Source organism: Nomascus leucogenys, chromosome 20 (genome assembly GCF_006542625.1).
Source record: "Nomascus leucogenys isolate Asia chromosome 20, Asia_NLE_v1, whole genome shotgun sequence".
Classification (NCBI taxonomy): Eukaryota; Metazoa; Chordata; class Mammalia; order Primates; family Hylobatidae; genus Nomascus; species Nomascus leucogenys.
This window is the reverse complement of record NC_044400.1, coordinates 23,698,915-23,843,093: the sequence shown is the minus strand read 5'-3', so window position 1 is coordinate 23,843,093 and position 144,179 is coordinate 23,698,915. Positions and strand designations below refer to the sequence as shown.

Sequence of the window (144,179 nt, the reverse complement as noted above, 5' to 3'; positions counted from 1 at the left end):
CAAGAAGAGATAGGTTGTTTTTTAAATGTATACGTGCTAACTTCAGAGCTTTTGGCCAAATAAAGCTTTGCCTCATGACAAGCTATTGCATTTGTATCAAATGCAATGAATTAAGAAACTTGTGCTAGTTCGAGTTGTCTATTCTAAGTGCTTCATGTTTATAATCGACTAGCAGAATTCCTATAACTCGATCTACTGTACAAATGGTAATTATGCAGACATCCCAAAGGCTTCAGAGTACTGCATAAACCTAAACCCTGTACTAATTATCCAAGTAATCACTGTGTCTGATCAATCATATTTGATTGATAGATTAGGTGGGGCTGTTTATGCAGAAGAATGTGATGTTCTTTATTTTCCTAAAGATTAGCTACATATTTGAGATTTTAAAAAGGAAGAAAAGACTTGCTAACTTGGCTTATTTAAAATGGTTTCCTTTATAGACTTACCTTTGTGATAATTATTTTCCCTTGATGTCTGACCTGGTGTAGGCAGAAATCTTTAAATGAAAAGGGGTAGGAAGTCACAAAGTTACAATACAAAATCCTTGAAAACAGGATGACCAAGGAACAACTCCAGAATGTGGAAACAGAACTAGAAATGGCATCATGGAAGAGGCCCTTTCTGAAATTGCACATTTGAAATATAAGCTCTGGCTTCCAAAGGAATGGGCCTTTGCATTTAGGAGACCCCAAATAAGTCTGCAGCTGAAATGCTAATTGCACAGTAACTCAGATTAATGTATTGTAATATTAGTCCACAATTATCACTTGGAGATAGGGTCAAGAAGTGTATAGTTGGTTATTCACAAGAAATGACTGATTTAAAAACAAAGAGCTCTAATGGAATTCAGCAGTGCTTTTCAGTCATTCTGCTTGGCATCTCTATTACCTGAGATGATTCACAGTCCATTATGGGAGCTTCCATGCTAATAGAATGTCTATCTTCTGTAATACAGACACATCAGAGCACTAACTGGGAATCTGTCACAATGAATTTCATCTAGATTTCACTTCATCTCTTCATGGACTGTAAAATTTGCTCTTGTACAATGCCTAAATTTGCTGTGGGTAATTGAGAGAGATCTATAGATGCAGCAGCACTCGGTTAAAAGCAGTTTTCCAAAGATCTATTGTAAATTGTGCAGCTTTGCCTCAGCTGGGGAAAGATTATGGTGAGCTGAATCTTGCCTTTACTAATGAGATGTTGTGGTGAGTTCAAAAAAGAGAGGGGGGAGATGCCTTAGTGAATTCTGCCACGTGGAAAAAGGAAAACAAGGAAGGGGCCTATCTTTCATTCCGAGGAAAACTTTGCAAAAGGGACAAAAATAAGTTTGGACCCAGGCTTCATTACTTTCCATGGGAAGTATAAATCGGGGCTACGAGAGGCATAATATTTTCGAAATCTGCCTGCATTTACTTGGCAGAAAAAGAATGTCTCATGCATGACCCAGCCTTCCAGTAGCTTACATTTGCCTCCTCGTGCGGATGCAGGTAGAACGAATTCCATCTCTCATTTGCTACACATTCTGTTTCACAGATTGTTAATCCTAACTAAAATATTTGGTATTAAGCTATCTGCATGAATTGTTGATAAAGAATTAAGATAACATTTGAGCTATTAAATATAATGTGTGCTCATATTTTTTCAATGGATACTTGGGTTACTGCTCATAAAGTATACACGCTAACCTTTTTTTTTTTTTTCCTTCAAACCGTTCCCCTTTCTTTATTTTACTTATTCCCATCAAAAGCTAAACAGAATCACTGGGTGCCCTTAACAATTGTAGGGCTTAATATTTGTTAGCCAATTAGAATTGTGATATATTCTACAGCTTTTTTCCTAAGCCAGAAACTGAATAATAGCATCATGCTTCACTGGCGGTGAAGTGAGCTGAGCCTTTACATTAGGAGAAAATCAGAATGGTATGACTGCAGTTCATTACTGAAATAGGTAACTGATGAACTGAAAAGACAAAGGGCATTGTTAAATGAAATGTCATTATTAGAGGTGCTCATGTTTAACAAATGTACTGTAAGTTAATTCAGTAGTGTTTTCTATAAAGTTCTCCACTGAATGTTCGCTGCTCATTTTTACTGTCTCTGCATACCTAACATCTCCTTAAGAATATCTTCAAGGAAACAATGTCAACTCCCAATCATGGGGAATATTTAAACCAAGGTCAGAACCATCTTCTAGGCTCAGGTGTTTGTGTCACTTTCATTGAAGACCCTAGCCAGATGCAATTGTGTTTATGTTCCTAGAGTTACATACAATAAACTAGGATGTTAATAATGCTGCGGGGGGTGGTGCAGGGAGGATAAACACAATCACTTTGCAGAAGACTTGGGAAAATGTTTTCAGCTTAACGAGGAGAAAAGGCAATGAAACCCGTTTGGCATCTGTGCAAAACTGTTTGCTTGACTCTGGAGGTGATAAAAATAATTTATGGAGCTCTATGTTTTTAGCAAGAGGAAATGACCTCAGCTTTTGGCAATCTGATGCAGTTAGTGAAGCCTCTCTCTCCTACTTTTATGGATTTCCTTGAGCTACATACTCTGTGACCTGTATTTCAGATTTATTGGCAGATACATAAGCCACATTAAGTAATATAAAATGCAGTGAATGCATCAAACAACTCAGCAGGGACCCACTGACAGCCGGCGAGAGGCTGCCTCTTCGAAGAAGTCACTCTAAATCGGATACCTGTTTATGCGTTTGTCGAACCAGGCTCTGAATTTTTGTTTTAAATAAAGACATTAGTTCAAAACAAAAGCCTCTCCAGCCAAACCCATAACATATTGGGTGGCAGGAAGAGGGTGTACAGCCAACTTGAAAATCTAATCAAACACTCAGGGTTTTGAGTGTGAACATGCTTTGCTTCCAGTTTCGGGGGAAGCACGACTTCTCAGGAGGAGAGAAGGGGCCTCCAGCATATTGTGTTTGATTCTCAACAAGACAATAGAGTAGCATTTTGATGAGGGAGATGAGACTGACCAAAAATGTCTTTGGGGAAATTCTTACTGCCTGGATAAAGACAAGGTAAGTACTAATGAGGAAATGAGTATTGCACAGTGCTACGTGCTAACCACTTGAAACAGAACTGGGAGAATTTGTGTAAGACTTATACCCCCATCGTTGATGCCATCAAAGGCAGGGTCCCAATGTGTCAAAGCAAAAAGAGAATGACTATGGCAGTCAAGAGACCCAATTCCTAGCTGGGGCAGCTGTGTCACCTTGGGCAACTGCCACCCTCTCCCTTGAGGTCATGACGGGACTCCTGGCATCCCTTCCAGCACAGAAATCCCTTGATTCCTTAAAGAATGATGTCCAAATGATTGATGTAAGAGAAATGAGATCACAGGATGCTGGGGACACCTGAACCAGCCATGAATTACTTGAGAAGATTCAGGCCCTGGCATTAAGCCAAGCAGAAAAATGATGGACATGTGGTTTCATGGGGAACTTCTAATTCACCCTCTTGTGACTGTTATATTTTACTGTTAACCATTCCCTTTTAAAGAACACCTTGTGGGACTCAGATGAAAGTACGCTCCCTCCAAAAAATGTTCTGGGTAAATTCCACCCTTCTACGGTCTGTCCAGTCTCTGAAAATTGACAGCCCTTTGTTTGCATCACTTCATACTGTCCATGTGAACAATTAAACAGCATGGTTAAGGGCTCAGGTTCCAGAGTCAGATGGCCCAAGTTTAAGTCCTGATTCTGCCACTATTAGCTGTGTGACCTTGGGCAAGACTCCTAACCTCTCTGAGGTTTTTCTATTCTGTAAAATTGGGATGACAACAATACTTTTGTTGACTGGATGATTGTGATGATGATATGAGATCCAATTTGTAAAGTATTAACACAAATATGTCACAGAGTAAAATTCTCCATCTATATTAGATATTATTATTATTATTGTGTTTCATGCATATCCATTTTGTCTTTTCTTCATAAGAGCGTAATTGATTAAAGACAGAGTCACAGCACCACATGTTATTTGTGTTCCCTACAGGGTTGGGCTCACAATATGTTTTTAGAAAATAAGTAACTGAGGGGTAAAGTCCTGCTATGGTGGAGAAAGGAGAATGAGGCATAATAGCAAAAGAATAGAAGTATCTTCTCTCCTGTTGCATAAAGAGCAGTTTTAACAATGGTTACCATTATTAAGCATTCACCTTTTGCCAAGCACTTTACACAAGTTATTTCTAATCACTATTCTGCCAGATATGTATTATTATCCCTGTTTTACAGAAATAAAAGTTGAAGTTCAGGGAAGGTAAGAAATATTGCACATGACTGAAGTGAAAGAATGGGATTCAAACCCAGGTCCGTCAACTGCCAGCGTCCACTTCTACCAACATTTGGCCTTTCCACCCACAGCATGCTGTCAATCAGACAGATGCTCCTTCTCTGAACAGGCAACATAGCTATCTCCTGCTGGCAAATGATAAGAAATTAGAGATGGGATTGCCAGATGAGCCTTTCATGCTGAGTCACATAGAGCAAGACATATCACAGGAAGTGGCAAAAGCTGAAAGTTGAGAGTCAGTCTTCAAAAATGCACAGTATGAAAAGAAATGGAGATCATAGTCATTTTCAGCTCACACTTTAGCAACTACCATCACCCAGGTTCTATTTGAAGCCAAACAATTGTGGCTTAAAGGTGCTGAATAATTAAGACATTGAATATAGGTATTAAGTAGCAGCATGATGCTTTAGGACCCAGAAATGACAGCCATGCCTTATACTTGCAAAGCTCCTCTATCTCCCTAGAATGTTCACTCGCATTAAGTGAGGGATAATAAGATGGAGGAATTCACACTGGCAAAGTTGGGACATGGTCTGAGAAGAAAGATGGGATTAAGAGAGGTAGCCAGAATCAACTGTAAACTCCCAACTGGAAGTTTCAGTACAGGTTGTGGCTTGGACTGGGGCCAGCCGAGAAACATGTGGTCCATACAAAACGTGTTGGGGTCCATATTGTCCAGAAGGACATGGTATTATGAATGTCTTTGTCTGATTGGAAATATCTAGGCTCTCCAAACAACCATTTCCAGATCTCAATATTGTCTGCCTTCCAGAAATGTTTCATCCTAGACTTCAGTTATTCACATTGTTTCCTCAAATGCCAAGTAGAAATGCTTGGGATAATAAAATAGAAAGCACAGAATACATTTGCCTTGGGTGCACATTCTTAAAGCACTTCACCTCAAAGCAGTCCAGAGCTCTGCTAGCTAATAAAAGGGTTGAGGCAAGAACAACCTCTAATAATTCAAAACTAAAATTAGACATTCACTTGAAAAATTCAGGTAACCGAAACAAAAACGAGGGAAGCTTTGTTTATTTAAATTATGAGATAATTGCCACAATTCTCCAATTCCCCTCACTAGGGTAGACTTGGCTTGAGTGTATCAGTATCCATGGTGACTCATCTAATAAGTAAACTACATTAGCTCTGCTACCAGCAGAAAGGAAAGGGAAAGGTCTTGAAATATATCTGTTGTGGCTTCCTTCCAGAGCAAGGGATTTCATTATATCCTGAAGACATGAGACAGTTCAAAGAGATTTGAAATATGGAATGAGAAGGCGGAGGAGGAGAAGTTTGGGATTATACACTTGCTTTTTACTTTTGATTTTATATATGAGAATCAGACGTACAGACAGAGACTCTAGGGGGAGACTTTATTCTTCTGGTCCAGGGTTTTGTTTTGGTTCGTTCTGTGGTTAATATTTTTCCAAAAAGTTCCCCCCACATGGGGAACTTCAGTTTACTCCCATGTACGTAATTTCAAATAAGTATGACAGAAAATCCTTTAAAAACCACACATACATGATTTTCTATTCCATGGCTGAAATGAAACTTGATGGAAAAAAAAGCATGATGGTGCCTGTTTATTAAATCCAGACAATGCAGAATGATAATAGGAATCATCCCGAAAGAGGCACCGCAATATTTTTGTAACAACAAAATAACAACTTGCTTTGCATCTGTCTACTTTTAAAACCATTTTACGATTACAAGCATGTAAGCTATTCTAATTATTACTCTAAATAATTAATCATTTCCTTTACAATCACTTATTAATTGGCTGTCATAACATTGTTGTGAGTTAGGTGGAAGACAAGGATTCAATATTCAGTTATTAACACCTAATTAAAATGTTCATTGTTTTCCATATGTTGTTTATAGCTTTGCTTCCTTGCACTTGAAGACAGAATTTCTCTGAGAACAATGTCCTCTATTTGCTTAGCTACATCGCCATCTGTTGCTGAGAAGTAGAAAATGTCCTTTTCTGCTTTTTCACATGAACAATAGCTTAATCCTTACCTCAGTTTTTATTTGGAATTAAAAAAGATTGATCCACAATATTCTCCCCCTAAAATATTTTTCTTGACTTTATTTGTTCTGCTGCTGACTACATAAAGTATTCTGCTAATGCCAATGGCATCATTGGCATCATTTAAGTAGTAAATTAAGTGAGCCTATTAATGAAACTACAGTGAAAAATTCAAACTACTCCAACAAAATTTTCCAACATAGGAAAAGTATAGAAGAGGGGAATTTGCTATCAAGTTTGGTTTACAGAAAGTCACCATCGAGGGAAATTTAAGATTTAATAATCCACCAGCCTAGGCAACATGGCGAAAGCCTGTCTCTACTAAAAATACAAAAAAAAAAAAAAAAAAAAAAAAAAAGCCAGGCATGGTGGTGCATGCCCGTAGCCCCAGCTACTCAGAAGGCTGAGTTGGGAGAATCACCTGAGCCCCGAGGTTGAGGCTTCAGTGAGCCATGATCATGCCATTGCACTCCAGCCTGAGCAACAGGAGTGAGACCCACCCTGCCCCATCTCAAAAACAAACAAACAAAAAATAGATTGACTATTTCAAATCATAAAGATATGCTTTATACTAACTCATTTTTATAATAAAAGCTTATGTTTATTGAGCAACTACTGAATGCTAAGCACTGTTCATTCTTGCAACAGTCCAATAATGGAGACACTGCTGTGGTTGTGCCCACTTTACAAATAGAGAAACAGAATCACCAAGAGGTAAAGTCATTGCTGATTCAGGGGGAGGCTAAATAATTTGTGGGGCTTAGTGCAAAATTAAAATGTGGGGCCTTTTGTTCCAAAAGCAGGGAAAGAAGTGCCATTAAAGGTACGAAAATATAAAGCTTTTTCCTTTCTTTCTAAGTCTGTCTCTCAACTTGTTATGATGTTTTAATTTGCTATTTAATGTTGTTTTAACAAAAAATTTAATTTTGTCATTGTATGAATTTTACCATTCATTTTTATATTGTGCAGTGTGTTTTCAATGCAAATAGAAGAGCATGTAACTCATATACAGAGTAATCAAAATTTCACAATTCATTATTTCATTGCTCATGTGTGCATATTTCACTCTCTCCAGAATGGTAGAAATGCTGCACAAAACCAACTCAACTATTTTCATCTCACTTGATATATGCACAATCTACCAACACTGCTCACCTTGGGCTTATTGGTGAGTAAGGAATTACAATTATCTTTCCTTCTATGTCATCATTTTCAGTACAAGTAGTTGGCCAACACAGAGAAGTAACATAAGAGAGCATATGGTAGGCTTTCCTGTCATTCATGTTTCTTGGAGTGCCTCGGCCTTCTTTCTGCATTCAAAGCAAGTTCTGGCCCAAGCGAAAAGTCAGTGGTAGATATGCAGATATGCCAATATGTCATGCTCACCTTTTACTCTTTAAGTATCACTGAACTCCCACGTATTGTGGGTCCACCAGAATACTGTGTTCACAAGGCGTTGTGTACTCTGTAAGGAAATAAGGTAGCAAGGAACAGCAGATACCCCATTATTCTTATTGAGCTTAACATATTGTGCTTATCTTCCCTACTCACATGCATGCTCCAATGTCTGTCAGAATTCACTTGCAAAACGTAAGTTCAAACATAAAATTGTAGAGAATTTCAAGACAGTGACAGCAGAGCATTAAAATAAGTGTGAGGCTCTCTGAGCCTGGGGCTCTGTGAGACTATGCCCACTGAGCCGACCCTGAGATGATGGACACACACAGAATGACACATCTGTTTCCAGAGTTCACGCTTCTAACCACTGTGCTCTGCTGCCCCTCAGACTATGCCCAGAGGCACCCTCAAAAGCTTCTGCTTTTTGTGTCCATTATTCATAGAATTAAAGAAAGATGATAGTGGACAGAGGGCCTTAGAATTCCAACCTTCCTATTTTACAGACAAAAGACAAGAAACCCAAAGAAGATGCCAGCCCTGATGTCCTGAATCTAGACCTCCTCAAGTTGTCAAAATGAATGTAATATCTCCTTCCCCTTTCCATCCCTTCCACAACCCACCCTTCCTTTGGTGCCCCACTTCTTTGCTGCTCTATAGTAATCCTGTTCAGTCCCCATGGTTCTGGGTATGTGGACTCTCACCCTGTGCACTCAGGCCCAGAAGAGGACACAGAAGGCAGGCAGGCTTAGCAAAGCCATGTCCTCCATAGGAACCTGGTTACATCTGTGGGGAAAGAGACACCCTTTTCCTCTGGGATGATGAGATATGAGGACCATGACATCATAGAGCACTGGACTTGTCACCAGGTAGAGAGGGACTGCCTGAGAATGAGGCCAATGTGGAGAAAAGCAGAGCTGAGAGACACAGACAAAAACAAACCCTTCAAGGAGTACAGATTTTGAGCATCTCAGTTGAGTCCTGAGTTACATAAATGAGTTAATAACCTCTCCCTTTGTTTCTTAGCCAAATTTGAATGAGATTTCTGTTACTTGACTGTTTTCATCTTACTCGATATGTGCACATTCTACCAACATTGCTCACTTTATTGATGAGTAAGGAATTACAATTCTCTTTACTTCTATGTCATCATTTTCAGTATAAGTAGTTGGCCAATACAGAGAAGTAACATAAGAGAGCATATAGTAGGCTTTCCTCTCATTCACGTTCCTTGGGATGCTTCAGCCTTCTTTCTGCGTGCAAAGCAAACTTATGTTTCTGTTTCTGAAATCAGGTTTCTGTTACTTGAGACAAAGGGTCCTGATTGATATAGGTTTGTGAATCATTCCATAAACATGACCATTAAAATTATGATGAGAATGCAAATAGATCCAAAGATTAAGCTATAGGGAATTTCATTTAAGGAGAGTGAAAAGGAAGAGAAGCCAGCAAACGAAACTGAGGGAGTGATCGGGGGTTCCAGGAGACCCGGCACAGGAGACAGCATCCACTAGGTAGGAGCAGAAAACAGGGGTGTGGGTGTGGGCAAGGCCAGATATACAGAAAGTTCAAGCAAAGTGAGGGTTGGAAAGAGTCTACTGACCTGGAAATTAGGAAGTGGAGAATTACACCAGGAGTTTGTTGGGAACAAAGCCAAGGGGCTGTGGGTTAAAGAACAAGTGGAAAAAAAAGTCTTGTGTTTAACACTGCTGAAAGAAATCATAAATGACACAAACAAATGTAACACATCTATGCTTATGGATAGGTAGAATCAATATTGTGAAAATAACCGTACTGCCAAAAGCAATCTACAAATTCAAGGCAATCTCCATCAAAATACCATCATCATTCTTTACAGGTTTAGAAAAATCAATTCTAAAATTCATATGGAAGCAAAAAAAAAAACCTGCACAGCCAAAGCAAGACTAAGCAAAAAGAACAAATCTGGGGGCATCACACTACCTGATTTCAAACTATACTATAAGTCTATAGTCAATAAAACAGCATAGTACTGGTATAAAAATAGGCATATAAACCAATGGAACAGAATAGAGAACCCAGAAAAGAACCCAAATACTTACAGCCAATTGATCTTCAACAAAGCAAACAAAAACATAAAGTGGGGAAAGGACACGTTTTTCAACAAATGGTGCTGGGATAATTGGCTAGCTATATGTCGGAGAATGAATCTGGATTCTCTTCTCTCGCCGTATACAAAAATCAACTCAAGGTGGATTAAGGACTTAAATCTAAGATCTGAAACTATAAAAATTCTAGAAGATTATATTGGAAAACCTTCTAGACGTTGGCTTGGGCAAAGATTTCATGACCAAGAACCCAAAGGCAAATGCGATAAAAACAAAAATAGCTGTCTAATTAAACTAAAGAGCTTTTGCACGGCAAAAGGAACAGTCAGCAGAGTAAACAGATAACCACGGGAGAAAATCTTCACAATCTATATATCTGATAAAAGACTAATATCCAAAATCTACAACGAACTCGAACAAATCAGTAAGAAAAGAAAAAAAAAACAATCTCATCAAAAAGTGGGGTAAGGACATGAATAGACAATTCTCAAAAGAAGATATACAAATGGCCAACAAACATATGAAACAATGCTCAACATCATTAATGATCAGGGAAGTACAAATCAAAACCACAATGCGATACCACTTTATTCCTTCAAGAATGGCCATAATCAAAAAATCAAAAAACAGTAGATGTTGGCATGGATGCAGTGATCAGGGAACACTTCTACACTGCTGGTGGGAATGTAAACTAGTAAGGCCACTATGGAAAATAGTGTGGAGATTCCTTAAAGAACTAAAAGAAGAACTGCCATTTGATCCTGCAATCCCACTACTGGGTATCTACCCAGAGGAAAAGAAGTCATTATACAAAAAAGATACTTGCACACACATGTTTAAAGCAGCACAATTTGCAATTGCAAAATTGTGGAACCAATCCAAATGCCCATCAATCACCAAGTGGATAAGTAAACTGTGGTATATATATATATACAATGCAATACTACTCAGCCATAAAAAGGAATGAATTAATGGCATTTGCAGCGACCTGGATGAGATTGGAGATTATTATTTTAAGTGAAGTAACTCAGGAAAGGAAAACCACACATTATATGTCCTCATTGATATGTGGGAGCTAAGCTATGAGGATGCAAAGGCATAACAATGATACGATGGACTTTGGGGACTTGGAGGGGAGGTTGGGAGAGGGGAAAGGGATAAAAGACTACAAATAGGGTGAGTGTATACTGCTCAGGTGCTGCATGCACTAAAATCTCACAAATCACCACTAAAGAACTTACTCATGTAGCAAAACACCACCTATACCCCAATAACATATAGAAAAAAAAATATTTTTAAGTCTTGTGTTTAAAATGGTAGGTTGGGTGTACGCATTGACTTCCTTCTGATACACAACTGAAGTGTGAGGAAAATAATTAAAAATATATATCTTTAACCTGCAAGGACAATGAGAACAAGCAAAAAGACCACAGTGGATAAAAATTAGCAACAGCAAGTGAAAAATGTCAACAAATTTTTAGAAGTGGAAAAAAAGTTGGAGAACTGGTATCTGGCATTGTAGAGCAGAGAATGTAGGCACACTTTGGAGGCCAGTGGGGTTAATGGCAGAGAGTGATTCACCGCTTAGAACTCTGACAACTTCAGGGCTGAGGCACAGGTAGCTTGTAGAGCAGGAGTAAGGCTCAGGCACAGCTGAAAACAGGGAGGTAGTCTGAAAGCCTCTGTTAGAGCCACTGGACCCATCCCTGCTCAATCCCGTCCTTTAGAGTTGCATCGCCAACCCCCTGATTCTCACAAGTAACCAGAGAATTGTTCTCTGGAGACCCTGAGAGGGCCAGAATCCCAACTCTGGAACATGTGTCAGAGTTGAGGCCGTGGATGAGGTTCTGTGCCCCAAACTGAAGGATTAGTAGAGGTCCACGTACTCATGGCCAGAGCCCCATCCTGTCTCCCATCTTTGAACAGGGCACCAGGAGCCTGGTGTACGCTCCCCACGCAAGACATTGAAAGAGCTTCTCCGCAGAAACGATGCCCTTGTGGTGGTTGGTACAGTGGCGACTTAGCTAAATGGGAACTACGTTTAGCAGAATCCCCTTCCCTGGGTGGTTCTGCTTGGGCTGACAAGAGGATCTGTGTGAAGTTTGGCAAGCAGAAAAGGGAAGCAGCGTCCGCCATGTTCTGAATGTGGGTGTAGCGTGCTAGGTGCCACCACAGCCCCCAAACATCGTCACTGGTGGCTAGCTCACTCTGGTGTTATAGTGGGGCTGCCAGACCCACAGCTCCGTGGCCCCCACAAACTTCCTTCCAGGTGCAGCATGGCGCAGCTCTGCTGGGAAATGCTCTGGCTTCCTTGGCAGGTCACCTGCATCATTGAGGTGGAGGTGGTGGTGGCAAGAACACCTCTAACTACTAACTAGGTGTTTGAGTACCGCAAACTAAGTGGCTTAAACAGCAGGAACAGAGCATTCTGGGATGCTGGAAATGTTCCATGGCTTGATCGGGGTGGTCGCTCCTCAGATTTGTCCACATGTAAAAGTTTTTCAACATTAGGCACTTTGTAGAGTATATGTTATACTTCAATATAATGTTAACCAATGTTCCACATAGCATTAATCATTTGCAGTAAGTGCTATCAAGAAAAGTTACAGTGTTCCGTAAGAGGGCCTAGTCTGAGATGTGGGATCTGAGAGAACACCAGAGAGGTTGGTCACAGGAGGTGACCAGGGGGCTGTGGTGTGAAACAGGCATGGGCCAGAAAGGGCACTCACTTGTAGCCCATGATAAAGACATTGCACTCATCTCTGAGACCTATGGAGGGGCTTCCAAGCAGGAGACGTGTCATAGATTACTTTGAAAAGAGTGAATGTTCAAATACTTTTTTAACTAGCTGAGTTAGCAATTGAGTGTGTCTCTGTAGCGATACTTTATTTTCCAATTTGCATTTAGGGTATGCACTCATTTCATATAGACCACAATATGGTTTGGGTTTGTGTCCCCACCCAAACCGCATGTCAAATTGTAATCCCCAGTGTTGGAGGTGGGGCCCGGCGGGAGGTGATTACATCATGGGGGTGGATTTCCCCCTTTGGTTCTGTTCCCCTGATATGGTCCTCATGAAATCTGGTTGTTTAAAAGTGTGTGGCACCTTCCCACTCTCTCTCTTCCTCGTGTTCTGGCCATGTGAAGATGTGCCTGCCTCCCCTTTGTCTTCTGCCATGATTATAAGTTTCCTGAAGCCTCCCCAGCCATGTTTCCTCTACAGCCTGCAGAACTGTGAGCCAATGAAACCTCTTTTATTTATAAATTACCCAGTTTCAGGTATTTCTTTATCTCAGTGCAAGAATAAACTTAAACAAACCATGACTTCTCTCTTCACTTTTCCTGTCTCTTCTGTTCAAGGCAACAGTACCACTGAGTCAGTGTCTGACATACACACAGGATAGTGCCCATATACCTCTCCCAGACATAACTCTAAGAATGGACAACATCTAGACCAAGACCCTTTTGCAGAATCAGCCAGCTCGATCTTCCAGTGGACCATTGCTCAGACAGTGCTCCATGAGGCATTGATTAGTAACTGCAGTAAAATATGCTTGGGAAATATTTGGTCAAAGTTAAGCAGTTTTCCTATTGCAGGACTTCTCATAGAGTTTCCTATGTTAATGTGCATTATGATTCTCTAAGAGGGGGAAATTATATGCAACATTCCCAAATTTATTTGAACCACGGGACCCTTTTGTGAGGTGAGCGGTATTAGCAAGTCAAGATACTATGTTAATCTGAAGAGTTACAACACAGTGCATAGGTAATCCCTACTAGTTAGTGATTTGTGGCATTATGTCACACAGTAACCTCCTTTATCTTAATTCATTTTTAGAATAAATATAAAGAAATGACAGAAAGCTGAGGTTGTTCTTTTATTTTTATCTTTCATGAAGACTTATTTCTTCCACCACCATTGCCTGCTCACTTTCTTCATCTGTCTTTGGAGCCTCATTCATCTTCATTGGCTATTGATTACTTTCTTCTCTGGTGATTTTAAGTAGCTAAAAAACCTCCCACTGACTCCTCATATTATGTGAAAGAAATTGTATTTTTTTAACTCCTTTCAGAAATTACCATAAAACTAATAGGAGTCAGATCCCCATTCTAACTATCACCGTTGACATGTAAAATAGTGTTTTTCATATCTTAAGTCCAAAACCATGTTATCTGTTGCAGATAATTTTAGTGGAATAGACTGCAAAGAATCCTAGAAATGTTAATTCCACTACATCTGACATAGGGAGAATTTTTGGTATTCAACTCAAGCTTTGCATCTTCTTTGCAATTTTCGACATGCACAGCCTCACACTCTCTTTCAAAGGCTCTGGTGTTATCCAGAAGCAATTACGAAGAAAAACGAAATTACCTTTCGTCATTCTATCTATTCAGCGCCTTGGAAATGCAGACTGACAATGAACTGACAATTATTTGCAATCCACTTTCAGTTAATTTCACCATAAATTGAGCCTGAGGACTACTGACAAATAAAATATATTATTCATCTGAAAACATTCTCTTTGGGTCTCCAGATCTCCAATCTATTTCATTAGTGATCATGATCAAACTAAGTTGGGAATTGATTTATGCAATAGTTATCCCTCCACAATAATTAATTAGGAAAATAACGCTTTGGTGGAGCTTTGAAAAGGGGCGATTTCTAAGGCTCTTTGATAAAATAGAAAACTTTAAAAATAATTATGAGGCAGTGTTCCTAAGGGAGTAGATATGCATTGCCTTTCCTATTTCCAGAATACACTAGACTTAACTCACAGTCAGGGATAGCTCCTTGAATCTCAATGCAGTTCATCTAACAGTTTTTTGATGGTGTACTACATGCCCGGCACTGTGTGCTAGGTCTGTGAAGGTAATAGAAAGGGAGCTTCTTCAGTGAGTGTACATGGGCAGGTAGCCATATATGGTATTAACTGTTCTAATAAATGCTATAATAGACATACTTGCAAAGTATTTTTCCAGTCATAGCAGCTCCAGGGATTAATTCTGCTTAAATCATTGGGGAATGCTTCATGGGAGAAAGTGACATGAGAGTTGGTCTTTCAATTGGGCAAGATGAAGGGCTGTGGGCTTGAGAGAATGCAAGTGCAATTCTAGGTGGAGAAAATATACAAACAATTGCAAAGAGCTAAGGAAGTTCCAAGTGGGTCTGACGAGATGTAAGAAGCCTGGGTTGGCTGTGAGAGGTTAGGAAAGGAGGGTATGTTGGGATCAGATTGTGAAGGAGAAATGTAAAGTGCACAGACAATTTTTAATAAATAGGGTTTTAAGCCAGAAAGCTGTGTTGTTCAGGTGATAAATCTGGTTGCAGTGCCATAGGGTGAGGGAATTACTGGAAGTTATTGCAATTGCCCTCACGAGAGGCAACAAAAAATTACAGGAGAGGAAAATAGGGATGCAGCAAGGAGAAACAGAACTTGGCAATCATTTAGTTTATCCCCTTAAGAGAAGCCACGGCACATTGAGGTCAAGGAGTTATAAGGATCTTGTGGGCGTTGAAGTCATGGAAGTTGTGAGCAAATGATGGTGAGAAAAAGACACAATGAATCAAGTGCTAAAGCCTTGAAAGAAGTTGGAGGTGTCTAGGAAGCCGATAGATGAGGATAATGTTTGTTCACTCTTTGGTTCATGTACTCATTCAAAGGCCTGTAATTCAGAACCTACTCCGCTGGGCACTGGGGATGCAAACACCAATAAGACACATTAAGTCAACAGCATTGACCAAAGAGGGAATGTATTATCTTCAGGCAGGGAAAGGTTTCAAGGTTAGTTAACAGACTTGAAAAGTGGAAAGTCATGAAATTCAGGATAATACATACAGGTCAACAAGAACTTGTAAAGAAATGGGAAAAGATGCTGCTCCAACTCAAGCTTCATGTCACTTTTCCAGGCAGGAAGACAAGAATGGAAAATGACAAACATTTGAAGGATTTTTCCTAGAAGTCATCCACTTACATTTTATTTTTCAGAATGGGTCACATGTCTATTCCTAGTCTGCATGAAAGCATGGGAAATGTAGACTTTAACTGAGCATATTTTTTGTGCCCAACAAGTTCTTCTAGAAAAGAGTCGAGAAAGAATGAACATGGCCTAGACAACTAGCAACTACACTTTAATGGTAAAGAGTTCAATTCACCAAGAAGAGCTAATTTTCCTAAATATATATGTACCCAATACAGGAGCACCCAGATTCATAAAGCAAGTTCTTAGAGACCCACAAAGAGACTTAGACTCCCACTCAATAATAGTGGGGGATTTTAACATCCTACTGGTAACATTAGACAGGTGATCGAGACAGAAAATTAACAAAGATATTCAGGACCTGAACTCACCTCTGGATCAAGTGTACCTGATATATACCTACAGAACTCTCCACCTCAAAACAACAGAATATACATTCTTCTTATCACCACATGACACTTATTCTAAAATTGATCACATGATTATGTAAAAAGCTCTTCTGCAAATTCAAAAGCATATTCAAAAGAATAGAAATCATAACAATCTCCCAGATCACAGAGCAATCAAATTAGAACTCAAGATAAAGAAACTCATTCAAAACCACACAACTACATGGAAATTGAACAACCTGTTCCTGAATGACTCCTGGGCAAATAATAAAATTAAGACAGAAATCAAGAAGTTCTAATGAGAATACATGGAGTCAGGAGGGGAACAACACATACTGGGGCCCGTTGGAGGGGCGAGGGGAGGGAGAACATCAGGATAAATAGCTAATGCATGAAGGGCTTAATACCTAGGTGATGGGTTAATAGGTGCAGTAAACCACTATGGCACATGTTTACCTATGTAACAAACCTGCACATCCTACACATGTATCCTAGAACTTTAAATTAGATTAAATTAAATTAAGAAATCAAGAAGATATTTGAAACTAATGAAAATAAAGAGACAAGAAACCAGGAGCTCTGGGATGCAGCTAAAGCAGTGTTAAGAGGAAAATTTATAGCACTGAAATGTCTACATCAAAAAGCTAGAAAGACTCAAGTCAACAACCTAACATCACAAGAACTAGAGAACCAAGAGCAAACAAATCTCAAAGCTAGCAGAAGACAAGAAATAACCAAGATCAGAGGGGAACCGAAGGAGATAGAGATGTGAAAAAACCTTCAGAAAATCAACAAATCCAGGAGCTTGTTTTTTTGGCAAAAATTAATAAAAGAGCTAGACTGCTCCTAGACTAATAAAGAAGAAAAGAGAGAAGAACCAAATAGACACAATCAGAAATGATAAGGGGGATATCACCAGTGACCCCACAGAAATGCATATTTAAATATATTTTTGGCCAGGCATGGTGGCTTATGCCTATAATCCCAGCATCCTGGGAGGCCAAAACAGAAGGATCACTTCAGATCAGTAGTTCAAGACTGGCCCAGGCAACAGAGTGAGACCATGGCTCTACAAAAAATAAAAATAAAAATTTGCGAATTGTGGTTGTGCACACCTGTAGTCCTAGATATTCAGGAGGCAGAGGCAGGAGGATCACTTGAACCCAGAAGTTTGAGGTTACAATGACCTATGATTGCATCGCTGCACTCCAGCCTGGGAAACAAGAGTGAGAACCTGTCTCAAAAATAAATAAAATAAATAAATATATTTTTACTATATCTTTCTCGTTGATTAAAGGCTTCCTAGAGTATAAGTTCTAGTTTAAAACTAATTTTTCTAGAACTTTGAAGCATTGCTCAATTTTGTTCCAACTTCCAGTGTTACTCTTAAGAAATCATGCCACTCTGATTCTCACTTCTTTGTTAGGTGATGTGATCATTCTCTCTGTAAAAATCTCAGTTTCCTGTCTTTATCTCTAATGTTCTGAAATGTCTGTGCCTTTGTGTAGATCATTTTTCCATTTCTTACGCATGGCATTGGGAGGATCTTTTCAATCATGACACTGCTTTATTATTTCTGTGAAAATCCTCTCCCCTACTGTTTTATACTAGGATATCTGACTTCCTGGACCTTTTCTTCATTCTATTTCCAACTCTTCTATTGAATTTTTAAATTTCAGCTATCATTTTTTAATTTCCAAGAGCCCCTTCTTTTTTCTCTAATTGTTACTGATGTGGTTTGGCTGTGTCCCCACCCAAATCTCATCTTGAATTGTAGTTCCTATAATCTCCACATGTTGAGGGAGGGACCCAGTGGGAGGTAATTGAATCATGGGGGTGGTTACCTCTGTGCTGTTCTCATGATAGTGAGTGAGTTCTTGCAAGTTCTTGCAAGATAGTTTTATAAGGGGCTTTTCCCCCACTTCACTCCGCAATTCTCCTTGCTGCTGCCATATGAAGAAGAATGTTTTTGTCTCCCCTTCTGCCATGATTGTAAGATTCCTGAGGCCCCCCCAGCCCTCTGGAACTGTGAGTCAATTAAACCTCTTTCCTTTATAAATTACCCAGTCTTGGGTATTTCTTCATAGCAGCATGAGGATGAACTAATACAATTACTAACTATAATTAATAATTATCTTTAATTATAGTATAAAAAGCTTTTAAGTGAGGTTTTTCATAAATTTGGAGTTGTGTCTGAGGCTCAAAGCCTACGATGCCACGTATGCCCTTATTCCAAAAGAAGATGCTGGACATTCACGAAGGACTAACATACCATGCATTTACGTTAAAATAAGTCTTGTGCCCATAGCCCACCTCCCAACTTTAGTCCATGTGTGAAGAAAGAAAAATCCATAAAAAGGCTAGAGACTCTTTAGAGTGAGTTAGGATTTTTTTTTCAAAGAGCGTCATATGTGGGCATATGAACATTTAAAGCAGAAGTTTCTCTCCACCTCTTGGGTCAAGCAAGGGGAGGCTTCATGGTGCACACTCAAGACACTGAGTTACTTACCAGGAGTGGAGACCAACATCTCAGTCCCCAGTCAGCTGCTGCTGAGCTGCAGAAATGTGTAGACTTGTTCTGTGTTTCTACTTGAGCAGAGAGTGGGGAAAGAGTATTCTTGGGAGACCTAGACCCATGTCCTCTGGATTTAGGGGGTCAGATGGGTGGTGGGGCAGAAGGAGTACTGCCTTCCAATCACCTGAGGCTGCCTGGAGATGCTTGTGTAGAACCAAGAAGGGACTGCAGTGGGAATGGTCTGAACTTTCATCATTGAATTGGAAAGAGATTCATGAGTTTTTCCAAGAACTAAATGAGAAACCAGGAAAGTAATAATGAGCTTGAGTTTCCATCCAAGAGTTCTGGTTCAGCAGAATGAGCTTGCATCAAGAGTACTTGGGAAGAGAATTAGGGGAAATCATGAAAGGTCAGCTGCATGGGGTTTCACCAAGTGAAGTGTGGGGAGAACAGTGTGAAGTCAAAAGTCCCACGAGAGACTGAGCAAAAAAAAACTATGCAAAAGCACCCCCAGCAGAAAGGGTCAGCATTGGGGCACCTGCCACACAAAGGTACCAATGTCAGGTACAACTGCCCAATAATATAGGACTGTCTTTTTTCTTCTAACCCCTGCTCCCCTTGGGCATAATACTAAGGGGGGCATAGAAGCATCAGTTGGTGAAGAGAGAAAGAAGGGTTATGATGGAGACAAAAAGAATAGACCATGAACCCTCACTTCCATCTGGCAGAATTCAGGATCAGACCTAAGCTAGAAAGTGGGAGAAGATGTAAATTAGATAAAAGATGGAAGATTATATTAGAGTGTACCTTTCAATACCCCAAAATGAGACTATTCTAACCTCCAAAAGTGCCCACAAAAGCCTTAGACTCTGCACAAGATATTATCCTAGCATAGAAGAAAGGAAATCTGACAGAGAAAATTTAAAGATGACCAGGTTGTTTCCTGCCTGTTATTTATTAAGTACAATCCATTTAAGAAAGTGGTTATAATAGCATTTTTGTTTCCTTTTCCATTCTCTGTGTCCTTGTAGAATCATACATTTGCCATCATTTCAGTGGGATTTCAGGCAAGAGAAAAGATGGACACATGTGCTCAGTCCCTTTTTAAACAACGAGTCAATGTAACTGCCTTTCTTTCTTTCTCTTTCTTTCTTCCTTCCTTCCTTTCTTTCTTCTTACTTTCTTTCTTTCCTTCCTTCCTCCCTCCCTCTTTCTTTCTCTTTCTTTCTTTCTTTCTTTCTTTTTTTTCTTTCTTTCTTTCTCTTTCTTTCTTCTTTTCTTTCTTTCTTTCTTTCTTTGTTTTTGGCCCAAAAGCTCCTTCTCCAGGAAAGACTAAGTTGACCTACTGATATTTGAGTGAAAAATCAATAGCTAACAGGATAGTCCAAATTTCCACTTCAAATATTGGGCATATTCCGCTTACATAAGTTCACTTCAGAGAAAAGTTTTAGCCAAGCATGGTGGTGCATACGTATGGTTCCAGCTACTCAGGAGCCTAGGAGTTCGAGGCTGCAGTGAGCCATGATTGAGCCACTGCACTCCCACGTGACTGACAGAGTGAGATCCGATCTCAATATAAAAAAAGAAAGTAAAGAAAAAAGAAAATAAGAAAGAAAACCTATAACTGTGGTCCATTATCTTGTAGCTAATCATCTGAACTGATTTCTCAGAAAGAATAATCATTGACTGTCACATCTGCCACCTAGTGGCCACTCTGATGCACACATTATGCTAATACTTAGCCTACACCTTTTCATCCTTCACCCCTGCATCCTTCATTCATTCACCCATCCATCTACCCATCCATCCATGCACCCATCCACCCATTGTCCCTTCATCCATCCATCCATCCATCACTCATATTCATTCACCCATCCATCCATGATCACTTCGTCCATCTGTCTACACATACATGCATGGTGCACTTATTTGGGTTAGGCTCTAGGCATGCAGATAAACAAAATACACGAGCCCTTGTCCTTCCTCGAGGAAGTGACAATATAGTGGGGGAGACAAACATGTATTTTTCTTTCTTTCAGGGAGGACTCTAAAAGCTAAGGCTCCAATGTCCAAGTTTGTGTTTCAAGATTTTTAAAAAAATCTCAACTGGCTTCTTCCCTGGAATTTAATGAGATACTTAAGTCTTTGCCATATTAAAAGGCAAAAAAGCCAAAAAACAAACCAACTTTTCATAAATCATGCTACCCCTAACCATTTTCTTATTTCTTTCCTTTTATTCACAGCCAAGTTTCTTCAAAGTGGACTCTCTGCCCTCTGAAACCCTTTCCTTGCCTCTAACTCATTTTTGTGGTTCTGTTTCTTCATTTTATTTTTAATATATTTTATTGCAAAATAATTAAGAATATCCAGAAAATAAGCATAATATAACTACCTATGTATTCATCACCCACTTTTTATCACTGACATTGTCTTTTTTTTTTTTTTTAGATCTTCTCGCCCTAAGAAATAAAGTATCACAGATAGTGATTTTCTCAGTTCCTCCTTTCTGCTCCCTTCCTGCTCCTTCCTCTTCTGCTTCTGCAGAGAAAACCAAGGTCATAACCATAACTCCCATGCATGTGCTCACATTTTTGCTACCCATTTATGTAACCATAGCAGTAGATATTATTTTGAATGTTTGTAAATTTGGCAAATCATTATGAATGTTGCTTTTTTTAAAACTCAACTTCCTATTTATATTTTTTCATGTTTATCCATATTCAATACAAACTCTAGTTCATTTTCACAACTGTATGTTATTCCACCATGTGAAGTTATTACAAATGATGTATCTATTCTTCTTTTGATGAATATTTAGGTCATATTCAGTATTTTTCTATTTCAAACAATGCTTGCCATGAACACTCTCATGGGCATCTTGTCCACATGTGCAATTCTTAAGTAGTCTTACCTCCAGGACTTCTCTACATCAAGGATATTCAATAGCAGGCAGGTGCCATGGCTCACGCCTGTAGTCCCAGCACTTTGGGAGGCCGAGGCAGGTGGATCACCTGAGATCAAGAGTTCGAGACCAGCCTGGCCAACATGACGAAACCCTATCTCTACTACAAATACAAAAATTAGCCAGGTGTGTTGGCGGGCGCCTGTAATCCCAGCTACTCTGGAGGCTGAAGCTGAGAGAATTGCTTGAACCCAGGAGACGGAGGTTGCAGTGAGCCAAGATCGCAGCACGGCACTCCAGCCTGGGTGGCAGAGCGAGACTCAGTCCTGAAAAAGAAAAAAGAAAAGGATATTCAATGGCCCATGACACCTTCCACTAGCAACAAGAAATATGCTAGTTCTTGCACTAAATTTTGTCCTTTGCCCACACAACCTGGTAACAGAGGTGAGTCACCTAATCACCTAAGTTGATTCCACCGTGTAATAACAACATTTCTGAAGATTCAGAACCACAGCAAGACTATTTTTTTCCTCTCTACTGCTAAACAAAAACTATAGGAGGCCATCGTTTGGACTAAACTCCTACACTAGGCTCCAGTAGACCAGACTAAAAATTAGAATGCAATCACCGATGCTCACCAAGTGGAAACTGAGTTGTTATCTGGCCTTCCAAGAAATCAGGAGAGAAAGAGATAACAACCTAATGTCCCAAATAGGCCAGTTTCAATCTTCAATCAGCATGCTAATAAAGTTCCCTCTGTTTTAACCCTACAACAAAGAGTAACATGTAGTGACCCAATGTTAAATAATTAGTTATCTTTCTATTGTTGTTTCCCTGTCCCCACCTTACAAAGAAAGTAACTTTGAAATGACCAATCCACTTTTTGCTTTTTGTTTCTGCTTTATTTGGCCCCCTTTTTAGCTATAAAGCCAACCACCTCTGTTTAGCTCACTGGAACTCTTATTTAATTTTATGGAATGAAGTATTGTCCAATTCTAGAATCACAATAAAGCCAATTGACTTCTTTCAACTCAATGTGCTTACATTTGTCTTTTGACAGATCTGGTGAGCATGAAGGTTCCCAAAGGAGATTGTTGATGACCTGAGACCTCATGAGGAACACAGAAAAGGTACTACTCACCTCTTTGAGCAGGGGGCGGTGGGAGGGGTGTCCTCTGTCTTCCTCGAGGAGCCCAAGGAGCCCTAAGACTCATAAGTCCGTCTCAGATCTGAGCTCTGCTTGCTTTTGCATTTGGTGCCCTGATCTCTTTACCTTTTGGGGGGTACCAAAGGTTAGTTTCCACTGTGAGAGGGCATTTGACCGTGGGATAGCAAGGGTTAGTTTGTGCTATTACAGGACACATGGTCTTTTGGTCTACAGTGACTGACAAGCCATTGGCAATAAAATGCCAGTTTTTAAGGTAACTGATGGCAGTAAGTAGTTTTTACTGAAAGGACTCTTTATTTCTTCTCTTCACGCAGGCCAAGATGTCAGGGTCAAAGCTATCTCAGCTCCAAGAGACCCAAGATGCAATGTAAAAATGGGATCCTAATTTCTAAAATTCCAAGTACTCTGCCTTCCAGCTATACCTTCCTTTTTATGTATGGAAATTATGAGTCTGGAAGCTGCAAATTTTATAACAGTGGCAAAATAACACTAAAAAAATCAAAATTATAGTGGCCATTGCATAGAATGTTCCTGATGAACCACACCACGCTTAAAAAAAATTTCTTTCTTTATTTCATTTTTTTTTTTTTTTTTGATACTAAGTCTTGCTGTGTTGCCCAGGTTAAGCTCAAACTCCTGGGCTGAAGCCATCCTCCCACCTTGGCCTCCCGAGTAGCTGGGACTACAGGCAAGAGCCACTGCACCTGGCTCAACATTGAGTTAGCAGCAGTGAATCTGTACAAGTCTGCAGCAACTCGATTCTTCCCTCCTTAAAAGAAAGAATTCATCTGAGCATAACGCACAGTGTGAAAGTATATTTTAAAAGTTTTAGAGCAGAAATGAAAGGAAGTAAAGTATATTTGGAAAAGGGCCAAGCATGCAACTTGGGAGATTCAAGTGCCTCCCCTTGACTTGGGGTTTATATGTCAGTATGATTCCAGGGTTTGCCTTTCTTCTCCCCTGATTCTTCCCTTGGGGTGGGCTGTCTGCATGCGCAGTGGCCTGCCAGGACCTGGGAGGTGCCACATGTACAGTGTGTTTACTGAAATTGTGCACATGCTCATTTGAGGCATTTTTCCCTTACCAGTCATGTATTCCTAGAAGAAGGTCATATACCAATAAAACTGCCATCTGGTCTCTTAGCGTGCATGCTTGGGCCCACTCACCCAGCTCCTTGAGATCTTATTGGGAAGTGGCTGCTCATCAGCTTTAGGTGTTTTCTATCTACTGAGAGTTGGCATTTTCCCTGGCAACAGCTGTGACCAATTATAACTTTAGCGAGACAGTTTAACAACTGCCTGACCATCACTTGATAGTCGCCTGACATTCCTGGTGGAGGGGGACCTCTTCTGCCCTGCTCATATCTGCCCAACTACCTACTCTAACAATTATACTTTAAGATTGATCCTTTCCCTTCCATGGGCAGCAATCACTTTCCTGATCATCTCATTTCTTGTCCTGAGAACTTGGCTTGACTTTCCATCTGTCAGGGGTACATGGGTTGTTGGGCCTGTGTATATACGTGGCCAGTCAAAAGGCTAGGAGCCTCAAGAGTATGGCCAGACAGAAATGGAGCTGCATCCCATTTGCAGCTAGCAAAATAGGCCAGACAGAAATGTGGGTTGAACCTTATTTGCGGCTAGACTAATTGTGATACAGGAGAGATAAAGAAATTATTTAGGCAGATAGTGATGGCAAAGAGTCCTCTGTAGAACTTCCCTTCTAACAAAAAGCAGCCCTATAAATCATGTCTTTTCTAACAAAGAGCAGCCTGAGAAATAGGGATGCAAAACATAAAAAAGGAAGCCGGAAGCTTGCACGGGGGGATGCCAGCAACTGCACCAACAGAAAAGGGCTACCTGGGAGACAGGCATGTCCGCCATGGAAGCTCCATCTTCCCTTTTTTGTTAGCACATGTACTGTAAGAAAGAAATAGGCAACATGGAGAAGCTCAGGCAGAGAATCCACCTGCATAATAAAAGATTGGGGTGGTGGCTGCCAGAGATTCACACCCTATGCAGATGGCACACCTGGTCCTAACTGATTTTTTGTGTCCTATGTAGATCAGACATCGCCTCCCTCTTAAGTCATCTATAAAAACCACTGCATTTCACCACAAATTGGCAACCCATTTTTTCTGGACACCTCTCTGTAGCAGAGAGCTATTCTCTTTCTTTTGCCTGTTAAATTTCCACTCTTAACCTTAATCTTTGTGTGTCTGCATCCTTGCTCTCCATGGCCAAGAGACAATGGACTTCATGTGTCACCCCAGACAATGAGGCCACTTCAATTGTTGCAGCTCTCAAAGCATTATTTAAGTCACTGGGGTTTTTGGCTGTTTTTTGGGAGTGGCTCATGAAGACCTGATCTACAGGGCTCCCAAACTAGGCCCACCCAGGGATGCCTTCAATAGGCATAAGCTTCTAATAGTGCCTTCAATAGTGCAGAAACTTCTAAAAGTATTTCAAAAAAAATTATTGCATCTTTTGAATGGCTTTTTACAAAATACCAAATAAAAAGCTTAAGTGATCGACAAGAAAATTAAATCTACTGACCTTTCTGTTTAGCCCTGTTCATTGAAGAACTCCATCCTAAAGTCAGTAATCTAATTAAGAAACAAGCTAAATTGAAAAGACTGCCCGTTGAACTAACTTGGTCTCCAAAATATAACTTTCTGCATTTAGCTAACTATTTTGAAATTCTTGTATAAATAAATTTATATCTATAAACGAAATCTCCATTTCTAAAGGTATCTTCCTTTCTGTACCTAAACCACAATAGGAAAGACATTGGCTTAAAGCTTACATAACAAATTTTACTCTTGTTTAAGGTAATTTTCCTTGCCATCTTGTCTTAACTGGGTCTTTTACCTATGCCCTTCTTTATCTCAGCAAATAATGGCATTTAGACCTAAGTTCTATAAATTTTCCACCTTGTTTCACACAAATGTCATGCCTTTGGAAATGCAAATTTAAGGTCACCTACCTAACAATTGTTTAAAGCAAGGAATAAGCAATCATAAGATTGATGGTCTAAAGTGGAGAGAGAGAGATTTTGAAAACTAGAAAATGCAGAATATTTATTTATTTTTGAAAGAGGGTCTCACTCTGTTACCCAGGCTGGAGTACGGTGGCACAATCATAGCTCACTGTAACCTTGAACTTCCAGGCTCAAGCAATTCTCTCACTTCAGCCTCTGGAGTAGCTGGGACTACAGGAGCACACCACCATGCCCAGCTAATTTTATTTTTTGTAGAGACAGGGCCTCACTTTGTTGCCCAGGCTGGCTTTGAACTCCTGGCCTCAAGTGATCCTCCCACCTGAGCCTCCAAAAGGGCTGAGATTATAGGTATGAAAAAATAAATAAATCTCAGGACCCCAAAATCACTAAGCCAAAGAGAAAAGTCAGGCTGGGAACTGCGAAGGGCAAACCTGCCTCCCATTCTATTCCTAAATAAGATGGCTACAAAGATAAAAAAGCTACATACCTCCCTCACAATTTGTCCACAAAATAATTCCTTGTGGACAAAGGACAGACAGAACTCAAAGTCATCCCTCTGCTCCCGGGAGACAAATGCACAGCTGATTGCTTCCTTTGATTTAGTGGAAGGCTAATCAGAAACCCAAAATAATGCAACCATTTGTTCTTTATCTACCGGTGACCTGGAAGCCCCCTCCCCACTTTGAGTTGTCCCACCCTTCCAGACCGAACCAATGTACATCTTATATATATTGATTGATGTCTCATGTCACCCTAAAATGTATAAAACCAAGCTGTGCCCCGACCACCTTGGACACCTGTTGTTAGGAACTTCTGAGGCTGTATCATGGGTGCATCCTTAACTTTGGCAAAATAAACTTCCTAAATTGATTGAGACTTGTCTTAGATACTCTTTGGTTTACACAGGCTGAGCCACCATGACTGGCTAGAAGAATCTTTAAAAAGCTCTAAGATCTGCTTCTCTCTGTGTGTCTGCATGTCTATATGTATTACGTGTATGTGATATTTCTCTACTAAAATATATGAAAAAAAGCTCTAATTTGCTTGAAGAAAACCTAAGCAGTTAGATCAAATATTTTAATACCTTATAGTTCATGTGATTTGAGTAAATCTTTGGTAAATAGGACTAGTTTATTACTATTGTTGTTTAAACAAAAACAACTGTGTCTTGTGATCAGGAAAATACCCATGCATTTAACTTCAGAGTTCGTGCTTAGCATTTGCATGCTATAAAAATGGTTAACACGGGCCAGGCGTGGTGGCTCACGCCTGTAATCTCAGCACTTTGGGAGGCCGAGGTGGGTGGATCACGAGGTCAGGAGATCGAGACCATCCTGGCTAACATGGTGAAACCCTGTCTGTATGAAAAGTACAAAAAATTAGCCGGGCGTGGTGGCAGGCGCCTGTAGTCCCAGCTACTTGGGAGGCTGAGGCAGGAGAATGGCGTAAACCTGGGAGGCAGAGCTTGCAGTGAGCCGAGACAGAACCACTGCACTCCAGCCTGGGTGGCAGAGCGAGACTCCATCTCAAAAAACAAACAAACAAAAAAAAAGGTTAACACAGAAATAACTTAAATGATGGCTAGCCTTGTTTAATGGGCAATTCAAGAATTATTGTTAAGAATGAGTAGACTAGGTGAATATAGACAGGATAAAAGTTTATAAATAAAATTTTCATGGTTTCAAAAATCTTTGTAAGTAACTTAAAGTTGTGTTATAATTAATAGATTCTCATGAAATGTCTGAATCATTTTTAAGTATGATAAAAGGCTGCAACATTAATTGCTGCATATAAGTTTAAGTTTGTTTTTGGCTTCTTGAATTGTACAAAAAGACAAAGTGCATTTAGGTCTGTTAGTAAATGTGTTCTATTCCACATTGAAAAACTGTACTTCAGCCAGATAAAACAGATGGCACATGCATGAGTTCCAGCTACTCAGGAGGTTGAGGCAGGAGGATCACTTGAGCCCAGCTTGTGTAACAGAGACCCCATCTCTAAAAGAAAAAGAAAAAAAGAAAATTTGTACCTTCAGGAAGCACATATTTCTAGGAATTATGAAATGGTGCTAGTTGACAGAATTGGTTTGCAACTGCTAAGAATTAAAAACTATAATTAGTATATATAATTAAAACTACTAGAAATAAGGGGAACAATTGAATATGCTAAGCAGGAAAGTGAGAGTGTTTTTGTTGAGAAAAATTATAAGGAAGGCATAAAGGTGTGCTTTTTTCTCTTTGGGAAAAAAGTAATTTTGTCTAATTTTGATATTATTTAAAGGTTCTTTCAAAATATGGATTTAGGAACTAAAAAGAAGCAAGGAAAGAGGGAACCTGTAAGCAGGATTTTGTGTTTTATCAAGATAATTTCCTATGCTTCATACTGTCTTTATTAGGTCTCTGATTACTTAAGAAAATTGAGTTAAAGGGTTTTTTCCTACAAATATGCAATTTTTTTTTTTTTTCCCAGACAGGGTCTCGTTCTGTTGACCAGGCTGGAGTGTGGTGGCATGATCTCAGCTCACTGCAACTTCTGCCTCCCGGGCTCAAGCCATCCTCCTACCTCAGCCTTCCAAGTAGCTGGGTCTACAGGAGCATGCCACCGTGCCTGGCTAATTTTTTGTTGTTGTTGTATTTTTCATAGAGACAGGGCATATTAGTTCATTTCCACGCTGCTGATAAAGACATACCCGAGACTGGGCAATCTACAAAAGAAAGAGGTTTATTGGACAATTCCACATGGCTGGGAAGCCCTCACAATCATGGCTGAAGGTGAAAGGCACATCTCACATGGCAGGAGACAAGAGAAGAGAGCTTGTGCAGGGAAAGCCCCCTTTTTAAAACCATCAGATCTCATGAGACTTATTCACTATCATGAGAACAGCACAGGAAAGACCTGCCCCATGATTCAATTACCTCCCACCGTGTCCCTCTCATAAACACATGGGAATTCAAGATGAGATTTGGGTGAGGACACAGCCAAACCATATCACGGGGTTTTGCCATGTTGCCCAGACTGATCTCAAACTCCTAGACTTGAGCGATCATCCTGCCTAGGCCTCCCAAATTGCTGGGATTACAGGTGTGAGCCACTTCCCCCAGCCTTGCAACTTCTTTTAATTAAAACTCTGGTTAAAGGAATAATTATTGTTTCATAGTGGCCTGTGATCCTACTTTTGATCAAGTGTTTTGAAAGTTTATTTTCGACAAACTTCCTAAAACCAAATTACAAAATTAAGTCTTTTTGACCTTGAACCAGCTGTTGGACAGCCCAGAGGGCCCCTGGAAATGCAAAAGAGAGATATTAAACAGATTAGACAGCTTATCTGATTCGTTAAATTACATGAGAAACTTTGTCAAACAAGAAATGGAATTTAACCTTCTTCGAGTTACATTTGTTTGTCTTCAAGGAAGTTCATAATAAGGATAGAAAGAGCACTGGCAAGTACAGGTTTCTGGTGGAACTTTAAGGTTTTTTTTTTTTTTTTTTCTTTTTTTTTGATACCATTGGACTGGGTAAGAATTTCTAGAACTCTAATGAAGAAACTGATGGGTTTGTGAAACTGCTAACCAAGATCAAACAGAACAAAAATTTATTACATGAGACTGAATGAACGGACAAGAAAGAATAATGGGGCTTAATGGCGTTTTAAAAAGGAAGTATTTCTGATTCTTCTAATGTTCATTATCCCGATTTAAGGGAACCTTTTTTCTTTCTTTCTTTCTTTTTTTTTGAGACGGAGTCTCGCTCTGTTGCCCAGGCTGGAGGGCAGTGGTGCTGTCTCAGCTCACTGCAAGCTCCGCCTCCCGGGTTCACGCCATTCTCCTGCCTCAGCCTCCCGAGTAGCTGGGACTACAGGCGCCCACAACCACACCTGGCTAATTTTTTGTACTTTTAGTAGAGATGAGGTTTCACCATGTTAGCCAGGATGGTCTCGATCTCCTGACCTCGTGATCCACCCGCCTCGGCCTCCCAAAGTGCTGGGATTACAGGCGTGAGCCACTGCGCCCAGCAAGGGAACTTTTTTCTTTTAAGCTAACTATAACTTATAGCAATTTGCTAATGCATACTTTTGTAAACAAAAATTGAAACATTTGCTTTTGTTCCCTACCTGATCCCTCCAAAACTCAGGAAATAATTCATGGGTATCCTTATTTTTGTTTATGATGATATGGTCATTTGCATAAATTCAACAAGAATCTGTTCTCTTTAACATGATACAACTGAAAACATTGACTATATTATCAAAGCTTTGACTGGAATGTCATATTTGAAAACATGCATAGAGAGTCTGGCTTTAAGGGCAAAGTCTGATGTCTGCATTGGTTTGACTTCCTAGCATCGAGAGGTTTTATTTATTTATTTATTTTTTTGAGACGAAGTCTCGCTCTTTCACCCAGGCTGGAGGGCAATGGCGCGATCTCGGCTCACTGCAAGCTCCGCCTCCCGGGTTCACGCCATTCTCCTGCCTCAGCCTCCCGAGTAGCTGGGACTACAGGCACCCGCCACCTCGCCCGGCTAATTTTTTGTATTTTTAGTAGAAACGGGCTTTCACTGTGTTAGCCAGGATGGTCTCGATCTCCTGACCTCGTGATCCACCCGCCTCGGCCTCCCAAAGTGCTGGGATTACAGGCGTGAGACACCGCGCCCAGCCTCGAGAGGTTTTAAAAAGTCCAGTCTAGGCCGGGAGCAGTGGCTCACGCCTGTAATTCCAGCACTTTGGGAGGCCGAGGCAGGCGGATCACGAGGTCAGGAGATCGAGACCATCCTGGCTAACACGGTGAAATCCCGTCTCTACTAAAAATGCAAAAAAAAAATTAGCCGGGCGTGGTGGCGGCCTCCTGTAGTCCCAGCTACTCTGGAAGCTGAGGCAAGAGAATGGCGTGAACCCGGGAGGCGGTGCTTGCAGTGAGCTGAGATCGCGCCACTGCCCTCCAGCCTGGGGTACAGAGCCAGGCTTCATCTCAAAAAAAAAGAAAAAAAAAGTCCAGTCTAAGATTTGTTTGTCAAAATTATCAGCAAAGCAAATTTAAAAGGAGCCTATATGGTTATTCTTGCTGTACTTACACAAATAATTAGGCCAAGTTTGAGACTAAACTTATTTTAGAAACAAATTGGTGTTATTGTGATTATTTTTAGTAGAAGTGGGGATGACAATAGACAGAAAAATTAGATTTCAGAAGAAAACCATAGTACACTTGTTGTTAGATCATAGCCCTGTTCATTGTTTTCAAGTTTTTATTATTTATTTAGGATTGGATCTTAAATTCCTCAAGTTTACTTCAATATCTGGCTACAACTCTCCAACCAAGAACAAAAACTGCTAAGCTGGACAATTTGACATAAGTTTCAGGGATAAAGTCTCATGCCTGATGTGTAGATCACATGGAGAGCTCACCAGAATGCCCAATGCCACAACCCAAGGAGGGAATCATGGGAACCCTGGTTTATAATCAGTGGGCCAGAAGCTGAGGTCAAAATCTGAGTTTGTAATTGGCATGTGGAATGGGGTCAGGCTCCTAGGACTGAGCCCTCACCTATGCTGAGCTCTCAACCCAACTTTACCTGGCTGTCTCCAAGTAAGTAGGATCAGAATAGCAGGACACCCAGCTGGTGTTTGCTGCAGAGTTGCTTGGTTGGCATGTGGAGAAAACCCCCCACACATCTGGTGTCAGAAGAACTCTGTGATTGTGAGTAGAGAGTAGGGAAACATACTTAGGTTTTTCCCATATATATATCCACACAAATATATGTGTGAATCTTAGTATAATTCTTTTCATCTTATTTGATTTCAAGACAATGAAAGTTGTATTCTTATTGCTATTTATTAACAGGAAGTCTCTGATTAATCCAGAAAACAGTACTTTTTGGTCTCTCTTCTAAAGTAATTTTCATTTTCTCTCATTTAGTTTTCACATGAAAGCTTGATAGAACTACAATTCCAAGGATAATGTTATGTAAACGCAGTCTATTTAGAAGTGAAATTCCTGAGTCAATTGTTTCCTTTCATTTCTAGACAGTGTAAGGATAGCACTTGAGTGGGTGCTATTAACCCCCTCCCCAAAACGTGAATGGTAATAGGGATTCTTTGTGGGCAGTCCTGCCACTGGAGACATTTGAAACTCAAATTCCATTTCTATAGATCAAAGGCTAAATCACACTAGTGGTAAAACTAATATGTTTACAAAACAAATTTCGATTTAAACAAACCAACAAAATTCCCTTTGATGGCTCTCATTGCACTTAGGTAAAATCCAATCCCCTCCTGGTGGTCCCCAAGGTCCTGATGGGGCCAGGCCATCCAGTTGGCACCTAGTGCTCCTGCTCCAACCCCTCAGATGCAAGCTCCTCCCTATTCATGGCCCCCTCTCTGTTGGAAACCTTTATCCCACTCCGGGTCTAACCCTCTTTCATCTCAAGTCTTACATGTTGTATCCCTGGAGAAACTTTCATAAACTTCCCACTCAAAACTGTTCCTCCTGTTCCTCTTTTTCGTCCCACTTTTCAACTCATTATTAAAGGCACTTATTTCAACATGCGTTGTGTCATCTGCGCTGTGATGATTAGTTGACTGTGCATGCTCATCCCAGAGCTCTGTTTTCTTTCTTTTCTGTATCCAGCATTTTTCAGACGGAGGGCTGGGCGTGCTTATGGCATCTGGGGGAACAATTCTTTGTACAGTTTATAAGGTTATGCATGATAATGATGCTTAACAAATAACCCCCAAACCTCATTGGTCACAACAAACACTGATATCTCACTTGTGGGCTTGGTGCTCGGCTGGGCTTGGGGCTCAGGTCTGCTCTGCTCTCTCACTGGTGTTTCTTGCTTGAGGGCCCAGGTGGAGGGAGGTATGGTTGCCTGAGTATGCGTTCTCCTGGTGAATGGCATGAGCATAGGAGAGTGAGGGAACACAGAATGGTTCTTAACACCTCACCCAGAACTGGCACAATCTCCTATCTGTTTACATTTCTCTGGTCAAAGAAATTTTTATGACCTAAAATCAATGCAGGAAGTTTGATGTCTTTAACAACTGGGTGCTAAATGTTGGTAATGCCTCTGCTGGGGTGGGAATGTTTGGGTTACCCCAAAATCTATATGTTGAAATCCTGACTCCCACAAGGTGATAGTATTAGAAGATGGGAGGTGATTAGGGCTCTACCATAGTGAACAGGATTGTGCCCTTATAAAAGAGGCCTTACAGAGGCTTCTCACCCTTCTACCATGTAAGGTGACAATGAGAAGCTGTACATGCATAAGAAATGGGACCTCACCAGACGTTATATTTGGCAGTGCCTTGACCTTGGACTTCCCAGCCTCCAGAAGTGAGGAAAATAAATTTTTTGTAGTTTGTAAGGCGCTCTATAGTATTTTGTTATAGCAGCCTGAAGAGACTAAGACAATCTCGCATGCTCTGTGAAAACTCCAAACTGCTCCTTGGTCCTGAATCTCTACCCTCACCCACATTGAGAGCCCTTCTCTGTACCTGGCACAGAAGAGGCACAGAATGAATATTTGGTGAAAAATTAACTTTGCCAAACTGCCCTCCAAGAACTGTTGTAAAACCTTACTGACTAGGGAATGCTACTGGCATTTGTTTAATGTCTTTTAAGCATTATTTTTCCCATGCAAAAAGATACCACATTTTAACCTTTTAGAATAAGGCTGAGTTTTTTTTTCAGACATTTAGTGACAATTTCTTTCAGAAATTCTCTATTCAAGTCTTATGCTCATTTTTCTATTAAATTTTTCTTCCTCATTTGGAAGAATTCTTGTCACAGGTAACAAATATTTTTCCAGTTTGCCTTTTAAATGTTGTAATAATTTTTTGACAGGCAGACATTGTTAACATTTATACAGCCTCATCTCTCACTGTTTTTGTTCATGGCCTGCTGAAGCACACATTTTCACTGCATCAAATGGACAGACTATAATGTACATAATCAGTCTCTTATTATGGGCTATTTACATGGTTTATAGTTTTTTTTTTTCTCATCAGTAACATTGTGATGAAGATCTGATATAAGCCCTGAAAGTGGAAATATCATATCAAAGAAAATTTTTAAGTTCTTAATGTATTTTGTCAAATTACTATTGAAATCTTACTTCCTAGGCCCTATAACTCAGTTCCCCTAAACCCCAGGACTCACATCCCAGACACCCCTTCATCCCAAGACCCACATCCCAGATCCTCATACCCCAGGCCCTGCTGCTGAAGTCCTTACTGGTCAGCCTTGTGCTGAAACAAGCAAGGAGAGAACTGAGAGCAGGACTGGAAGGGTAACAGGAAACTGTCCAGAACACCTCAGATGCTCCTTCTGCCAGCAATGCTTTCCCCTGAGGCCCTGCTATGGTGCCCTTTTGGGATTTAGGTCTCTCTCAAATGGCACTGCAAAGCCTAATCCTGGCCCCTTCATCTAAAAGTGACTCTGACTCTAGCTATTCTTTATTGCATTACACTGGTTTTTTTTTATTATTATTATTGTTGTTGTAGTTTTCATTGCTTGTTTTTTTTTTTTTAATTGTAGAGACAGGTTTTTTGCCATGTTTCCCAGGCTCGTCTTGAACTCCTGGGCTCAAGCAATCTGCCTGCCTCAGCCTCCCAAAGTGCTGGGATTACAGGTGTGAGCCACCACAGCCAAACTACACTGTTTTTCCCCCCTTTAATAGCACTTATTTCTACCTGATATTATCTTATTAATTACATGTTTAATTTCTGTCAGTAATTATCTTGTTTGGTGTGTTGACTGCAGTATCTGCAGCATCGAGAACAGTTTCTGGCATAGAGAAACTCTTCTCAAATTGACTGCTCATTGGAATTACCTGTGAAGGTTTGAAAATCCCATTACCTACCCCCGACCAAAAGAAAGAATTGCTTAGTTATTAAATCACTTTACCAAAAAATGTAAATATTATTTTCTCCAGGAGATAGAGAATGTAGCAGATATTCTAAAGCATGTTTATTTACTACTATGTAGTTGGGCCCTTGTTGAATCCTTTTTAATGTAGCTAATAGAGTGTGGTTGTACAAACTATGAAAGTTATTGAAATTCTTTGATAAAAGTATCATCTTGTGGGGAAAAACATATTGGAAGAACTCATCCAAGTGTGTGTGTGTACACGCTGTGTTTTTCTAACCTTCAGTCCAGAAGTAGAAGGGGTTTAAATCTGCTTGCACTGCCTGTGCCTCCATTATGTTACTGTAGAAATGTGACATGCTAAATATAGGATGGTGCATTATAAAATTGTACCACTTGAGAATAGACCAGCATGCCATTAAGAATTTTTAGGAAGAACTCATTTAACCTAAGAGCTCTTTGTTTATGGATTTTGAATTTTGTATGCCACTGTGATCTATAAAGAAACAAACCCATAATGAAGTCATTATTCGCTACTGTGTTGTATATAAAACAATATGTTCCAAGGCAAAAAATTCAATATTCATGCCTCTCCCTAGCCCAATTAAATCAGAATTGCTAAGGGTGGAATCCAGGTGATTCCAATGCGCAGCCAAGTTTGAGAGCTACTGACATAGAAGTAACTCAGCAATATTTGTTGGATGGATGGATGGATGGATGGTTGGTTGGCTGGTTGGATGGGTGAGCAAAAGAACATGGGGAATGAGAAATTTTGGGCTCTGGTTCTAGCACTCCCTCTAATGTGCTGTGTGACCTTGCCGTGTCACTCTACTTTACTGAACACCCATTGTTGCACTGCATGTAGAAGGAATGAGAGAAGCCTGGAGACAGAATAATTGAAGCTTTATAGAAAACTTCCGGCCGGGCGCGGTGGCTCACGCCTGTAATCCCAACACTTTGGGAGGCTGAGGCAGGAGGATCACGAGGTCAGGAGATTGAGACTATCCTGGCTAACACGGTGAAACCCCGCCTCTAGTAAAAATACAAAAAATTAGCTGGGCATTGTGGCGGGCGCCTGTAGTCCCAGCTACTCGGGAGGCTGAGGCAGGAGAATGGCGTGAACCCGGGAGGCGGAGCTTGCAGTGAGCCGAGATCGCGCCACTGCACTCCAGCCTGGGTGACAGAGCGAGACTCTGTCTCAAAAAAATAAAAAAAAAAAAAAGACAGAAAACTTCCTCCAGAACAAAGCTAAGCCTAACAGGAAGCTCTTTACTATGTGTATTAGGCCATTCTCACATTGCTGTGAAGAAATACCTGAGACTGGGTAATTTATAAAGAAGAGGCTTAATTAACTCACAGTTCTACAGCCTTTACAGAAAGCATGGCGCCAGCATCTGCTTGGCTTCTGGGGAGGCTTTAGCAAGCTTACAATCATGGTGGAAGGTGAAAGGAGAGCAGGCATGTCACATGGTGAAAGCAGGAGCTAGATAGGATAAGTGCCACACTTTAAAACAGCCAGATCTCATGATGAGTGACTCAGTATCACGAAGACAGCACCAAGGGGATGGTGCTAAACCATTCATGAGAAATCCACCCCAATGATCCAATCACCCCCCACCAGGCCCCACCTCCAACACTGGCGATTACATTTTGACATGAGATCTGGGTGGGACAAATATCCAAACTATATCACTGTGGTACCTCTTTACCCACGAACAGGAAAGTATTTGTGAGGCTCCAAAGAATCTTGCAATTAGAAGAACATCACACAACTCTGTACTCAGTGTACAGAAGAGAGACAGAATGACTGACTTCTAGTCCTCAGATATCACACTTGGGAGACACAATTTGTGAGGGTACCTGGAGGGAAGGGAAAGGGAAAGAGATGGATCGATCTGAGAGATTCCCCACAAGCCTCGTTCTCTGCATTGGCTGTTAAAGGTCTTTTTCAAGACTGTGAAGGGTTTCTGCTCTTAAATATGGGCTACTCAAACTTTCTTTTTCTTTTTTAAGAGACAGCGTCTTGCTATATATTGCCCAGGATGAAGCGCAGTGGCTATTCATGGTCGTGATCCCACTACTGATCAGCACAGAAGTTTTAACCTGCTCTGTTTCTGACCTGGGCCAGTTCACCACTCCTTAGGCAATCTTGCTCCCTGGAGGTCACTGTATTGATGCCAAACTTAGTGCAGATCTCTGATTGGCATAGCTTACTAAAGCCTAGAACTCCTGGGCTCAAGAGATTTTCCTGCCTCAGCCTCCTGAGTTGCTGGGACTATAAGCGGGTGCCCACCTAGCCCTGTTCAAACTTTCTTGACAGATATCATGCTGTTTTGCTGAGATCTTTTTTTTTTTTTTTTTAAGCATGCCCCATGCCCCTCAACTCTGTTACTGTCACCCTACACCTGTTGTATCATAGGACCGTTTCTTTACTTTTCTTTTTCTTTTTTTTTTTTTAGACGGAGTTTCACTCTTGTTGCCCAGGCTGGAGTGCAGTGGCACAATCTCAGCTCACCACAACCTCCGCCTCCCCAGTTCAAGTGATTCTCCTGCCTCAGCCTACCGAGTAGCTGGGATTATAGGCATGCGCCGCCACGCCTGGCTAATTTTGTATTTTTAGTAAAGATGGCATTTATCCATGTTGGTCAGGCTGGTCTCGAACTCCCAGTCTCAGGTAATCCGCCCGCCTTGGCCTCTCAAAGTGCTGGGATTACAGGCAAGAGCCACCGCGCTCAGGAAGGACAGTTTCTTGCTGAGGAAGTTAGCTACTCATGCTTATTTAAAACATTGCAAAACCATTATAACAGGGAACTCAGGGTGTGGCCTGAGTCCTGTTATTCTCCAGGCCCTAGTCTCCAGGCTGCTATTATATACAGCTGTTTAGGCTTGCCTGCTATGTGAGATCTTACTACCTGTTCCTAGGCATCAGTACCTGTCGGGTCACTCAACAGTGGCCACAAGTTATTATCACTCTCCATTCCCCATCAAGCTATACCATTTCAGTGAATGACAGTTTTAAAACTACAAAAACAACACATTTGGGAAGTTATGAGAGTAGAAATTGAAGTTTATTGGCTTCACAAAGGAAAAGAGCAAGATATACCACACAGAAGGGTTCCCATCTCAATACCTTAACTTGCATATTCAGATTATTCAAATTATTGGGGACCAGGGGTTGGGGATGGTGCACAGCTTTGAGTAATATTTGCTAGTTATATTTAAGAACAAAATGGCGTCGTTAGGGCACTTCCAACTACTTGTGAGCTCTGGCTCCAGACAAACCTCTGTCTGTCAGGATGAACTCCAGGAGGAGTACCAAAGGTGCAAAAATAAAATAGAAAACATCACTGCATATACATACATACATATATACACACACACACACACACATATATATATATATATATATAATTTTTAGACAGAGTCTTGCTCTGTCACCCAAGCTGGAGTGCAGTGGTGTTATCATAGCTCACTGCCACCTCAACCTTCCTGGCTCAAGCAATTCTCCTACCTCAGCCTGCCGGCTAGTTGGGACCACTGGCACCGGGCTAATTTTCTTATTTTTTGTAGAGATGGAGGTCTCACTATGTTGCCCAGGTTGGTCTCCAACTCCTGGGTTCAAGTGATCCTCCCGCCTCGACCCCCAAAGTGCTGGGATTACAGACATGTGCCACGGCGCCTGCCTACTCTTTTAAAGATGCTAGGGATGCAAAGAAGAGAGGAAAGCAAACACAAAACCTTTTTGATCTCAAGGAGCTAAAGGTCTGAGTCTGACACTTCCCATCCCGCACACATATACAGAGGGAAGAATCTCTTCTCCAGCAAAAGTTTTCACGGAAGTCATCTCTTTCCTCATCGCTTAAAAGAAACAAAAAGCCAAGAAGCCGTTATGCAGCGGGTGTGGGGGCCTGTGACCTTTTGTCTAGTTGCCATCCCCCGGGACCGACAAGGGGTACACCAAATAAGGGACGCGGCGGCTAAAATGTCGTGAACATAGGAGTCCGCATTCTCTGAGATGTCATTCCTCCAGGAAGACCCAGAAACCGTGAATAGGGCGGGGTGGTGGGCAATATCTAAAGCGAGGTTTCCTGGGAAGGCGATGCCACTGGCCAGGACGCTGGAGAGGGCAGCGGGCGTGAAGAACCCCTTCTCAAGGAGTCCGTTCCTGGGCCATATATGGAGAAGTCTATCCAAGCGTGTGTCTGTAAGGTCTAGAGCCGGGCGTGCATTCAGAATCCTCAAGCTCATCTGCATTTGGACTCTGACCCTGAAGCCAGAGGGTTTCCGAAGTATGATTCACCGAGGGGACAGGACTTATTTGGGGCATCCGATGGCAGTGAGAAGAGGAGGGAGCCGGAATGCAAAATATTCTCAAGATGCAGGAGGAACCCCTCTCAAGGAGCGCCACGGAGAAAACTTCAGAGCACCAGCGCGATGATCCAGCACAACGCCAGGACCCGCAGCCCAGCCCACCTCTCCCCGGGCTGCTGTGGCGCAGGCGCAGTGGCGCCGCACTCCGGCCCCAGCGCGCATGCTCTGCCTGGCTGCGGCGCTTAGCTGGCGGCAGCGGCAGCGGCGGCGGCAGAGGAAGTTTCCGCTTTGCACTCCACCCCGGTAGCAGCTCCGCGGCAGAGACAGCTTCCTCCGGACGCTTGGCGGGCTTCGCTCTCGCCTTACGACAGCCCGGTCGGATCATGGGGTTGCCCAAGGGGCCGGAGGGCCAGGGTCTCCCGGAGGTAAGAACGTCTCCTCCTTCCCTGACACGTCCGGGTTCCTGAAGAGAGGGCCGAGCCGCGGGGCGGCGGGCTGAGCCGGCCGTGGGTGCGTTAGGGGCGCCCCGCCCCCTTCCTCAGGTGTATCCACCTCAGGGAAGAGCCGACCCTCTTCTCGGAGGCGGGGAGCAGGTGCCCCTGCATGGGTAAGGGGCAGCGGGCGGGTGAGGACAAACTTAAGCCGCTCCCGGGTCTCTTGGGGCGGAGGTGGCCTTCCTAGCCCGACACCTGCCCTGACGCAGCCTCACGCGCCGCGGGGTCCTGGGCTCCCACCTTTCTCCTTGTCCGGGACGGGCTGCCCCACCCCGCGCCGCAGGGCTAGCCCCGAGGGCCGAGGGTGCTGGGCGCTGGAGTCACGAGACCGCTCTCCGAGGCGGTTCGGGCTCGGGTGGTGCGAAGGGCGGTGACCTTGGGACGCCTACCGCCACCCCGCAAGGTCCCGGCGGCTCGCCCCACCCGCCTTGCTGTCGGGAGGGAATGCCACCCTCCTTGCGTTTACCCGGGCCGGGGCGGCGGGAGGAAGTTTGGGAGACTTGCGCGCACCAGGGAGGTGTCCCGCTGGGTCAGCGCGCCGGGGCGTTCGGGATGGGACGCACTCCAGGGGTGCTGTGTGGCGGGGGACCCAGCTCTGGGCGGAAAGGTTGCAGCTTCTCCAGAAGAGGGCGGGGTTCTTTTCCAAAGGTGTTTGTTAAGTACTCACTTAGTGCTAGGGAGAGGGTCATGAGTGCTTTCCGGATTTCCACGTTTGCTGGGAATACAGGGAAAGTGTATTCGTTTTCTTTTGGCTGCAAATACCACGTAGCATCTCATAGGTAGTTTGCATCTGTCGTCCCTTTCAGTTGATGTTACTCAAAGGATAGTCTAGTTTACTGGATTCTGGAGAGAAATGGAATCCACGCCGCACCTCTGCCTTTTTCCTAAGGTTCTGGAGCAGGCATTGGGCAGGGTGACTGCTTGCTTGATGTGGTGAGTCGTCCCTTCACACTTACCTGCCAGTGAGCAATGTTACTCTTCTGCACTCCTCCCAAATCCTCAGTTCTTTCATATCACAAGTATCCACTAATTGAGGTATCACTGTGTTCTGTGTCCAGAAGCTGGGAATATATATAGTCATGAAAGGACAGATTTGTCTGTCAGTGTGTGCTCCCAGAATGCAAGTCCATTTTGTTGTCTTAAGAAAACCTAACAAGCATAATGTTGTCAGAACACCTGTATTAGGTAAAACTTTACATGCACGTTGCTTGGGATGGGACCCAGGGTAGTGAACAATAGGATTTGTACTGTGACATTTGAAGTTTTCTTTTTTGCCTCTTCTGTATTCTAGGCTCTCATCAAGTTTTTGCCTGGCCTTTTGCCGTAGACCTCTGTCTGGTCTCCCACGTTCTACTTTAAATCCCTCCAGCCCAATATTCCACAGTACTATCAGTGGAGGTCTTTCTGGGGGGAAAATAAATTAATTAATGAAAAGTAACCTGCTGCTGTGTGTCCTTCGTTTAAACTTTCACTGACTGCTAAGAGGCCACACTCAGCAGGTCAAGCAATAACTAAATTATCATTTAGTTCAGAAGCTAGTAAATATAAATATGGATAGTCTGTGTTATTAGGCTGTCACTAGACCAGTTAATTCATTAAATTCATTATTATTTTTTTTTTTTTTTTTGAGATAGAGTCTCACTCTGTCACCGAGGCTGGAGTGCAATGGCGTGAGCTCGGTTCATTGCAACCTCTGCCTCCCAGGTTCAAGCAATTCTTGTGCCTCAGCCTCCCCAGTAGCTGGGATTGCAGATGTGAGCCACTGCCCTGCCCGAATTCATTCTTTTTAACCCTTTACAAAGGTAGCTAGACTTGGCCTGCCTTCCAGCTTACAACAACTATAGTGGACGGAAATTGAAAGTGTATTGGGCTTTATGTAAGAGCTCATTGTTGTTTGTCTTTGTCAGAAATTTAGTTTTAACAACTGGATGTATTAACCAGCCTGGTGGATTTTTATCGCTTCAAGAGAGGGTCTTTCATTCCTGGCAGATCAGGCAGTGGCTCTTTTCCATTTGATTTCAGTGTTAATCCGCTAAGTGAATTTGGAGTCATACATTCCCATTTAGTGTCTTGTGCCAAAATTACTTCACAAATTATATTGCAAAAGTAAACTTCTCCATTCTAGGGGTGAGTGGATGGAAGCCTGGGCCCTGCATCTGTAGTGGGGTGGCCAGTGGGTGCCCATTAGATAGGTGTTGAGGCAGTGATGATCCTATTTTTTGTTTTTTGTTTTTTTTTCTTCTTCTTGTGTTTTCACAATAAATGATTGAACAAATGAAGTGTTCCTGTTTTACAGCCCAGAAGTTTTAAGAAAGTACTTATATTATCTCATTTTCTTTTTCTGCTGACTTGAACCACAACTACTCTTTAGCTTCTCTTTTCTTAGAGTGTTTTCACTTGTAGATGTTTCTCAACCATCCCAGATTTTTTGCAGAAGGGAGAGAAGGTGTGAATAATTTATATTACTTAAGAAAATTTTTATGTCCACTAGGAACTAGTGAATGCTAATCTTCAGGATCCTTAATGGACTGGACCGGGGTCATTTCAGAGACGGATGTAGCTCAGTGCTGTCACCTCCCCCAAGCCACTCCTACTCTATTGCAGGGGATTATCAGTCACTTTAATAATTCTGTATTAACTATATTTTAATATGTATATTCCCTTTCCTGGCAGTTTATACATCAAAATAAACTTCTTTTCATTGTCAGGGATGTGACCACTGAAACATTTTATTAATACATGACTGGTTTAGGTTCATTTACTTTAGGTAAGCATTAGTAGATCATTCTTTATTTAATAAGTGTGTCCTTGGAGCTTAATGCTGTTTGGATTCAGAGGAGTAAACAGCACTATATATAATATATAGTCCTCTCCTTAATCAACCAGTAGTCTAGTTGGAAAGACAAGCATGTACATAACACATCTCACTTAGAAGAGGTTGATAGTTATATGTACAGGATAGACTATAAATAAAATAGAAATGCAGGGGAGAGTGGCTATTTCAGGATAGACTTGTGAGGGATGGTGTTGAATGGGAGATGGAATTTGAAAATGATTTCTCAATGGTTAGAGAATATAGCCATGGCCATCCATGTCTTGATTGTTTTTGGGGTAGTTAAAGGATGAACCTGAAAAGATAGTTTGGTGGCCAAAGATCTGAATGTGAAACCAGACATCTGGAGTTTATCTTACAGGCAGTGTGTGTGGTGCATTGTTGATAAGGGCTGGGAGGGTGAGCTAAAGAGGGATAACATGAAAGCTGTGATTTAGGAAGGGATGAGCAAAACAAATTAAAGGAAGAAAGATGAAGAAGCATTTGCAAGAGTCCTGGAATGAAGTATGAATAAAAGGGAAGGGAAGATAAACGTGAGATGCATAGTAAAGGAAGACTTAACAGGCATTGTTGGGTAAGAGAGGACTCAGAGATGAGTATGAGCATGTGAACCAGGGTATCTTATTGGTGTTTTATATAAAGAGATGGTTTTTTATTTTCTGTAGCAAAGGAAGAGAGGAAAGGTAGTTCATTATAGTAAATAGATGAAGGAGTATTAGAATATTTAGATGGATATAAGTATTAGATAAAGATTGGGGTAAAAGGAGGATATAAATTAAAAATTTTAAATCAAAATGCTGAGATACGGCCGGGCGCGATGGCTCATGCCTATAATCCCAGCACTTTGGGAGGCCGAGGTGGGTGGATCATGAGGTCAGGAGATTGAGACCATCCTGGCTAACACGGTGAAACCCCGTCTCTACTAAAAATACAAAAAAAAAAAAAAAGCCGGGTGTGGTGGCACGTGCCTGTAGTCCCAGCTCATGGGGAGGCTGAGGCAGGAGAATCACTTGAACCTGGGAGGCGGAGGTTCCCTCTGGGATCTGAGTGCAGTGAGCCGAGATTGCACCACCACGCTCCAGCCAGGGTGACAGAGCGAGACTCTGTCTCTAAAACAAAAACAAAAACAACAATAAAAAACAAAACAAAGCAAAATACTGATATACATATATTAGATGAATTTATTATTTTTAAGGCAATCCTATTATGTGGCAGTAATCACCCTTTAATATATCTGGGTTGGAAGCCTTTCATATATTTGTTTTCGAGATCAAAAAGGGAAGTACAATGAAGGATACGTGTTTGAATTCCCTTCTTCATTTCTATGCCTGTTGTCAGTAACTTCTGGATGAGTATAACTTTTTTTGTTTGTTTGTTTTTTGGAGATAGAGTCTTGCTCTGTTACCAAGGCTGGAGTGCAATGGCACAGTCTCGCCTCACTGCAACCCCCGCCTCCTGGGTTCAAGTGATTCTCGTGCCTCAGCCTCCCAAGTAGCTGGAGTTACAGGTGTGCCCCACCATGCTCAGCTAATTTTTTATATTTTTAGTAGAGGTGGGGTTTTGCCATGTTGGCCAGGCTGGTCTCAGACTCCTGACCTCAAGTGATCGGCACCCCACCTTGGCCTCCTAAATCGGTAGGATTAGAAGCCTGAGCCACTGTGCCCAGCCAAGTATAAAGTTTTTGAGACAGAGTCTTGCTCTGTCGTCCAGGCTGGAGTACGGTGGTATGATCTTGGCTCACTGCAACTTCTGCCTCCTGGGTTCAAGCGATTCCTGTGCCTCAGTCTCCTGAGTATCTGGGACTGCAGGCATGGGCCACCAAACCTGGCTAAGTTTTGTATTTTTAGTAGAGAGAGCGTTTCACCATGTTGGCCAGGCTGGTCTCGAACTCCTGACCTCAAGTGATCTGCCCGCCTCAGCCTCCCAAAATGCCGGGATTACAGGTGTGAGCCCCCATGCCGGCCCTAAGTCCTAAGTGTAAAGTTTTTTTTAGAAAACACCATAAAACCTTGTTCCTGTTTGTAAGGAGTCGTAATCCATTTGAGAAGACTGTCAAAGTAAACCATGGGTTAGAGAAAAAGAAAGTATTGTGCTCTAACCTTCCTTTTCGCTGGATTCCTTCAGCATGCGATGAGTAGTGTATACTACTTGGGCATGTGTCTCCCTCACCTATGAAGATTAACAGCCCGTTGAGGACCGCGGACCCATTTGTGACTCCAGCAACACTGTCCACATGCTTCTGTGTGACACTTGCTGAATTTTCAGAGAATCTATTGTGATGATGTAGCCAATGTCATCTACTCCTTGGCAATGAGATTGTGGCATCAGGGGATATACCTGGTGTTCTTTTATTCAGCATATCTTTTACCAGCCAAACTTTTACCTTTTGTTTTAGGTGGAAACAAGAGAAGATGAAGAACAAAATGTCAAGTTGACTGAAATTCTGGAGCTCTTGGTTGCAGCTGGGTATTTCAGGGCAAGAATTAAAGGCTTGTCACCCTTTGACAAGGTAAGGGGAAATCTTTCTAACCATTACACTATCTTTTGTCAGAATGACATGGTTAATCTTAGCAAAGAAAGGAGGAAGACATAATGTTTTAATTTCCTCCATGTCTGTGTTTCCATTTCTTCCTAATTCAGATTCATTATGGAAGTGTTCAAACTTCTTTTCAAAGACAAAAATGATGTATCAGTGAATACGTCAGTTCCTTTTCTGTGCACAAAGCTTTAGGAAATGCAAAGAAGCAAAATAAATAGTTCCTTCTTTCAAGGAATTTACAGTTTGGGTGGGGATTATAAAACTTATGGAAAATAACATAATCAGAGTTAATAATGAGCCATCCCAAGTCAGCGTGCTCACAGACAGTTGCCAGATATTCTGCGGATAGTAAATGCTCTGATTGAGGATGAGTGAGAGATCGCTATGCAATGAAATCTTTTAATTCAGCAGAACCTTGAATGATGATGCACAAATCATAGTAATAGGTGTTGAGGACACAGAGGAAAAGCAGAGGCACAGTTCTCAAAGAGCCCAGTTTCTGTAGAGTGGGGATGGGAGACAAGTGAATTAACAGGCACAGAATAAATGGCATGGTGCAGAAAGTGCCACCGTGGACTGTGCACAGAAAGGACGCATTCAAATCAGACAGGGCAGGCTGTGGAAGACAGTGCTGAGTGCTCCACTGGGTCACAGTCCTGGCTGTGCCTAACAGAATCACTCTGGGTTATTTTATAATACAGAACCCAGGATTCACTCATTGAAATTTTGGTTAGCTAGGTCTGGGCTTGGGCCCTGGAATCTGCATTTTTATTGGGCAACTCATAAGAGTCTAAAAGAGCCAGGGGTAAGATTTACTGTTTTGTTGTTGTTGTTGTTGTTTGTTTGTTTAAGACGGAGTCTCTCTGCCACCCAGGCTGGAGTGCAATGGCGCAATCTAGGCTCCCTGCAACCTCTGCCTCCCGGATTCAAGTGATTCTCCTGCCTCAGCCTCCGGAGTAGCTGGGATTACAGGCGCCTGCCACCACGCCCAGCTAATTTTTGTATTTTTAGTAGAGAGGGGTTTCACTACGTTGGCCAGGCTGGTCTCGAACTCCTGAGCTCGTGATCCACCCGCCTCGGCCTCCCAAAGTGCTGGGATTACATGTGTGAGCCACCACACCCGGCCTTACTGTTATTTTTTTCTAATATCAAGCTGTGTCTGAAAAGGATTTTGTTTCAAAATGGGTTTTTAGTCTTACTCTCATTTGCATCTCAGAGAATTCCTGAGGGAAAAGTAGAGCCAGGGATTCTCAGGTAGATAAGAAAAATAAGATGTATGGAAACAAAATGTCAGCCTTGCTGCCCATGTATCTGGTCTATAAAACACAGAATTAATGTCTGTCCTTTTGACTATAAAGAGGATCTATGTACAGTATGCTCATTTAATAATAAAAGTCAGCTCCTCAGTCATGCCAGCCACATTTCAACTGCTCAGCAGCCACATGTGGCTAGTAGCTACTGTACTTGTCCTTGCAGATAACGGAATATTTCTGTCACTGCAGAAAGTTTTCTGTAACTGTGCCATTTTAGATTAATTATACTTGATGGGGTAAGGAGGACACACTCTCTCTCTCTCAAGATATATAATTTTGTATGTTTACTGAGTCTGTTAGAGCTATTTATAATTCACCTACCTTCCACTTCTTCCATTCTCCCCAAACTAAAAAGAGAAAACAAATATTTTCTTTATGTCTTGCAGGTAGTAGGAGGAATGACTTGGTGTATCACCACTTGCAACTTTGATGTAGATGTTGATTTGCTCTTTCAAGAAAACTCTACGATAGGTCAAAAAATGTAAGTTTTTCTATGGAAAACCTAAAGGTGGGGAGAAGGGAACTAACTAACTTTTGAGTGTCTACTGTGTGCCAGAAGTTGGTTGGACACTTTACATAGTTTAACTTTTATTACAAGAGGTATTATCCCTGCCTTACAAATGAAACTGAGACTTTAAGAAGCCAAGGTCACACAGCTAGATCAAAGTTTGTAGTGACTACTTAGTTTATCTTTCCAAAGACAGCTAATATCGGTGGAAGTTGATTAGGAGGAGGAAAGGAGATGCTTTCCTTCCCCACTGCCTCTGTGTAAAGCAGAGCCTCACTTTGCCTGTCTTCAAGAGAAAGCAGCATGGTCTCCTTGCTAGAGATCTCACCTGAGCATACCCTGCCCAGTCTTTTGTAGCACAGCAGCTCACCAGGGGCTTGGCCATTTCGTTAGACCATTTGGGATACCTGGTTCTTCTCCCAGCCTTCCAGTGGGTCTCTGTGTGGCCTTGGTACAGCCACTCCTTCTGTGGGCCTCAGTTCTTTTATCTGTCAGAGGAGAGATTCCTGACCTCAGATATGTATGATTCTGTGACAGTCTGTTTATTCATTTTTCTGAAGTATTACCCTCTTCCAAGAGAAAACACTTCCAAAAGGAACAAAGGTGTTTTATAAATAACAGGAAGCAATAATGGTGGGAAAATGAAGCAAAGGGGGAAAAAAAAAGTGGGGACAAAAGGCAGAGTTGGGATAAGACTACCACAGTGATGGATCACAAAATGCTTTGTTTTCCTACGATTGGCCAAAGATTTGCCCCTGTATTTCTGGCAGCCAAGTGGGGGTGGTATCTGTGAGTAACTGAGCATCAGGAATGTTGCAATTTACTTTATATTTATATAGCATTTTCCCCTGAAGTTTCTAATTGCCTTTGTTTTTTTCTTGTTGACAAAAGAAGCATATGCCTTTAGCTGTAGCTCGGATCAGCCAGCTTTTTTTTTTTTTTTTTTTTTGAGACAGAGTCTCACTCCTATCACCCATGCTGGAGTGCAGTGGTGCCAACACCATTCACTGCAGCCTTGACTTCCTTAAGTGATCCTCTTACCTCAGCCTCCTGTGTAGCTAGAGCCACAGGCATACACCACCACACCCAGCTAATTTTTAAATTTTTTGTAGGGATGGGGATTGTCCAGGCTGGTTTTGTCCAGGCTGGTTTTAAAACTCCTGGGCTCAGGCGATCCTCTCGCCTTGGCCTCCTGGGATTAGAGGTGTGAGCCACCGCACCTGGCCTATGCTTCTTAATCAGGCTGTTCCCTAGCATGAATTCTTTGTCTTCTTGAGGATGCTTTTCTTGGAAGCTTCTGTCTTTAAGTTGATTGCTTCCTATACCTGTGGCACCCTTGATGTGCTGGTATTTCTTTTCATTGGATTTTTTCTGTGCTAGTTTTACCATTTCTTGGATTCCACATGTGCTTTCTTCCTAAATTCCCCTTGAGTTTTCCAGTGGTTGTTAGGCCCCATTTTCATTTCGATATCCTTAGGGAATATGATAGATTCCCATCAGTGGCAGCATTCCATTATACTTTTAATAGATACGGGAACACAGTATTTTTCTATGTCTTCTCAATTCCTTGTCTGTATTTCTGAAATCTAAAAGACACTGAAAACTTTTTTCTTCTTTTAGGTTTAGATACAAAGCTTATTTGGGAGCAAAACATAACCTGAATTGACTGAATTTATAGCTTTATTGATCCCACTTATGTGACTATTCATTAAGTTTTGCTGAATAAATTTTTTTTTATTATAGAGTGTGACTCTAGAGTGCGACTCTAGATTTTCCTGGGTTCTTACATAATATATAATATGTACCCCTTAGGTATTCCAAGGAACTAAATCTAAAAAATTCAGAATTCTGAAACACATCTGACCCAAAGGGTTTGGATAAGGGATTGAGGATGTGTTATATTCTCTGGTTAAGTGCTTGATGTGTGTCTCTTAAGTGCAGAGCCATGAACTGTAACTGTGGGCAAAGCTGGAGACGGGTTTACGTGACTAAGGACCCACCAGACTCAGCAGTGCATCAGGTAGCTCATTCTTTATTATCTGTAGAAGACATATTATAGCCACAGGGTACTGAGTCATCTAAAAATCTTTTCTGTTTGGTTTTGGAATGTGTTCTGTTTGGTGTTCCCCCCGACCATAGAGTTTCTGGTTAGGTGCAGTTTAGACTAAAACTGCCTTATGTTTGCAGTTTTCCAGTATATCTAGTCAATTTAATGAGTGGGCTGGACGTATGTCCAAGGAGCACACTTGCCTGTTGAGGGCATGGTTGTCTCTCAAGCTGTCTTCTTTGTGTGCCCAATTGAGGCCTTGTTCCCTGTCATCTTTCTTTGCTGAGAGTTCCATAAGCTTCTATCCTCTACTTCTATCCTCTTCTGAAGCCCCATTAACAGAGGGTCCTATGGCCAGAGGCCCATAAATGAGATTTTACATTTATAACTGAGTTTATTTCAACAACAAACATTTTATTGGGCATCTGTGTTCCAAGCACTTGCATGTGTATTTTATTATTTTACCTTCACTACCGCCTTTGAGTAGGGATTGTCCCTAGTTTTATGATAGAAGTATTGGACCTGGACCAAGTTACTTGCCAAAAGTTTCAGAGTTGGTGGTGGGACTTGAATTTAGACCCAGGTTTAATTCACTGTCTTTCAAACTGTTTGCAGTGGAGAAGAAAACAGTGCACTGAACGCTCTTAAAAACTAAAGGGGTCAAACTAATCACAGCTGGGCATGTTAAAATCTTAGTCTAGGAAACCTGCCTGGTGACCTCTGCAATTGTTAATTTCCGTGATTTTTAGGAAATCTGAAGGATCCACCTTGAGCCGCAAAGAGAAGCTGAAAGGGGATTGTTAGATTTCTGGAAGAAGTCTTTCTCACTTTCATTTCCCTACCCCCAGCCTGCCTGCGTTTTCCTCCATGTCCTCACGTTGGCTGCCAAGACTTGGCAGTAATTTCTGAGAGGCGGGTTTAAGAGAGTTGTAAATCCTAGGATGACCTGTGATAGCCTTCTCTCTGGGACTTTATGAACTGGGTGAGTAGGCTGGCTCTGAAGAGTGGCCAGGAAATACCATGTCTGAAGGCAGGGGGTTAGGCTGGATGGTGTTGTGGGTCCCAGCTTCTTGTTTTTAAGCTAATATGTATGGTTCTAGGCAATTGGTAACTCTATGCAAACCAATATATATGTAACACAAGAGGGAGCTCTCCTCCTGCTGAACCAAAATGTAACTAAGGAAAGTCTGTATTGATCACGTGCCCCTGTATAGTTAGTTAAGACCTGCATTAAGCAAAACCAGGACTGATATTCATTTTCATTTGCTAAGCTTGGAGTTTAGGCAGCAGTACTAGTTGAACACTCATCTCTTCTTACAAGTTTCAAGGAAATTAAATAAGCTATGAGAGTCTGATGGAGATAAAAATTTAAAAAAAAGCTTATCAGACAGAGAACCTCAGATATGTTGCCAAATGGGTTTGTTAGTGCTTCACTACCAAGCTATCCCATGTGAGTCCCAAGCAGACCTGGACAACCACAGGCTTCCCTTGTAGGGCAGGCAACACATTTTATGGCAGAAAAGATGCATGTGTCCCAAAGACAGGCTGCCCAGAAAGGAAGGGCGCCAGGAGTGGCTGAGAGCTGCATGACAATTTTCTTCTTCCTCTCAGGACTTTTGTTTTGTTTTGTTTTGTTTTAAGAGACAGAGTTTCACTCTGTTGCCCAGTCTAGAGTGCTGTGGCATGATCTTAGCCCTGTGCAGCCTCAAACTCCTAGGCTTAAGTGATCTTCCTGCCTCAGCCTTTTGAGTAGCTGGGACTACTCAAAAGGAATGCACCATTATGCCTGGCCAATTTTTAAATTTTTTTAAGCAGACAAAGTCTTAACTGTGTTGCCCAGGCTGGTCTCAAACTCCTGGCCTCAAGTGACCTCCCTCCTTGGCCTTCCAAAGCACTAGGATTACATGCATGAGCTACCATGCCTGGCCACTCTCAGGACTTCTGGATAAATCACTCTTCACCCCTTCTTTTGTTGGGGAGGAAGGGTGAGGGGGAAGAGGCAGCAAATATTCTCCTATATGCTTCCCTCCTAGGAGGAAGATACTCCCTCTCTTCTGTGAATGTGTGCAGTGAGGGATTAATTTCCCCCCTTCCATATTTTTTTCTATTAACACATTGGATCTGACATTTGATCTTATGATCAGTGGGGTGTTACTGTTGTCCTCAGCGGTTTTAACCTTGGTCCCAACTTGTGAAGCTATTTTCCAGATACCAAGACACTGTTTCTTAATGTGTTCTCTAGTGACCATTCCCTGGGGGGCTGCTTAACTTTAGCTCCTAGGTCACCTAGTTACTGTTAATACTACGACTGAGGGGTGAAACCTACTAAGTGAATCATAGATAAGACAGTAATAACTCTCACCCAGCCCTGAGTCAGATGTTCATCTTGAGGGTATCTGTCTCCTTGGAAGGATTATTGAACTGCAGAAAGATAAAGGTGGACAAGACTTCTTTGAACAAGAAACACTTTTGGGAGACCCGAAACTTGTTGAATTTGAAGCACCTAGTAAGTTCTAAGTGACCCTTGTTTACCTGGACCTTTGTCTATTAGAACATAGTACTATACTTGTTTATAAGGCCACAGTAGCTGCTGTGACTGGCTAAGATTTTTTAAAGGGTCTTGTGTAGCAATGTAACCTATTCATGTAGGCTGAGCCAGAAGCTCCTATTTCTCCAAATGTCCACAAGGCCATGCCTGGTGACTGCTTCTCAATGTTCCCAGGCTACATACCATGGCTTTGGGGTCAGGCACACCACTGAATAGTATCTTTTTTCTCCCCTTGAGTCTGATCCAATTAAGGTAGTATAAGAAACAGGAATCACATAGCTAGAGATGAAATGCCAACTGATTCGAGGAGGAGGTTTCAGGCTGCAATAAAACAGACTTGCATACAAAGCCCTCCACCACTGTTGCCATAAACTGTCCTGCCCCAGCTCAGGGTGAGCTGAGAAACCTTCCTAGCAGGAGAGGATGCTTTCCTCCTGACCTACAGAGAAGAAAACTCTGAGGCCCCAGGAAGCCTGGTTCCTCCCTTCTCAGTCCCACTTTGTGGTCTTCCATAGGAGGAAGACTGAGGCGAGATGTTAGAGAAAGGTCAGTGTCCCTTATGAGAAGCAGAAAATATCTCTTCTGTATGGAAATAAGAGTGAGAATATACAGTTCCCCCAACTCTAGAATTTATTTTAGAGTATCAGAAAATTAAAGGCTACTATTTATTTTAAAAATATTCTTGTGCCAGAGTAGAGAACTCCAAATCTCTTTTGGAAATGGGGCTCCATGTTTCATGTTAATATTCTGGGTACCTGGTGTAAGGTCTGATAATTATTTGTTGCCTGAATGATATTTAGGATACTGTTTTCAAACTTTTAGAAAGAGTAGATCAGTAAAACGAAATGTAAAAAGAATACGGGGCACTAATAACTTTTTATCTTACTACATAAGGATGTTAAAAAATAGTAACAACTACCTCTAATGTCACCATCATTTCATAAAATATTTTGCATGAAAAAAAGTAGGAAGAAAAACATTATAAAGGGTGAAGGCAGTTTTGTGACCACACACCCACACACCACTAAATTGTGCTTATTTTTCTCTTTTTCCAGTCGTCTAGGAGAAACGTGTCATGGTCTGGACTAGCCTGGCATGGAAAAGTCCCAGATCCGTCTGTGATGCTGCCCAGACTTTAGAGATGCCATAAAGGCTACTTAGTATACCTCACTCTTTGCTTGTTACTTTTTCTGAACAGAGCTCTATCAGAAAAAATTGTCTCGGTCCTGCCAAGGATGAAATGCCCACACCAGTTGGAGCCCCACCAGATCCAGGGGATGGATTTTATTCACATATTTCCTGTTGTTCAGGTGAGAGTCTCTGTGTGGTTTCTTGTCCTCTTAACATCAGAATTCCTGTGATGGGCCTGGCTTGTCCTGTAATGGGTCCGTCTGTCCTGGATCCTGAATGTAATGGGTGTGGTTTAGATTTGGTACAGCAGAACATGGTGGTGTTCGTTGTCGTCATCTTCGGAAGATTGCCAGTCCTGCATATACCCTAGTTTCATGCTGTCACCTGGTAAGATCTTTGAATGTTCTCATCTGACTTTTCATTGCCTTTTTGGTAAAGACAGAACTCTGTAGCCTGGTATGCTCTGTTCCCTTTTGACCTATCCAGCTTTATTTCATTCCTTTTCTGTGTTCTTTTTGTTCTAGCACTCTCTGGCATTCATTCAGATTTCCCCAGGTTTATTCTTCCGCCTGTCACAGTGCTTTTGCGTTGCTGGTTCCTTGGGTTGGAATGCTCTTCCATTCTCTCCTTACCTGTTTAATTCATATGGCTTACTTCAACCCTTCAGATCTCAGTTCCACCAAACCTCTTCAGGAAAGCCTTCCCTCATCCCCTAATCCACAGCATGTTCCTTTATGGTATGCACTCCTATGGCCACATTCCCTTCCTTCACCAGAATCTTACAGCAGTTCGTAATCATGTGTATCCATGTGTGTGTGATTGTTTATCTGCTTCTCTCGTTAGACTCTAAGCTGCATGAGAGCAAGTCTGCATGGCTGTCTTGCTTATTGTTTTGTTTCCAGTACCTACCAGAATGTCTTAACAATTTGTAGATATTCAGTCCGTATGGCTAAATGCCTAAGGGAGAGACTTCTCTTTGCCTCTAGCTGTTTCCCAAACCTCTATGATTAAGTGGCTTATGCTATACAGCTCCCAGACAGCCGGCCCTCCATATTCGCAGCTCCACATCCATAAATTCAACAAACCATGCATCAAAAATGTTTGGGGGTGGGTGGGGGGAAACACAATAAAAAATAACAATACAACAATAAAAAGTAATATAAATTTAGCAAGCTGGAAAAAGAAAGTAATACAAATTTAAAAATACAGTATAACATAACTATTTACATAGCATTCTCATTGTATTAGGTATTATAACCTTAGAGATGATTTAAAATATAGAGGAGGTTGTGTTTAGGTTGTATGCAAATACTGTGCCATTTTATATCAGGGACTTGAGCATCTGTGGATTAATATTTAGAGGGTCCTGGAACCCATCCACCACGGATTCCTTGGGACAACTGCATTCTGTGCAGTTCTTCTCTTCCCCTCTAGGCATCTTAGAAAGAGGAGGCGCAAAGGGACTCAGGTGTGTTGCCCGCTGTGCGAACACTACTTCCCATCTGCCTCTAATAGAGTTCTTTGAAGCATTTATTATAATCCCTTACATTTGAGGAAAGTGAGAAATGTAATTTCCTTACATTTGGGAAAAATGAGACTGAGAGAAGGTAATTGATTTGCTTAAGGGCAGAGAGTGGACAAGCAAAGTTTCCAGTCTAAACTCTGTCTACAAGCCTGTGCTTTTTCCACTCCACCATTCATGCAGCTGCTGAGAAGGAAGCTACACAGCCCTAGAAGCTAGAAGTTTTCTAGTTCTGTGTTAAGATTATGAAATATAGGGGTCAAGAGTATGGACCCTGGAGACCTCCTGAGTTCAAGTCGGTCACTTTCTAGCTGTGTGACCTTGGGTAAATAACTTTCTGTCTGTTAAATAGAAATAAATAATAGCACCTACCTGATAGGATGAGAATTAAGTTAGTTGTATGTCTAAAGCACTTAGTTAAAAGACTGACCATTTTAGTAAGTGCTAAGTGTTATGTAGTTTGTTACTGTTAAGTGTTGAATCTTCCCTTCTGCTAGACTTGAAGTCGAATTCCATGAAATTTGTAAATTTGAGGCCAAGACTTTACCTTAAAATTTATTTGTATGTTTGTTAGCCTTTCTGTCTTTCTTATACAAGAGGACACTACCTGATAGTTTCTACGAAAATAGGAAATTGGGGCCCTGTGTTGATTATTATTGAAACCTCCAATATCATCAAACTGTGAAGTTGTTACCTTTCCCCCAAAACATGGATCTCTAGAGATTAGACCTTTTTTAACCCTACACTAGGACTTTGGAGGCAAAAAAATCTAGTCAGGTTGTGAGAAGAACTGGAAGTGATCTTCTGCAGTCAGTTGGGTGTTTTGAAGGTCTGAATGTTCTCCATTGTGAGTGGAATGCTAGAGGGTCTGTCTGGATGGGAGGGCCCAGGCTAGTGGTTACAATTTCTTAATTTCATGGACCTATAAAATTTTAAAGCAAAAATGGAGGTTGGCCTAGGGTTGCCACCTGTAGTTTGCCAGGCAAGGACACTTTAAAAAATAACTACAGTCTTGCTTTATCATTTCATAAAATAATGGCCATTTAATTCTCAAACTCAGAAAAAAAGCAGTCCTTGAAATTAAATACATTTAACTATGATGAAACTCACCATGTGCCTGTAGCTTTTGCCTGTTTTTGTTTTTGTTTTGTTTCCCCCCACCGGGCACTCGTGAAATAATAATCACCGGCCAGCAGTTGTAAGCCATTGACCTACTTCTCTTATGTGATTCTAGAAGCCCATCATCTGGGTTCACATCATTTTAGCAAAGCTGTAGTAACTTTCTCTGGATGCAGCCAAGAAAAAAGCAGATCTAATTTCTGGCCCCTGGTGGTTCTAGATCATATCTTTTTCTCCTGGGTTGGACATGTGACTCCTGTGAAGGTCAATATTTTTCTTGAGTGCTAGGGAACCTGTGGCAGAGCCAGGGTATCCAAGGGTTTCCCTCTATAGCCTTTCATGCTGGAAACTCCAAAACATCTGTTAGGACTCAACAAGCTTTCCCCTCATAATGGGATCATGCTCTCCAGGATCCAGCCAGGCGGTAACTCAGGGTAGATGTGGGATTAACGGAAGCAGCTCTGAAAGGGAAGCAGATGTGAAAAGCCAGAAACTGGGTCTCCCAATTCAAAAGAAAGCAGGGCTGAATTGAGTTGAGCAATGAGCCAACTGCCTTAGTTGGCCCTTAGTTGTCCTGGACCACTTAGTTGTACTGGGATGGAGTACAGTTGAGGGGCTACAGTCGTTCTAAATACTCTCTGATCTTCTGTCTCTGCTTCTGGATTTTAGTCTTTGCCTGAGGTCACTGTTTGGGGGTGAAGTGGTAGAAATATATAGAAGATACTAACAGCAAAGAATATTCCTCATAGAGTTATTTGCTCTATTCTGAGCAGCTATTTCCTAAACATGTGCCTTACTTGAGCTGGCTGTGCTTTGTGAACAAACATCTGCGGGAACACCGTGCAGCACCGTGTTAATGTGCCATGTGCCTGCTTTCCTAGGTGGCTGACCCTCACCACGTGTGATATGCTGTTGGCGAAACACAGCTACTATCCCAAAACTGCTTTTGAGATGTAGTAGCTTTCTCTGAGAGGGAGTGGCACCCCTTCTGTGATGTTCTTCAGTAATAAAGGGAATGAATGAAGAGCCGGGGAGGAGAAGCAAAGGTCCTTTTTACACTTTACACCCTTACCCTCAGAGTGGCTGGATCTTCTGCAGGTTTTAGTGGGGTGGTGATTTAATGATAGTAACTGGAGTTTTCAGTTGGGAGAAGTGAAGAGCAGCTGTTTCTGGGTATCAGCCTAACAAAGCTGGGAAACATTTCATGAAACCATTTGTCCAGTCTGGTGTAGAATAGTCTCTTGAATTGTGACTCCCAGCTTTGCAGCTTGCTGGCTATGGATCCATGAATAAGTTATATAGTCTCCCGGCACTTCAGGTTCAGTAAAACTCAGCCAGTACCATCCGACGTTGTGAGGATTAAGAGAGAATGTTGTGAATGTCAGGATAAACCAGTGCCTTCAACTGTGTGCTCAGTATGCACCATTGTCAAATCTGAGTATTTTGGACATTTTTTCACTTGTCAAATGGGGAGTTACGCTAGCATTCTCTGTGGTTCTCTCCCTTTTCCCTGGTCTGTGGTGTAAGGAGCACAAGAAAAAGAGATTTACATGAAGATCTGCCCATAGGACCAGGAAGTTGGGAGATAGCTCTGTTTGTTTTGTACTTCAGGTGTTTACAAATCACTCTACTACTTATGATTTCATTTACTCCCATGTTAGCTCTGTGAGGTGAAGAGAACTGAAATACTTTTACAGAAAGGAAAACTGAGGCTCAAGGATATGAAGTAAGGCTTTAAAGCTCCTGCACGGCTACTCAGCACTAGGTCCCATTGGATCTTAACATCTCGGATGCCCAGCTGGTTGCTTTTCCTATAGGACAGCGTGTGTTGATAGCTTCTTATCACCTGGTCAGTTCAGCTATGCTGATTTAAGTTCATGAGTTGTGCCATGTCTGAACTGGCTTTCACTGCAGTGGGATGTTGTCCTTAGCAACTCTTGTCTTTTCACTTTCTTCCCCAGTGGCTGGTGAAACGAGCTATAGAAACAAAAGAAGAAATGGGTGACTATATCCGCTCCTACTCTGTATCCCAGTTCCAGAAGACTTACAGTCTCCCTGAGGTCAGTATTGTGATTTTATTTTCTTGTCCCACTGAGAAACAGAGTGCACACTTAGAGACTCCCTAGCAAGGAGCAGAGTAAGCTCAGGCTCCCCTGCATTCTCACCCCCACTTGGCATCATTAGTGCTCCTTTACATAGCCACTGAGTGCAAAGCTCTATAATTTTGTCATTTTCTCTGAATTTTAGTGTTTGATCTAGGGCTTTTATTAACTTACAAGAATAGTAGTTGATTTTTGTATTAAGTTTTTTGAGAGGCCACTTGCCCAGAACATCCTATAGTAACAATTTAATAATAATAATAATAATTACAACAATAATAGCTAATAGCCATCATGTATTTACTACATGCTAGTCTCAGCACATCTTGTGGCTTTTATTCTTTAATCCTTACTGCCCTCTGAGATAGGCGTTTTTATCCCTGTTTTATAGACAGAGAAACTGAGGCTTAGAGGTTAAGTAACTTACCTGAGGTTTCAGTGCTTGAGAGGATTTGAAATGAGAACTCTTGTCTTAAGCACTACTCCTCATGACCCCCTTTTTCTTACTGGCTGTATAGGGATCTATGTTGAAGCCATCTGCAGGGTGTGTAGCCTTTTCCCATGGAGAATATATTCCAATTTGTTCGAAAATTGAGACTTCTTCAGGCAAAGTAGTGATGAGATGAGAAGTCAATTTATAAGACAGATTTCTGAGTGGTCCACTTGAGTTTTAATTTTCCCTTGGGATTTGTTTAATCGCTCTGTTTTGTCTTGTAGGATGATGACTTCATAAAGCGAAAAGAAAAGGCCATCAAGACAGTTGTGGACCTCTCAGTAAGTTCCCTGGCCGTGTTCTTCTGTCAGAGCCCTGCGTAGCCTCAGATAGCCCTTTGTTAAATCACAAAAGTGCTGTTCCTGAGGCTTCCGTCTACAGGGATCGCTTAGGAGCTAGACTCAGATGGCTGTGTGAGGGAAGCCCTGCCTGCTTCACTACTCAGGGCCAGGACACGAGTATGCACAGGTAGAACCTGCAACACTACTGCTCTGTCTCCTCACTTCCAGTTTTAAGGGAGAAATAACGAAACACAGAGCCCTTCCTAGTTTATCCCAATGGCAGGTATAAACTTTGAATAGCTCTGAAGAGCAGATGATGAATGGGAATGATAACTTGAGGTTTCTGTCCCCCACCCCCTTGATGGCTTTGCATAGACAGAGTAGCCTGTGAGCCGTGTGCGGGAAGCTCTGGGATGGCCTTTGTCCCCATTCACAGTACATCTTAATCACAGTGAGTCTGTACATGTGTCCCCACTTCCCCAGCACGAGGGTTAGTGGAACCTTTGACCCTTTACAAAACACTCTAGGCCAGAGCTGTGGAACCTTGTTAGCTGTACCCCCAGCCTTCCTACTTGAGCTGAAGGGAGCGAAGCCTAGGTGCCTGTGTGCACAGTCTCTGTCTCCTGAAAATAATGTATTGTGTTGTTTTGCATGCTTTTAACTTCATCTAAATTATGTCATACATCTAGTTGGTTTTCATAGTTGCATAGTTTCTTGTATTAATATGCCACCCAAATGAAATATCAGATGTACTTCTTATACAGATGGCATGGGTTACATACCTTGTGTCATTGTAAAGATTGACATTGTCTGGTGTTTGTGGCTTTGTGAACTGCCTACAGTCTTTCCAGAAAAAGGATTCCAAACTGGCTTATATTAAAAATAAATATGTGGTCTACCAAGGTGATTACTCTGAAAAGAACAATCATTTGGTAATGAAAGACATGAAAATCTCCTATGAAAAAAAAAATCTTGATCACTTTATGATTGTAATTTCTTTTTTTTCTCAATTCCATTTTGGAAATGTTAGAGGTGGAAAACCTTTAAGAAGGTGACACTCAAAAGCCATACACTGTTTTCAGATTTGGTGGCAGTATTAAACAATAATAAGAAAAAATGATATGACCTCAGAGTAATTTTCTTTCCTGGTTGTGAAATAAGTGTTCAGTTTAGAGCATCCTCAAGTTTTTAAAAAGATTGATAGATGTAGGGGAATTAAATTAAGGTTGATTTTTCACCTTAATTTCACAACACAGAAGCAACCACTTTTAATTTTTGGACATATTTCTTCCATGTTTTTATTGTGCATTTGTAAACTGAATTGGAATCATACTTTAAAGATAATGTTGTGGTTTTTTCACTTACCAATGTAGGGCCTTTTGTGTGCTGTTAAAGATTCCTGCTGGCTTGGCACAGTGGTTCACACCTGTAATCCCAGCACACTAGAAGGCTGAGATGGGTGGATCACGAGGTCAGGAGTTCAAGACCAGCTTGGCCAGCATGGTGAAACCCCATCTCTACTAAAAATTCAAAATTTAGCTGGGTGTGGTGGTACACCCCTGTAATCCTAGCTACTTGGGAGGCTGAGGCAGGAGAATTGCTTGAACCCAGAAGGCGGAGGTAGCAGTGAGCCAAGACCGTGCCATTGCACTCCAGACTGGGCGACAGAGCAAGACTCCATCTCAAAACAAAAACAAGAACAAAAACAAACAAAGATTCCTGCTAACTACATTTCTTATGACAAATAGTAACCAATTAGTTGGATATGATCATTGCCTTCCCATGTTTTAAATGTTACTTCATCTCTGGAATGATATGAAAACCAGGTGATAATCATGTTGCCTCTGAGGCAGGAAATTGCTAGGCCAGCAGCAGGAGAGAAGGGGAAATTGTCTTTTTCCTATAATCTCTGTACTATTTGAATTTTATTCTAGTCTGTGCATTACCTATTCAAAACAGTAAGTACACATTAAGGTGTTTTTTTGTTTTTTGTTTTTTTTTTTGGTAACAAAAGCCACATTCAAACATTAAAATTTTTTTTTTTTTTTTTTGATATGGAGTCTCGCTGTCTCCCAGGCTGAAGTGCAGTGGTGCTGTCTCGGCTCACTGCAACCTCTGCCTCCCGGGTTCACGCCATTCTCCTGCCTCAGCCTCCCGAGTAGCTGGGACTACAGGCACCCACGACCAGACCCTGCTAACTTTTTGATTTTTAGTAGAGACAAGGTTTCACCGTGTTAGCCAGGATGGTCTCGATCTCCTGACCTCGTGGTCCACCCACCTTGGCCTCCCAAAGTGCTGGGATTACAGGTGTGAGCCACCATGCCCGGCCCAAACATTAAAAATTTTTAATGCTTAGTCGAATATCTTCACGTGTAAATCTCACTCTGAGCCCTGGGTAGAGAATGAGAAAATGGTACAGTTTTCTGCCATAGAGCAAAAGCCAGCACAACTGTCAATCATCCTGGTAATGAAACTGAGTCTGGCATCTCTATGCCTATGGATTAGTTAAAGCCTCTAGAGGCACATTATTTTTTCTTCTCATTTTTAATGGAGGTTTTTTTTTTTAAAATCCACTTCTGCTTGGTAATGTGATTGCAGAGAATTAAGGAATATGTGATAATGACAAATATTTACATAGTGCCCCAGCATTGTTCTGGGTGTTCATCTCTAACTCATCTAGTCCTCACAACAATCCCATGAAGTAGTAGTTTTTTGCTGTTGTTGCTTTTTAATAAATCAGGAAACTGAAACACAGGTAGGTTATATATAAGTTGCCCAATGTCACAATGGTGATGGTAGAGGCAGGACTCAAACCCAGTCTTGTAACTGTGCTGCTGTGAGCCTATAGATAAAATGCTGTTTGCAGCTGATGAGAAAATAGTATCAGAATAAAGGAAAATGTGTCCGGCCTGGTGGCTCATGCCCGTAATCCTAGCACTTTGGGAGGCTGAGGTGGGCAGATCGCTTGAGCCCAGGAGTTCGAGACCAGCCTGGCCAATATGGTGAAACCCCATCTCTACAAAAAATAGTAAAATTAGCCAGGCATGGTGGCATGTACCTGTAGTCTCAGCTCCTCAGGACGCTGAGGTGGGAGGATCACCTGAGCCTGGGGAGGTTGAGGCTGCAGTGAGCTGTGATTGTGCCACTGTACTCCACCCTGGGTGGCAGAGTGAGACCTTGTCTCAAAAAAATAAATAAAAAGGGAAATGGAAAAAAATTGTGAGTCCCTGGTTATAATTTGTATTGTTTAGTTTATTTCCTTTTTTATGAGTGAACTTAATCCTCAGTTGATTGGCAATACATTTTTTTTTTTTTTTTTTTTTTTTTTTGAGACTGTCTCGCTGTCGCCCAGGCTGGAGTGCAATGGCGCGATCTCGGCTCACTGCAGGCTCCGCCCGCCAGGGTTCACGCCATTCTCCTGCGTCAGCCTCCCGAGTAGCTGGGACTACAGGCGCCTGCCACCTCGCCTGGCTGATTTTTTTGTATTTTTAGTAGAGGCGGGGTTTCACTGTGTTAGCCAGGATGGTCTCGATCTCCTGACCTCGTGATCTGCCCGCCTCGGCCTCCCAAAGTGCTGGGATTACAGGCGTGAGCCACCGCGCCCGGCCGATTGGCAATACATTTTCAGCAGGAATGATAAAGAATCTTCATGGATGGCTAAAGGTTGCCTTTGGGTTTTTCTTTTCCTCATCTACTGAAACACCCCTCACTTCCAGGAGCTGTCTGCGTAGGTTTCTTAGCTGAGATCTATCACCATTCACTTTCCTCCCTCCCTTCTGCCACTTCTGCAAGCCCTTCTTTAGCTGACTTGAAATGAGAGTCCCAAAAGCTCTCAGAAACTCTAGGGTTGTGGTGCATATCCCTGACCTATTCTTGTGAGTCAGTACAAAATATTAAACAGCTTAAAACTTTATTTATTGTCATGCTCCTCAAGGAAAATCCCTCCTTTAATAAAGGAAAGGAAATCCTTAATTTTAAGTTGTGAATGGAAAATTAAGGAATAAAATAAGGTCAGACATATAGATGCCTAGTTTTTAGACCCAGCGTTTTATAAAAATAGGTGTGGAGCTGCTGTGTATTTATTAAGTGCTTACCACGTGCTTGGCATCTCAATAGGCGTTTAACAAGCGTTAGCTCTTTTATCCCTCGTTAACACTCAAGGAGTTATATATTATTATTTCCATTTTACAAATCAGGAAATTGAAGCTTAGAAAGGTTAATAAATTCCCTGTGTAGCTGCAGAGCTAGGAAGAGGGAGCCAGATTTTGATACTACACCTGACTCTAACGCAACAGGTGTCGGCACTCCTCCTCTTTTCTGGCTTTTCACCTCATCTCTGCTTTCCCACATATTCCTAGCACCAGTTTTGCAGTACTATTGCTGACTTACTTCAGGGCTCTGGGATATTGCTTCTCTGGGTCCCAGAGACTCAAATGCCTACAGAGTGGTTGGGTCCTCTCCCACCACCTCTTCAGTTCCTTACGAGAACATTGACTGATTTCTCATCTGAAGACCCATTGCCCAGCCAAAGAATGGATGCCAGGTGGAAGCTGTCCTGTTGTTATCTTTTTGATCAGCATGATGCCTTTGTGTCTCAACCAACAGGCTTTTACTTATTCTTGTTTAGACATAACCTAAAAGTATTTAAATATTAAATCTTTAGCTTATTGTCTTTAGCCATCCTTAGAAGACTGTTTGAATTTTTTGCATTCATCGTTGGTTATGTAGCCCATTCATTTTTTTGGTGCATGATTTTTTGTTCTCAAAGTTTTTTTTTCTTTTGCACTAATGCTGTTGTAATAAGAATGAAAAATTAGGAAATGGAGAAAAACAAAAACTAAATCACCCGTGATACCACCAGCCAGGGATAACCACTGATATTGCAAGCAGGAAATAAAGAGTTGTGAATATCAGTATGGAGAATTAGAGATTGCAAAAAAAAAAAAATGGCATTGTACTATATATTCTATTTTGTTGCTTGCTCCTTTTGCTCAGTAGTATATTGAGGATATCTTTCCATGCCAATAAAGATACCTCCATAGCATTTTTAGCGGCTGTAGATTATTAATTGTGTGGCACTAGTTCAACTATAGTTTGTATCTCTGTTTTTTTTTTTTTTTTCCACTTGGCCATTATGTGGGACATCCTCATAGCTAAATTTATTCTTTTATTTCTAATTATTTACTTAGGATTTATTCCATGAAGTGGAATTGGTCAAGATTATACCTAAGGCTTTTAATACTTCTTGCCAGATTGCCAGGCAGAAAGGCTGCTGTGAACTTTATCATCTGAGCTTATGATGGGCGTGCTCTCTTTTTGTCTTGGCTTCATTTTTCTTCCTTCAGGAGATTATTCCCAGTACCTGCTTTATTCTTTGAAGTACATTACTTTCTTCTCCCTATCTTCTTTGCACAGAATAGCTGGCTGCTTTGTAGAAGGCCTGCCCAATATTCAAAGGACATAAGGAATGGAAAATACCACCCTCCACTTTCACATCATAATCATAATCAGCTCCTCTGTCTCATGTAGTGTGCTGTGACACAGCTTCCTCCTCTGAGCTGTCAGCCCTCCATAGCCATGAAGTATCTGTCCTGTACTGTGAGGTCTTTTACTCCCTCTTAACCTTGAATAACGGGTGCCCACACAGTTTTACCCAGACCCAAAAGATATATTCATTTACTATTTGTGAGCATTTTTTTGGTAGTTTAGACTTTTGTATGAGAATAGAGGGGACAGAGAAAAGACTTCTTAGAGCTTCCAGACTGGTTGGAAGGAAGTGCACTGTGGAACTTACTGGATCATCTAAGAGACTGCCATTTAAAGTTACCAGCGCAGTGTGTTCTTCCACAGGGAATGCTGTGAGGAAGTCCTTTTCATTCAGCTTGTAAAATATAAATGTAGTGACCTAAGTAAAGCAATGTTAATAATACACATCCATATGCATGTAAATATGTATATATCTTAGCCCTTACTGTATGTCAGGTACTATTAAATATACTGATTAGTTTATTTTCATAACAGCTTTACTTATACCTAATATACAGATGGAAAACCACAGAGGTTAAAGTAACTTGCCTCAAGTCAGAGAGGTATAGTGAGCAATGGAGCAAGCATTAAAACTCTAGCTTGTTTGACTCCATGTATTCATTCAGTAATATTAATTGAACACTTACTATATGCCAGACCATGTTCTAGCAGCTGAGGCAACAGTAGTGACATTCCGGCTAGTGAGGAGTTTGAGGGCTGATCAAGAATAACGACCTGACCGCAAGGTGGCAGTAGCATATATAAGCTTTCTTTGGGTGATGCTTTGACAGGTTTGCTTGCAGGGTAGAGGAGTCCCTTACACCATGAGACCATCCAGAAGCTTGGATGCAAGGGCCACATCCAGAGTGGGAGGAGAGGAAAGGAACTCCCCAAGATCATAGAGGAGGCTCATGTGTCTTGGTGATGTTGCTCAGCATCACACAGTGGGAGTCTGTGGTCAGAGACCCATGAAGAGCCCCAGTGGCTTGAGGTCTACCTAGCCACAGGGTTTATCCTATCTATGGTTAGAAAATGCCAACAGTTTTGAAGGGTTTGCAAAGTAGGCAGGCTCTAAATGACAAAAAGTCTGATTATTTAGGCTATGTATAAAACATTTTGATATGTAAAAATTTGAGTTTGTGCTGGTCAACTTTTGAGCCAATGGATGTCAGTCTTCTTCGAAGAAGTAAACAACCCAGGAGCCATGTTTAGCTCATTTATATAACACAGTGATCTTATTCTTACCCACCAAGTCATACTGTTTAGTGCAGACTCAAGGAGACCTGACATGGGGCTTGTGCCGTACCTCAAAGAGCAGAAGATATATACTTACATAGCAGAGCTCATGTAAAAGAGAATGGAAGAACAAGGCTGAGGGGTGTCACTGGAGGAAATTCTACAGAAATGATTGCCATCCATCCATCTTTCATCATTTCTTTCAGTCAATACCCAGGCACTTCATTGTTGTTATTTTATTAATGTGAGAATTTTTAAGAAGCACTTATTTTCCCATTTATAGTAACTTTTTCTTATGAGATCTTTCAGGACATTGCACTTGGTGGTGAAAACATCTATGGGGTCCCTTTAGGTGAAAGGCAGAATTACTGACAGGACACATAGGCTAAGTAAAATGGATCTGTTGGAGTTGGGTTTGGGCTGCAAAGATGAACTGTTAAGGTCAATGGAAAGTATCGCTTCCTGTTGAGTTGGGCGTGGGCTGGCCCACTGGAGCTTTTGAGTGTAGAATGCTGGATTGGCGGTGGCTGTTTCACTGCCTGCTCCATTATTTCAATAAAAAGGTTGTCTATGGTAATTGTGAGGGAAGCGATCAGGGATTTGCTGCAGACATTGCCATGGTGCTGTGCTGTTCTACTTCCCTTCCCTGCATTGAGGAATGTGAACTTAGAGTAATTACTCTGACAGGTGAACCTGACTTGTAACCCAGATGTGCAAAGTAAAGTTCTGACTCTCACAGTATAAGAGTTCTCTGCTTTACAAAAGGGTCACCTTAATATTTAACCCTGTGTTTGTGCCTTTTAGCATCTGCAAAAAAAAAATTAAAAAATACATATATATATACATATCTGATACATATATATATATATATCAGAACCTAGATAAAGGGTGATGAAAGTAGAGGTGTGAGACATTTTGCAAAGTGCTTAAGTGTCTCAGTTCTGAAGTCATCCTGTTTTTATCTCTTACTGCCTTTTTCACCATCAGCAAGTTTTTTAACCTCTGTGTGCCTAAGTTCGTCTATAGAAAGATAACAAGGATAACTACACTCAGATGTGGGGATCAAATGGACAGCACAGATATAGCAGAATGTGCCTGGCACATATCTACTATTCAATAAGTGATAACTATTACAATTGCTACCACTGTTAATGACAGAAGGATAAATTGATTTTATATTCCTTTTTAAGAGCACATCATGTAAAGCATGGTAGATTTTTTATTAATCTCAGACTACATTTTTTAAGGAATTATGTTACCAAGTCAGTATCTTTACAGGATTAAAATAATACAAAGGAAGAGACCCTGGGAGCATCCTTCAAGATCTGTTAGTACAACTTCATTTTACAGATACAGAAACTGAGGCCCATTGAGGGGAACTGCCTTTCTCAAGGTCATGCAGCTGAGTAGTCGCAGAGATAGGACTAGACATCAGCATTCCTGACCCTGTTACTTTAAAGGGTGACTTAGCAATAGCTCTTTATAGTTGGCCTGTAAACCCCTGATATTTAGGTTGCATTACTTAGCTTCAGATTGTAGAATGAGTCTTGTGAGAGGGCTAGCTGAAATGGCTGGTGGGTAGCTAGAGTGGCAGCCTGGGGCAAGTTAGTGTCAGGGACAAGCCTTGAAATGAGAAACCAGGTTACCTAGGGCCAGGCCGCATAGTGTCCCAGGGATCTTGGACAAATTATTCAATGTCTGCTTCCTCAATAGTAAAGTGAGATTAATGGTATGTGCCCTGTCTCTACTTCACAGTATGGTTTATAAAGTGTAAAAGAAAGGTGAGATATATATGAAGTTTTATACTTTAACATGTAAGGAATAATTCACAAAAGCCAACATTGTCATTGTTTGGCAGAATAAAAGGTCCTTTTAAGCTGTTGGTGTCAGTATGCTCTTGTTTTGGAGTCAATCCTTTTTTTGTTTTTAGAAGAATCCAATTTCTTGCCTTGGGTTACTGACTCTTTCAGTTGTAACTAAGTACAATAGCAGTTAAGCTCAAGCTGTAATAGTAGAGCTCAGTGGAAGCTAAACCAGGCACAGTAACTGACACCATATAGGTTGATTATATTTTGCATCTCCCTGTAAGTCTGTTTTATGTTATTTATAGCTTCCTATTCGTGTAGACACCAGCAGTAAACTGGGGAATATTTGTGGCAGGAATTTTTAAGAACAACCTTTAGCATCATCTCAGGCCCGGATCCATTTCCTTTTCCACAAAATTGTTTGAGATTATATCGTATGCGTTACAGAATGTTTTTCTGTATGCTCGAAACTGTATAATAAAGTTAACCAGAATTATCCATGGGGAACAATTCCAATTAAAATAAAATGCCAGTATCTGGAAAAACCTGATAGTAATGCTTTTTGTGGTGATATCCAGGTAATGATTAGATGCAGTAAACCCGGGTAGTAGGGAAGAAGAGAGATGTGGGGACGAGCAGCCTGAATACCTTGCTGGCATAGCAGCTGCCTACCTGCACCCAGAGCCCTGAGCAGATGTTACTAGGGTATTATTTGACAGCCAGCTTAGCAGTCAAGAAGGACATTCATTTGGGGTAGCATGGCAAACCGCTTCATCGGGGCTGAAGACCTGCATTTATTGATTACTTACTACATGCCACGTATTTTGTTTAGGATATATATATGTGCATGTATATAAGTTTAGAATATACCCCATGGTAGAGGCAGAGCTGTTGCAGTGAGCTGAGATCGCGCCACTGCACTCCAGCCTGAGCGACAGAGTGAGACTGTCTTAAAAACAAAAACAAACAAACAAAAAAAAGGAATATACCCCATGGCTGGAGGCATCCAGCAGCCAATTCAGGAGGAGAGCCTTCTCACACTCAGTAACTTGGCTGTCTCATCCACTTAGGAAGTATACAAGCCCCGTCGGAAATACAAACGCCACCAGGGAGCAGAGGAGCTGCTTGATGAAGAATCTCGAATCCATGCTACGCTTTTAGAATACGGCAGGTAATGAGTGGGACCCAGTCTAGGTGTCTCTTTTAAAAGAAAAGCTAATTTAAGTTGCTTCATTTGGATTAACTTGACTAGCTTCTACCTGATTGAGTTTCTGCCTTCAGCCATGAGATTTCCAACATCAGGGACTTTTCTCTGGTAATGAATTACCTGTTTCTGTGGGCGTCCTTTGTAATTCCTCTCTGGAAATATGCACCTGGCTCTGCCTTCCTTTGGGAGTTGGGGTGTTCCAGGCATTTACAGAGGCTGAGGTACTCTGTCCTGCATGCCCCTGTTTGTTAAAATCTTCAGGTAAATGAAAGCAGTTTCAGTGATTTCACTTTGTTAGAATAATAATTTCAATTTCCTGTGAATATTGTCCTAACTAGGAAAATGAAGAACTTAGAAGTAATTTTGTCACTTCTTAAAAACATCTCTAGTTAAAAAAATATATATGTTATTTTATATCCTTAGTTTTTACTTAAAAAAAAAAGTGCAAGGACATGCTTCTCCCTATTGAATTTTTTGGTTGTCACTGGGTATTAACCTTCTTTTATGTCACGCATTCTCTTCTTAGGGTAACTGATTCCTTGATGTAAGTCTCCTTGTGTTTCCTTTGTGTTGGGAGAGGCTCCTGTGTGCTGCTCTGCCTCACAGCCCAACCCTTGTGGGGTGGCTGGAACTAACTGCACTGCCACTGGTGTTTCCCTAAGCGAGCATCTGATGGCTTTGCCTGCCCTCTAGGGTACCAGAGAGAACCAGCAGGAAATTAGATTTAATTATTCTAGTTTCCAAATGGAAGTGCATGCAATTGCTTGTGTTTTTGTTTTGTTTTGTTTTGTTTTTTCTTCCTAAGAATAAAAACTAGTCTGTTTCAAAGGAAATTGAAGTAGTTCTGGACCTAGGCTGCGTGTGATGGCTGCCCCCACAGTTCACTAGTTGCTACTGTGAATTGAATGCCTCCTCCAAGTCAGGCATCACCAGGACTAGCTATGTAGTGAAAATGCCAAGTAACTTGTTAGCAATTATTAATGATGATTAATTATTAAAAATTTAAAGACAACAACCACAGCCAAGTGAGGACTCTCCTAAGCATGGGGCCCTGTGCTAGTGGATGGGTTGTGTGCTCAGGAAGCCAGCCCTGGGAATCATGAGAGAGTCTCTCTAGCCATGCCCAGCTGTAAGTGAGCAGGTGAGGCTGCATAGCTCTGGGAGAGCCAGAGCTGGAAAGACAATCTCTGTGGGTGTCCCGTGTCCCAGAATGAAGAAGTTCTTGGGAGAATGTAGTGGATTTTGTGAGTTTGTATTATTTATGCATCCATTTTTCCATCATCATGGAAAATAGGATTTTCCTGAGGGTGAAAAGGAGTTAGAAATTCAGTAAATTGTCCACCTTGCCGAGACCATGTTGACAAAATTCTAGAACAATATTCTTGTTCTGAAATTCTCAGGTTCAAATGGGATCTTTTGCATATATGTTGTAGATAGTAGCTAGTATCACCATCTGAAGGCTGGGAAAGTTCAGAACCTTCCTGCCTGTCATCAGGAGTGATTGATGCAGTTTGAGGTGAGAATCTGGCTTGGCCTCTTTAGGAAAGGAAGCAAGACAGATTTTGCTTGACTCTTCTCAAACTCTGAGAGTGAGAAAGAGCAGTGTCTTGATATCAATCCTGGTTCCTATTGGTATGGTCATGCTGCCTTCTGCTAATTTCTAAGGCTAGGGTGGGCATTTCCTGAAGGTTTTAGGTTTTTGGGGTTTTTTGGGGTGGGAGAGAGATTTTATCTTGTTTTTTTAGCTTTTTTGGCAAGGAGAGGCTAAGTTTGTGGCAGGTGGAGTAGTGGGTACTTAGGACATTCTGATAGTATATTTAGCTCATTCTCCTCTTTGAGACTAATAATGACAACATTCAGAAAGGTTAAAAAATGACTTGCTTAAGGTCATAAACTATTAAGAGGCTCAGATTGGCACTTCAGCTAAGGTGCCTTGAACTTCAAAAGCATGTCATTATCATTGTCTGCAAATACTGTTTGAGCCTTCAGTGAGAGTATATTTTTAGGCTCTGAGTTTTAGGAAGACTGGCCATATCTATTCTTTGGTCTGAAACTAAGTAAGAAGAGAATGGTTATTAAAACTGACAGAGCAAATCAGATAAAATGTACAGCCCCAACAAGTGTGTGTTCTATTCCACCTCCCTAGGAAGGCTTCTCCCTTCCTTTCTGGCGGTCTGTTTCCTCTAGGTTCTGTTCAGCACTCTCCACTGCATGGAGATCTTTCCCATTAAGTGAGGATTATATGACAATACATATATATATATAAAATTTTGAGCAGTTTGTTCAATGTAGAAAACAGTAAATGTTAACCACTGGCTGCTGTCATCATTCTCCTTATTATAATCATCATTATTAGCAGCAACAGTTCAGTTTTCAAATGCCTTCAGGTATGACCTTTTCCCCTTACAGTTCTCCTTGTCCTTGTGTGTTTATGTATGAGTAAAGAGGGGAGGCTTCCCCTTGGCCCTCTGAAGGTTCACTGAAAATGAACTGACAAAAGGCAGATTAACAGGAGAAAATGGCATACATAATTTATTATTGTGTGGGGGGAAAACCACAGAAGTGTGACTACCCAGTAACACGGTGATGTCCAGATGTGTATATATCCTTCTTCACAGGGGAAGGCAGATGGGGAAATACGCCAGTTGGAGGGGTAGTAAATGATGTTTAGGGGAAATGAATCAGACCGTGGTTAATAGATGACTTTCTGGAAATTGAATGGGATGGGAAACAGACCATGGTTTGGGTTCTAGGTATGGTATTTAATTTTCAGTCTCTTGCTCTGTGGTAGATAATGAGATTTCAGGGAGTGGATGGAAGACACTTGTGTTTTCTTTAATGGGTCCAGTCTTTATACAGATAAGAGAAAAAACCCTGTTCTAACGTGACCTTCAAGTGCCTTTAATTCAAGTTATTCAGCATATTAGGGTGCCATATTTGGGGGCAACAGCCCATGGACTCCTTCCCTTATTACCCTTCACACTAGCCCTCCCTCTAGCATGTGTATGGGAAGTCTCACCCTCTGGCCTTTTCCCCCCGACCCCTGTCAAACAAGGCTGGCCCGCTGCTGGCCCTGGGACTCACTTTGCTCCATCTTCCCTTTCACTTTAACATTGCGGCATTCCTGACTTCCTCACTCACCCCCCACTACAGTATGGCATCACAGCTTTAGGAGTCCAGATATCTCTGCCAGTGTTTCTGTTTTCTACCTTATCTTACCTCTTGTCAGGGGGAAAGTATTTTGACTTCTAGAGCAAGAAGGTCTGAAATCAGTGTTTCTTCCCTGGGGTTGAAGGTCACTCATCAGTGTTACACCCACAGTGCCCTTTGGCTTTTAGGTCTGCATTCCATCTCCTTCCCCCTATTTTGACTCTCAGTTGCTTAAATAAAGGTGAATTACGAACCTTGTCAACTATGCTGAAGGCCTTAAGGACTGTTTATCTGTTAAAAACATGGTTTGGGTATATTTTTCTAAGTGTTAATGGTGTTAGGAAAACAAGACTCATAGTTTTGATTTTGGATGTAAACAAAATTGCACACCTATAATATTTCAGTTTTGTTATGGGTTCAGTCAATTTTGAGAGGCTAACTTAAGCACCTAACCGTGCTATGAAACTGCTACTCTGGGGAAATGCATTTTATGTGCCATATATTTGACTTGCAAGAGGAGGTTTGGAGCACAGCCACCAGAATGCTGGAGTTAGCCTATTCCTCAGTATTCAAAGCCTAATTTTGAGTTCTTGAAGTCATTCTAGGCAACTCAAAGTTAGGCCTTGAATACTAAGGAATAGGCTAATGCCAGCATTCTGTAGTTAGTAAATAAAATACGACATCTCTCTCCCAACCTGTTTGTGTCTCCTATGATGATAAGGCCTATGACATGCTCATAAAAGGTATTTAGTAAGTTCTTGTCAAATGAATAAAGAATGAAGTTCACAGTCCTTGGTATTTAGGGCTTTTTATGTCCCTCTTTTGTTTTGTATTCCAAATAGATAACCATCTTAGTTTGGCCTGAGGTAATTGTTCTTGAAAGTTAGTTTGTTTTCTAGAATTGTGGTGTCCAGTATGGTAGCCACTATCCATATGTGGCTGTTGAGCAATTGAAATGCGACTAGTGTGGCTCAGGAACAGAATTTTGATTTTAATTAAGTTAAATTTAAATTTTAAGATTCGTGCTTGATTTAGTTAATGGAAAATGCTTATCTTTGGGATAACTTGGGCATATGAACCTACTAACCTACTAATTAAAAAATTGTGTGTGTGTCCTCCTCTTATATTTCTTTTGTACTGTGCTGTTCTAAATGTACATCCTTGATTTAAAGACTGGGTCCTATGACTCGGGTATGAAGAAGTGAACTGGATGATGGGAGGAGCTCTTTGCTGCTAACAGCGTAGGTAGCAAGAATCAGAGCTAAAGAAGAGGAATGCAGGAGCAAATGGAAGCATGCGGCACTGCAGATCAGAGCTGGCAGTTGGGGGAAACGGGCAGGGCCAACAGGAAAAGAGGAGCGGGAGGCAGTAGTTAATAGGCAGTTGAGGACAGTGCTTTGTCATGGAAACCTCACTGCTTTGTGACATGGATGAGGCCTTTAGGAAAATCATGTGGACTCTTCATTCATGCAGCAACCATTAATTGAGCACCTACTATGTGCTAGGCACTGAACTGCCAGGCAATGGGGATATTGAAGTGAATGAAGCTGTACATGAATATTTATAGTAGCACTGTAAATATATTGCATAATATATTGCACAATTATGAATTTAGCAATTCATAATTGCTAAAAAGTAGAAACAACCCGGATGTCTGTCAGCTAATGAAACAAAATGTGTCTTACTCATATAATGGGATATTATTCAGCCATAAAATGGAATTAAGTAGTGATTCATGCTTCAACCTGGATGAACTTTGAAAATATTCTCATGAGTCAAAGAAGCCAGACACAAAAGGCCACATATTGAGTGATTTCATTTCTATGAAATCTCCAGAATTAGCAAATCCATAGAGACAGAGGGTAGATCAGTGGTAGCCAAGGGCTGGGAAGAGGGAAGAATTGGGATTAACTGCTAATAGTAACAGAGTTTCTTTTTGAGGTGATGGAACTTTTCTTGATTTCGATAATAGCAGTGGTTGCACAACATAGTGAATACACTAAAATCCAGTGAGCAATACACTTTAAAATGGTGAATTTTATATTACATGAATTATAAGTCAGTTTTTAAAATTTTTTTTAAAAGTGAATGAAGCAAATTTCTTCCTCTCCAGAGGCTCAACAGAAAGGCTTAGAGGATTACTCATGACGGATAATTATGTTCACCACACAATGAGTGCGTTGGCTCTCACAGAAGCTCACATCTGGAGGGCTTACTTAAAAGAGTCTTCCCAGAGCCTCTGTCTTTAAGGAGGAGTAGATTCGTCCTAGGAATCAAGTCACTCAGATTTGGTTGTTTACTTCCTTATCTGGAAAATCTGTGAAGTCCCTGGGCCTTAGATAAGGGCCTTATGTCTTCTCCCCTAAAAGTCTCTGCAGACTAACGGCATAAAAAAGGAAAGATGAATACTCAAGATGCAAGGACACTTCTATAGGAGTGGGAAACTTGGGCAAGACCTTGTATTGTTCAGGGTTCCCTGGTTGAGAAAACAGTACCCTCCCACTAGTTTCAGCAGAAGGGATTGGTTACAGGGCTGGATGAGAACTAGGCTGAGCCAGGGTCAGCTCTCAAGCTTCACATTAGAACTGGAGCTCCAGGATGCTGCTTCTGCCTCCAAAATCAGGAAGCTAGCTAGCAGCCTGTAGGATTGGGAAGCTAGTGCTATAGTGGCTTGACAAGGAAGGAAACCACGCTGCTTCTGTCAAATTAGGGAGCTCTGAAAAACCAAGAAGCCACTGTGATAGCTGCTAGCCCCAGAACCTGGCTGTTTTCTGCTGTGATCCACACCAACACAATGGATCCTTTATGCTTCCCTCTTTCCTCCTTTTAACTGTTCCATATTGAAAACTCTAGCAAGTGCATCTGATTGGTGGAACCTTAATAGTATTCAGAACCCTAGGTGCAAGGGAGTATGGAAAATAGTCTCTTTTCCAGCCTCTGCAGTACTAGAAGATGCAATAGATATTAAGCCAGTCCACGGACTCTGCCATAAGGTCCTTTACAGAATTCGTGTGGATAGCCAAAATTTAACCTTGGACTACACTTTGGACCTACAGGTTTATTTCTAAAGGGTGGGCACACTGCCCAGCAGTGACTTTTTGGTCTCCCCAGTTATATGACAATCTGTTGCAAGGTCAGATGATACTTTTGGCTTCTTGATTTTTGCATTTTTTCACTTATGTTTAGTTTGTTTGTTCAGTGAATATTGGAAAAACCAGATATAAAGGTAGAATCTTTGCCCTCAGGAGAATGATACAGATAAGTAACAGTTACATGTAATCACCATCTGGGAAGTGAGAGGAGCATGAATAGATGCAGGGATGGATAGGCCAGGCTGAGCACCTGTGCGTGGGGGATGCTTCACAGGGGAGGAGGCTTTAGAGCTGAGGAGTGGAGGGTGAGTAGGGAAGCAGGGGAGAGAAGGGAACAGCTTAGTTTGTTCAGAGCTCTCTGTTCAGGTACTAAGTGTAATAGGAACACAGAAAGTGCTGCTGGTGGTGAGGTGAAACACTTGTTAGGCTGAGCCATGGAAGAGAGGCTTTATGAGGCTCCTGAGGAGGTTCTGTTTTCTCCTGAGGGAAGAGGCCTGCCATTGATAAATGTGCATCAGGCCAGTGCAGAAGTTGGACAAGGAATGGGCAGGAAGAGTGTGGGGAGTGAAGCTGGAGGACCAAGACCAGGTGAGCACACAACCAAGAAGTGAGGCAGAGAGTAGCCTTAAACTTGTTCTTTATTTTTATTTATTTATTTTTGAGAGAGAGTCTTGCTCTGTCACCCAAGCTGGAGTCCAATGCTATGATCTCGGCTCACTGCAACCTCTGCCTCCTGGGTTCAAGTGATTCTGGTGCTTCAGCCTCCCAAGTAGCTGGGACTACAGGCGTGTGCCACTATGCCCAGCTACTTTTTGTATTTTTAGTAGAGACAGGGTTTTACCATGTTAGCCAAGCTAGTCTCGAATTCCTGACGTCAGGTGATAGGCCCGCCTCAGCCTCCCAAAGTGCTGGGATTACAGCACTTTGCAGGCGTGAGCCACCACGCCCGGCTCAATTTGTTCTTCTTAAATGTTTGCATTAACTCTATTTTCTTACAAATCACTTAAAGGTGTATGAGGCTGGGTGGTTTGCATTTTGTTTTGTGTTGGGGGTTGAATGGATTTTGCATTGTTATACTTGCTTTTTAAAAAAAACAGATTTGCTGCACCCATTAACTCGTCATTTAGCATTAGGTATATCTCCTAATGCTGTCCCTCCCCCCTTCCCCCAACCCACAACAGTTCCTGGAGTGTGATGTTCCCCTTCCTGTGTCCATGTGTTCTCATTGTTCAATTCCCTATGACTGAGAACATGCGGTGTTTGGTTTTGTGTCCTTGCGATAGCTTACCGAGAATGGTGTTTTCCAGTTTCATCCATGTCCCTGCAAAGGACATGAACTCATCATTTTTTATGGCTGCATAGTATTCCATGGTGTATATGTGCCACATTTTCTTAATCCAGTCTATCATTGATGGACATTTGGGTTGGTTCCAAGTCTTTGCTATTGTGAATAGTGCCGCAACAAACATACGTGTGCATGTGTCTTTATAGCAGCATGATTTATAGTCCTTTGGGTATATACCCAGTAATGGGATGGCTGGGTCAAATGGTATTTCTAGTTCTAGATCCCTGAGGAATCGCCACACTGACTTCCACAATGGTTGAACTAGTTTACAGTCCCACCAACAGTGTAAAAGTGTTCTTGTTTCTCCACATCCTCTCCAGCACCTGTTGTTTCCTGACTTTTTAATGATGGCCATTCTAACTGGTGTGAGATGGTATCTCATTGTGGTTTTGATTTGCATTTCTCTGATGGCCAGTGATGATGAGCATTTTTTCATGTGTTTTTTGGCTGCATCAATGTCTTCTTTTGAGAAATGACGAGTTAATGGGTGCAGCAAACCAACACGGCACATGGATACATATGTAACAAACCTGCACATTGTGCACATGTACCCTAAAACCTAAAGTATAATAATAATAAAAAAAAATAGATTAATTAGAGCCAGAAAATAAACTACTTGAAACTGAATTGTGTTTTTGTGTTTTTTTTTTAAATTTAAGGTTGTGTGAAGTGAGTACACATTATTGGCATCATGCTTGGATTATGTTTGGGAATAAAAAGTGTGCTAGACTCTAAGTTATGGAAGTAGCCATTGAAGCGCATGTTTGGCTTAAGGAAACACATTTACAGTTGTTTGTATAGATATTTTTAAGGCTTTTAGCTTAAACTGTGGCTCTGAAATGCAGTTGCTGATTCAAAAAGTCATAATTGCACTTAAGGAAAATGTTGCACTTTATACTGTCTGAGAGTTCCAATTTACATTATAGTATTTGCATAGCAAGTAGGGTGGCTGGCCCTTTATTAAAAAGACAGTGGAATATGTTTGTAATTTAGGCACTTGTAACATTTTCTCAAGTCACCAAATGGCATACATTCTCTTGATGTTTTTCATGTAAAAAGTCAACCAAAATGCATTTCACTGAATTTATTGTAATTTTTTAAGTAGTAATTAAACTCCTTTTTTGTGGCCTGCAGGAGATATGGATTTAGCCGCCAGAGCAAAATGGAGAAGGTAAGAAAAACATTGATAATAAAAGAATACTTGAGAGATGGAAGTGACTCCCTTCACCTGTGACTAACACTCACAGGCTGGGCAGCAGCTTCCTGGGAAACCCAGGAAGGGGATGTGGCAGGGCTGCTGCTGCCCAGACCCTGGTCCCTGGACAGGCTGGGATGGCAGGGATGTGTGAGCTGCCTTTGGCCCCTGCATCTCCGTCCTGGCTTTTCTAGCTTGCCACCTCTACAGATTGGGGAGCAAAGCAGCAGTCTCCTCCTGGGGCTGGAAATGAGGGGTGATTGAAAGTTGTGGTCCAGGGTCAGTCACTTGGGGTCTAGTAGCTCTACAGTATGAAGATGAAGTCCACTGCCAGGGCTCCCAGAATACTCCTCATCTGAGGTGAGAGACTCCAGACAGATGTGAACAGGATGTTAGGTAGAGCACAGTTGTGAATTACAGGCCTGCCCTCTGCTGAAACAGCCAGTCATGGAAGAGCCAGGTAAATCAGGATGGCTTTTCTAACTTCACAAAGGATACCCAAAGATTTCTGTTAATTTATGTGTTTATTAATGATGCTTCATTGTCAGCAGTAGGACAGGTACATAAATGTTATGGTGCTAAACTCTTTCTCTGTTCCAGGCTCTATGTTAAGGGCTCTGTATGTTTTCACTTACTCCCTTGAACAACTCTATGAGGAGGATACTTATTTCTGCTTTTTAGGTCAGAGAGCTAATGCTCAGAGAGGCTCAGTGATTTGTCCAAGGTCACATAGCTCTAAAGTGAACTTAATAAGAATCTGAACCTAGAGGTCTGATATCAAACCTGTGCTCATAGCCACTGCCTTCTGAATAATAAAGTGTCAGCTAAAGTGGTCAGTGGCCTCTTAAAAAGATCAGTTATTGTCAGAAGATAGAGACCATCCTGGCTAACACGGTGAAACCCCGTCTCTACTAAAAATACAAAAAAACATTCTCCGGGCGTGGTGGTGGGCGCCTGTAGTCCCAGCTACTCGGGAGGCTGAGGCAGGAGAATGGTGTGAACCCGGGAGGCGGAGCTTGCAGTCAGCCAACATCGCGTCACTGCACTCCAGCCTGGGTGACAGTGCGAGACCGTCTCAAAAAAAAAAAAAGATTAGTTATTAACCTCTTTTCATTCTCCACCTGATCCCCAGATTTCTTGAACAGGACACACTCCCCCTGCTGTTCCCCTGCCACCCACTCCATTGTACCCACTCCCCAGGCTCCCCCTCTGCTTCCTGTGGTGACTGTTGTCTCTGTCACTGCAGGCACCAGCAGTGACTAGGAGCACTGTTCTAAAGCCAAACTGGCAGGTTTAGGATTCCAGCTCCTCTGTTCACTGAGTGACTCTGGATAATTTACTGAATCTTTGTACATTAGTTGACAGCATCTGTAAAATGGGGGCAGTCATTGTACCTATCTCACAGCATTATTGTGAAGATTGAAATGTAAAGGACTTAGAATGATCCAACACATAGTAAACATTTAATAAACATTATTAATATCAGTATTAGTTATTAGTACTTAGTCATGTACTGATTATGATATCTTCTTTTTTAGTTTTCTCATTATTTTTTCCCCATTTGTGTTTTTTTAGTCAACTGAATAATGATTTCCTACAGAGCAAGGTGTTTTCTGGATTTGAGTGTATCATGTTTTATCTGGTATATAATAAGGGTTTGATATGTATATTTAATTTGATATGTAACTTAAGTCTGAAAAGATTGTCTTTATATATGACTGGGCAATTTGGTTATGATTGGAAAAATCATGAGATGTCCCTGAAATAGTATTCAAATTGTGCTTGTCCTGTCATTTTTATGTCAGACGGCACATTTGAATTAGCAGTCTCATCCCCTGTAGATGTGTCCAAGCAGTTAGGAGCTCAGAGTGTTCCCATGGGCAGTGATAGACTTGTTATAGAAAAGCAACCTAGAGTTGGGATGGTCCAAGAAGGGCATTTGAGACCAAACCTCTCTTTTGACCCTAGAAGTCCTTAACATGCAGGGATCAGAGGTAAGCCTGAGGTCACCCAGCTGGTGGATGGCAGAGATAGACTTAAAACCTATAGCCCATGATTGAGGAGGCAGCAGTTAATCCAGGGTGCCTTGAGTTTGACGTGGTTCATTTAGAGCCTGGGGCTGAGTCCAGAGCATGCTGCTTGATCGTTAGATAAGGCAGTTTTCATCCTTCAGACCAGTGGTATTCAAACTGTTTTGATTACTCTGAGCAGTAAACGTGTAATTTTTCATCATGATTCAGTACACACACACTAATACCCCCAAAACAAAAGTTCACTAAGCAATACTTAACCCCTCACTACAAAGCACTCTGGCATGTTCTATTGTGTTAATTTATACAGATGCTAGTTGTACCTGCCATATTACTTTTATGTCCCACTAATTGGTCTTAACGGGCAGTTTGAAGAAACACTCCTTTAGTAGTGATCTGCTCTTGAAAGTGTTAAAGTAGGGGGAAGGCCCAGTCAAAGTGCAAGGGTAAGTCAGGCAAATGTGTGTGGCCTGAATTTAATCGGTGAGCAGCTGGGACGTGGAAACAGGCATTTGCCAGTTCCTGAAGTTTAACCTGCCCACCCTGTACTTGAGTGGAGGTTCAGGCCTTTGGAGTATCCACTCTCTCAGGGTGCTGCTGCTGTGCAGGTCTGTGTTTTTTTCACAGACTCATGCCTCTTGGCAGTATTGTCCTTTCTCTGCTGAGTCTCCATCTCCTGTGCTCAGCTGTTTTCACATCTTCCCTTGCAGGCTGAGGACAAGAAAACAGCACTTCCAGCAGGGCTGTCAGCTACAGAAAAAGCTGATGCCCACGAGGAAGATGAGCTTCGAGCAGCTGAAGAGGTGTGTGGTCCATGTAGGCCCTCTGAGGTTTCTGTGTAAGTCATTTTGGGAGAAATTGTACTCTTATCCCTAGCATTCCCAAATGGCCACCACCTCCCACAGCCAGCTGCTGTGAGCAGGCCTTTCACACCCTCCAGTTTCGTTTTATCACCTGCCTTTGAGGCTCACGTAAGACGAGATCAAGGAAGACACCCTTGGATATCACCGCAAAGATCCATGTAGGCATATTGCTTCTGTCGTACGTGTTCAGAATGACTCACTGCTGCTCCCATCCATTCCTCTTTCAGCAGCGTATTCAGTCGCTGATGACCAAGATGACCGCTATGGCAAATGAGGAGGTGAGTGGGAGTCAGGGAGGTGTGGCGATGGGGACTTGGCACCACCCTGCTCTGCTGGGGTCTTCTCCCAGAGAGCCCACCTTCTCCAGAGCCCCCCTCACCAATACACAGTACCTCCTCTTCCCCAGGGAGTTCCTTTTGGTAATCTGTTTTTAATGCCTAGTGCTGCCACCCATGGGAACCTCTAGGAGGGAGACTTGAAGGACCCTTGTGAAAGCAGAATATTCCTGCTGGGAGGTTCACAGGGCCTCTGCGGAAGAGCTGGAGCTGGCCTGCGAGTTATGCCTCATGCTGAGGCAGCTCTTGTCTTCTGCTTTCTTCCTACACTATCTAGGTAGGAAGTGGAATTTTGAGATTATAGTTGGTCTTTCCAGAGCTCAAAGCCTGTCCAGAAGGTATAGCCAAGTGTGAAAGGATCATTCTTTTTGAGGCCTGGGAAGACCTGTGGTAGTAAAGAGATATTTTAGAGTTCTGTGATTCTTTGTCCTTTCCCATGCTCTTCTCTATTCCCTGTGTCCTAGGCCTGCCAAATCCCCTGCAGGCTCTGTTTGGTGACCCTCAGGAGGTGAGACCTTGGGGTGGGACATAGAAGGGAAGAACCATTTTCCAGGGGTGCCCAGGTCCGAGGAGGATCTAGCACTGTCCGCTCAGTGACTCGGGAGGTAGCTGCATGTTTGTCCTGAGGCTTCTTTTCTCCCTTCCTGTTGGTAGTATGTGGCAAAGCCAAATTATTTTTTCCCCTGGGAATATTATCTGTTTTACCATAATAGAGTTTCAGATCTTCCAGTGCTGTGGAAGACAAGGCTTGGCCTTGAGAACATTCCCTCCATATGCTTGCAGAGCCGTCTCACCGCAAGCTCCGTGGGCCAGATCGTGGGACTCTGCTCTGCTGAGATCAAGCAGATTGTGTCTGAGTATGCGGAGAAGGTAGGTGGGGGCCCAGCTGGAGTCTGTGCCCCAGATAGTGCTCCATGGCTTTGTTCTCCCACTTCCCTACCCCACTACCCCAGCAGTGCCCTGTGTTCTCTTGTAACTCACCAGCCACGTTTGTCAGAAACACACCGGGCTTTACCATGCACAACCAGCTATCAGCACTTGCCCGTTAGTTAAATTAATTTTGTCCTGCAGTGCCCACTTTTCTGTAAATATAAAGAGAAAACCTGTCTCACAGAGCAGTTATCACATTTGATAAATTCATGCCTGAGGGTATGGGATGAGCATTTTTTCTTCTCTATCAGGCCTCTTATAACTTGGGCTCAGTTTGATGATTGGGCTAAGGAATGAAGCTTTGCCACTTAGGAGATAAACCCCATAACTCAGCCAAACCCAAGGCAAAATTTTTTGTTCTACTTTATTAAAAGATTATAGAATGAAGAAAAGCCTGAAATCATATTTCAGAGTTTGCTTTTTTTTTTTTTTCCATCCTAAGAAAAGGCAGGAGGACCTTGAATATTTCAGGGAGATGGTGATTAATCATTTTGCACATAACTGATTCTGGTCTGGCTGAGATGTAGTATCAGTAAAATCAGATTTATAGGACATTGTTGCACATCCCTCCTTCCCCAGCCCTGTCCCCCTAAAATGTTGATGTCTGTTAAAGCATCCAGCTTTGCTTTCCTTTTCTCAGAATCTTTTACTACAAATTAGCTCTGCCCTGACTCTCTGTGACATGTTCTTCTGAAGTGATTGCACAGGTGATATAGTTAGGGAAAAATTGTCCCCAGTAATCTGGAGGTGTTATCGGCTATAACACCCCTAAGACTTTTGGAAAACTGTTTTAAATGCCTAATGCTGCCATCCGTGGCAACCTCTGGGAGGGAGACTTGAAGGACCCTTGTGCAAGCGAATATGAGTGAGTAAAACAGCTTGGAATGTCTCAGGGTGAGATTCCTTTGTTTTCCCCACTCCCCCAGGTAAGTGTTTCTTAACATGGGCTTTCTAGTCCAATCTCATAGAATCCAGAGTGTCCTGTCTTTCCATTACCACCTAGGAAAGATGACACTGCTCAAAGTCTGAAATTTGACCAGAAAAGGATGTTTGTTATCCTAAAAGTACAAATGAAGATGTAATTGTGGAAAGAGTATTAATTCACTGTCTGAGAAGAAAGTGTCTTCGTTTCCTGTCAGCACACACATCTGAATGGCAAGAGTGTGAGTTTATACCCGCCCTTATGTTGCCACACAGCATTGCTGAACCCAGTTTTTCAGGAAAAAAAAAAAAGACAACTGGATAGAGCACCCACTGCTGTTTCTACAGGGAGCACATAGGAGCTCTGATGATTGTAAGAGGAAAAGCAGGCAGGTAGAGCCCCCTGTGGTTGGCAGTGCGTCTCTCTTTGCACACTTTCCCCTGCCTAGGACTCCTGAAGCTCACCTGACTTCCCCAGTTATTCTGCATTTTGCACGTCTCCTTCTGGATCTCTCTGTGTCTTTATCTCCTAATAAGGTTTTTCTTCCTCACCCTTGACCAGTGATCTCTATCCAACTCTGATGGATACATTCTGTTTTATCTGTCTTGGACCATTCTCTACCTCCATTCCATTCTTCTAGAAAAGAGTGAAATTAGGAGTAATTTGGACAGGAAGCAGTGCCAAGATTTTTTCTAAGGACATATATGCTGTTGATTCTTGATCAACACAGGTTTGGACTGTGTGGGTCCACTTACATGTGGATTTTTTCCCAACCAGATGTGTATGGAAACTACAGTATTCATGGGATGCAAAACCAGTGTATATGGAGGGCCAGCTTTTCATATATATGGGTTCTGTACAGCTGACTATGGAGTGTGCACAGATTTTGGCATATGCAGGTGGTTTTTGAACCAATCCCCCACATATACTAAGAGATGACTGTAGTTAAACTTCTGGTGGAGAAGCGGAGGTGTCAAACATTCATTACTTAATTGTGTTGTTTTCATTGGGTAGGTAATATAGCATTAAAGCTGATGGTTTTTCAAAATTAAATTGCCTTTAATCCTATTCCCATATTGCAGTTATTTCACATTTGCATATTATTTTACGGTGTTTGTTCCCAGATCTTCATAGTTGTGTATAGTTGCAATCATCATATATGTCTAAAAGAGGTAGGACCGTGAGTGAGTGCAGTGATTAAAAACACACCATTTGAAACCATATCTTGGTTCATTTCTGCCTTTTCCATTTCCCAGCTGTGTGACCTTGGCCATATGTTTAACCTCTCTTTGCCCTAGTATCTGCTTTATAAAATGAGAATAATATTACTTTTCTGACAGGTGTTGGGAAGATTAAATGAAATGTGACCAAAATGCCTCAAACGGTGCCTGGCACATTATAACTCTTCAGCTGTCGATAGCTTTATTTTCATTTTTGTAGTCTTCATTCTTTTTTGTTTTGTCACATCACATCCTAAATATTTTCTAGCCTTCCCGTTTATTTATTTTTATTTTTCTAAGTGTGTGTTTGTGTGTATGGGTGTGTGTGTGTGTTTCCTGAGATAGGATCTCACTCTGTTGCCCAGGAAAAGAGTGCAGTAGTACAATCTCAGCTCACTTTAGCCTTGGCCTCCCAGGCTCAGGTGATCCTCCCGTCTCAACCTCCCAAGTAGCTGGGACTACAGGCACATACCACCGTGCCTGGCAAAGTTTTGTATTTTTTGTAGAGATGGGGTTTTGTCATGTTGCCCAGGCTGGTGTTGAACTCCTGGGCTCAAGCCATCCTCCCACCTCAGCCTCCCAAACTGCCGGGATTACAGGTCTCAGCCACTGTGGCTGGCCGTTCCCGTTTATTTTAATAACTACATAATTTATGTGTTAATACAGCACAATTCATTAAACTTTTTTTTGTTAGACACAATTTTAAGTTGTTTCTGTTTGCCATTGTGGATAATATTGTGAAATATGATCAGATAGTTTCTGCTGAGAGGTTTTCTAGGTGTTGGATGATTGGTTATGACTCCCTCTGTGTGTTACAACTACATAAAATACTATCAGTTGTGAAGGGACTTCCCAGCATATGCCGCCAATATTTGCAGCTTTGATTTTTTTGTTTGTGTAACTTGTTACTGTAGTAACTATAAAATGGCAGCTCTGTAGACCACTGAGAGGATTGAAGATGGTTCTGTGTAAGTACAGGTTACAGAGAATTCATCCAGTACCATATAACTAATAAGTTCCAGGTTTGAATACAGGACTGTTTACTCTGTGTTATTCTCTGAATTGTCTGTTATAGACTATACTCTAGTAATGTTTTCCTTGTGAATTTGAATAAAGTCTATACGTCAGATTTAAATATATTGTCACTGTGATGCAAGTATTTCTCAGGCACTTTATTTTACTTTTGTATTGTTTTTCATTATATACAAGGAATTTGTACTCAAGTTGGTCAGTCTTTTTTTTTGTTCTTGTTTCCAAATGAGAGGTTCATTGTTTCTCCATGGATCTGGTAAAATAGTTAATGCATGTCAGCTGGTCTTTTATTAATTATGTTTAATTCTTTAACCTATGTAGAATTTATTCTTCTTTAGCCTAAAGTGGGGACCTGTCCTAGTTTTCCTATTCATATCCACTTATCCTACTACTGTTTGTCAGATAATTTCTTTCTACTCATTTGGAGATAGTTGATTCTGTTTTTATGTCTTATAGCTCAACTGAGTATGGCCTCTTTCTTGTTTTATTGGTTTATACTTCTATTTTATGCAAGTTCTGTGGTAAAGTCATGCATGGTGTTTTTGTTATTTGCTTGATTTGTTTTTGTTTTGTCAGCGCTGTCCAGTCAAAGACCTAGTTTTGTTCAACTAGGAACATATCTGTGGTTGAACAAGTGGGGCGTATTGCTGCTTGTAGTGAGGGAGAACACATACCAATGGGAATCATGGGGTCTTTCAGTAAGAGAGTGTCAGAAAGGACTTAGTATAGGATTTGGACTTATGTAAGGTGACTTGAAGGAGGGTTCAAGGAAGTGGGGCTTTGCTTTGGGTTCGATGCTGTAAGGAGGGGTGAGTCTGTCAATGAATATCTTAATAAATCTTATCTCTAAGACATGGGGAAAATGAATCAAGGTTAAAGCTATGTATGCGTAATAGCCCAATAGGAGATATTTGGTCATTTTTGTGATTCAGACAATGTTTATGTTTTCGTCCATGTTCGGACATACTCATAGTCATAGGGTGGCGCTGTCTGGTATTGGTGTTCTTTGAAATTGTTTATGTTTTGCAACAAGGCCTGGTTATGAGTGCAAGTCAGCCTCCCACCAACATCAATGCCTTGCTAATAGTACCAGGCTAGCTTTCAGATGTCAGGGGCTGCTTTTCTCATTCTCACGTTGTTTGTGTGGTTATCTGCTATTGTGTGGCAGTACTGCCACAAATGTAGTCACTTAAAATAACACACATTTATTATCTCACTGTTTCTGTGGGGCAGCAGTTGGGCACAGCTTAGCAGCACCCTCTGTGACTCTTACAAGGCTGCAGTCTTATCTGAGGCTCTACTGGGGAAGGATTTGCTTCCAAGCTTACATGGTTGTTGGCAGCATTCAGTACCTTGCAACCTGCTCACTGAGGTCACCAGTTTTTGCTGGCCGTTAGCTGGAGGCTACCCTCAGTTCCTTGTCACATGAGCCTCCCCTACATTGCCACTTATTTCATCAAAGCTAGCAAGGGAGGGCTTCTCCCTGCAGGGCAGGCGTTATAGACTTATGTAACGTAATTACATATATATAATCAAAAGACTGCCTCTTCTCTGTGGTGTATTCTGTTGGTTAGAAGCAAGGCACAGCTTCCATCCACACCCAAAGGAAAGGGGTTACACAAAGGCAGGTGTGAATATCAGCAGGTGAGAATCATGGGGCCGTTGTAGAGTTGTCCACCATGGTTTGCTTATTGGTCTTTTAATCATACTGCCACAGATTGGGCTGAAACTGGACACTGGCAATGCTGCCACCTTCAGGGTCTCAGTAATACACCTTGAAAATAGAGATGGGATTGAGGAATGCCCAGGAGGGAAGGTGTTGGTACTATCTGAGAAAAACTCACTTAGGCTGAGATCAAGATTTTTTTTTTTCTTTATGAAGAGGGGAAAGGATAATTTGCGGAGAGGATCAAGTGTAAAAATGATTTTGTGACCAAGGAATAAATTGAATAGCCTGCCTGATGTGAGTGTTTGGAAACTTGACAGGCACTGGGATATAAAAACAAGGTAAAAAACGTGCAGAATTTTCTTTTACTGGTAAAGTTCACAAGTTTCTTATAAGAGTGTAACATAACATGTATCTCAAAGTTCCTGAGATATGTAACTCAATATGATTCTTGTAGAGCAGCAGAAAGAGGAATGTGAAGAAGCTTCCAGATACATAATTCATGAGTGTCCATAGACTCTAGGCTGAGTAGGTCCATCTGCCATTGTTTCCAAAGGGTAACACCCTTCCCTGAATGTGCTAGAAGAAGTACCACTGTGCTTTTGGTGTTCATGTCTAATATTCTCACCGCATCATAGCATTTATTTTTACAGGGAAGAAGAATCTATTACTCTGACTTACAGAAAACTGAAATGTCTGACTGTCCAAAAAATACTTCCACCCTACAACCCCCTAAGCCTGATAGGAGCCAAAAGAAAGAAAAGGAAGCTGGGCCAGGGAAGTTGCAAGGTCCCTGGGAGGGCAGGAAGGCACTTTCCCTAATGCTGCATGCTAACTAACCATACACCATTTTGACCGCTTTAATACTTAGTCTGCCAACTAAATCATTCATTGGTCGACTTCTCCCTAAGACAGGATATTGGAACATTTTGTAGCTCTAAAGGATCTGAATATTTTATAGCTCTAGAGGCACCGATCTGTCTTGGTGAATCAGAATCTACCCTGAGTGCCTCTCCATGCAGATTGTTTGTGTACGATTATCTCATTTAGTTCTTATTTTTTAATTCTAAAAAATTATCTCATTTAATTCATATAGGCTGCCTTCTTGCTTATAATCCTTTGCCTTCCTCCATCATTATACTTACATGCAGTTGAAACTATCTTTATGTGGCTGTGGACCACCTTTACTCTTGTCTGTAATCTGAGAGTCTTGCCAAGGGCCCGCCAGTGTTGGTACTCTATAAATGATTACGTGACATTATATCCATTTTGCAGGCAAAGAAACGAGATTGTGACTTGTCCAGTGCCATACAGCTAATAAGTTCCAGGTTTGAGTACAGGACTGTTTGACTTTGCAACCTTTCTCCTTGGCTAGGTGGAGCTTCCTTAGGGAGAAGCAGGGACAGCTTCCTTTACCATCCTTAGTGTCTGCCTTCCAGGCTTGGCTGTGGCTGTGCCTCCTTAGACTGTCCCACTATTCAACTGCCTACCTTGGGCTATTGGTAGCTAGGGCATACTGGGAACTAACCACAGAAACAAGAAAAAGTGAAAATGGTGCAGCTCAGCCCAGGCACTTAACACACCATAAACCTAAGCTGCTGAAAGCCGTGGAAGTTTCTATTTGGAGTATCTAAGTGACTCTTCATGTTTCTGGAGAATACCACATTAATATGTTCTCATGCAGTTCTTTAAAGGGTAATATCTGGCTAGGCATGATGGCTCACGCCTGTAATCCCAGAACTTTGGAAGGCTGAGGCAGGCAGATCACTTGAGGTCAGGAGTTTGAGACCAGCCTGGCCAACATGGTGAAACCCTGTCTCTACTAAAATACAAAAATTAGCTGGATGTGGTGCCACGTGCTTGTAATCCCAGCTACTTAGGAGGCTGAGGTGGGATTGGTAGCTTGAACCTGGGAGGTGGAGGTTGCAGTGAGCTGAGATCACGCCACTGCACTCCAGCCTGGGTGATAGAAAGAGACTGTTTCAGAAAAAAAAGGCAGTGGGAGGGTAATATCCTAGCCCGAAGAATGTCAACATCTTGATCTCATTTCCATAGCAAGGTGTATTTTAGATCATCAAGGGACTTATTTGTGAAAGGAATTTTTCCTTAATGGGTTTTGGAAATTTTCCTGTCCAGCAATTAAGAAATTCTGGCACCATTGCCTCTGACGTTTTGATTCTGAGAATCATTCTCTGGCAGTTAGAAGCCTTTGCTCTATCTTGAAGTCATATCTTTCCAGAGCACCTGGGGAATCTCACCAGATAATTAGAGCTTGGGTATGGTCAAGGATGTACTTATGAAAAAACACAAAGGAAAGGGTCTCTTCTAGAAAAAGCAGACAGCCACATTTGATTAGAGCAGATCTTGTCCCCATCTATCATGATGATTTTTATTCCACTTTATGATGCAATCAGCAGAGAAGACTGCCTCTTCAGTTCTGTCACTCACTAACTTGGACCTTTTGCCTTTTAAGCCTTTTGGGTGCAAGTAATAGGAATTCCACCCAGCATGTTGCTATAAGCAAAAGGGAGCCTTTGTCAGCGCTCAGAACTGGAATTCCTTAGGGGGGACTCAAATGGCCCTGCCATATCCCTTTACCCTTGCTTCGCTTTGTCTCTGTCTCGGCCTCATCACCTTGGAGGCCTGACTGTAGACAGTTTCTGTCTTACTGCCCCCTTCCTCCATCAGTATATAAAATCCTAAGGAAGGACTGTCCTCTGTTTGTCATGGCTTAGGTCACAGATTTCTCCCCAGGCCCATTGTTGCCAGGAGTTGGGTGTGATTGGCAGCCCCTCTGAACTAGAAAGAGTAGGAGACAGGGATTGCTTTTCTACCAACAGTTATGGCGCACACACGGTGGCTAGCACCCCCATAAGGGCTTCGTTTCTACTAGGCCTTCAGGAAATTTATTTAACAAAGTTGGAGGGAATTGACCCAAAAGAATCAATTGTTAATATATCCTTTGTCCTCTTAGTAGTTGCCTTCACGTTGTTATTTCTCCACCCTAGGTTTGTAACTCTTACACTTTTTCCAAATGTATGAAGTCTTCTGAAAATATAATTTTAAATTAGTACAATCTTTTTATGTTTTAAGTCTTCAGCTTGTTTTTTTTTTTTTTTCTGCCAGAGAACTGATGGAATTGGCCTCATAATCACTGTCATGTGAAAGAGTGATTAGATATATTTCTTCTTTCAGCAAACACCTATTGAGTAGATCCTGCATCCAGACAGTGTCAAGTGTAGGGGACAAGGATTGCGTTACGCGTGAGTCAGGGTTGCGGCCCTGAGGGGCTTCCAGTAAGGAGTCAGTCAACTTGTGAAGACATAAATTACAGAATAATACAATTTGTGTGCCTATAAAGTGGCTGCCAGGTGCTACTAGGTTTGTGTTATCATTTGAAGTGACAGTCTCTGCCCAAAGAAAAGTTGTTGGCATAATTGATATTAAAATATTTTTGCCTGATAATAACCAGGCAGAATGGGTGACTTTTCAAATCATACCATGGGGTGAGAAATGGAAAAGGGAAGGGCTTAGGACTGAGTGAAGATACCACACCCCAGGGACATTGCCTGGGCCAGAAAGTAACAGGAAGCTTAGCAGCCCGGGCACCCTGGCTGCTTTGTTAGAAAATCAGCCTGATCTGCCACCTGTGTGATTTCTAATACGCTTAGATATGAGTGTTTCCAATCCTATCATCCTGCCCCAACTCAAAAGTGTTACCACTTGCTAGCAGCATCGGTTTGTGGAGTTGGGGAGAAATGTAGTATGGGACAGGAAAGGGGTGGGCGTGTTTGTCTCTTGGAAACCTCCTATTGTGGCCACAGATAGAAAAACCCAGGTTGGAACCAGGAGGGGTGGGGGCCTAGGTAGATTTTTAAACCCCTTCATTCTAGATACTATTTCTTCACATAACATAATAGGTGTTGCATAAATCATATTCCTAACCTCTAAAGTTTTAGAGGGCCAGTATTTCATTTTTTATCTTTGTATTCCTGTTGCTTCATTCATAATAAATACTCAGTAGAAGATAACGGATCACTTGAAGACTTTGTGGAGACTCACCTGATAGCCATTAGCAATGATTCTGGGCCAGGCACAGAGGCTCACGCCTGTAATCCAAGCATTTTGGGAGCCTGAGGTGAGAGGATCGCTTGAGGCCAGGAGTTTGAGACCAGCCTGCGCAACATGGTGAGACCCCTATCTCTACAAAATATTTTTTAAAAATGACCTGGGTATAGTGGCATGTACCTCCAGTCCCAGCTCCTTGGGAGGCAGAGGCAGGAGGATTGCTTGAGCTCAGGAGTTTGAGGTTGCAGTGAGCTATGATCATGCCACTGGATTCCAGCCTGGGCAACAGAGTGAGACCCTGTCTCTTAAAAAAAAAAAAAAAATTTCTACTTCTTAGAAGTGGCTCTTCAGTGATGTTGTAGAGATAACTCTTTATCTCCTTTGTAGCACTTCCCTCAAGCACTGTTTCGTTTGTCTCTTTGCCTGTCTCCCAGGACTAGAATGTTTGCTTTCCAGGAGGGCTAGGATTATAGTATACTCTCAGTGCCCAACACAATTGGGTTTTCACAGATATTTGCTGAAGGAAAGAAGAAAGGAAGAGAGGGAGAGGAAGGAACAACAGCAGCTTTCAAAACTGTTTTCCTCTGTGACACAATTTAGGCATTGAGGAGAATGCAGAGGATGCAACACCTTTACTTACGAATTAGCTGGTTTTGTCTGGCTAGATTATGAAGGGCCAGAGGTATGGTCTTTGTCTTTTCCCACTTCCCCAGTGCATACCACCGTGCCCCCACACAATAAGATCTGAGTAAAGATTAGCTGAAATAAGCCAAGGAAGGTGGGGAGAGAGATTCAAAATTTTAATCAGAGTTAAGAGAGTAAGGAACCCTGTAAATCTGGAGAGAACAATGTAAATATGTTTCTGTTTACAAACGGCTCTAAGATTTCCTGAATTCGGAGAGACTGTTACGTAGTTAGGATACAATACCTAACTGCAAAGATAATGGTATCAACTAATGAATTGTCAGCCTGGTAAAATGGTCTCAAGCCACACAGCACAACTTATACATTTCAGAGTCCTTATCAATTTGCATAAAGACTTGGACTTTAGCCTTGCCAGATTTGAGCATCACTTAAAGCATCACTTGCAAAGATAATTGGAACATCACTTAAGAAAAATGTAAAAACTGTTGAATTTCAGAAAAGTGAGTTGTACCAATTCATGATTTGGTGAGAATGCCATCTGACCTGACAGTAGTGTATGGGGATTAAAGGGGAGGTTTTAGATTTTGTTCACACCTCCTAAATGTTAAGTGCATTCTGAGCAGGCACACCGCATTACTCACTGTGGGACCCAAAGCAAAGCCTTAGACTCAACAAGGTTACATAACTATGGGTTTTTGAAATTCATGGAATTTCATTAGTGGGTTTTAAAAATATTGAAAAGAGCATTCATGTATTGAGTTTCATTTTTGGAAGCAGAATATAGATCAGGCAAAGTGGATGATTCCCTCCTATCTGCAGTGGTCACACATCATCAGGAGTGCTTTAGAAGTTCACTTACAAACTAGGATAACAGCCAAGGTGGTGGAAGGTGTCAGCATCTTGTTATAGAAAGGACAGGTGGAAGAGCTGTGGACACTTAGTTGAACTGTTATCTGAAAGAGTGATTAGATTTAATCTGTTGCTTTAGTGGGGAATGGGCATGGTTGTGTGCATATGGTGTGTGCATTGGGAGGGGGTATATTTGAATAAGTCTTTACAGATACAGTTCTGCTGTCTGTTTTCGCTGGCTTTCGTTTATGGTAGTTTGACTTCTTGTTTGCCTTTGATTTTTGAGTGTGAGCCCCATATTCCTTGGAAATTTATCTGTAGGAACTATTTGAGGCCTAGGATTGAAGCTCTGTTCTTTCAGGGAAGATCTGCTTTTGCTTCTGCCAAGCACCTTGGTTTACTTCAGCTCAAGTGCATTTTATACCTAGTCCTTACTCATGGGTTTTTTGGACCAAAGTAGTGTGCGAATTAGGATTGCAGAACTGCATGAAGTCCAATCTGTTGTTACAAAATCTCATTGTGGATTTTTTCCCTCTTACAGCTGTATCAAAATTTATGTGGTAAAAAGTTGTTACTGAATTGTAAAAATCAAAGTTTGTGATCATCAGGTTTTGGCAAATACTCTCAGGAAAAAAAGCCAACTTCAGTGGGTACACATACATTCCTGGATTCCCACTTTCAGTTACTTTTCGGCCTTGTGAAATTTAACATTCTTGCTAGTTCTTAGATTTAAAAACATTTTTAAAGAAATATTTCACATAGTCTGTTTACTTTTCTTTATTTATTTATTTGAGACAGAGTCCCACTCTGCTGCCAGGCTGGAGTGTAGTGGTGTGACCTCGGCTCACTGCAACCTCCACCTCCTGGGTTCAAACAATTGTCATGCCTCAGCCTTCCAAGTAGCTGGGATTACAGGCGTATGCCACTATGACTGGCTAATTTTTGTATTTTTAGTAGAGATAGGGTTTCACCGTGTTGGCTAGGCTGGTCTTGAACTCCTGACCTCAAGTGATCCACTCACCTTGGCCTCTGGAGGTGCTGGGATTACAGGCGTGAGCCACTGCGCCCAGCCTACTTGTCCTTAATTGGTCAGTCAGGGTGCCAAAAATTGAAGTCCATCTATTTAGTGTAGAGAACTCCTGGTACCTTGTAAGATAGGAATTCTTTATTATTGTCAGCTTAGTGACCATATTTTGGTGGGGTAGGGAGATGATATAGGAGAGAACCCTGTATTAGAAAGTTGATGTGTAAATAACCTTTTGGGTCTCTTTCAATTATAAAAGTATATAGTTTCAGCTAAAGTAATCATTTTTTGCTTCTCTTGGGAATTTACCATTTTGAACTAGACTAATATTATTTGGTGACATTTAAATCTGTTTCCTCTAAAAATAGAAGTTGTGAATATCTGTCAGTTATTAGAAAACACTGAATTTACACTAGAAGTCATCTTAATCCACAATGTGGTTTTGAAAGCACGTTCTTAATCTGAAAATGTTGAACAAATTAGATTGGCACTTTAGCCCTCACTGCAATGTAAACACAAATGGAATATTTGTAGATGGTTGATGTTCTTTGACAGATGTTGCATTTTGGAAGCAGAAATCTGTTAAGATGCTCTAGGATTTAAATTTTTTCTGTCAAGGATTTAGTGTAAAGCCCCTTTTCCTCTTCTCCTTCTGTCTGACTTTGTCTCATCATTCAAAATCCACGTTGGTCATCTAGTTTTCTTTCTCATCGTATCTCTCAGTGAATGAACCATTAGATGAGACCTGCTGGTTTATGGACCTGTTCCTGTCTTCATCAGTCTGAGTTCTCTTGGCTTTGAGAAACAAAAAATTTAGATTGCTTAATAAAAAGTGTGTTTGAAAAACAGAGCAGTCAGCTTTCTGTTTACTAGATTAGGAACTCTCATTTCAGCTCAATAATAAACTGTTTTATCTGACTAAAAATAACTTCCCATTAAACAAAGCAGCTTCCCATAGCACTGTCTCTAAACTCAAAGGCAAACAGAGGAACTTACAAGTTTATATGTACTGTGCACCAGTAAATGTACATTTACAGGACTCCACACAGCACTAAGAATTATTACCTACGGATAAAAGAGAGCATTTTGAAAGCCCATGTTTCCTTGGAACGTATACTATTATAACAGATATGATAGAGGTACCTATAGAGATTTCAAGATTTTTTTTCTGTGCATTGCGAGCATTTTCTCTCTGTTTGTATGGTTGTCTGAATCACGGGTCTAGTAAAAGAGTAGAATCAGAAAGAACTTTTCCCTCTCAGTGTTATATAAATGATGGCTGGCCACTTGATGAGCCCACTCCATTGACTGTCCCAGTCCATGGGTGGATTACCAAGTGAACCAGGCTCCTTAGATTAAAGTAGCAGTTCTCAACATTTTATAATACTTTCAGGACCCAGACTGTTAAAAATAACTGAGGACTCAATAGCTTATGTATTTTAATTCACTTACAGTAGCTTATGTATTCATTGACAATAACATATTAATTAATTCATACCCAATAGCTTATGTATTTACTTACAAATAATAATGAGCACATTAATATTAACATCAGAGCAATGATATCACATGTCGTATAACATCTGGAAGATGTCACTGTATAATCATGAGAAGAAGAGTGAAAAGGCAAATAACATACTATTATTATGAAAAGGTATTTGGCCTCTGAGACCTTCTGACAGGGTTTTGAGGGAGCATGTGGCTCAAAATTCAGACTTAAATAGATAGCTATCAATGGAAATAATCTTGACACATATCAAGATAGCTGCTGGTTTTCCTGCAAGAAGAATTCTTGTAAGTGAAGTTTGAAGATCATAATTTTAAAACAAAGCTGTATGTGTGCCACATACAGTAATACGAGAGCATGGAAGCTGGGTGGGGGTATGCAGTTTTTATTTTCTTAGGACTTTGGCCATAAAAGCAGTTTGTGAGCAAGAAAGCTTGCTAACAGTCAGAGACATCACCCAATCCATGCCAAAGCTGCAGAACAGAATTGAATGAGTTTACTCAGCCCCCACACACTGGAGGAAGTCTGGAAGGTGAGTGATACGTGGATCCACTGGAGCCTGCCTGCCCACGTCTCAGTCTCCAAGCCTGACAGGCATCTGGAGGAGGTCAGGATACTCAAGCATAATCCTGACACCAAACATAGAGACATACTGTATGGGAAATTAGTTCTGTTTCAGGTATCAGAAAAGCACGAATAGAAGGCTTATGTAATTCGGCTAGTAAAGCACAATGCTCTGAGAATATGCTTATGACACTTTGGAAATCAAAGTCAAGGAATCTAAGCTGAATATTAAAACTCAAAGCTAAAATTAACTATAAAAAAGCTATTAAATACATAACATACAAAAGTGGCCAAATTCATAGCATAGTTCAGGTCAATCCAATCAAAGTAGAGGAGATGTAGTTAATTGTAATTCTGTTTTTGTAAGTGATTTAGAGTGGGGCTCGTCTTTCCTCTTCCGCCGCCTTTTTTTAATACTCTCAAATAATTTTCAGAAATAGTTTGTCCTTCTCCATACTACAAGTTGTGAATATCTTGGTGTGTCCAAAATTAGTTTTAAAAGTCAATTCCAATTCCCAGAAATCCTAAAAGCTAAAATAATGTTGACATTTTACACAGTCCCAGGTTTCAAGGCTAAATGTGTTGTAATACTAAATGCTTAGTTTTTCTGTTTCCTTTATGGCCTACCAGCCCATGAGATAGAAAATGATGTTTCTTACCATTTTATGCAGCTGTATCCTACTGGTTGTTTTGTAACTCCAAAGTTAAGTAGCAGAAGAACTCATCATCCATTAATAATACTGCTGAATTATTCAGAGAAATCCTTAACCAGAATAAATGGTTATGGCCATCCAATTTCTCCTCCTCCTCACTTTCCCATTTCTTTTTCCTGTGGGTAAATATCTTAGACTTTCAAGCCTAGGATCACTGTTAAAACATTCAGGGAAAGTTGAATATCCAAATGGTTTTTGTTGCGTATGAGTTTAGAATCAATGATTAGCTTGGAATTGGGGTACTTACTATAAGAAAGGAGATGTTTTATTGTTGGTGTTTGACTGTTTAATAAAACTATAATCATCCAAGGAGTATTATAATTGTACTTATTGCAAAAAGGTCTACCTTTTAATTTCTTTTTCCTTGGGCTTCTCACAGGAGTCTTGAGGCAGGTGTTTGTATTCAGTATCTACACTAAGCTGCTTACTTCTTCGTGTGGTTTTTCAGGAATGGCCATTTGCCCTCCTGGAAAATGTTACCACATTCACCTCATCATCTTGTTCAGAGATCTCTCTCACACTCACTCCTGGTCCTGAGGATCCTTCTCCACCCCCTCCTCCCTTATACAGTTGCAGAACTTTTCCTACGTGACCTCTCTCAGCACCTTTAATCCCTTTCCAATCAATCCCCTGTTAACTCCAGAACATCAGAAATAGGAAATGATTAAATTGGAGTGGGCCAAGTGATGGAAAATGTGTTGGGAGACTCTTCATTATAAGTGCTGCTGAATGGCTAGACTTTTTAACCATTTGCTTGTAATACTTCAATCACAGTGAATCAATTCATTATTCTTGATAACTCCAGAATGGTCCTGTGAAGATATTATTATGGCCATGTTATTCCCCTATTTAAGACCTTTTGATGATACCTGTTTCCTATATGATATTGACATAACCACAGTTATGTCCCTGTACTTTTTTACACATGCTGTTTCCTCAGCCCAGAATGCAGGTTCTGTTGATAGGGATTTTGGTCATTGTGTCAGAATCTCTTCTGTACGCCAGGTTTTGAACAGGCCCCTGTAAATGCCCTGGCTTGGTGTGACTGGCTGCCCAGTAGTGCTTTGCCCATATTGAACAGGGCTTGATTACGTGAACCAAGGTCAACTAATTAAATCCTTTGGATTTGCCATCCTTTTTTTCCACAGCAGTCTGAGCTATCAGCTGAAGAAAGTCCAGAAAAATTAGGAACCTCCCAGCTACATCGCCGGAAAGTCATTTCCTTGAACAAACAGATTGTGCAAAAGACCAAACATCTTGAAGAGGTCAGTGTTTTCTTTTTGTAAGTTTATTCAAGATCTTCATGGTAGATTGGTTAAAGGAGATTCCAGAACAGGGGTTGGCATACTATGGTGCTTGGGCCAGTCCAGTTGCCACTTGTTTTTGTAAATAAAGTTTTATTACAACATATACACATCCATTTGTTTACATATTTTCTGTGGCTGCTTTCAGGCTACAGTGGCAGAGTTGAGTAGTTGCAGAAGACCATAAGACCTACAAAGCCTAAAATATTTACTATCCAGCCCTTTGTGGAAAAAATTTGCTAACTTCGATCATAGGAAAAGATCACAGGGCAAGAATAAATAGCATTAGTTCACAAATATTTACCAAGCACTACTGTGTGCTAGGCACTGAACTAGCTATGGGATGAATGAAGAACAACTTATGATCCTTGCTGTCAAGGATCTTAAGGTCTAATGAGAAGTCATCACACTCATTGTCATTTAATTACAGGTGTGTTAAGTGCTTGAAGGAGAAGTCTAGGAAGCTGGGAGAGTGAGTGACTAATAGGGAGACCTGGCCTAGCCTCAGGTCACAGAGTTCTGAGACTGGAAAGATGAGTGGGTATTTCCGGGCAGGAAGTCTGTATGGGCTATATGGACTTACAGAACAACATGAACAAAGACCAGAGGAGGAAGGGTCTTAGCCAGTCTGTTTTGTGGCCAGAGAGTCATGAATGAAGACAGTTGGTTGGCAGTGTCTGATCAACAGGACCATCCAAGCCATGTTAAGGACAACAGAAGCCATTGACGTGTTTAAATAGGGGAGTGGCATGATCAGAATTGCATATTGTAAAGACCATTCTGTTTGCTGCAGGAGCATGAATTAACTGGACTTGGGTGAGAAGGAATTCAGGGACAACAGGTAGGAGGCTGATGCAGTAGTCTAGACATGGACTGCTACTATTGATGGCAGGGAAATGGAGGAAACTTGATCATTTTTAAAAGAGCTGTAGGAGATGGTGTTCTGTAATACCTGGTGATATGAGACTGTTTTGAAAAGACCTTCATATATTTGCCCTGAAAAGTAGACCTAAGAGGAAGCTGGGAAGTTTGACTCAGCAACAGTCATTGGACAATAAAAAGTTACGTGCTTCAGTTGCATTAGCAATAGATTAGATTAGAAGAATACACGTAGAAGAAGATTAAGAGAATGAATATGCGCCAGGTGCAGTGGCTCACGCCTGTAATCCCAGCACTTTGGGAGGCTGAGGAGGGGCAGATCACTTGAGGTTGGGAGATCAAGACCAGCCTAACCAACTTGGACAATCCCCGTCTCTACTAAAAATACAAAATTAGCTTGGCATGGTGGCGCCTGCTTGTAATCCCAGCTACTCAGGAGGCTGAGGCAGGAGAATCGCTTGAAACCAGGAGGTGGAGGTTGCGGTGAGCCGAGATCACGCCGTTGCACTCTAGCCTGGGCAACAAGAGCAAAACTCCATCTCAAAAAAAAAAAAAAAAAAAGAAAAAAAAAATGGGTACCAATTGGCATTTTGAGCTTGTTAGCTTTTAGTTAGTCCCACATATTTAAAAGATATTAACCTATCAGATGGTCCTGCTCAATCATTTCTTTATTTGAATTTGTTCTATTAGAATTTGTTCTGCCATAGCTAAACAAATAATAGGTTGGTTTGCTAAATGCTCTGGATCAAAGAAGGATGAAAAGATAGCCTGTGATTTGGTTTCTGTTCAGTTATTTGTTTAGACATTTTAATGAGTTGTCAACTCAGACAGTATCGTCCCTACTCCTGACCCCTGCTGGTGATAATGGTTCAAAAAGAACTCATCACAGAATCAGGAGGAGCAGGAGACAAGGATGAGGCTTCCTTATTATGGTGTCTTTATCTCTGAGGGAAGATAGTTTTGAGATTATTGTGGACTCCAGGAGCCAGAGTATCCCAGCAGGAATGGACATTTGCTTCTACCTTCTGTCTAAACCTGGGGAGAAGCAATGCTAAGCCTCAACGCAAATGGCAGTCTTGACTCATTCTTGGTCCAGCTGACAGGGCAATCCTCCCTGACTCTTGAGTCTGTTTTGCGGTTGGTTCAGAACACTTTTACCCAGAGTCTGTTATTTTTCAAGCATACTGCTTAACATAGCATGCTGTCATTAAAAGACAACAATCATTATTGTGATGTTTAATGTAATTAAAGATGATGACCAGCACATGCAATAATCCCTGACCATATAGCTAGGCCAACTGGATGAGGAAAATGAGGTAGGGAGGGGAGAGACTTGCTCAGAGTCTGTGTTCCATGGTTCTGTGTGCGTGCAGATATACTAAACACATTTTCCTTTTGTTTCTGTCAGTTTTCAAATGTTTCAAGCGCTTTTTTTAAATTGTAGGGATAAGCTGAATATAAATTAAATAGTATAGAAGTATATAAAGATAAGAATAAATAGAGCAAGCTACTGTTTGTGTCTGCTGTGTTTGCCAGGAATGGCAAAGGTTTTTTTAGGCCTTTGCAAAAATGTATGCCCCTTCACCTGGGGAGAGTGACTTGTATGGTTACAAAATTGAGTTTTTATTTCACATATTCTATCACAGACGTCTCTCTGTCAGTAATAGTAATTGCTAATAAGTGCTTTGTTATTGCTTAGTAATTACTATGTGCTTTATAAAATTAACTCATTCAGTTCACACAGCATCCTTATGAATGGGAGGTACTGTTATTTTCCTCACTTTACAAATAAAGATACTGAGACACAGAAATTAAGCAGGCTGTCTGTAGTCACATAGCTTGTTAGTGGTTGAACCAAAATTTAAGCATATAAATCTACGTCATTCTTTTTAGTGACTGGATAGTGTGACATAGTATATATGTAACTCGATTTATTTAACTTGTCCCCTAACTTGTCAAAAAATGCATTTTTGATTTTGCTAGAAACTATTGAGTTGTTCATCAATTATTTTATCAATTTATACTTCTACCTGTAGTATGTGAGGGATTCCAAACTCTTTAAATCCCACAACCTCTTTTACAAGGTCATACAGGCAGAAGGCATCTGAGATGCATCCTTTTTTAGGGTTTTACAAACACGTATGCCCTCACCTGGGGAGAGTGAGTGGTATGGTTACAAAATTGAGTTTTTATTTCACGTATTCTATCACAGACATCTCTCTGTTAGTAATAGTAATGGCTAATAAGTGCTTTGTATTGCTTACTAATTACTAAGCACTTTGCAAAATTAACTCAGTTTGCACAACGTCCTTATGAAGGGGAGGTAGTATTATTATCCTCATTATACAAATAAGGAAATATTAGTCCATTCTCACCCTGCTAATAAAGACATACCTGAGACTGGGTAATTTATAAAGGAAGAGGTTTAATTGACTCACAGTTCTGCATGGGTAGGGAGGCCTCAGGAAACTTAGAATCATGGCGGAAGGGGAAGCAAACATGTCCTTCTTCACATGATGGCTGGAAGAAGAAGTACAAGCAGGGGAAATGCCAGATGCTTATAAAACCATCAGTTCTCATGAGAACTCACTATCACGAGAACAGCATGGGGTAAACCGCCCCCATCATCCAATTACTTCCACCTGATCCCTCCCACGACACGCGGGGATTATGGGAACCACAATTCAAGATGAGATTTGGGTGGGGACTCAGCCAAATCATATCATGGTCCAATGAGGGAATATGCAAAGGAATAGAATGGAGTGCAGGTGGTAGGTAGCTAAGAGGAAACCTGAGAGTGATGAAAGAGAGAAATCCAGAGAGGTGGTGTTAACCAGCAGCTGAATTTTTAGGGTAAGCATAGGGGTTAATGATGAAGAAGAAAATAGAGGTAAGAGAATCCTGGAGGACTCCACCAAGATAAAAACTAAGCTAAGCTACTGGGACACTTCCTATTTAAGAAAAGATGGTCAGATGAAGAATTAAAGAGAGCTCTTGTTAGTTAAATTAATTAAAGAAAAGAAAAGAGATGAGCCTTTTCTTCTTAGAAAGCTCTTACTTCCCTGCCAGGATCCATCTGGGGTAAGTCTTTGTTGGTGAAGTTCCTGAACCCCCTGTTGGGGAGCTGACTCTCTTTCCTTGGGCCTGGCTCTGCCCCATCTCTTCTCATATTTTAATCCCACAGTTACAGTGTCATGTTCTTTTCTTTCTCCCATACACCTCATTTGAGCAGAGCATTGGGTAAATGTCAGATGAGTAGGTGGGTGCAGGGGTGAGAGGCTACACAAGAAGGTGGGTGAAGCAGGTGGGAAGATCCCAGGGACCTTTCCTAGAGCCTTGTCTTAGTCCATTTGGGCTTCTCTATCAAAATACCTTAGACGTGGTAATTTGTTGCTTACAGTTCTGAAGGTTGGGAAGTCCAAGATCGAGGCACCAACAGATCTGGTGTCTGATGTCCATAGATGATGCCTTGTTGCTGCTTCCTCACATGGTGGAAAGAGGCAAGGGAGCCCACTCAAGCCTCTTTCATTTTCATTTTTTTGAGACAGGGTCTCACTCCATCGTCCACGCTAGAATCCAGTAGCATGTTCATAACTCACTGCAGCCTGAACCTCCTGGGATGAAGCAATCCTTCCGCCTCAGCCTCCCACATAGTTGGGACCACAGGAACACCACCATGCCTGGCTAATTTTTTTTTTTTTTTTTTTTTTTTTTTTTTAGACAGCAGAGTCTCACTTTGTTGCCCAGGCTGAGCCTCTTTTATAAGGGCACTCATCTCATTCACAAGGCTGGAGCCCTCATGACTTAATCACTTCTCAAAGACCCCACCTCTTGAAACTGTCATATTGGGTATTAGGTTCTAAGATACAAATCTGGGGCAGACACTAACATTCAGACCATAGCAAACATCAACAGTTAAAACACTGGGATTTAAAGAGAAAACTAAACTTTTTCCCAAAGTACCCTTATCTCCCAGTTACACAAACAGGTTAATAAAAGTTGTCATTGCACAGATGGCTCTCTTTGAAAAGGGAGGCACCAGAACCCACCTACTTCTCTCTCCTTTGTCACATTGCTCTCAGCTTCAGTTGGCTTCTTGATAGGCCTTGTTGGAATTATAACTGTTTATCAGTCATGAAGACTAGTAACTAGATTGGAGTAATGATTTCTGAAGGTGACATAACTGTTAATAAGCTGCTTACAGGCCCAAGGATGGGGCATGTTACTTTTAAATAACCATTGAGATATAGGTTAAAATTTCTCATTGTTAACTTGAACCCAGTTAATAACAAGTTTGAAGGTGGTTTTCTGCCTCGTATCCTTAAAAGTGAAAATACACAATCCTTTTGAGCATTTAAAGGAATGTTTTCGAATTTCTAAAAGTTGATGGACACAAGGATACACTGTTTTAGCAAGAGAAAGGGAATTGACTTTTTCAAGATGTGAGGTTACAGTTATGTAAGTTGGAACAGTAAAAGTAATTTATTTTCATTCTCTTAGTGTTGAAGTCCTGAATCCTATCTTCTATGTGTCATCATTTGCCAACCAGTCTTATGCTAGAATCTCAAGTGCTGAAATGCTGTTTGTATTCTGCAAACAGGCAAGTGGGTTAACTGCATTGATTGTAGCCCCACTGAAAAGTCAGAGGGACTTGAATTTGGATCTGGGCCTCATAAGCTATCAGCTATGGGACTTTAGTCAAATAACTTGACTGCTCTGAGTCTTTATTTCCTCATCTGTAAAGTAAGAAAAGTGTCTTTTTTCACTGAGTATAAAGATTCAGTGATATAATTTATGCAAAATTCCTAGTACATCAGCTGACATGTACTTGGTGCTAATTAAATATGAGGTTTTTTAATTCATCTGTTGTTGGCAACCCTTCTAAAATTTTCACATTTGCTCAGTTTAAATCTGTGCTTTCATTTTCTTATGTGTGAAATTCACATCTGTGTTGTCATAAGGATCAAATGAGAGCATATGTCTTTTATCTTTCATTTACAGCTGCGAGCAAGTCACACCAGCCTACAAGCCAGATATAATGAAGCCAAGAAAACGCTGACAGAGGTGAGCAGATAGATTCTCCTTCTTCCGTGGGCCCTTGTCAAGAATTGTTTTTGACCTGCACCACTAATGGAATGACATGTTTCATCGGTCTGTGTGTGGGAGACAGGATCCTATTCTCAGAGGCTGCAGTCAGTTTGAGGACATAGGACAGTTACACGGTAGTGTGAGACCCATGTCATCAGTTTGCCCACACTGCCACATTCTAGTCCCTTAGCGGTCTTGGTGGGAGAGGTCTCTGTGGGCTGCGAGGGTCAGGAAAGGCTTCCTGGGAAGGCGAGCCTGATAGGCTGGGTGGGGCACAAAGAAGAACTCACAATGTCACCCACAGTAAATAGCTCCTGCCCCTCAAACAGCAGCTTATATAGTAGCTCTAAGATCCTGAATTCCCTGAGAGTGAGATGTCTTTTGAAAGATGAGAGAACCTCAGAGTGATATAATTGTTCAGAATTTCCACTTATCTCCTAGGCAGAATGGGGGAAGGGCTGCAGAAGGAGAAGGAGGGCTGGGAGTGCATTTGAACCCTGCGATTCAGTCTGTAGTCCAGGTTGCAAGTGTGCTACTTCACATCAGCATTGTTGCTGCTCACTGTCCACTTGTGATTGCTGAACAGACACCTCTGCCGCCACCTCTGTCATGAGCAGTGTGTAGATATTTCTGTCCCTTGGTTTCCACAGAGAACTATCCTCATCCAGACTTGAAAAGCCGTCTTCCTTGTGATTTTGGTGCTTGGACTGTAGCTGTACTATGGAAGGACCTCACTGCAGGGTCCCTACCTCGTACTTCCTGGACAATTTGGAAGCTAGGATCTTCAAAGACGTCTCTGAAACCAACCCAGTATCCCTACTTTTCTAGAATTCACATGACATTTACTAATTTAAAATTCTTATTCTGTAGCGATGTGTAGCACTTAATTTGCCACCTTGATGTAAACCTGACAAAGCTTTTCAATTCTGGTCTGGACTAACCTCTTCAGTTATTGTCAGAATGTTTCAAAAGGGCAGGCACATGAATGGCAATTAGAATAATTTTTTTCTCATTGTTCATAAAGACGCCTGCCTTGCCTTTGGACAGATTAGCTTCCTTTACATTGCTCTGTGACTGCGTTCCTTATGGATTAGATGGCAAGCCCTGTGGGTTGGGAGCCCTCTGTGATATTACTTTTAGTGCTGCAGAGCCCCTGGCATGAAGTTTGCCAATTCGTGGATCTGTCTTTGTATAACAATCTGGAAGAGATTAAAGGCAAAATATCTTGATATCAGTTTTCTAAGACATTTATATGCCTTAGGATATAAACTATCAGGGACTTATAAAGGGGCTTTTTATACTAAATACTAAATCAAGTATTTGTTGAGCCCTTTTCATGTTATAAAAAGGTGGAGAGTGTGATTTAAGTCAGTAATAAGACTATCCTCAAATGAAAACAGCAGCCAACATTGCTCTGGGCATATCATTCCTGCAGTCATCATTCCTTTTTGCAGATGGGAAAGCTAAGGCAGAGAGGCTAAATAACTTGCCAAAGGCCATGCAGCGGGGTGTCAGGATTCAAATACAGGCAGCCTGGCATCAGAGCCCTCTCTGGGAGCTTACTATCTAATAGGAAAATCAGACTAATTCCCATCTAGAGAAATGGGAAGCTGTATAAAACCTAGTACCGAACAACTTCTGAAGAAGCTTGATTTGGTCAGCCTGTGTGTAATTAATGTTTTTCACCTCTGGGCCTGGTTCTCCTTACCTATCAAGGTTAAGAGTGAGCAGAATGAGCGCTCTGAACCCTTTCACTCCAGGCTTCCTGGATTTTACCTCTTCAGCAAAACCTGCCCTTCCAGGATAACCTAGTGGCACTGAAAAGCAGAGAGGACTTGTGTCTTTCCAGTAAATCTGGGAAAAGTAGAGCTGGGCATGGAAGGTCGCAGACCACTGGTGCCTGACACCTGTGGGGGAGGCTGCATGACTACTTCAGAAAGGCCAGGAGATTGGCTGGCCCCTCCATTTTGTAACTTCAGCAGTCACAACTCTAATTTCCTGTGTGTGAGGCTGGTTGTTTTTATGCAGTATTCTTTTATGTCTAAGTGCATTAATTGTACCTAGTTTTGCTTGCTCTGTAACTATTAAGATCAGAATTGACTTGTTGAATTTATACATCTTTTTTAAGGTTATGTCTGTCTTCAGCTCTTTGATGATCCTTGGTTATATGCTCATCTTAAATTTTAAAATTTTGGGTTACCACCTCTGTGGATCTATCCATTTTATGCAGCCTACTTCCTGTGTTTATTCTGGAAGGGATCTACCTACTGTTTGCTGGGATCAGCCGGTAGTAACTGATGTTCTGGGTCGGGGAACTCCCCATTTCTGCTGGGTATCACCAACTATGTGGGACCCTGCCCTGCCTCTGAGACTTAAGCACCAGCTCTTGTGTTTAAGAGAGTCAGATTTCATTGCCTAGCCTGTGTGGCTATTCCTAATGCAGATCCCCAGCACTGCCCACCTGTCCTTCCTATGTCTGCTAACTCCACACAGCTTCCTCCTGAGGCCATTCCTGTCTGTAAACCATCTTTTTTGGCCTGCGAGGTTAAACTCTTGTGTTCTAATGTAATAGTCTGGATGTTTGGGGGTCTTAGGGCAAGAAGGGGTGGCTGCAAGTTGTGCTTAGTCTACTATTTTCAACTAGAACTCTTGAAACTTTTTTAAAACTTTTTTTTTTTAATTTTTGAATAAGTAACACATTCACATGGTACAAAATTCAAAAAGTACAAAGGGTATAGGTTTGGAGAAACAGTCGGTATTTTCTTCACCGAACAGTAGATACTAGAGATCGTTGTAAAAGACCTACTGTATTCTTTTTTAAAATATTGGCTTAGTATTCTGTTGTATGATGTAATTACCTACTTTACACATTAAAATCCGAGTTTAAGTTTCTTCTTTAAAAAATGTCATTATCTGCCTCACAAAAAGAAGGTGAAGTTGTTCACCTCTGCTACCAAGGCTCCAGCAACCATGTCTTCATTCTCTCTTGCAGCTGAAGACTTACAGTGAGAAACTGGACAAAGAGCAAGCAGCCCTCGAGAAGATAGAATCCAAAGCTGATCCAAGGTAAGAGGTTTCAGCATGCGCTTATTTTTGCTTTGATGAAAGTGACTTTGCTGATACTTGTTGGCTTAATTTGTTTAAACACAGAACAAAGCAGCCAAAGGCTATTGGTCTGGCCCCTGCAGGTCAGATCATTTTACTGTTCATCCAGAAAGTGGTGACTCTCTGTCATGCTGAAATGTGCTTGGGCTGCCCTGGGTTAGTCACCTTTCTCCCAATACCCCTTGTGTGCAGAAGCAGCATAGTTTTTTGTTTTTCTATTTTTCAAAATGGTCATACCTTCATAGTACAGAAAAGGGCGTATGGTAAAAAGTCTTCCTCCCACTCCTGTCCCTAGCCACCCAATTCTCTTCCCTGGAGTTCACTATTGTTACAAGTTTTTGAACAACTCATGCCTCCTTGGTAGAAAAGGTGCAGTCTTTTCTGTCAAGATACAGCTGCTGTAGTTGTTTGTTCTTTCATGTAGAATAAATTGTCATTAGAGCATTAGAGGAGAGAAAGCACTTAACATTTGACCTTTTTAGCTTCAGACTATTTGGGTGGCAAAGTCTCCAGGGAGCTGCTTATTTGAATGACTATGAAATCAAAAAGTTGCTGGCGCAGAATGAGCAGTTCTTGTTTGATGAACATTTTTAGCAAAAAGTACCCACAGGTAACTTGACTCTATAATTAGAAACCTTTGTTTCATGAAATGGATCAAAGCACTGTCAGATATTTGATATTTTTATTGTCAAATTAGTGCTTTTAATGACCTTAAGCAACTTGTTTCCTTTTCAGAATGGATTTTAAAAATAGTTTTCAATACTGTATATGCCCCGAATACAGTTGAATAATTGGTATCATTAAATTTACTTGGTACTATTGAAACTCATTGATGTTTCTATAGTTGACATTTTAATTGTGGCATCTGTAATGTTTTCTTGGATCCGGCATGATGGTCTTGGGTTTATAAATGAATAATAATGTCAGTTAAATGGAAGTCATTATCATTTGTGCAGAATACATGAGACACTCTTAGAGCTGAGAAAGGAAATTAAAAAGAGAGTCCTTTTTTAGCTGTGGACCTGCTTTTAGCTGTGATTCATAAAATCATAATGGCCTGCCATATGTCATTTTTTTTGTCTTTTCTCTTCAGTATCCTACAGAACCTGAGAGCACTTGTAGCCATGAATGAAAATCTGAAAAGTCAAGAACAGGAATTTAAAGCACATTGTCGAGTAAGTGTTGTTTGGTGTCAGCAAATAAACCAGGACTCTTACCGAATCTCTTGGTTTAGCTCCATTGTCCTGTTGTGGCATCCTATCCAGTGCAGTTTAAAAAGCAGATTCGGCCAGGCACAGTGGCTCATGGCTGTAATCCCAGCACTTTGGGAGGCCAAGGCAGGCAGATCACGAGGTCAGGAGATCGAGACCATCCTGGCTAACACAGTGAAACCCCGTTTCTACTAAAAATACAAAAAATTAGCCAGGCGTGGTGGCAGGCGCCTGTAGTCCCAGCTACTCGGGAGGCTGAGGCAGGAGAATGGCATGAACCGGGGAGGCAGAGCTTGCAGTGAGCCGAGATCACGCCGCTGCACTCCAGCCTGGGCGACAGAGCAAGACTCTGTCTCAAAAAAAAAGCAGATTCATCCAGCAGTTATTTGGCAGTTGTATAAGCCAAATAGAGCACCATGGTTAGTAACTTTGTGCCAAACCCCAAAACAAACAATGTCACCTAACTTTGGTATTTGAAAGAAAAGTCTTATGAAGTTTTTGCAAAAATATATTTTGTTGACAGACGGCCTTTGTGAAAAGAGTAACATCACACAAAACCAGGGCAGTCTTGAAAACCTGGGACGTCTATATCCTATGTATAAGTCCTGGCTGCCACCTTCTGGAAACTTGTAGTCTAGTCGTGGGGGTGATGCGTGTTCAGGCGACTCTAGTGTGGGATAGGAAATGAGGCCTGGCAAGTTCTGTGTGAGCTCCAGGGGAGGAAAAGGCACTTCAGTACAGGAGCCACCAAAAAGCTAGATCTTACTTAAGGGCCAGGGAGGACAGCAAGTGGAGGAGGTACTTGATAAGGCAGAGCTCCAGGCCGGAAGATGGACAGCTGAATAAGGTTGAGGCCTGCTGGAGAACGGAAACAGACAAGACTAATTGGAACTAGGCTCTAGATCACTTGTTCATTTCAATGCCCAGTGATTACTGCATACCTCACCAGCCCTTCAGAAAGAAAGACCTCTTTTGATGGAGGAATAACTTCTGTAGCCTCCTGAAAAGAACTTTCCCAGGCTGATAATTGGAGATCAGGGCAGCTACCTCATTAGCTTTTCGTCCCAGAATAAACTCATGAAATGTGAAAATAAGACTTGTGGACCAAATATTTGAATAATTGCATCTAATTACTAGCTTGTCTGAATTTTGTAAACGTTCATGTCACTTTTAAAGGAGGAGATGACACGGCTACAGCAAGAAATTGAAAACCTGAAAGCTGAGAGAGCACCATGTGGAGATGAAAAGGTAAAGGCTCTGAATTAGTCCTTGAGACTGTCAGGTGCTATTACAGGAAAAAGATAGTTCTAGAGGACCAAAGAGCAGACCGCTGGTGCTAACTTATCCTGTAAATACACATTCCTCAACTGTTTTCCTTCTGTGACCTTCTTAGATTTGCATCCATCTCTTCTCTCTTTCCTCTGGGAGTAGAAGGCAGCAGAGGGTGTGGAAGGCAGCAACCCAGACACGAATTACCAGATTACACAATTCTGGCCTCCCTCTGTTTAGGGAGATATTTCTGGGAAAAGTCTGAGCTCTATTTCCTGCTCACCCATTCCTTAAATTTTCTGCCAGTTTACTCATTTCACCTTCCTCCTTTCCTGCTCAGGGATAATGCCCCACTCCCAAAAGGCAGCAACAAACATGAAGAAGGAGAGAGCAGTGTTGGATTTAACGGAAGAACCCTAGGCTTGCAGGAGCAGTTTGGGTTTAGGGAACACACCTGGACAGCTGGTTCTCTGAACAGAGGACTTGATCTTCCAAGGAGCTAGCATGAATTTTCATTAAACCTTAAATTGTAAGAAACAGGGAACTTGAGGCTTAGGGAGGACAAGAGTGTCCAGCCACCCAGCACCAGACCGCATGCCCTGCTGCCTGGCCCAGAACTCTGCACTGGACTGTGCCCATGGCTGTACAGGACACTGCCATGCCCAGCTGGGAGACGAAGATCTTGCAGGGCAGTTTTCACTCTCCTGAGTGGTTGCATTATTTCACCTGAGCCATACAACTCCACATCTGTGAGGGGACTGGCATGGGTGAATAGGAGAGCCTAGGAGGCAGTGGTATCCCAGGCTCATTGTCACACAGTCCACCTCTCCTGTTGTTTCTAAAACTTTAAACCTTTAAAGCTCAAATCATCAGTTTGAGTTTTGAGCCTCTGAGTTTGCACAAATTAGACTCTCAAGATCTCATTTCTCTTTTCAGCACATCTTGTTAGCGAGATTCTTACATTCAAAAAGAGCTATACGGTTTACCGTGTTAGTGTGTAACTGACAGACACCTAAGAACAATTTAAAATCTGGGGCTCATCTAAGGGCAGTTCCCTTTCTGCTCTCTTCAGACATGCTCCGGGGACATCAACGCATTTCTCAGCTGCACCCTTATGCCTCTGCCTGGCCCCTTCCTCCATCTAGATCCTTGGCTTTGTCCTATTCCCAAATGCTCAGGAGAGGTGTTTATTATGTTTTCATTGTTTCAGACCCTCTCCAGTGGAGAGCCGCCTGGTAGTACCTTGACCTCTGCAATGACTCATGACGTAAGTACCTGTCTGCTCAGGATTGGCATTGTCTCCTGAGGGCAGGCAGCCAGCTTTCCACTCTCCTGTGATGGCTTCTCACACCTACTTTAATGTGCTCTACGGCCAACTCCACATCTAGGCTTTCCAGGGCATTGTCCTGTTTGATACAGCTGGGCCTCAGGTGGAGGCAGGGTCTCACCAGGAATGGCCCTGAAGATCACCCTTCTGATGGGTTTTCTTCCAGTCCTGTGTACAAGCATGTTGTTTTCATACTGGCATCTCATCTGGGAAGGCGAGAGGCCTGCGTTGGCCACATATGCTGGTCACCACTCGGGCTCTGAGGGGTGGGGTGGTACAGAGGGAAAAACCTTCTCTCTCTGTTGTACTATATACCAGCCTCAGCAAACTGTTTCTATAAAGGTGCACATAGTAACTCTTTCCGGCTTTGTGAGCCAGCTCTGCTGTAGTGACCATAGTTGATCTGTAAATGAATGGACATGGCTGTGTTCCAATAAAACTGTATTTACAAAAATGGGCCACAAGGCATATTTGGCCCAAAGGTTGTAGGATTTACCTCACAGGCTGTAGTTTGCCACCCTCCTCTGAGTTAAACTAGTGCTCCCCGCATTCCAAAATCCTCCAGAAGAAAGAGATAGGAAAGGAAGTGGAGGAAAGCAAAAGCAGGAAAACTGTAAGCATCTGCCTTCTTTAAGGGTTCCTCTTCCCTTTGTACCCTCATAATCTCCCAGGAGAATGAGCTTCAGCACTCTTCCAGTGAAGTCTGTTGGATTTTGTCTGCAGCTGAGCTGCTTGGGTGGGTTGGGTTGGGGGGTGTGTTTATATTCCCTATGCTGAGGAAGGAGGGGCTCCTTTGACCCCTTTTGTAACTTTCTCTGAGGCGACAAACCATCTCTTACCTTGCTAGGTTCAATAAGGGACTAGTTTCTATTTTCTATGTCAATGCTGCCCAAAAGAACTTTTTGCAGTGGTGGAAATGTTCTGTTCTGCACTGTCCACTGTGGCTAGTGGCTATCACATTGGATAACACAGCTCTAAGTAGAAACAGAGAAAACTAGCATCATCTCCAAACACAGGCATAGAACAACACATTCTTTAACTAATGATTTGTCTCTACATCATCATAGGTTTTTGCAGGGGAAGGGCATATACATTTGGAGGTTACTTCACTTGAGAATACTGGATTTGCCCTGGGTCCCAGAAGGAAGAGTTGTTATAACGTGATATGAGAGGGTATCAAGGGTCTCATATGAGACAGGACCCAGACAGTAAACTTGGGCATTTAAGAAGAGAAATATAAGGCCTTAGGATGGGGGAGATATGATAAAAACATATTCGACTTTCAAAGACTCCATTAAAGAGTGAAAGTTTTCTATTCCCAGATAATTACAGCCTTTTCCAATTTTCAGGAAGACCTAGACAGACGATATAATATGGAGAAAGAGAAACTTTACAAGATACGTTTACTACAGGTGAGTAAAAGAAGGACAAAAATATGCATAAATGCTTCTAACTAGGTATAAATGTCCTGTGACATAACTAGAAAGTCTCAATATCTAAGAACTAGAGAAAATAAGTAATGAGGCTGCAGTTCACCAGTCTTCTTTCTATCTGTAGTGTAACTCAGTGATTTAAGATGTTGGTATTAACATCTCACATTGGTATATTACTTTCACAACCACTCCTTTGAGTTAATCCTTACCCCAGGTGGAGAGTGGATATTACATCCCATTTTCTTTATGAAGAAATTGGCTCAAATAAGGTGAGTACTTCCCCAGAGTCAAGCAGCTGGTAGGTGCCAGAGTCTGGATTCCAGTTCCCCAGTACTCATCAAGTACTAAACAAGAATTGTGCTCTAGTACTGTTCCTCTGAAATTGAGTGCCATTTCAGCTGGTTGTTTGTTTGTTTGTTTGTTTGTTTGGATAACCAGTGGTTTGTGAGAGTGACATCAAATATGGGGGAGATAGGTTTCAAAATTAGCTCTAAAATTTAATTCATGCAGAGTCAAAATTACATTTAAAATCCCGTACATTGCTGGGATCTGGCTTATGGAAGCTTAAAAGCCAGAAATTCCTTGTGTTGCACTTTGGTTCAAGCCAACCTTCTGTTCTCTGGGAGGGAAAGGCCGGGCTCTGGTAGGAATGGCTAAAGGGCTGCAGAGGCCAGTGAGAGTCCCTTTCCCCTCTCTCTGGCACCTACTTACTTTGCTGAGCTGAGAGGGTTAAATTAGAGTGAGTCAAATTTGTCCTTGTTACAGACTACTAACCTTTAAAGAGGCACAGAACTAAATAAAATCGGGACAGTACAGCTGCATATTTGGAAACTTTTTGACTGAGTGCTTTATATGTATTCAGCATTGGTTCGGGTCCCAGAACTAATAAATAGGATGACCCATCTCCTGTACATGCTGGCTATTTGAGAACCAAGACGTGTCTATATATACATCAAAGTTCGAGGGAGTTTATGTGCAAATTGCTTTCTAAGGGCAGCTTCAGACTGGCTAGGGGAAAGCTTCAGTAAAGCCAGTGGCTTGCTGAGGGCAAGGGCCTGAGTTAGGCAGTGGCTGTAGAATGCATGGAAGTGAACTGATGGGACAGATTGCAGGGCTGTAGCTGATGGAACTTATTATCAATTGAGATAAAAAGAGGAGTCAAGGATAGTGCTGGAATTTCTGACACAAGGGTGAATAATATTTGTGTTATTCATAGAGAAGAAGCATAAAAGAGAAGGAATGGACTAGGGTTAAGGGGGAGAGGAGGAATATAAATAGGAGTGTTAATGAGATCTGTTTGGGGCTTTTCAAAGTTGGGATACTCAACCACATTGAAATGTCCAAGGAGTGCTTGGTAGTCAGCTCTGACTCCCAGAATAGTATGGGCTGGAGATTTGGGTGTCTGCAGTGTTGATGAGGACCGGGGCTGTGGAATGTGGAAGAGGCCCTGAGGCTACACCCTGGTGAGCACGTGTGAGGATAGGCAGAGCAAAAGGAGGGATCTCCCAGTGAAGATGCGCCTGAGCAGCCAGAAGGGAAAACAAATGCATGAGGCTTGTGGGAGCCCAGCAGAGAGCTCAGCTGAGAGGAGGGGAAGTGCCACTAGAAATCAAGAAGGCTAGGAGCTGAGAATTGTCCATTAGGTGTGTCCCTGAGAAGGTGTGCAGTGACTTTGGCAAAAGCAGTTCAGTGGGGCACTGGGGAGAGCCCAGTCACAGTGGGTTGAAGAGGGACTGGCGTGGACAGAGGCTCCCATGTGTGTGGCTCTTGGTACATTTCTCTTCCCTGTAAAAGGAAAGAGAGAGGCTGGTAGTTGAAAGGTGACGGCGATTAAAGAAGGGCTTTTTAAGGAGTGAGGACATGAATGTATTTAAATGCTGATGAGAAGGGTCAGTAGCCAGTGAAAAGTTACAGATGCAGTAAAAGACTGAAGAGTTGTATCTTAAGACTCCTGAAAGAAAACTAGGAGTCAGAGCCTGAGCACCCATGGGGAGCGTAGCCTTGGCCTAAGGGAGAAATACATCCTTCCCTCTCCCTAGAGCTGCAGAAACCCAGTTTTGGATTAGGTCGCCAGAGCTGAATGTGGGTTTCCCACCAGGAGGCTCCTATTTCCCCAGTGAATTAGAGATTCACATCTGCTGCTGCAGGCGAAGCAGGCAGGAGAGTGGGAGGATGTGGTGGACAAAGGGATGCAGGCACAGAAGAAAGGCAGCACTCAGAGCCCGCTTGGTCTGGAGTCTACACGTGTTCAGTGGGAGCCATGCACAAGTGAGCGGCTTGCTCCCCCTGCAGCTGCCCCTGCACCGTGCCACACCACACAGCAGTGCCATGCCTCCCAGACCCGGTCAGTAGGGCAGTTTCCTGAGTCCGTGGAAGGGAGAAAATGCTAGAAAGTATTTGAGGAATAGGTTGTAGGAGCTTTTTAACCAGGATGAGAAATTTGGGATGTGTGTGGAGGCAGCAAGGTGGCATAGCTTCCCATCATCTGAAGCATTCCTGTTGTTGCCTGTCCCCGCCTGGCAGGGTGGAGTGGGCTATTCTAGACTCCTTGGGGGCCTGGTGGGCTAGCTGCAGGCTCTGTCCATAGAAGCCCTTCCCATTCAGTATCTTCCCTCCTGGTCCATTCATTTGGTGCCTTCTGTGATTCAGTTCACAGTCACGCCTCCTCCCACACCTAGGAAAGTGGGAAAGTCAATCCAAATATGAGATGGGGACCTTTAAGCCGATGGCAGGAGTTTGTGCCTGCGTTGTAGCGCGCATGGTTGGGCTCAGGTCGGGGTGCAGGCAGTATTTTGGCTCCCTAGAGAACATGTAAGGTCTTTTACCAAATAGTACTGTCTCTGCCTCCCTTTTGCATTTAGGCTCGAAGAAATCGAGAAATAGCAATTTTGCACCGCAAGATTGATGAAGTCCCTAGCCGTGCCGAGCTAATACAGTATCAGAAGAGATTTATTGAACTCTACCGCCAGAGTAGGTGCATCAACCACAGAGAAGCTCTAGAGGCTGGGAAGGGGCAGGCGAGGGGTCTATTCCACTTTAGCATGGGGGAGCATGCACCAGAGCGCAGTCCACAAAGGCCACCACCAGAAAGCTCCGTTTCATCAGCAGGCCCACTTGGCAGTCCTGGGAGCAGCACTGTGGTGCTTTCACTGCCCTCTCCGTGGACAGATGGTTGAACCAGTTGAGCTCTTAGACTAAAAGCTTCAAAGCAGCCCTCATCCTGGTCAGCCACACAGCCTTCCCCTGAGCTCCCGCACCACTTTCCAACTTCACACGGAACATCGTGACCCTGGTGTCTGGAGATCAGTCCTCATTCATTGTTCTTCTCTACAGACTTTCTTGCTGATGTGGTCCTTAACCCTTAACAGCATCATATTCACGCAGTAACCCAGGACCATGTATGTGCCCCTCAGCCTGAATAAGAGACCATGTCTCAGGCTCAGAATGGCCTTCAAGGCTGCCATTGCCTTTCTCTTCTAACACTCCTGCCACATCTGCTCTTGCATCATATCTCAGCTAAATGACCATTAGCTGCAGTGCCTCCAAGTCTCCTAGCCACACATCTGATTCTGTCACTTCTATCTCTGCTAACAAATCTTCAGGAACTCCTCAGGCCTTACTGAATAGAGCCTCTTTCTTTACCATGCCTGGGTTCCTCCCCAGTCTGAGTGGCCTACCTGGAGGCCCCTCTCCTGATCTAAACCTTCACTCTGGCCTTGCCAGCCCACACATTGTCTCTGAGCAAACCATGAGCTTTGACGTCTTAGCCTTTACTCCTCCTATTCCTGGTGCCTGGATCTCTTCTCTTCTGTCAGGCTAAATTCTTCAATACCCAAATCAGATCCTGTAAACCTATTCTAGGCCCCCCACCCCAGGCAAGAACTGATCACCTCTTCTCCAGGCTCCTACTCTTGTATGTCCCCATGATACCTCAAACTCAACAGGTACAAAATTGAATTCAGCCCCCCCCCACCCCATATTCCTCTTAGGCAAACTGGACCCCTCTTTCTTCTCTGACTCAAGTTGCTTGCCAATTCTGTGTCTTAGTAATTTTCAAGTCTATTTCTTCTGGACTGCTGCTGTAGCCACCTTCCTTCACTGCCCAGAGTCTAATCAGATCTTTTTCAACATATATTTGATCATTTTACTCTAAAAGCTGTAATACTTAATAGCTCCCTGCAACTTCTTGGATAATCTTTAGAATCCTAAATACACTATACTAAGTCCTGCATCGCCTTGGCCCACTTCACCCAGCTTCACCCCTCTTGCACATCTGCGTCTTGGCCTGTGAGCTGGTACCTGAGTCCAGAGTGCCATTATCCTACAATTCCCACTTGGTATTTGAAAATCCACCTAAGATATTGCCTTGAGGCCTTGGCCTCTCCAGCATCCTTCCTGGTAGAGCACTGGCTCTATTGGAGGAGTTCAGATCACGCTTCCTTCACGTGCCCGGCCCCACTAGGCTGGGATTTCATCCAGTCCTCACACTGGACTCAAATGATCAGACGCAGGGATCAGCAGTGACAGTGTTCAGCAGAAAGTAGTTTCTGCTTTAAGTTAAATCTTCCCTTTACTTTTCTATTCCTGCTTGTTTCAAAGCTTTTAGCAATAATAATACCTGCATCTGTTTATTTCACAGAACAAATTTCACACAGGTTAAAATCATCTGATAAAGACATGTTTATAAAGATACTAAGGACATTTTCAAGCAGTTACATCAAAATACCTGTATCAATGTATTATTATCAAATATCTACAACCCCCACCCAGTTCTTTGGCTGGATGAGGTAAGGGTAGCTGGTTCATTTGTGGGAGTAATTCTCAACTTTCGGTATTCACTGTCACCACCCGGGTCCCACCTTCAACATTCTCCTTTCATTGGTCCTGAGACTTGTTAAAAGCTTCTCAGGCGATTCTGTTTGCGCGCTGTGGGGTTTCTGCAGAGTGAGCTCCCAGGCCTGACAAAGCTGTCCTGGCAGTGCATTCATGGAGGAGAGGGGGCAGGTAGGGTGTTCTGATACCTGTTCTTATTCATGTGCTGATTTCTTTACCTTTACAGTTTCAGCAGTGCACAAAGAAACCAAGCAGTTCTTCACTTTATATAATACCCTGGACGATAAAAAGGTTTATTTGGAAAAAGAGGTAAGAACGTTTATAAAAAGAAAATGGCTAAGCAGCTAACAGTGCAGTTGACTCCAGGAAGTCAAATGAACTTGATGTTTGGGACAGGTATGTTCAGCATTAGCAGAAAGAGTGCCTATTTTATATGGTAAGTGCTGGCATACCCAGTCAGAAAGTGCAAGATTCCTTGGAAGCCCAGACTGACTGCTGTGAAGTGAGACTGGTGGACAGCCATTCTAGAGTGCTATGGGGGAAATGCCATTGTTAAAAGGAACACAATGGAAGCTCTGGAGTTGGTGAGACTAGTTTGAGTTTTAAAGGAAGGGAGGAACCAGCTGAATGAAATGGGGGTGGTGGGCTTGTTTTAGTTTACAGGGAGAAAATACCTGTTTAATCATCAGTGGCCGACAAAGGCGTGAACTAAAAGGTTTGTAAAATTCAAAGCGGGGTGAAAGGGTCACTGTCACTCCCTTTGTCTTTCTAACACTTAAAAACTCAGGTTAAATTAATGGCTCAGCGCTTTCCCAAGTTGATGACATACGGTTGAAGCACAGTATGCAGATATGTCTTAATTTGAAAAAGAGAACAGTCCTGGTCTTCACCATGGCAGCATAGTGTCCTGAAGAGAACATGGGCTTTGGCATCAGTCAGATTTGGGTTTATTTGGGTTTTAGTGTGGCCTCTTTTTTCTCACCTGTAAAATGGGGATAACACCTAATTGCATTGATGATGATTATAGGACAGCCTAATCCTGTCATCCTCCCCCAATCCCCAGCCTGCACTTGAATCAGCCCACCTCACATGCATAATGTTGACAAAGGACATGCAGATAATGGTATGTTTTTCTTTTAGCCTTCTAAGGACAGAATGAGAAAATGTCAAGTTCCTTACACGTGGTGGATTCTCAGTACATACTTGTTCCTACCTTCCCCCTCACCTTGAGGTTGATAGAATGTGTTTTCATTTTATCACCTTGTAGCCTACAGTAATTACCACTTTAATAAGGATAATATTACAAATGTATCTTTTACCTGAACCCAAATTGGGGCATCTGTAATTACTGTCACCTTTACTGCCTGCTGTCAGACAAACCAGGTAGATCTCTGTCATCCTAGAGGGTGCTCCTTGGGAAATTGTTTTATTTTTTTCTGTATCCGGGGCCTTACACAGTGGTAGGCATATAACAGACATTTGATAAATGTTTGAATAGATGAATGCATGTCATGGGATTTGCATCAGACCTGGGGAATAGCTCTGTCCCACATCCTGGCCTTGGGGCCCTCCTACCTGGCAAAGGAAAGATTTGCCAACCCTGACTTAGGGATAGGCCAGCCCCTTCCCAAAGGCCTTAAACCCCATTGACCTTCCTTCATCAGCAGTGTTTAAAGTTGTTCCACTGTTTAAAAACTAGGAATATTGCGAGGCAGAGTGGGGAGCTGGGCTTTCTAATTCCAAGCCATGTTACCAGTTAGAATGTTACATTTGAATAAATTTGGTATTTTATTTTAAATGGATTTATGCCTGTGATAGTTTAAAACCTTCCTGTGGAGTAATAAGGACAAGAAATATTCTACACTGCAGACTGTGAACCTAAAGTTCACATGTGGTAATTACTTAGTTCTGAGCCCCCAAGTCGAGTAGTTTTATGGCCAGAAAGATGACCCAGGTTTCCTTACGCCTGCCTCAGAGCCCTTCCCAGGACTGTATCATTGGGGCAGATAAGAGGATTTGCTGCGGGGCTAAGGCAGTGTCCACGGGACCTTGAACAGTGCATCCCCTTGGAGGCGCTCAGCCACCCAGCAGCTTAGCTTGCTGCATTGGCGAGAAGATTCTGTGGGAAGGAATAGGGTGTAAACAACTCTCACTCTCCACACTGTCTGACTCCCGTAAACTGTTATCCTTGAAAATAAAGTGCAGTGTTTGGCAAGATAGAAAGGGCTATGGTGGCAGCTTGCCTAGAGAGCCCTAGTGTTAGCTTAGTGTCCTCTCAGCTGGGATCCAGTTCCCTTCAAAGCACCCTCTCCCTACATTCCTGTGGGAATGCCCTGTAGGAAGAGGGAATTTTCTGTGAGAAGAAGGTGGATTCCCTGAGGAAAACTGAGACACAATATGTGGCTCATTTTTTTTTTTTCCATATATTACTTTAATCTTCATAAACAAGGCATGTGTTCCTTGCAGAAACAGTATGTGGAGACAGGCAAGTTTGCAGCAGTTGCAGTAGTTTGGAAATCTTTTTGCCTGTCTTATAATTTCGTTTGTTTTTTTACTTCCCCAGATTAGTCTGCTGAACTCAATTCATGAGAACTTCTCACAGTAAGTACTGTCAGTCCTCCTTCCCACTAATACCCTGCCAGCCTGCACTTTGAATTCAGCCCACCTCACATTGCTATAATGTGCTTGACAAAGGCACATGCAGGACTTAACGCTGGGTATGTGATTCTTACTCTTTTAGCCCTTCTGCTAAGTATCTTGTTTACACTCTACTTGAGTACCTGCAAAACTATAATGATAGTAGAGTGAAGGAAGAGCTGACAAAAAAAGTTAACTTTCAAATAATTTGACTGTGCCTACCTACTAAAATATCTCTGTATATTATCAAATTAATATTTATTAATGAACACATAGAGATGCTTTAAAATTTACATAATTACCACTTTAAATTACATTATATAAATATATTACATAATATATAATTTATATATAAATAATAATAATATAATATATTATTATATATTTATATATTATATATTATATTATATAATATATAATAATATAATATATATTGCATAAATTATATTACATAATATATAATTAATGTAATATAATTACATTAATTACATTATATAATTACATTAATTATATAATGGAATTTATATAATTTTTTAGATTTTTTAAATCTCATGGTAGATTTTTTTGGTTAATTTGTACATTGTTCTCTAAAAACTAGATGTCAAGGCCCACCTGTTCCCAAATCGAGCAGCCCTCAAGCATGTCCATTTGCCCGCCCACCATCCAGCAGCCCCAGGACTTGCTCCTTGGAGAGCATGCTTCCCTTCTCTCTGGCACAAATCTCTGCTGTCCTCTGGCAGGCCCTTCTGTCTGGCACAAATCTCTGCTGTCCTCTGGCAGGTGACAGGGGACACATTGAGACTGACATCTTATTGAGTTACAGGTTCTAGATTTTAAGCTTCTTTTCTTAAAAAAAAAAAAAAAAAAAGCTCACAGCTTCCCCTGGTTTTAGGAAATCTCAGAATATGTCTACCAATTTCAAGTATCTGCCAGTCCTCAAGTTTTTTAAACCAAATGAAATTCATTACTTAAGCAGTATATGCCGTATTTCAAATAAATAATGTTTGTGTTAATTTTAGTCACATTTTACTTTAAGAAAATACATATTAGTCATGAAAGTTACAGGGAAAGTATGACAAAAAAGATTAATATGCAATTATAAGACCAGGCTAATTTCCATGCCTTCTCAGAGGTTTAGCATCCTTAATTGCCTGGGATCCCAGGGGCCCCCGTGGCTCCACTGTGCATTACAAAGGCCTGATTGCCTCTCCCAAGAGGCATAATCTGGACACAGAGCTGACTGCCTGGCATTTCCCCCTGCCTCAGAGTCCTGTGTGCCCGTCATAACTCGGCTGGTTTTTCTTTCAGAGCCATGGCCTCCCCTGCTGCCCGGGACCAGTTTTTACGTCAGATGGAACAGATTGTGGAAGGAATTAAGCAAAGTAGAATGAAGGTCAGATGGCTTCTTTTCTGTAATGCAGCCCAGGTTTTATAGTGGTGACAGGGAAGGTCCTGGGAAGAACAGGCCTCTTCCGGTAGTTGGGGAGTGTGCCCTCAATCCTGAAAAGACACATTTCTACAGAGGTATTCCCACCATGCGTCTTACTCTGTAGTGGACAGGGCCTGTCTCATGAGCTGCCTACACCCAGGGGTTCAAAAGTTGCTGTTAGCAGTAGCTCCCAGGTATTGAACACCTGTTGTGTACCAAGCATTGTGCTGACATTCCTAAAAGACCTCTGAAGTGAACAGTATCACACCCATTTTACAGATGAGGAGACCACCTTTCACCAGCAGGCTTCCGCTCTTGACTAGATTCACTTCCTCGGTGGATCTGTGGTACCTGACATTCTGCCACAAGAGATTCATTCCTTAGGAATCTTAGGATCTTGAGAGCATTTTAGTTTTCAGAAACCCCCTTCTAAAAAAGAGAAATCATTGCTGAACTGAGTTCTGCCAAATTGAGAGGAAATTGAGTCTCAGAAGTCTGAAGAGAACAGAGAGGCCCCACTCAGTTAGGGTGCAGCATGGGATTTTCCTACAGAGACAGCTGCAGTTTCCTACCACCATTCTCAGATGAATCCCAACTAGTACTTCCAAATATCTCTTGCTTATGGTCCTGTTTTAAAAATGTATCACACCAGAGTGGTTCTCCCGACATGGCAGTAAAATCTTCGGGGACGTTGGGTTTCTCCTCTTATGATCTTGGGGCAAAGGGCTCCAGTGAGTGATGCCAGAATGTAAACACATGAGAAAGAAAGAATTGTCCATAGGTCCTGCATTCATAAAAAACCCTGTTACAGAAGACAAACATTCAAGTTGCCTGTAATCTCATCTCACAAGAAATGAGCTAAGGGCAGAAGTGCTCCATATCCCTTTCCCTGTAGAAAAATATCATTAATCTCTCTGTGAATGACTTCAATAAAATGATGTCAAAGGAGGAGAAAAAAAGTATCACTAGTAACAAGCACGATTTCTCAGACTATTCAGCCATAAAAATGAGAACGATATAAGTCAGCGCTTGCCTATATATATGCACACTCACCCAAGCCAGGATAGGCTGTCTTGCAGAGAGAGAATGCAGTCCCATCTCAGTGATCTGGGGTGTGAGTAGGTGGAGGGCAGAGAACCTGGCTGACCAAAAGCCTGTGACAACCCAGGTGTCTGTGTGTTAGACGCTTCCACCCTGCCATTGCTCCTCAGGAAGCTGCTCTGGTTCATAGTCAAGAACAACAGGAATTCATGGGTTTTTTTCCTCTGACTTCTGCTTCCTGTTTACAGAGAGCAGTGTAAACAGGAAGCAGAGGCCAAAGGAAAAAAACCCCATGAATTCCTGTTGTTGACTATGAACCAGAGCAGGGGAAGAAATGGGCTTCACCCCTTCACTCTCTTCGCTCTCCCCGAGGCTTCATGCTCTTGGCCCCTCTGCTGACCAGTGTGGAAAGGCGCTGCTGTATCTGTCTCTCCCCTCCATGGTGGGTGCCAAATGGGTCAATGGCACCCAGGGCAGAGTGGGCTCTCTTTCTGTGGTCTGCATCCCCAGTGGCTGATGTAGCACCTAACCCATGGTTAGGCCTCAAGGACTATTTGTTGAATGAGAGAATTCTTTTAACGGAGTCAAAGAGCAGTTCTCAAAGAGGGTTCCAGATACGCTTTGAATGTTGAATGTTGATTGACACTCTGAATGGAACAGCAGTCACTTGGATGGATGTGTTTTATTGTGTTTGTTTAAAAAAAAAGTAGCTTTCCCTGTAACGGTGCCTTAATGGGTCCTGCTCTCATAGATGTGGCAGGGGAGTCTGTGTCCTCTCAAGCACAGGTTTCTCAGAACTAGCAGGTTCAGAGTGTTACATAGTAGACGAGCGTTGGGTAACAATGACTGAATAGGTGTTTATGCACTGTCTAAGGGTTTCTGAGTAAAGAAGGGGTCACATATCAGTCAGCATTTTGACCTCACTCAGAGGAGGTAAGGTCTCTGGATCTCTGGAATACTGTGAGCAAGTGCTTGGCACAAGCACTTCACAGACCTAGGGTGTGAAGAGGTGATAAGTAGGGAATAACAATGGTACGTTTGGGTAAGGGGACACTGAGAAGAGTGTGAAAGTGAAGCTTAGATCAAAGAGTCAACTCCTTCTTCTCAGAGTGAGTTGGCATTCTAGGATGTGAAATATTGAGAAGAAAAATGGTCTTTATTGAGCAGCTACTGTGGACCAGATGATGGATCATTCACTTAACATTTCATGTCACAAGCTTCTTGTAACAAAACTGGTGATCTAGGTGATATTCTTATTTTAGTTAAAGGACGTAGCATTCAAAAAAGTTAAATTAGCTGTCCAAGGATATACAGTGAGTGGCAGAACTAGGATTTGAACCCAGCCTTTCTGGCCTCAAGCTCATACTATTTCTAGGTTGCCACACTAACTCCCACAGTGGATTCTGGATAAATTCATAATTCAAGCGCATTGCTACCTCACTAGGACATAATCAGTCATGGTGAAGTGCTTTGCTAAAGTACAGAGCAGAGAGGAAAGGCCTGAGATAGAGCTGCTGGCTGTCCTAATAAGAGAGAGAGACCTAGCTGTGAGGTCCTAGCCAGTGCAGCAGAAAAGGTGTCTGCTGCTTTGAGAGTTGGAGCCCACGAAGGAACAGTAGTGGGAGCTGTGGTGGGCTGGTGTGTCATTGTGACAGGATCATGAGTGAGTGTGAGAGACCCATGCGGGCAGCATTAGGGGTTCCACCGACAGGGATCAGGACTTGCTGCGGAGCCAGGGCTCCAAGTGTGGTAGGACACCAGCCAAGGACCCCAGAGGGGACGGCCCACTCTGGGAGACCTAGGCACAAGGGAGGGCACCAAACTGGAGGCCTAGCATGGGTGTGCACCAGGCATCCGTATGCAGACCTGTGGAAAGAGCAGGGCACAGGGTCTTGGGACTCAGGAACTGAGTGCAAGGTCAGGATTTGACTAGGCAAATCAGTCCCCATATGTGATGGGTCTTTCTCTGAACAGCATTGGGGTAGGCTTTGGGGACACCAAGTTGCATTTGTCCTATGTAGTCAACAGAGGCCTATAGTGTGGAGGGAACTACTGAATAAAATGCAGCCAATTTTACCTGTAGCTTGTGTTTACCAAATCCCTTCCAAAGTGTAACACAGAAATCATGGTCAGGCATCAGCAAAGCCACAGCAAAGCATCTCTCAGAATTTGATTCAACAAGTTTTTGAGCACCAGCCATGAGTCAGGCACCCGGTCTGTACCGTAACTCTTTCTGCCCTCATTTCCTGGCTGATGCTCTGGGTTTACCTTTCAGACATATAGCACATAGCATTGCCAGCCCTGCTCTAGTATCCTCAGAGAGCCTCTCTGAGCTTCCAGGCTGAGGAGGCCATGCACCCACCCTCCTCTCCGTCACCTCCCCTCATGTCATTTTCCTCACAGGACTGATCAGTGTTGCGAATATTTTGTGTGTCTGTTTGTCAGGGTGCTTGCTTAATGCGAATCTCTAGAATGTATGCTCTGTGGGAGTAGTGACTTTGCCATGTTCACCACTACATGTAGATACTCAGCAGGTTCTAAGTCAATATTTGTTGAATGAATAAGCTTTTGGATACGTTAGAAAAGTCTCTTTAAGTCAAAGCCTAGCATCTATTTATGAGATCAAAATCCTGAAAATATCCTAAATTGTCTACCAGCAGAAAGATGGGTTAAGTTAGCAATCAGCAGGAATACTGTATTGTTTTTAAAATGATAATTTGTAGAAAATTTATAATGACATGGAAATACATTAAATTAAAAGAAGATACACAGTTTATTATATGAGCACAGTTTTTAAATCAGGGTTTCTCAACCTCAGCACAGTTAACATTTCGGACCAGATAAGTCTTTGCTGTGGGGGTGTTCTGTGCAATGTAGGATGTTTAGCAGCATTGCTGGCCTCTACCCAGTGATACCAGTAGCACCCACTTCTCACAGTTGTGACAATCAAAACTGTCTCCAGACACTGCCGGGTGGGGAATGAGGGGCAGAGTAGCTCCCAGTTGAGAATCACCAACCTGTCCATTGTGAAATTGTAGTGAGAAAAAAAAAATGGAAACAGTTAATACTCAGTGATAGAAAAATCGCTGAATAAATTGTAGAGCCTCCATGTAATATCATGCAAATAAATTAACCAACCTCAAAAATTATATATTGAAGCTTCCTTTACTGGAAGGAAATCCATGAAACTGTTAACAACTGTTGCCTTTTGGATGTTGCCAGTAGCCCTTGGGCAGAACGTGTCTTTGCATCACCATTTCCCACAATGTTTCAACAGATGGAAAAGAAAAAGCAAGAGAACAAAATGAGAAGAGACCAGTTGAACGACCAGTACTTGGAGCTGTTAGAAAAGCAGAGGCTATACTTTAAGACTGTGAAAGAGTTCAAGGAGGTAAGAGGAAGGCTGGGCAGCATGTTAAGGCTAATGTGAGATACATGTTCACCTCAAAAGTAGCCACTAAAAAACAGCAGTTTTTTGGTTTTCCTCTGGTCTGTGAAGGGAAATAACAAGACAGAGTGTGATCTGGCAGTGAAGTGTGGCGTCTAGGTAGCTGAAGATTGCATTTTTCTGTGGCCCATCTTGAGGTCTAATTAAATGTTTTAAGACATCACATCATTTTAGTTTTCGTAACACTTAGTAAGCACATTAAACTCACAAAATGACTCCATCAGTCCATATCAAGGGCCACTTGGAAACAGCATTTGTTGTGGATTCAGATTTAGAATCTTCTCTCCTGCCAATCTTAGGGTGGGGAGGGACCTCAAGAAGCCGTGTGGGAAGAGAGAACTTTGAAGAGTCACAGGCTTGGATTCGAATCCTACATTTACCACTTACCAGCTGTGTACTTTGGCAATGACCTAATCCCTCCCAGCCTCAGTTTCTTCATTTGTGGGTTCTGTTGCGTCAGATGAGAAATTTGAAGCATCTAGCACCAGGTCTGGCACCTCCTAACACCCAACACTCAACTGAATTTCGGTTTTCCGTTTTTCCTTCCTGCATTTGGGCAGTTACTCTTCATTGTTCCAGAAAGAAAAATGCCTGCCCTTAAGAGATTTTCCAAAAAGACTTCATTTGGTCCCTTGCTAGGGTCTCAACAGCTTTATTTTAAGGAATTCCTTCTCCCTAACCTAAATCCATGTGGTTTCAGTGAGTTTAGAGACTGCTGAAAATACAGCAGAGTTAAAGGTAGGTTGTATCCTGGTGTTTGGTCTGCAGAATAAAAAATGTAGTCTTTCCATGCTCATAATTTTGTTCTTATTTTAAGACTTCTTTCTTCCTTCCTTATCTTTCCCTTGGCTTCTACATCTTTCCTTTTTTGTGATTTAACTTCTAGAAGCCACATCGCATAGGCATTTCAAAATCTCATCTTTTCCAGTGTTCCAGCTCCTACTATACCCCTGGGCAGATGCCAGGTTGTAACACAGACCTCCCCCTCCTTAAGGAGCATACGCTGTGGTGGGACAGACAGATGGCAAGCTAAGAACAAGTCATAACAAATAAGTAGTAACAATTCCAAACTTTGCCATGTGAGGAGACTGGTTTAGGTGGTGTGGTCCAGGAGGGCCCTCTAGGGTGAGCAGGAGCTAGCCATGGGAAGAAAGAGTTCTTCAGGCACAGCAGTGCAGGAATGGGGAGCGGAGGGTCTGCAGCTCAGTCTGGGACTCCTTTGAGGCTAGCACAGGCTGAAGCTGAGATCCCAGAAGGGCCAGTGAGTGAACTGGCAGGGAACAATTAGGAATTTGCTGCCCTACTCAGAGTTCCTCCTTCCCTTTAATCAAAACTCACAAAAGGAGAAGAACTGCATCTCAAATGTTGCTTGGAGACACCCTTTTGACAGTGTAGAAACAAAAAGCAAGTAAGTTGAGGAGGGTAAGTATAAGCTGTCAAAGCAATTGAAAATGAAATGGAAAAGCTCATTTTCGCCCTGCAGGCTCTCAGGTGAGAGCTTAGGATGACCTCCGAGACACCAGTTCCTTCAGAGGTGTTAAGTGGCTTGGCTCTGGGTTCCCACCTGTGCTGGCAGTCATGGTCACAACAGACACAGAGGGTGGTTCCTTCAGAGCCAGCTAAGACACCTAGACCAGATTCTTGCCAGGCCTCTTTCCTTCAGTACGAAGCAAGTCAGAAGAGAGGGAGGGGATGAAATATGTTCCTGCATATTTCTTTTTTTTATTATACTTTAAGTTTTAGGGTACATGTGCACAACGAACGTGCAGGTTAGTTACATATATATACATGTGCCATGTTGGTGTGCTGCACCCATTAACTCGTCATTTAACATTAGGTATATCTCCTAATGCTATCTCTCCTCCCTCCCCCCACCCCACAAAGGGCCCCGGTGTGTGATGTTCCCCTTCCTGTGTCCATGTGTTCTCATTGTTCAATTCCCACGTATGAGTGAGAACATGTGGTGTTTAGTTTTTTTGTCCTTGCGATAGTTTGCTGAGAATGATGGTTTCCAGTTTCATCCATGTCCCTACAAAGGACATGAACTCATCCTTTTTTATGGCTGCATAGTATTCCATGGTGTATATGTGCCACATTTTCTTAATCCAGTCTATCGTTGTTGGACATTTGGCTTGGTTCCAAGTCTTTGCTATTGTGAATAGTGCTGCAATAAACATATGCATGCATGTGTCTTTATAGCAGCATGATTTATAATCCTTTGGGTATGTACCCAGTAATGGGATGGCTGGGTCAAATGGTATTTCTAGTTCTAGATCCCTGAGGAATCACCACACTGACTTCCACAATGGTTGAACTAGTTTACAGTCCCACCAACAGTGTAAAAGTGTTCCTAATTCTCCACATCCTCTCCAGCATCTGTTGTTTCCTGACTTTTTAATGATCGCCATTCTAACTGCTGTGAGATGGTATCTCATTGTGGTTTTGATTTGCATTTCTCTGATGGCCAGTGATGATGAGCATTTTTTCATGTGTCTTTTGGCTGCATAAATGTCTTCTTTTGAGAAGTGTCTATTCATATCCTTTGCCCACTTTTTGATGGGGTTGTTTTTTTCTTGTGAATTTGTTTGAGTTCATTGTAGATTCTGGATATTAGCCCTTTGTCAGATGAGTAGATTGCAAAAATTTTCTCCCATTCTGTAGGTTGCCTGTTCACTCTGATGGTAGTTTCTTTTGCTGTGCAGAAGCTCTTTAGTTTAATGAGATCCCATTTGTCAATTTTGGCTTTTGTTGCCATTGCTTTTGGTGTGTTAGACATGAGGTCCTTGCCCATGCCTATGTCGTGAATGGTATTGCCTAGGTTTTCTTCTAGGGTTTTTATGATTTTAGGTCTAACATTTAAGTCTTTAATCCATCTTGAATTAATTTTTGTATAAGGTGTAAGGAAGGGATCCAGTTTCAGCTTTCTCCATAGGCTAGCCAGTTTTCCCAGCACCATTTATTAAATAGGGAATCCTTTCCCCATTTCTTGTTTTTGTCAGGTTTGTCAAAGATCAGATGGTTGTAGATATGCGGCATTATTTCTGAGGGCTCTATTCTGTTCCATTGGTCCATATCTCTGTTTTGGTACCAGTACCATGCTGTTTCGGTTACTGTAGCCTTGTAGTATAGTTTGAAGTCAGGTAGCATGATGCCTCCAGCTTTGTTCTTTTGGCTTAGGATTGTCTTGGCAATGTGGGCTCTTTTTTGATTCCATATGAACTTTAAAGTAGTTTTTTCCAATTCTGTGAAGAAAGTCATTGGTAGCTGATGGGGATGGCATTGAATCTATAAATTACCTTGGGCAGTATGGCCATTTTCACAATATTGATTCTTCCTACCCATAAGCATGGAATGTTCTTCCATTTGTTTGTATCCTCTTTTATTTCATTGAGCAGTGGTTTGTAGTTCTCCTTGAAGAGGTCCTTCACATCCCTTGTAAGTTGGATTCCTAGATATTTTATTCTCTTTGAAGCAATTGTGAATGTGAGTTCACTCATGATTTGGCTCTGTGTTTGTCTGTTATTGGTGTATAAGAATGCTTGTGATTTTTGCACATTGATTTTGTATCCTGAGACTTTGCTGAATCTATCAGCTTAAGGAGATTTTGGGCTGAGACAATGCAGTTTTCTAGATATACAATCATGTCACCTGCAAACGGGGACAATTTGACTTCTTCTTTTCCTAATTGAATACCCTTTATCTCCTTCTCCTGCCTGATTGCCCTGACCAGAACTTCCTATGTTGAATAGGAGTGGTGAGAGAGGGCATCCCTGTCTTTTGACAGTTTTCAAAGGGAATGCTTCTAGTTTTTGCCCATTCAGTATGATATTGACTGTGGGTTTGTCATAGATAGCTCTTATTATTTTGCGATACATCCCATCAATACCTGGTTTTTTGAGAGTTTTTAGCATGAAGTGTTGTTGAATTTTGTCAGAGGCCTTTTCTGCATCTATTGAGATAATCATATGGTTTTTGTCATTGGTTCTGTTTATATGCTGGATTACGTTTATTGATTTGCATATGTTGAACCAGCCTTGCATCCCAGGGATGAAGCCCACTTGATCATGGTGGATAAGCTTTTTGATGTACTGCTGGATTCGGTTTGCCAGTATTTTATTGAGGATTTTTGCATCGATGTTCATCAGGGATACTGATCTAAAATTCTCTTTTTTTGTTGTGTCTCTGCCAGGCTTCGGTATCAGGATGATGCTGGCCTCATAAAATGAATTAGGGAGGATTCCCTCTTTTTCTGTTGATTGGAATAGTTTCAGAAGGAATGGCACCAGCTCCTCCTTATACCTCTGGTAGAATTTGGCTGTGAATCCATCTGGTCCTGGACTTTTTTTGGTTGGTAAGCTATTAATTATTGCCTCAATTTCAGAGCCTGTTATTGGTCTATTCAGAAATTCAACTTCTTCCTGGTTTAGTCTTGGGAGGGTGTATGTGTCCAGGAATTTATCCATTTCTTCTAGATTTTCTAGTTTATTGGCATAGAGGTGTTTATAGTATTCTTTGATGGTAGTTTGTATTTCTGTGGGATTGGTGGTGATATCCTGTTTATCATTTTTTATTGCATCTATTTGATTCTTCTCTCTTCTTTATTAGTCTTGCTAGTGGTCTATCAATTTTGCTGATCTTTTCAAAAAACTAGCTCCTGGATTCATTGATTTTTTGAAGGGTTTTTTGTGTCTCTATTTCCTTCAGTTCTGCTCTGATCTTAATTATTTCTTGCCTTCTGCTAGCTTTTGAATGTGTTTGCTCTTGCTTCTCTAGTTCTTTTAATTGTGATGTTAGGGTGTCAATTTTAGATCTTTCCTGCTTTCTCTTGTGGGCATTTAGTGCTATAAATTTCCCTCTACACACTGCTTTGAATGCATCCCAGAGATTCTGGTATGTTGTGTCTTTGTTCTCGTTGGTTTCAAAGAGCATCTTTATCTCTGCCTTCATTTCATTATGTACCCAGTAGTCATTCAGGAGCAGGTTGTTCAGTTTCCATGTAGTTGAGTGGTTTTGAGTTAGGTTCTTAATCCTGAGTTCTAGTTTGATTGCACTGTGGTGTGAGAGACAGTTTGTTATACTTTCTGTTCTTTTACATTTGCTGAGGAGTGCTTTACTTCCAACTATGTGGTCAATTTTGGAATAGGTGTCGTGTGGTGCTGAAAAGAATGTATATTCTGTTGATTTGGGGTGGAGAGTTCTGATGTCTATTAGGTCCGCTTGGTGCAGAGCTGAGTTCAATTCCTGGATATCCTTGTTAACTTTCTGTCTTGTTGATCTAATGTTGACAGTGGGGTGTTAAAATCTCCCATTATTATTGTGTGGGAGTCTAAGTCTCTTTGTAGATCTCTAAGGACTTGCTTTATGAATCTGGGTGCTCCTGTATTGGGTGCATATATATTCAGGATAGTTAGCTCTTCTTGTTGAATTGATCCCTTTACCATTATGTAATAGCCTTCTTTGTGTCTTTTGATCTTTGTTGGTTTAAAGGCTGTTTTATCAGAGACTAGGATTGCAACCCCTGCCTTTTTTTGGTTTGCATTTGCTTGGTAGATCTTCCTCCATCCCTTTATTTTGAGCCTATGTGTGTCTCTGCACGTGAGATGGGTTTCCTGAATACAGCACACTGATGGGTCTTGATTCTTTATCCAATTTGCCAGTCTGTGTCTTTTAATTGGAGCATTTGGCCCATTTACATTTAAGGTTAATATTGTTATGTGTGAATTTGATCCTGTCATTATGACGTTAGCTGGTTATTTTGCTCATTAGTTGATGCAGTTTCTTCCTAGCCTCGATGGTCTTTACAATTTGGTATGTTTTTGCAGTGGCTGGTACCGGTTATTCCTTTCCATGTTTAGTGCTTCCTTCAGGAGCTCTTAGGGCAGGCCTGGTGGTGACAAAATCTTTCAGCATTTGCTTGTCTGTAGTTTATTTCTCCTTCACTTATGAAGCTTAGTTTGGCTGGATATGAAATTCTGGGTTGAAAAATTCTTTTCTTTAGGAATGTTGAATATTGGCCCCCACTCTCTTCTGGGTTGTAGAGTTTCTGCAGAGAGATCAGCTGTTAGTCTGATGAGCTTCCCTTTGTGGGTAACCCGACCTTTCTCTCTGGCTGCCCTTAACATTTTTTCCTTCATTTCAACTTTGGTGAATCTGACAATTATGTGTCTTGGAGTTGCTCTTCTCGAGGAGTTTCTTTATGGCATTCTCTGTATTTCCTAAATTTGAATGTTGGCCTGCCTTGCTAGATTGAGGAAGTTCTCCTGGATAGTATCCTGCAGTTTTCCAACTTGGTTCCATTCTCCCGTCACTTTCAGGTACACCAATCAGACGTAGATTTGGTCTTTTCACATGGTCCCATATTTCTTGGAGGCTTTGGTCATTTCTTTTTATTCTTTTTTCTCTAAACTTTTCTCGCTTCATTTCATTCATTTCTTCCATCACTGATACCCTTTCTTTCAGTTGATCGAATTGGCTATTGAGGCTTGTGCATTCGTCACGTAGTTCTTGTGCCGTGGTTTTCAGCTTCATCGGGTCCTTTAAGGACTTCTCTGCATTGGTTATTCTAGTTAGCCATTCGTCTGATTTTTTTTCAAGGTTTTTAACTTCTTTGCCATGGGTTCGAACTTCCTCCTTTAGCTCAGAGTAGTTTGAAGCCTTCTTCTCTCAACTCATCAAAGTCATTCTCCATCCAGCTTTGTTCCGCTGCTGGTGAGGAGCTGCATTCCTTTGGAGGAGGAAAGGTGCTCTGATTTTTAGAGTTTCCAGTTTTTCTGCTCTGTTTTTTCCCCATCTTTGTGGTTTTATCTACCTTTGGTCTTTGATGATGGTGACGTACAGATGGGGTTTTGGTATGGATGTCCTTTCTGTTTGTTAGTTTTCCTTCTAACAGTCAGGACCCTCAGCTGCAGGTCTGTTGGAGTTTGCTGGAGGTCCACTCCAAACCTCGTTTGCCTGGGTATCAGCAGCGGAGGCTGCAGAACAGGGGATATTGGTGAGCAGCAAATGTTGTTGCCTGATCATTCCTCTGGAAGTTTTGTCTCAGAGGAGTACCCGGCCGTGTGAGGTGTCAGTGTGCCCCTACTGGGGGGTGCCTCCCAGTTAGGCTACTTGGAGGTCAGGGACCCACTTGAAGAAGCAGTCTGTCCGTTCTCAGATCTCCAGCTGTGTGCTGGGAGAACCACTATTCTCTTCAAAGCTGTCAGACAGGGACTTTTAAGTCTGCAGAGGATTCTGCTGTCTTTTGTTTGGCTATGCTCTGCCCCCAGAGGTGGAGTCTACAGAGGCAGGCAGGCCTCCTTGTGCTGTGGTGAGCTCCACCCAGTTCGAGCTTCTCGGCTGCTTTGTTTACCTACTCAAGCCTCAGCAATGGCGGGTGCCCCTTCCCCAGCCTTGCCTTCTTGCAGTTTGATCTCAGACTGCTGTGGTAGCAATGAGCAAGGCTCCGTGGGCGTAGGACCCTCTGAGCCAGGCGCGGGATATAATCTCCTGGTGTGCCATTTGCTAAGACTGTTGGAAAAGCGCAGTATTAGGGTGGGAGTGACCCGATTTTCCAGGTGCCATCTGTCACCCCTTTCTTTGACTAGGAAAGGGAACTCCCTGACCCCTTGTGCTTCCTGGGTGAGGTGATGCCTCGCCCTGCTTCGGCTCACGCTCGGTGCGCTGCACCCACTGTCCTGTACCCGCTTTCTGACACTGCCCAGTGAGATGAACCCAGTACCTCAGTTGGAAATGTAGAAATCACCCATCTTCTGTGTCGCTCACAGTGGGAGCTGTAGACTGGAGCTGTTCCTATTCAGCCATCTTGGCTCCCCGCCCTGAAAATTTTGCATATTTCATTTAAATATATTTCACCTCACATTTAGCATGTCCTTTTATTTTTTGGTGTTAAAATTGTCTTAGAAAATAAGATGGTGGGTAGTCCTTTTTTTTTTTTTTTTTTTTTGAACATTTTACTTGGCAAACATTTAAAACTGGCACCCACATGTCAGTGTTCCAGCATCTTAAACTTTCTCCCACAAGCTCTTGCGAGGTAATTTGGGGCCACCATAGGTGTTGAGGAGGAGGTGATGAGAGGGACTTGCTTGCTACTCCACAGCCTCTACACCATATCTTCAGCCAGACTAGTTGTGCTGCTTTTCTGTTTTATATATTACAGTTTAATTTGGACTTTCATCCAGGGTGGAGCCTTCTCCCAGCACCCTCTATTTTGCCTTCTCACCATCCCCTCACTGGCCCTCTACTTCTGCGTTCTGAATTCTCACTGCATCCTTGGCCCAAGCACTTGTGGTGTGCAATAATTATTCTTCATGGAAAACACAACATTGCTGTCTACAATATGGTTTTTTGCCACCTTAGCGGTTGCCTTTGTTGGGTTTGGTTTACCCCACGTTAAATGGGCAACAGTTATGCGCCGTGGGCACCATCAGGTCATGATACAGAGATTTAAATTCAATAGCACTGATGAATTCAAACCCTACATTTTTGTGAAGCTGGCTTTGGGTACATAACCTTGAGTGAACTTAGCTCTCTGTCTGGCACCTAGTGGGCCTGGATAGAGTTTTCAGCAGGAAAGAGACTGAGGAGATGAGACATTTTCCCTTTTCTTGTAGAAACAAACGCGCAAAGCGCCTCTTTTGTATTTGCTTTGAAGAGACGGAGAATATGATTCTGTAGGCTCACATACTAGGTGACGTTGCAGGCTGTCTCTACAGAAAAGTACAAGCATCGCCTAGGGTGCTGTGACACACACAGTTCCCCACAGTAGAATTCTGATGCTGTTTCTGCCTCATTTAAATGGTGAGGTGGGTGACAGTTTAAACTTATTTACTGTTTTATATTTTTGTTATGGAAATCTTAAAAAATACACAAGTAGAGAGTGTAGTATAACAATATAATAGTGTAGCTCTCTGTTCTTGTTCTATCTCTTCCCCTCCATTTGTTTTAAGCTGGAGTCTTTTTTCCCTAAGTACATCTCAAGCCATTTTTAAAAGGAACCCAGTATCGCCTTATTTCTGTCCCCCCACCGCCCTGCCCATGAACTGCCCCTCTCTCCCCAAAAAGGTGCTCAAAAGTGTCAGAGCACCTTGCTTCTGACAGCCTCAAAGTACTCAGCCTTACCACCAAGGCAACCACCCACCTGTTTCCTTGCTCCCTGAGTGAAAGACACGTCTGAATCCTGTAGATGAGCCAGCACTAGTCTTAGCAAAACCAAGGTCGTTGTGGTCATGCTGCCATCACAGTGCCAAAAGATCAGGGCCTCCAGAGAGCTGGGAGCACCTGACTCTGGCTCAGGAAGATGGAAAAATTGACCGTGCGGGTTTTGAGTGCAGAAGTTTCAAGGGTAAAAGTTTTTCTCCCACAATAAATGCACCTCCAGGAAAACATAGCCCCTGGAGGCCTGACCACTGCCAAGCCTGGGAGCTCTACCTGTCCGGGCCCTTTCTGCTACCACTTTTATCTCCCAATTTAAAAGCAGGACTCCTAGTGACCCTGCCCAGAGAATGGGGTTGGAGTTACTGGAGGTTGGCTAGCAGATGGAGGTATCCTGAGCTACTAAGGCCAGTGGAACAAGGGCAGGAGGTGCAGTTAGAAGCTTTTGAAGATGACCCCAGAGGGAACATGAAATGATGCAGAGGTGACTTGTGCCACTGGATGTCAGATTCTGTAGGCAGAGGATGGGGCAGTGACCTCCCTCAGTGATAACCCGTAGCTTGTGCCATTGATTTCATACAGCTTGGTTTTAAGGAAGGGCAGGTGTTTTGTTTTGTTTTTTTTTTTTTTTTTTTTTTTGAGACAGAGCCTTGCTCTGTCACCCAGGCTGGAGTGCAGTGGCACAATCTCGGCTCACTGCAAGCTCCGCCTCCCGGGTCCATGCCATTGTCCTGCCTCAGCCTCCCGAGTAGCTGGGACTACAGGCACCCGCCACCACGCCTGGCTAATATTTTATATTTTTAGTAGAGATGGGGTTTAGTAGTAGCCAGGATGGTCTCGATCTCCTGACCTCGTGATCCACCTGCCTCGGCCTCCCAAAGTGCTGGGATTACAGGGGTGAGCCACTGCGCCTGGCCCCATTATCTCGACGAATATCTCTTATCCTATTTTCTGAGTTTCTTTCTTAAAGACAAGAGTATTTTTAACCGTCACTGTTAGAACTCTATGTGTTTTGCCTGCTGTGTAAACTAGGGCTCCCTTTTATCTCGTTTTAGGCTGCTGTCTCCAAAGCCTTTCCCCACTCCCTCATCATAGTAGGCAAGACTGGCAGATAAGTGTGCTTTCTGCTTCCGTCCGCTTGAGGTTTCCTAGACTTCATGAAGTCTTTTGGAATGACAGTGCCTATCCTCTCATCCTATTTTCAGTCTGACAGCCCAGAAATGGAGCATCATTATAGTTATTTTGGTGTTGATGTCAGTAGGTCATCAGGAAGCTTCATCATGCTGGCGGCAGCATGCCAAGAGACTGAGTTGGCCAGGAGATGTCTCCCATGGGGATATGGGAAGGGCTTTGAGACCATCTTGGCCTCACATGGGTGCTGATGTAGTCACCACTCTCTCTATACTCTCTGCTTCCCCTCCAGGAGGGCCGCAAGAATGAGATGCTGCTGTCCAAGGTGAAAGCGAAGGCCTCCTGAACATCCCCAGCCATGGTTGTATGTCATTGATTTTTACTTTTAAGCACTGTATATCAACTACAGGATCATGAAATGGTTCTGAAAGCAACAGTAGAGAGATGCAGGTGTAATGATTTCAACAACCTGGATGTTTTCTTTCTCCTCTTTGCTTCCATTCGTCTCTGTTGGCTGCTGTTGATGGAATCAGACAGTAAACACGTGGCTTGGATAACACCCATCATCCTATGAAGAATGTGGGGAGTACTTGTTCTCTGTTGATTCAACTTTTATGTCTCCAGTAACATTGTGCTTACGAAGGTACCTGTATTTGTATGGACTCTGAATAAAGAAGAATTCATTTGTTTAGCAAGTATTAATTCAGCAACCACTGAGAAATAAGCACTGAGGAAGATTCAGAGACGTGTGAGACACAGTTCCTACCGCACAGGTACCCAGCAGGTGGCCCAGGGAGGCGGATACAGCACACTTGACCACAGAACTGGGCTATCCAAGATGTTTTTCCGTAAACAGAAGGCATTTAGCTGAAATGATCAGCCCATGTAGTGTCGGTCACTTGGGCCTTTCACCTGCCATGGTACCTTTTGTTCCCAGCTCCTCCAGGTGCCAGCCAGCAGGCTTGGTGGTGACAGCAACTGGAATGAAAGTTCAGTGTCGTTTTAATTTTTATACGTTACTCAAGTTTATTTCTCAGAAAATTGAAAACAGACCTTGTGCTGAGGACACTTCAATAAAAATTATACCTTCCCCTGCCCCAATGTTCATGTGAGTCACAGCATGCAGAGGGGCTGTGCATCCCCCTCACTGAAGGCACATTTGATGAGGCTACACTGCAGATGGGTCATGGTCTGAGCCAGGAGAGAGACAGACACTGTTCCCTGCACTCAAGGCAAGTAAGGTGTCAGGAGGAATAGCAGTGGGGTTTGCAGAGATCCAGGGAAACTTCCTGGAGGAGGCAGCATTTGAGCCCTATCTAAAGGGAGAATCGGATGTTGATAGGATGACTGTTTTAAATGAAAATACACTATGATTAAAAACCCAAGAGGGTGCAGAGGAGTGCAAGGCATGCATGTTGGAAAAGGAGGGGATAAGCTAGTCTCTGCAGGAAGCTTCAGAGACCCGTCTGGGAAGTAGGGCTGAGACTAGGCTTTGGAGGGCCTTGAAGGGCAGCTGAGGGTTGATTTTAATCCTTGGAAATGACCAGTGCAGATCAAACATGGAGCTCCTGCTGCCCTGGTCCTCAGGAGTCTGGTAAGTCCATCGTGTTCAGTAGGTTTGTGCTCCATTTTGCATAAATCTTGCAAACATACCAGGCAGCAGGTTTGGACAGTAACACAGAAGCTTAAACATGTCAAGCAAGTGGGGCATTCAGCAGCCACAGAAACGTGTTCATTTTTAGTTCCCTAATGAATGTGATTAAGCAGGGCTGATGTGTACGGATTTAAAAACACACACGTGCTGGATTAAAAACAGCCACTGGTTTCAGTGCCAGGGCCAGCAAGGCCTGCCTGAGCCAGGCGGAAGCAGCAGCTTGCAAATAGAAACTGACACCTACGGGCGCTTCTTGGGCCATGTGCAACTCCACTTCAGCTGGTCCCTGAGCCACGGTCATGTGGGGGTTTTGAAAGGCTTGGTGAAGTTGAAGCAAGTAATTGCAAAAGAACAGGTGGCACTCTGAGGGCAGGGGAAGGAGACAGAAGTTTGACTGCGTTTGAAGTTATTTCAGTCAGGGAAACATCTGTGTTGTCTTGTTAAGCAGCTTGTAGGCCCACCCCTGGCTAACTGAACTTTTTGTGAGCAGTTGGGGCAGTTATTTGAATATTTGTCCACAGGTGGTAGGGAGGCAGATGACATTCTAGGCTTACTGGAGTCCACCTCTGTGCTGATGGGGAAAGTATGGCATGATGAATCCAAAGCAACCAGTAATTCTTTTTGAAAGTGCAGGCATTTATTTTGAGCTGTATTTCACAAGAGTTTCATTTGGTTTGGTTTTGGTATAGAGAGGTGTCCACAGATCTCTATTCCCTTTTTTTTAATCCACAAGGCCTACTACAGATAAATCAGTTTCTGTTGCCTGAATACACTTTGAATTAGACTACAGAAGCCAGTTTAAGCTCAAATTTCACACTTGCTGCAGACAATCCTCAGTGCGGACAGTGCCTTTCTGAGTAATAGGATGTTATATGACTTTATAGTGAAGCCATATAGGCTAAGGAGATGCCCCAAGGCCCCTGGGGTCGTCTTCCCAGGGCTACGGCTCTCTGTGTGCCTAGACATAGTGTGGCATTGTGCTGTAAGCCCACAGGCTTCTCCAGAGTTAAAAGGAAGCAAGAACTTAATTAAAAGTTACTTTTTCAAAATGTGCGCTTCAGGAGGAACCAGGTTTCCCCAGGAGAGACAGGCTCCCTGCTCAATCAGCACAGGGAGTTGCTAGCAGGCAGGCTGCCCAGTGCTATGGAATCTCTGCCAGCCTCTGGGTTGGGGGCTCCCTCCCACTTCTTGCCTCTTATGGAGTACATGGGACTGCTCTAAGCCACAATCAGAGCTGTTGTGAGCAGGACAAGACTGGGTGATCACGAGGTGCGTGGGGAGATGCTAGGACATTTGTTGATGTCTTTGACATGTGCTCCGTCTCCGTTGGATGACTGGGGTTAGCTAACAGCACTAGAGGGAGGTACAGAATGTTAAACGGTCGTCAGAGTCACACTGAGGGGTGTTTTAACAGAGGGCAAATTCCCAGTTTGTCAAGCATATCTCTGTTAGAGTCTGAAGTTCATGGTTTTAATGGTTCTAGCTTGTAGCCCTTACATATTTTCAGGATAGCTGGGTCCTGCCAGTGTCCGCTGAGTCCGTCAGCACAACCAGAAGGTCCAGGCATGGGAAGCATTCTCTGACAACACCGAGCCCTTAGGACCTCCTGAAACCTTGAGCAGACGCTGGAGAAGACCTTCAGACAGTCCTTTTACTACCTCACAAAGTGCCATGCCCGGGACCTTAGACCTCAGGGTTGCGACATTGTTGATGTTGTCAGGCCCCAGTCACGTCTCTAGTGACCAAAGCAGACCTGCCTGAAAGGGCACTACGGACAGTGAGCCCTGGCTATAACCTGTGCCCTCATATTTCTGCTGTCTCAGATGGTCTTGTTTGCCCACTCTGTAGGTGACTGATGATCACCCTAAAAGGGAGGTAGACATCTAGCAGTAGCACAGTTACTTTGAGTCTGACCCCTTGTTCTGAAGTGCAGATGTTGGGTTGAAACATGCATTGAGGAAGAACACTTTAAGGAAGCACTTTATGATTTACTCATGGCTGGTGTTGGCCTCAAAGTAAAAGAACATCTTAATGCAGAACAGAACAATAAAGAGCCCCATAGGATGGGTGCCATCATCTGTCCCCAGGGTTGGGATTGCCAAGGAAAGTGCCTTGTTCCGTGCATCTTCAGAATCCCCCACGCCCTCTCTTGATCCTTTTCATGAAGTCCAGAGCATTCCTTCTATGACAGGCTGAAGATGCATTGTAAAAGGTAATGCTATAATAGTATTCTCTTCTCACAATAAATGTGCAAAACTCCTGGAGGATTTGGTGCCCTATCTGCAGCATACTTGACAACACAGGGAATACCGTGGATGTTCCACGCCAGCCTTACATCCATCCCCAAAATGTGCCGAGCTCATGCCTGTCCATGGCCAGTGGCCCTGGACAACAAAAGTAAGGGCCTGTCTTACCACACTCTCCCCAGCATCTAGCTCAAGGTAGATGACTGACTGGGAAATTCCGGTTGGATAAAACGGCTTTTCCACATTGCAACTTTGCATCTCTATTAGCAAAATTTAGATTGAACCTTTCCTCTACTTGATGCTTAGTTTGAGAACAGTTTTCACAACTTTAGAGGGTCTCTCAGAGTGTGTTATACTGTAACCTTGAAGTTTGAGATGAAACAAGGTGTCAGAGGTTTTGAATCTTTCAAAGGAATTGCCTTTTACAGATTTTTTTTTTTTATTCCCTAAGAAGGGAAAAAGAGAGGGAAGAACTACACTAATGTTAGAGATAAGGTATGTTTTGGCTCAAAATGTGTCATGAATCTAAAGGTAACTTAATGAGTAGAAATGTCTCAGCCATGTGAACCAAGAAGTGGGACCACAGTGCAAGGCTGTGGGTGGCAGCACTAGATACGGTGGTGGCAGGAGTGTGACATGTAGGCACTCCATGGGGGATAGCCGGACAGTGTCTGTCAAAAGTGCAAATGTGTAAGCTTTTTGAACTAGCAATGCTACTCCTAAGAATTGTACCTGTGTACAAGAGTTTTTGCTGAAACATCGTAATAGCAAAAAGTTGGAGAGTGCCACAAATATAGGGGAATGGCTAAATACATTATGGCCAGCGTAAACAATGGAATAGTTTGCAGAAATTTAAAACAATGGATCCTGTGTGTGTGTGCTACCATAGAATGGTCCCCAAGATGCATGATTAAGTGAGGAAAAAAGAAGCCCATGGTATCCTAATGTTTGTAATGGAGAAAGTTTGTAGACGTATGTGTGTGCATATGTTTTCACACAGACATACACACGTGTATATCATATGTCCACCTGCATATGCCTAGGATGTCTCTGGGAGGATACCTAGCAGCCCGGCAGCCTGAATTGCCTCTGGGAAGAGGGGTGGGAATGACTTTTCAATGTACACCTTTTGTACCTTTTGAATTTTGTACCATGTACATGTATTATCTATTAAAAAATAGTTCTTTTTAATTTGGTATACTTTTCTTAAAACAATAGAACCAAAATGGAAGAAAATTCTGATTCACTAAATCTGCTTTCTTAAAGATAAAGCCTTTGATTCAAAAGTAGTGAGACTCTTTCTTGGGTCTTGAGGCAATGGGCCATGCAAAGCGGGGTGTCCTTTTCTGGTGGAACAGAATGGGGCAGTGAAGCAGAGGCTGGCTCTGCTAACACTCTGGGAGCATGTTGGGCCGGCAGAGGAGGGATGGGGATGGGGAAATGGATGGTGATGTGACTAATCACTGGGACAGACGGGCTGCCGCAGGGTTCCCTCCATCTTACAAAAATCACAGTGCAACCCTGGTCCTCTGACTTTTGGGGTAGAAAAGATAGGCATACCTCTGAGTCATGATTCAAGGGGGGCTGTTAACATCCTCCAGAAGCCGTGCCCCTCTTGTGCGGAAACCTGCTGTGGGTGAGCCTTCCCCACCCCTGCCTTTTAAAAACCAACACAACTGATTTTGTCCAGCTCCGAGGTGGCCGTGTGTCAGCCCCAGGAGAGGAACATGGCAGCTGTTCCAGTCAGGGGAATCTCACTTTTGTTGGCCAACTGCTGGTTTGAGGATGGATGTCTAACCCAGTTATGGCCAGTTTTGGGGAGACTGCTGAACTTCTGGGAAAGACTTTTCTGCTGATCAGTGAGAGATGCACTAGGAGAGCTTCACCCTTTCTTCCTGTGATAAGTTGTGGAGGAGGGACAGGGTTTGAGCAACTTCAGCCATCTTGAGACCATGAAAAGAGACATCCCAACACACTGAGGTTGGCAGAGGGAAAAGGTGGAAAGAGCCTGGCTCTCTGAAGGCATGATGAGCCTCTCAACCACACTGAGGCCCACCTGCTTCCATATTCTTGTTCCATGAGAAAAATGAACCTCTGTTAGCTTGTGCATTCAACCAACAAATACTTGAGTTTCTTCTATATGTCAGGCCCTGAGAATATAGCAGTAAAAAAAGCAGACAAGAGAACCTGCCTTCCTGGAGCTACTCTCCAGTGGAAAAAAACAAACAAGATAAATACGTAAATATTGTCATGTGGTGCTTCAACATGTTGATTAAAGCGCGGAAGGTATCAAGAGTGTCTGGTTTGGTGGCGGTTGCAATTTTATATTGAGAAGTGAAGGAAGGCCTCACTCACTGACTAGTGTGGGAGTGAGTATATAGATACCTGTGTAAAGAACATTCCAGGCACAGGGGATAGCAAGTGTAAAGGCCCTAAGGTAGGAGCATACCCAGCAGGTGAGTTTGAGGAACATGAAGGGGACCTGTGTGGGGAGCCACTGGAGGGTTTTTGAGAAGGAAAGCAATGTGATCTGGGTTCATTTTGTTTGTTTGTTTGTTTTGAGATGGTGTTTCGCTCTTGTTGCCCAGGCTGGAGTGCAGTGGCACGATCTCGGCTCACTGCAACCTCCACCTCCCGGGTTCAAGTGATTCTCCTGCCTCAGCCTCCCGAGTAACTGGGATTACAGGCATGTGCCACCACACCTGGCTAATTTTATATTTTTAGTAGAGATGGGGTTTCTCCACATTGGTCAGGCTGGTCTCGAAATCCTGAGCTCAGCTGATCCACCCGCCTCAGCTTCCCAAAGTGCTGGGATTATAGGCGTGAGCCACCGTACCCGGCCAATCTGGCTTCATTTTAATAGGCATCCCTACACTGGTGCAGTGGCTTATGCCTGTAATCCCAGCACTTTGGGAGGCTGGGGAAGGGAGATCACTTGAGCCCAGGAGTTCAAGACCAGCCTGGGCAATATGGCAAAACTCCGTCTTTACTGAAAATACAAAAAATTAGCCAGGCACAGTGGAGCACACCTGTAGTCCCAGCTACTTGGGAGGCAGAGGTGGGAGGATGGGTTGAGCCTGGGAAGTCGAGGCTGCAGGGATCCATGTTCACGCCACCACACTCCAGCCTGGGTGACAGAGTGAGACTGTCTCAAAAAATAAAAATAAGGATCCCTCTGGAGGCTGTATTGACTATCAGGAGGGCAGAAGCAGGGAGCCCAGTTAAGAGACCCCTGAAATAGTCCAGATTTAAATATAAGTGAAAAGAAAGGTTTATAAGACAATACTTACCCTTTCAATACTACACTCTGATTTTTTTTTCCTGTTTTGAAAATGCTGAACATTGAAGTGCTGCTTTCCATCATCCCATCATAGCAGATGCCTTTTCATGGCAGGTGGAATGTACTTCCCCTTGACTTTGGGCTTTTGCTTGTCCTATGGGTTGATAGCTGAGTTGATACAAGTTTTGAAAGTATGCTTGCACGGTTGGGTTTACCTTCTGCCCTTCTCTCTTGAGAAGAACATACCCTGTTGGCCCAAGGACAGGATGAAGGACAAACAGAGCAGGCCTAGACGCAACCTGAAGCTTGAAGCCAAGCCTAGATGAGCTCTGCCTAGATCAGTGAAATCCCAGCCAACTCAGGCATATAAGCAAGAAATAAAGACTTGCTATATACCACCGAGACTTCGTAGTAATTGCACTATTGAGAATGTCGCTGATTGAGCCAACTACCAAATTGGTTTCATGATAGGTTGTGACCTGGAGTTGAAAAGATACTTCTCAACACCACTCAGGTGAGAGGCCAGAAGAGCAGCCTCTGGGGATGGGACCTACATGTGGAATAGACACTCGAGCACAGGCATCATGATAAGAATCCAAAGTCCCTCAGACAAGGCCAGGCATGGTAGCTCATGCCTATAATCCCAGCGCTTTGGGAAGCTAAAGTGGGAGGATTGCTTGAGGCCAGGAGTTCAAGACCAGCCTGGGCAACATAGGAAGATCCTGTCTCTATGTAAAAAATGTTTTAAAAATTAAAAAAAAAATTCCCTCAGACATGCCTGAAGAAACATGGAGGCCATATTCAAAGGGAGAAAAGTAGCATACTTCATACATTATACATGACCAAATTAATAAAACTCTTCCATTAGCCACATCCATTCTACAGACCTGGAACTTTGTGAAATTAAATTGTGATACCTAGTGATGCCTTAGAAAATAAATCCACACAGGGAAGAGATGAATTCCTCTAATAGCCTCCCAACTCCATCTTAGTCATGTTCTATAGGCAAAGGAGATGGAATCAGAACAGAGACATTACACTTAACAAGGATGTTCCTAGAATGTTAATTGGAAATCAGATGTGTTTTTTGTCAATGGAATTCCATTCCGTATACTCTGAATTAAAAGGAATCATAAGTGCATCCTTGCATAAAGTCAATCATCAACTGATCCGTTTCAGGAATTCAACATTTTATAATTATTGTGAGCAGTTGAAGAAGGCTTTACTAACTGAAGAAAAGTTTGAAGCCTAAAATGTCCAGCAGAAGTTGCCACCAAATTAGCAAGCAAATAGTTTTCTTTTAAGGAAATCTAAACATAAATGTGATTCCCTCTGCCTGGGATGCTTCCATAATGAGAGTACGTTAAGTCAAAGCCCCTGCCAAATAATAAAAGCACACTATCCAATAGCAAGAGTAAACCAAAAAATTCTATAGGTGCCTACCCAACCATACCCAGACTCTGCTTGAAACCTTCTTCCCGGAATCCAACTAGAATAATGCAAGAGGATTCACTATATCAGGTGCAGTCTGCAAAGGTTCATGCAGATCTCATGCTGCAAAATGCAAGCCAAAGTTGAAACATGGAGTCTAGTCAGGTTTCTGTTAGGTTCATCTTTCTCATGTTTGGAAACAGGCAGACTTGAGTCCAAATACGTGTCTGCTATGTACTCACTATGTGACCATGGGCAACCTATTCACCCTCTTAGAATATACTTAAGTGAGGACTATATTTACCTTATAGAGTGAATGCAGGAGTAAGTGATCATTTGTATATAAAACCCAGTACAACAGCTGTGCATGATGGGGGCTCAATAAATAGTACTTTTAAAATTTATTCCTGAATGTGCATTTTATGAAGGGAGAGGTGGGCAGATTATTAATACCCCCTATTATCTTTCAGTCAACAAGGGAAAATCCTCAGTAGACCCAAGATTTGAGCTCTGACCCTTAAAAGACAACAATGATGGATGACTGAATATATCATTTGACTGGTAACTACATACCTACCTGTTACACCTCCAGGTTGTCAGTCACCTGCTTATTACTTTCTTCCCTGCCTTAATTCACGAGATTTGAGGTGGCTTGTAGGAAACAAGCAGAATAACAGTAAACTATAAACTGAACATAAAACACTAGGATAGGGAAATCTAAAATTGGAATTATGGACTGGCTGGAAACATTATACACAAATAAGCAGGCTAACTGGGTTTTATATAAATTCCAGAGTGAAGCCAACAATTTGGTTCTGTGCTTCTTCTTCATCAAAATGAAAATGTAAACACAGTCAATTAATAATCCTCATCATGAAAAGAAAACATGCCTTTACAAAGAATGTAATAGGATGATTAACTACATCCTTATATGAAATGCACTGATGAGTTTTATAAGAACTATTCCAATTGATAGAAAAAGAGGAATCCTCCCTAACTCATTTTATGAGGCCAGCATCATCCTGATACCAAAGCCTGGCAGAGACACAACAAAAAAAGAGAATTTTCGACGAATATCCCTGATGAACATCGATGCAAAAATCCTCAGTAAAATACTGGCAAACCGAATCTATCCACCATGATCAAGTGGGCTTCATCCCTGGGATGCAAGGCTGGTTCAACATATGCAAATCAATAAACGTAATCCAGCATATAAACAGAACCAAAGACAAAAACCACATGATTATCTCAACAGATGAAGAAAAGGCCTTTGACAAAATTCAACAGCCCTTCATGCTAAAAACTCTCAATAAATTAGGTATTGATGGGACGTATCTCAAAATAATAAGAGCTACTTATGACAAACCCACAGCCAATATCATACTGAATGGGCAAAAACTGGAAGCATTCCCTTTGAAAACTGGCACAAGACAGGGATGCCCTCTCTCACCACTCCTATTCAACATAGTGTTGGAAGTTCTGGCCAG

The 144,179-nt window shown here is 42.2% G+C and overlaps 1 protein-coding gene across 3 annotated transcripts; it reads left to right on the top strand.

Annotated features, from left to right (window-relative positions):
• The first annotated feature begins 39,169 nt into the window (after positions 1–39,169).
• Positions 39,170–139,267, top strand: CCDC93 (coiled-coil domain containing 93). 3 transcript variants are annotated; one of them, XM_003275182.4, is made up of 24 exons: positions 39,170–39,370; positions 44,668–44,781; positions 46,511–46,605; positions 52,426–52,537; positions 56,961–57,059; positions 57,816–57,872; positions 67,510–67,610; positions 76,368–76,404; positions 79,169–79,261; positions 79,552–79,599; positions 80,440–80,526; positions 95,945–96,061; positions 101,981–102,043; positions 105,060–105,133; positions 106,266–106,347; positions 107,560–107,631; positions 108,863–108,919; positions 110,329–110,391; positions 113,274–113,382; positions 115,472–115,554; positions 117,809–117,846; positions 119,191–119,275; positions 123,630–123,743; positions 134,374–139,267. In XM_003275182.4, exons 1-24 carry the CDS (start codon positions 39,329–39,331, stop codon positions 134,425–134,427), a joined length of 1,896 nt encoding a protein of 631 aa, XP_003275230.3. In that variant the 5' UTR covers positions 39,170–39,328; the 3' UTR covers positions 134,428–139,267. The 3 variants fall into 3 exon arrangements, with proteins under 3 accessions (XP_003275230.3, XP_030656958.1, XP_030656959.1); XM_030801098.1 differs by having other exon boundaries at positions 39,171–39,370; positions 79,549–79,599; XM_030801099.1 differs by lacking the exons at positions 39,170–39,370; positions 44,668–44,781; positions 46,511–46,605 and adding an exon at positions 48,600–48,652 and having other exon boundaries at positions 79,549–79,599.
• The last annotated feature ends 4,912 nt before the right edge of the window (positions 139,268–144,179 follow it).

What these genes read in the sequence shown, in the direction of transcription:
- CCDC93 (XM_030801098.1), top strand. Translation starts at nt 39,329, where the DNA reads ATGGGGTTGCCCAAGGGGCCGGAGGGCCAGGGTCTCCCGGAG. An exon ending in AGACAGTTGTGGACCTCTCA is followed by an intron (nt 57,873 to 67,509) that starts GTAAGTTCCCTG and finishes TCATCCACTTAG; the next exon opens with GAAGTATACAAGCCCCGTCG. An exon ending in TTAAGCAAAGTAGAATGAAG is followed by an intron (nt 119,276 to 123,629) that starts GTCAGATGGCTT and finishes ATGTTTCAACAG; the next exon opens with ATGGAAAAGAAAAAGCAAGA.